Consider the following 117,643-nt stretch of genomic DNA (forward strand, 5'->3'; position numbering starts at 1 on the left):
CCCAGGGGTTATCTAGGTAGCAGCAGGTATTAATAATAATCCAAACCCCCAAAGCAGAGACAGGTCTGATCCCGTGTGCCTGTTGGCTAGGCGGCAGGCCTCTTTCTAGCTTTGGGTCTTTTTCGTTTCTTATCAAAGCCACTTTAGCAAGAAGCAGGTACCAGGCCTCAGGGTGAAGAGGGGTCCCTGAGGGAGAGGGGAGCCATGAGGCCTGGGCCAGGGCTGATGGGGAGGAGCCGGCCCAAGTGAAGGAGGCGGGCGGAGCGGAAGCGGCGAGTGTCCACCAGCAGCCCGGCTCCTGAGGTTCATCTCAGTCCCCTCCCGAGCCTCTCCCTGAGGCTCCCTGCCAGTAGCTGGAGCAGCCCCTGCCCCTCTCCTCATGCCCCTCTGCCCTCTGGGTTCTTTCTGTGTAATCTATTTTTTAAGAAGAGTTTGTATTATTTTTTCATACGGCTGCACCAGCAGCTGCCGGGGGCTTGGGGTTTTACTTTTTTGGCGGGCGGGGGTGGGAGGGCCATTTTGTCACTTTGCCTCAGTTGAGCATCTAGGAAGTATTAAAACTGTGAAGCTTTCTCAGTGCACTTTGAACCTGGAAAACAACCGAACAGGCCCACAGGTCTGTGAAGGAGGGAGGTGGCGCACTTGCCTCCACCCAGAACCGAGATGTGTGAGGAACCAAACCAGACTCAGAACAATAAAATTCTGTGCTCCCCAGCAGGGCCTGCATCGTGACTTGTGTCTGGGTCCCCGCAGGAATAGTCAAGATGAGAAGACAAATGGAGGGGCTGGCGGGGGCAAGCGAGGGCACAGGGCAGGAATGCTGGGCCACAGCCTCAGGTGGAACAGAGGCAGCTGCCCAGCCAGGCCCAGGAGAACTTGGAAGAACCTGAGAGTGGGGGTGGAGGGTACTCAGGATATGCTGCTTTTGTATTTAATGTTTTCTTCCAAGACTAAAGACTTCTATCAAGAAAACGGAAACTGAGCCGGGTGTGGTAGTGCAGACCTGTAATTCCAGCATAAAAGGCTGAGACAAGACAGAAGTATCACAAATTTGAGTGATACTTGTGTGTTTCAAAACAAAATATTAAAATAAAATAGGGCTGGGGATGTATCTTGGAAGTAGAATGCCCCTGGGTTCAATGCCCAGTACCACCAAAAAGAAAGAAAGCAGAAACCACACTAGGTATTTCAAATACAGGGCTTTAATACCTGGGAAATTGTTTCCCTGGGTGTTGAAAGGGCAAGCTGGGTGTGTACACCTATAACCCCAACAGCTGAGAAGCTGAGACCAGAGGTTTGCAGCCAGCCTCAGCTGCAAACTTAGTGAGACCCTTGTTTCAAAATAAAATAGGGCCGAGGGAAGCCAGGCATGGTGGCACATGCTTGTAATTCCACTGCTTGGAAGGCTGAGACAGGAGGATCGCAGGTTCAAAGTTAGCCTCGGCAACTAAGCACGGCCGTACAAAAAAAAAAAAAAAGCAAAGGCAAAAGTGAATTCTGGGGCTGGGGGTGTAGCTCCGTGGTAGAGCACTTGCCTAACACATGGGTTCCAGCCCCAGCAGTTAAAGAAAAAGTGGATACTAAGGTAGCCCAGAGATGGTACCTTGTTGGAAGAACTGCCGCCCATGAATCGGGGTGTTCACCTGAGTTACCTGATGTTGCATAACAAATCACTCCTAGACTTCAGTGGGTTTTTGTTTTGTTGCTGGTACTGGGGGTTGAGCCCAGGCCCATTCTAGCTCTGAGCTACACCCCCAGCCCTTTTTATTTTGAAATGGTCTCCCTAAGTTACCATGGACTGGCCTTAAACCAGAATCTGGATGCTCCTGTCTCAGCATCCAAATACTAGGATTATCGGCATGCACCACCATGCCGCGTTCTCGTCACTCTTTTGTGTAGAGGGGTTACTGGGATTGAACCCAGGGGCCTTATACCTCCTGGCTGCACCTCCAGACCTATTTTATTTATTTGGAAACAAGATTTCAATAAATTGCTGATAGCCTCACTAAGTTGCTAAGGCTGGCTTTGAACATGCAGTCTTCCTTTCTTAGCCTCCCAAGTACTGGGAGTACAAGTGTGTGCCACCACGCCCTGCTGAGGCTGGTTTTGAACCTTTAATCCTCCTATCTCAGCCCCTCATCTAAAAAGGTTTCTTGGCCTGATCCAAAGTCACAGAGATTTGCTCCTGTTTTAAGAGTTGTTGTTGTTGTTGTTGTTGTTGTTGTTGTTGTTTTAAGTCAGGCATGGTGGTGCACACTTATAATCCCAGTACTTGGGAGGGCTCTCACTAAATTGTGGAGGGCATGGCTTAATTGCTCTGGCTGGCTTTGGACTTGTGATCCTCCTGTCAAGTGCTGGAATTGGAGGCATGCGCCACACAATCAGCTTGTTCTCAATTCTGTTACATTAATTTATGTGTGTCCTGTGCCAGTACCACACTGTATTGATTACTGTAACCTTGGAAATTAGAAAATGTGAGTTCTCCAACTTTTTTGTGTGTGGTACTGAAGATTGAACTCAGAGCATTCTACCTCCAAGTTACACTCCTACCCCTATTTTATTCTGAAACAGGGTCTCAAGCCAGGTGTGGTGGCGCACACTTGTAATTCCAGTGCTTGGGAGGCGGAGACAGGAGGATCGCACAGGCTCAAAGCCAGCCTCAATTTCTGAGTGAGGCTCTCAGCAATCAGTGAGACCCTATTTCCAAATAAAATAGAAAATAGGTCTAGGAGTATAGCCCAGAGGTAGAAAGCCCTGGGTTCCATTCCTGGTACCAAAAATAAATAAGTAAATAAATAAGAAAGAAAAAAAGAAAGAAAGAAAGAAAGAAAGAAAGAAAGAAAGAAAGAAAGAAAGAAAGAGAAAGAAAGAAAGAGAGAGAAAGAAAGAGGGTCTCACTAGGTTGATGAGTTTCACTACTTGCTGAGGCTGTCCTCATGGAAACTGCCATGTCTCCTATCTCAGCCTCCCAAGTACTGGGATTACAAGCATAAGTTACCACACCTTTTTTTTTTTTTTAAGTGTTTTGGCTAATTTTTTCTTTTTTCTTTTTTTTTCAGTAATGGTGATGGAACCCAGGGGCAGTCTACCTCCGAGCTACACCCCCAGCCCTACTTTTTATTCTTTATTATTTATTTATTCATTTCATTCTTTATTTTTTATTCTTTATTTTGAAACAGGGTCTCACTGAGTTGCAGAGGGCCTCACTAAGTAGTAGTTGAGGCTATCTTCAAACTGTGATCCTTCTATCTCAGCCTCCCAAATGCTGGGATTACAAGCACGTGACCATGCCCAGCTTGTTTTGGCCTTTTTTTTTTTTTTTTTTTTTGCAGGTCTGGGGGTTGGAACCCAGGGGCATTTGACCTCCAAGCTACATCCCCTGCCTTATTTTTTTATTCTTTATTTTGAAACAGGGTCTCACTAAGTTGCAGAGGGCCTCACTAAGTAGCTGAGGCTGTCCGCGAACCGCGATCCTTCGGTCTCAGTGCTGGGATTACAAGCGTGCGCCACCACGCCCGGCTTGTTTGGGCCATTTTAGATCCCTTGAGTTTTCCTTTGAATTTAAAGATCGACATACCATTGATTTCCTAACTCTCTTCTGCTACCAATCCCATGTTCACACTGCCTCCAGCTCACACCTCAGCTGGTTAGGATTCTTTTTTCTGGTTTAGTCACCCAAAACTTTATTCCAGAATGGTCTTGTGCCCTCAATGATCCTGCCATTGATAGACTGCTATAATTTTTCAATAATTCTAATCAGGGGCACAGAAATATTAAGAAATACTCCATCGAGTCCCCTTCATTCCAGTTTTTTCCTTGAAAATCAGGACTAATTTCACCAACTAGTACTGTACTTTCTAATTATTTATTAAATGGAATGAAGACCCCCCAAATGGCAAGGTGCAGTCCTGTACCTAGAAAAATGGCTGCCATTGAGGTCACTAGCTTATCTGACTAAGATGACCCTCATTCTCTAAGATGTGTCAGCCTTGCCAGACATAGCAGTTAAATGTAGATAGGACAGGAATTGCCACTCTTGCATACTTCAGATCTGTGTTGGCCCTTCTCTCTATTTCTTCCAGGAACGTGGGATGGCTTTTTACAGTCCTGAAAAGGAGAAACTTAAGGCCTTCTACTTGGCTCTTTCTACCATGATGGTCCTTACCCCAGGGGTCAGACACACCTGACTGCACCAGCTGCTGCAGATGTTGGCTCCACCTTTACATTAAGACCTGGGAGCCAGGCGTGCAGGTCTTACACTGCATACCTGTAATCGCAGTAGTTGGGAAGCTGAGACAGAAGGAGCGCAGGTTCAGCTGGGCATGTGGCGGCACATGCTTTTAATCCCAGGATTTAGGAGACTGAGACAGGAGGATCACCAGTTTGAGGACAGCCTCAGCAAGTAGTGAGACTCATCAACCTAGTGAGACCCTGTTTCCAAATAAGAAATAAAAAATCGAGCTGGAGGTGTAGCTCGGAGGCAGAATGCCTCTGAGTTCAATCCCCAGTACCACAAAAAGGGGGCGGGGGTATTGCATGTTCAAGGTTAAATTAGAGAGACCTGCTTCAAAATAAAAAATCAAACAAGGCTGGGGGCTTAACCCAGAGGTTGAATGTCACTGGCTCCAATCCTGAATTTAAAAAATAAAATAAAATAATGGGAAATTAGCTGGGCACAGTGGTACATACCTATAATCTCAGCGATTCAGGAGACTAGGGCAAGAGGCTCCCAAGTTCAAGGTCAACCTGAGCATCTTAAGGGTTTAGGGTGTAGCTCAGAGGCAGAACTGGGTTCAATCTTGAATACCACATGCATACACAAATATGAAAAGCAAAAAAAAAAGAAAAAGAAAAACCAAAAGTTAAGAAAAAATTCAGAGCCAGGTGTGGTGGTGCACACTTGTAATCCCCGCGCTTGGAAGACTGAGACACGAGGATCACAGTGAGGCTCTTAGCAACTTAGTGAGACCCTGCTTCCAAATAAAATATAAAACAGGTCTGGGAGTATAGCCCAGAGGTAGAAGGCCTCTGGGTTCCACCCCCAGTACCACCAAAAACTAAATTCAGCAAAGTTAAAAGCCAGGCATGGTGGCACGTACCTGTAATCCCAGTATTTGGGAGGGATTGCAGGTTCAAGGCCAGCCTCAGCAACTTAGGCCCTTCACAAAGTAGTGAGACCCTATTTCAGAATTAAAAAATAACCCAGGAATAGTGGCGTACACTTATCATTGCTGTACTTGGGACACTGAGAGAAGAGGATCACAAGTTCAAAGACAGCCTCAGCAGGTTACCCTGTTTCAAAATTAAAATAAGGCTGGGGTATAGCTCAGAGGTAAAATGCCCCAGGTTCAAGCCCCAGCACCACAAAAAATTAAAAAGCTGGGAGTGAAGCCAGGCATGGTGGCACATGATTATAATCCCAGTATTCAAGAGGCTGAGTCAGTATTCAAGTGGTTCACAGCTGGCCTCAGCTACATAGTGAGGTCCTGTTTCAAAATAAAGAATAAAAAATAGGTACTTGGGAGGCTGAGACAGGAGGATCTCGCAGGTTCAAAGCCAGTCTCAGCAGCTTAGTGAGACCCTGTTTCCAAATAAAATATAAAATACAGCTGGGCATGGTGGCACATGCTTGTAATCCCGGCACTTGGGAGGCTGAGACAGGAGGATCACACAGGTTCAAAGCCAGCCTCAGCTACTTACTGAGGCTCTCAGCAACTTAGACCCTGTTTCCAAATAAAATATTAAAAAAAGGTCTGGGAGTATAGCCCGGAGGTAGAAAGCCCCTGGGTTCCACCCCCCAGTACCCCCACACACACACACACAAAACAAACAAATAAAATATAAAATAGGTCTGGGGGTGTAGCCCAGAGGTAGAAAGCCCCTGGGTTCCATCCCCAATACAAAGAAAAGAAAGAATAGGGCTGGAGATGTAGCTCAAAGGTAGAAAGAATGCCCCTGGATTCCATCCCCAGTACTATTAAAAAAAAAAAAAAAGCTGGGAGTGGTGGTGCACAGCTATCTATAATCTCAGTATTTGGGAGGCTGAAACAGAAGGATCACAAGTTTGAGGACAGCCTCTGCAATTTATCAAAACCCTAAGCAATTTAGCAAGACCCTGTTTCAAACTAAAAAATTAAAAGGGTTGTGGGAGCTGGGCGTGTTGGCGCATGCTTGTAATCCCCGCACTTGGGAGGTGGAGACAGGAGAATCACACAGGTTCGGAGCCAGCCTTGCTGGCTTGAGACCCTGTTTCCAAATAAAAATATAAAGAACAGGGGTCTGGGATTGTAGCCTGGAGGTTTCCAGGAACCCCAGTACCACCAAAAAGGGGGGGGGGGTTGGGGGTCTATAGCTCTGAGGCAAAATCCAGTACCAGAAAATAAATAATAAAATAGGGCTGGAGGTATAGCTCAGAGGTAGAATGTCCCTGGGTTCAATCCCCCATACAAAAATAAATATGAGCTGAGCGTGGTGGCCCACACTTGTAATCCCAGTACTTGGGGGGCTGAGACAGGAGAATCGTAGGTTCGAAGCCAGCCTCAGCAGCTTAGTGAGACCCCGTTTCCAAATAAAAATATAAAATAGGTCTGGGAGTGTAGCTCGGAGGTAGAAGGCCCCTGGGTTCCATCCCCAGTACCATAAAAAATAAAAAAATCTGCAGTTCCAATACTTGGAAGACTAAAACTGGATTGTATATTCAAGGACAGCCTCGACTACTCAGTGAGGCTGGCATCAACTTAGTAAGAACCTGTTTCAATAAAAATTTTTTATTTTTTTTTTCGGGTCTGGGGATGGAATCCAGGGGCATTTGACCTCTGAGCTACAGCCCCTGCCCTATTTTTTATTTATTTTGAAACCGGGTCTCACTGAGTTGCAGAGGGCCTCACTAAGTAGCTGAGGCTGTCCGCGAACCACGATCCTCCAGTCTCACCTCCTGAATGCTGGGATTACAAGCATGTGCCACCAGGCCTGGCTAAAAATTTTTTTTAAATAGGGCTGTGAGTGTAGCTCAGAGGTGGAAGGCCCCTGGGTTTAATCCCAAGAACCACACATAAAAAATTCAGCAAAGTTGAGAGATACAAATTCAACACAAAAATATATTTATTTTTGTTTTAAACAAAAATTAATGAATTGTTTTATTGTTTTCACCAGTCTTCAGTAATCAGAAATAAGAATTTCCTGCTGGCTCTGGGGATGCACACCTGTAATCCCAGTACTGGGGAGGCTGAGACAGGAGGATTGCAGTTTTGAGGCCAGCCACAGCAACTTAGTGATCCCTTCAGCAACTTAGTGAGACCCTGTTTCAAAATAAAAATAAAATAGGGCTGGGGTATGACTCAGAGGTAAAATATCCCTGGGCTCAACTCTGTCAAAAAAGGATTTCCCAAACCGGGCATGGTGGCACACACTTGTAATCTCAGCATTTGAGAGGCTGAGACCAGAGGGTCATGGTTTGCAAACAGCCTCAGCTACTTAGTGAGGCCCTCCATAACTTAGTGAGACCCTGTTTCAAAATAAGAGAAAAAAATAGGACTGGGGGTGTAGCTTAGAGGTAGAAGGCCCCTGGGCTCCATCCTCAGTACTGCCAAAAAAACCAAAATACTAATGAATATTACTCAGCAGTTAGTGAAAGGCATTTGTGCCCTAGCAGTGGTGCCCTATTACCCAAAATAGTGAATACCTGAGATTTATGCTGGGTCTAATTTATAAATCAAATAATATATATAAGCTGGGTGCATATGCATAACCCCAGTACATGGGAGGCAGATAAAGAACTGCAGGTTTGAGACCAGAGAATTGGTAACTTAGTGAGACCCATTTCAAAATAAAAAATTTAAAGCACTGGGGGTATAGCTTGGTCGTAGAGTGCCTCTGCATTCAATCCTAGTACCATAAGAACAAATAAATAAGGCCGGGCGAAGCCGGGCGTGGTGGCGCACGCTTGTAATCCCAGCACCTGGGAGGCTGAGACAGGAGGATCGCATGGGTTCGAAGCCAGCCTCAGCTACTTAGGGAGGCTCTCAGCACTTAGTGAGACCCTGTTTCCAAATAAAATGTAAAATAGGTCTGGGAGTATAGCCTGGAGGTAGAGAGCCTCTGGGTTCCACCCCCAGTACCACCAAAGAAAATAAGGAAAGAAAAAGAAAGAAAAGAAAGAAAGAAAGAAAGAGTGATTTACAACACTTTCTTTTTTTCTTCAGTGCTAGGGACCAAACCTAGTGCCTTGTACATGCTAGCCACATGTACCCGAGCCGCATCCCCAGCCCACAAGCCTTTGAAACCCATGTTCTGTGGTCCTAAGTACCTTGAGATGTAATTACATCCAAATAGCCTAACATCTCATGCTTTAGCAACTACAGACGTGAGATGTTGACACATGGCAATCTTTTGTTAGGCAGATATAAAACACTAAAAGATGTGACAGCTGATCCTTTGAGTGTAGAGTGCCACAGACTGTAGGTGAGAGTTTCCAGTTAACAGAATGAGCCTACAGCACAGCATTCTTTAGAAGTCATGGAGACTTTGGGAAATGCATATTATAAAAGGGTAATACCTTTGGCAAATCAATACAGGACTTTGTAATACATGAAAACTGGTTTGGCTGGAGTCGTATTACTTCAGTGATCATTTCCACAGCAAGAATTCCATGTAAGGACTAAATCAATTACTAAGGCTTCATGACAGTTTATAGCAGAGCCAGTTGTTTTATCCAAGTTTATATACCTTTTTAAATTATATAATTTCCTTCTTTTAGAGTGTATGTCTTCTTACAAGCTGTAAGTGAACACAGCAGAGCAATCACTGCATATAAAATGTGTCGTTTCCTTCTGGATTGGTCCACAAATGCTCATGAAAATCCTTGGAACTCTCCCTTAGGGCTGGGGGGCGTGGCTCAGTGGCAAAGCACAGGCTTAGCTTGTGGGAGACCCAAACCCAAAAAGAAAAAAAAAATTAAAACCCTACTTTAAAGCCGGGCGTGGTGGCACATGCTTGCAATCCAAGTACCTGGGAGGCAGAGACAGGAAAGTGGCAGTTCATGGTCAGCCTCAGCAACTTAGTGAGACCGTGTTTCAAAATCAAAGAATAAAGCCGGGCATGGTGGCGCACGCTTGCAATCCCAGCATTTGGGAGGCTGAGACCAGAGGATCGTGGTTTGCGGACAGCCTCAGCTACTTAGTGAGGCCTTTGCAACTCAGTGAGGATCGTTCTTTACGGACAGCCTCAGCTACTTAGGCCCTCTACAACTTAGTGAGACTCCCCTCGCCCCCCCGTGGGTCTGGGGATGGAACCCAGAGGCATTTGACCTCCAAGTTACACCCCCTGCCCCAATTTTTTATTCTTTATTTTGAAACAGGTATCACTGAGTGTAGCCGGGAGGTAGAAGGGTTCCATCCCCCAAAATAAATAAATAAATAAATAAATAAATAAATAAGGCAGGGGTGTAGCTCAGAGGTCAAATGCCCCTGGGTTCCATCCCCAGACCAGCAAAAACAAACAAACAAATAAACAAACCTGAGATCCTGTTTCAAAACAAAAGAATAAAACAGAGCTGGAGGTATAGCTTGGAGGGAGAATGCCCCTGGATTCCATACACTGTAACACACACACACACACCACAGACTGAGGACTGAATGGGAATAAGACAGGTAAAAAGCGAAAAAAGGCTGTCTGGAATGCTGTCGCTGGAATGCTCCAGGTCCATCTCAAAGGATTCTGCCCCTAACTGATAAATGAAGGGGATGACTGGAGAGCTCTGGGTCCTCACTGGGGCGAGTGCCCCAGGTTGGCTGACCCACTCAGCAAGCACTCAGCCTCCAAAGGAATCTAGGACAACTCACACCCTCCTGCCCTGACCTCCACCCCACCTCTGAGGGTGGACAAGGGCAGGGCTGGAATGGAGGTCGTCCACGCCCTGGGATTAAATCTGCAGCCACCATCTGGCGAGCCTGGGGGGACAGCAGTGAGCTCCTTCTTCCAGTCTAAGGCAACATGGAAGCCACTAGCCACACGAGGCTACCAAAATATAAGTGAAAATTAATTCAAACTAAGCCGGGCGTGGTGGTGCATGCTTGTAATCCCCGTGCTTAGGAGGCTGAGACAGGGATCGCACAGGTTCAAAGCCAGCCTCAGCTACTTAGTGAGGCTCTCAGCAACTTAGTGAGACCCTGTTTCAAAAAAAAAAAAAAAAAAGGTCTGGGAGTATAGCCCAGAGGCAGAAAGCCTCTGGGTTCCACCCCCAGTACCACCAAAAAAAAAAAAAAGAAAAAAAAATTAATTCAAACTAAATAAACTGGGAGTGGTGGTATACACCTGTAATCCCAGTACTTGAGAGGCTGAGACAGAGGATTGCAGGTTCAAGGACAGCCTCAGCAATTTAGAAACATGCTGTTTTTGTTTGTTTTTGTTTTGGTACTAGGGATTGAACCCAGAGTCATTGTAGCTCCAAGTTACACCCTGAGCCCAATTTTTTTTTAATTTCTTATTTGAAAACAGGTTCTCACTAAGTTGCAGAGGGTCTCACTAGCTTGCTGAGCCTGATTTTGAACCTGTGATCCTCCTGTCTCAGCCTCCCAAGGACTGGGATTATAAGCATGTGTCAACACGCCTGGCTGGGACATCATGTATTGAAGCAAAAAAATATAAAATGCCAGGTATTGTGGCACATGCCTATAAGCATAGTACTTGGGAGGCTAAGACAATAGGGCCACAAGTTTGAGACCTGCCACAGCTACTTAGTGAGATTCTCAGCAACCTAGTAAGATTCTGTTTCCAAACAAAAAGTAAAAAATAGGCTAGGGGTATAGTTTGGAGGCAAAATGCCCTGGGTTCAATCCCCAATACCAATAAATAAATATAATATTTATTATAATATAATACAAAGAGCCAGGCGTGGTGGCGCACGCTTGTAATCCCTGCGCTTGGGAGGCTGAGACAGGAGGATCGCACGGGTTCGAAGCCAGCCTCAGCTACTTAGTGAGGCTCTCAGCAACTTAGTGAGACCCTGTTTCCAAATAAAATATAAAAAAGAGGTCTGGGAGTATAGCCCGGAGGTAGAAAGCCTCTGGGTTCCACCCCCAGTACCACACACAAAAAAAATTTTTATATATATATATATATATATATATATATATATATATATATATATATAAAATACAAAGTCCTGGGGATATAGCTTAGATATAGCTTAGTCCTGGGGGTATAGCATGTTGGCGCACGCTTGTAATCCCAACATTTGGGGGACTGAGATCAGAGGATCACACTTTGTGGACAGCTTCAGCTACTTAGTGAGGCCCTCCACAACTTAGTGAGACCCTGCTTCAAAATAAAGAATACAAAATAGGGCAGGGGATGTGGCTCAGAGGTCAAATGCCCCTGGGTTCCATCCCTAGACTCACACCAAAAAAAAAAAAAAAGAAAGAAAGAAAATAGTATTTTACTGACAAAGAACCAATATTTTAGAACCTTATTATTAATTTATTTTGGAACTGGGGATTGAACCATGAGCATTCTACCTGTGAGCTCCACCCCAGCCCTATTTTTTTATTTTTCGGTCCTGGAGTTTGAACTCAGGGGCACTCTACCTCTGAGCTACAGCCCCAGCCCTATTTGAAACAGGGCCTCACTAAGTAGCTGAGGCTGGCTACGAACCTGCGATCCTTCTGTCCCAGCCTCCCAAGTACTGGGAATACAAGAGGGTACCACCACACCCGGCTTATTTTATTTTGAAACCGGGTCTCACTAAAGTTGCAGAGGGCCTCCCTAAATTGCTGAGGCTGGCTGCAAACCAGCAATCCTCCTGTCTCAACCTCTCAAGTACTGGGATTACAGCATGCACCACCATGCCCAGCTATAAAACCACCATGAGCCAGGTGTGATGGCACATGCCTGTAATCTCAGTACTTGACAGGCTGAGACAGAAGGATGACAAGTTCGAAGACGGCCTCAGTAATGTAGTGAGAGTCTCAGCAACCAAGCAGCAAGATCCTACTTCAAAACAAAAAATAAAATAGCGATGGGGGTGTAGTTCGGAGGTAGAGTGCTCCTGGGTTCACTCCTCAGTATCACAGGAGGGAGGGGGAGCAGCATGAATACTAATAACTAATGTAATTACTATTCATTCCCATCCCATAGACAAAGAACCAGGAGATTGAGCAACTTGCCAGGGGTCACCCAAGGAGTACAACCATGTGTCACCTAATGATTAGGACACATTCTGAGGGATGCCTTGTTAATTTCCTCACTGTGCAAACAGCAAAAGATGTGTTATTACAGACGTAGAAGTGTGGGTCATTTACTCCACACTGCATCAACAGACTTGGTCTACAGGAGAGGCAGGGGACTGCTGCACACAGAACACTACACTGTGTCCCGGTAAACTTTCTTTTCTTTTTCTTTTTCTTTTTTTTTTTTCTTTTTTTTTTTTTTTTTGTACTGGGAATTGAACCCAGGGGCATTCTACTCCTGAGCTACACCCTCGGCCTATTTTGTATTTCTGTCTTAAAAGAGGGTCTTGCTAAATTGCTGAGGCTGTCCTCGAACCTCTGATCTGTTACGTGGAGGATGCTGTAAAGAGACTAGAAGTGCCTCACATCCATAACTCAGAGTCAAAAATAATTTTTCAAGATACAGGGCAGCTGGGGAGAAGAGCAAGGAGCTTCTGTTCTCCTTCAACCAGTCTTTTTTGAGGGTTAAACAAAAACTGATTAAGCGGCAGCCAGGTGTGGTGGTGCATGCTTGTAATCCAGCATTTAGGAGACTGAGGCAGGAGGATTGCAGTTCTTGGCCAGCCCCAGCTACTTAGTGAGGCCCTTTGAAACTCAGTGAGAGCCGGGCGTGGTGGCGCACGCTTATAATCCCCGCGCTTGGGAGGCTGAGACAGGAGGATCGCACAGGTTCGAAGCCAGCCTCAGCTACTTAGTGAGGCTCTCAGCAACTTAGTGAGACCCTGTTTCCAAATAAAATATAAAATGGGTCTGGGAGTATAGCCCGGAGGTAGAAAGCCTCTGGGTTCCACCCCCAGTAACACCAAAAAAAACCCAAAAAACCAAACAAAAAACCTCAGTGAGACCCTGTTTCAAAATTAAGAAGAAAAAATAGGGCTGGGGGTGTAGCTTGGAGTAGAATGTGCCTGGGTTCCATCTCCAGGACTAGACACACACACACACACACACACAAATGATTAAATGGCAAGGCAGTCACAAGCTAAGCTTTAGAGAGAGGCAGCCATGGCTTAACCGTAGTGAAGGAAAAGGTAAACGTTTCTGGGAAACGAGGAGCTCCTCAAAGTCCACCCTGCTAGCCACGCTGGCGGTGTGGCACCCTTGTAATCTCAGCATTGGGAGACCCCGACGGGAGGACCCGGTTCACGTGATAAGGCCCTTTGTAACTCAGTGAGACCCTGTTTCAAAATAGGGCTGGGCACATGGCTTACTGAGATTGGCAGTAATATTGCCAGATTATGACTTGAATTATTGTTTCCATCTTCAGTCTTCCTTTACCCTAACTCTCTTCCCATCCCCTTCAACTACTCTACAGGTTTCTCTCTTTGCCTTACTATATGTGTGTGTGTGTGTGTATGTATGTATGTATGTGTATATGTATATATATATATATATATATATATATATTTTTTTTTTTTTTTGGTGTTACTGGGGGTGGAACCCAGAGGCTTTCTACCTCCAGGCTATACTCCCACACCTTTTATATATTTTATTTGGAAACAGGGTCTCACTAAGTTGCAGAGAGCCTCACTAAGTAGCTGAGGCTGGCTTTGAACCCGTGCGATCCTCCTGTCTCAGCCTCCCAAGCGCGGGGATTACAGGCATATACTACCAAGCCTAGATTTTTTTTTTTTTTTTTTTTTGGTGGTACTGGGGTTCGTGGAAACCCTTCTACCTCTGGGTTACACTCCCAGACCTATTTTTATATTTTTTTATTTGGAAACAAAGTCTCATAAGCCAGAGAGGCTGGCTTTGAATCTGTGGGATCCTCCTGTCTCCACCTCCCAAGCGTGCGCCACCACACTGGCAAGCCTAGATTTTTTTTTTTTTTTTTTTCAGTACTAGGGATGGAAACTAGGGGCATTCTATCTCCGAGCTACACCCCCAGCTTTATTTTTTATTTTTATTTATTTTTTTTGCGGGTCTGGGGATGGAACCCAGGGGCATCCACCCTCTGAGCTACAGCCCCTGTCCTATTTTTTATTCTTATTTTGAAACAGGGTCTCACTAAGTTGCGGAGTGCCTCCCTTAGTAGTGAGGCTGTCCACGAACCATGATCTGGTCTCAGCCTCCCAAATGCTGGGATTACAAGCATGCACCACCGTGCCCGGCTCCAATTTTTTTTTTTTTCAGGTCTGGGGATGGAACGTAGGGGCATTTGACCTTTGAGCTACACTCCCTCCCTATTTTTTATTCTTTATTTTGAAACCAGGTCCCACTGAGTTGCAAAGGGCCTCACTATGTAGCTGAGGCTGTCCGCAAACCGGGATCCTTTATTCTCAGCCTCCTGAATACTGGGATTAAAAGTGTGCGCCACCACGCCCGACTTTCTATTTTTTATTCTTTATTTTGAAACAGAGTCTGAGTTGCAGAGGGCCTCTCTGAGTAGTTGAGGCGGGACAGGAACTGTGATCCTCCTGTCTCAGCTTCCCAAATGCTGGGATTACAAGTGTGTGTCACCATGCCTGGCCTTTTTGATTTTTTGTTTTGTTTTGATTTTACAGTGTCAGTAATGGAATGTATTTCCTAAATCCAGAGATGGCCACTGCCACAGGAAGGACTGCACTGAAGGACTAAAAGGATATAAGGACATTATGATTATATGTTTGAGAGCTAGGTGAAAGCAGAATGAAAATCCCAGATTTTTCATTGGAAAGTTTAAACTTACTCTATTCATTTTAGTGACCCCAGTGGAGAGTGACTTCCTCTTTCTTTCTTTATTTCTTTCTTTCTTTTTTTTTTTTTTTTAACTGAGGATGTAACCCAGGGGCATTTCTACCTCTGAGTTACCCCCCCCACACACACATACCCTATTTTACTTTTTTATCTGGAAACAGGCTCTCATTTAGTTGCAGAGGGCCTAAGTAGCTGAGGCTGACCCGAACCTGTGATCTTCCTGTCTCAGCCTCCCAAGTACTGGGATCACAGGCGTGGGCCACCACACCCAGAAAGGAGTATCTTTTAAAGGATTAAAAAGTTTATCAAGCCGGGAGCACGCAGGTGGTGGCGCACGCTGCTTGTAATCCCCGCGCTCTGGAGGCTGAGACAGGAAGATCGCATGGGTTTGAAGCCAGCCTCAGCTACTTAGTGAGACTTTCAGCAACTTAGTGAGACCCTCTTTCCAAAAAATATATATAAAAAGTCTGGGAGTATAGCCCAGAGGTAGAAAGCCTCTGGGTTCCACCCCCAGTACCACCCAAAAAAAAAGTTTATCAAGTGCATAATCAGTATGTGGCTGCTTATTACCACTTGCCAGTTATCATTACTGTGCTAGTTTAGAACTCAGGTGGCCCAGTGGGTCTGCTCACACCAGCATCTCCACAGACATGTGAATAATGAGTTTCCCTGCAATGTTACCACAGCTCCATCAGGTGACAGGAATTTTTCAGTACCATCACGCACTTACAGTCCCATTGCAGTCTACACTTGTGGTCTGACAGAAATGCTGTTATGCGGCATGAGGCCAGGATTCCAAGACGGCACTTGAAATGCAAACCCCAGATGTCACCACTGCAAGAAAGGCTGCTCAGAGAGTGATATCTGAGTTGGGCCTTCCAGAGCCACCCTCAGGGCTCGAGGGAACAGGCCAGGGTTGGGGTGTCCACTCTCGAGACAATTAGGGGACAATTAGGACCAAAGCTCCTAAGGAACTATGTTGGGAGGGGTTGGATTTCCAGCTCGGCCATGGAGCAGGTGTGATGTTTATGGAGCTTGCTGGAGGATCCCGGGTGGGAGACAGGCTGTGTGCCTGAGAGCTACAGAGGAGAAAGGGCCTAGAGACAGGAAGGGCTAGGAGTGTGGCCTCTGATTGGCCTCCAGTGCCGGCTCCGTTGTAAACACTAACAAGTAGGGAGGGAATGATCATGGATCCCAGCCCTCATAGAAGCACTCCTCCTTTTACTTCTTGTTATTAATTTTTTGAGGTACTGGGGATGGAACCCAGGGACATTCTACCTCCAAGCTACACCCCCAGCCCTATTTTCTATTCTTTATTTTGAAAGAGTCTCACTGAGTTACAAAGGGCCTCACTAAGTAGTAGCTGCGCTGTCAGTGAACCACGATCCTCCTGTCTCAGCCTCCCAAATGCTGGGATTACAAGCGTGCACCACCACGCCCGGATCTCAGCTATGTGTGTGTGTATATATATATATATATATATATATATATATATATTTTTTTTTTTTTTTTTTGGTGGTGGTACTGGGGTTCCTGGAAGCCCTTCTACCTCCAGGCTACACTCCCAGACCTATTTTATATTTTTGAAACGGGGTCTCTTAAGCCAGCGCAGCTGGCTTCGAACCAGCGCGATCCTCCTGTCTCCGCCTCCCAAGCACGGGGATTACAAGTGTGCGCCACCACCACACCCAGCGTCAGCCTTATATATTTTATTATTTATTTTGAAACAGGGTCTTGCCAAGTTGTTAAGAGCCTCACAAAGTAGCTTAGGCTGGCTGTGAACCTGTGATCCTCCTGTCTCAGCCTCCCAAGTACTAGGATTACAAGTGTGTGCCACCACACCTACCTATTATTTATTTATTCATCTGTTTGCACATGCGCATGCATGCTGAGGATTGAACTCATGGGCATTCTACCTCTGAGCTACACCCAAGCCCTATTTTAGTTTTTATTTAGAAACAGGGTCTGGCTAGGTTGCTGAGAACCTTGCTAAATTGCTAAAGCTGGCTTCAAACCTGAGATCCTCCTGTCTCAGCCTCCAAGTAGTGAGATGAGAGGTATGAGCTACCATACCCAGTTCCTTTGACCTCCTTAAAAGACAAACTAAGCCGGACGTGGTGGCGCACACTTGTAGTCACAGCATTCGGGAGGCTGAGACTGGAGGATCGTGGTTTGCAGATAGCCTGAGCTATTTAGTGAGGCCCTCCGCAACTTAGTGAGATCCTGTTTCAAAGTAAAGAATAAAAAAATAGGGCAGGGGGTATAGCTCGGAGGTCGAATGCCCCTGGGTTCCATCCCCATACCTGTTTAAAAAAAAACAAAAAACAAAAACAACTCCTTTCTCCCTCCTGAAAGAGCTAGCGGGTATAATCCCATCAATATTGTCCCATCCTTCAGGAAGTCATCCCACAACTGTAATACCCGTACTTAGGAGGCTGAGACAGAAAGATCACGGTTTGTAGCTAGCCTCAGCAACTTAGTGAGGCCCTCTCCAACTTAGTGAGACCGTTACAAAATAAAATAGAACTAGGGTGTAGCCCAGAGGCAGACTGGCCCTGGGTTCACTACCCAGTGATCCCTCACCAAAAAAAAAAAAAAAAAAAAGGGTTAAACATAAAAGACTGGGGATGTGGCTCAGTGTTAGAGCATTTGCCCAGCACGTGAGGCCCTGGGTTTGATTCCCAGCACAGCAAAACAACAACAAAATTATAAGGAGAGTAAACTATTGGCTCTTCCCTAAGCCGTGTGTTAAAGGGTCTAAACTGCATGACCTTGGGCAAGTCGAGTCCTCTATTTGGCTGGTTCCACAGCTATAAAGTGGATTTCAAGCTGGGCATGGCACATGCCTGTAATCCTAGAATTTGGGAGGCTGAGACAGGAGGATTGCAGTTCTCAGACAGCCTCAGCACTACTTGGTGAGGCCATTTGCAACTCCATGAGACTCTATTTCAAAAAATAAAAAAGAATAAAATAGGGTTGGGAGTATACCTGTATACCTTGGAGGTAGAATGCCCCTAGGTTCCATCCTCATTGCTGAAAAAAAAAAAAAAAGACATACATAAAACACCCATAATGGTGCCAGGCACATATTCAAAATATAGTATTATGTGCTGATAATTTTATATTTATAGTTAATTTTGTGTGTGTGTGTGTGTGTGACTGAGGACTGAACACTGAACACAGAGGCATTCCACCTCCAAGCTATACCTCCAGCTAGATTTTATTTCTTATTTGGAAACAATGTCTCCCTCGTTTGTTGGGAGTCTCACTACTTGCTGAGGCTGTCCTGGAACCTGTGATCCTCCTGTCTCAGCCTCCCAAGTACTGGGATTACTTTTTGTTTGTTTGTTTGTTTGTTGCTAAGGATTAAACTCAGAGACATTCTATCTCCAAACTGCACCCCCAGCCCTGTTTTATCTGAAAATGGTCTAAGTTGATGCAAGCCTTACCAAATTGCTCAGGCTGGCTTCAAACTTGTGATACTCTTATATCAGCCTCCCAAGTACTGGGATTACAGGTGTGCATCACCAGCCCAGCTGTATCCACTTAATCTTTATAACACTGACTAGGAAGGAGATGTTGTCCCTACAATTAAATGAAAAAATTGAGATGTGAAAGGGGTAAATCAACTTGTTTGAGGCTACCCAGGTTATAAAAGTTGGAGCTCAGGTTAAAAGAGACCAGGTTTAATCTGGATATCTCTGACAGCAAAGTGTTTTATTGTTTGGGAAAAAGAAAAAACAAATGAAAAAAATAAGTTAATAGCTATGCTGTCATACCAATACTGGTATAAAGAAGTAAAAAAAATATAAAAACTAAGCCCAGAGTGGTAGTTCACACTTGTAATCCCAGTACTTGGGAGGCTGAGGGAGAAGGATCCAGGGTTTGAGGCCAGCCTCAGCAACTTACTGAGACCTTGTTTCAAAAAATATGAAAAGGGCTGGGTGTGTATCTTGGAGGTAGAATGCCCCTGAGTTCAATCCCAAATTCCCTGAGCTCAAAGGGAAGGAAAAAAAAAAAAAAAACTGCCTAGGACATTAGGGTTTGTTAACATTGGTACACCCAATGGTAGGAGTATCCCGTATTACCGTCTAAATTACGACCGTGAGCAATTAACCAGTATCATTAATTTGTAGTGCACTCCCCTTCTTTGCTATTGCTAGAGGGTGGAATGCAGATCGGGATTTAATTCTTTTCCAGCGCAGTGACTTCTGCAAAATAACAGACGCAAGGACCCTCTTGCTAGCTCAGTGACAACCTATCCTCTCTGATGTCAACCATTCCCCCTCCCCAGTAGGGACAGCGAGTAGGGCCTTGAGGGCAGGATTAGTGTCTTGCATCCCACCCACTTCCAAGCCCTTGGCCCCTGGGTGTCCATGTGTGCCCAGTTCCGCAGAGTGTCCACCTGGAGGAAGTGGCCTTTACTTGGGTGCTTGCTACCCGGTGACCTTTTGGGCCCGAAGTGCCGTGCCCGAGTTAGGGCCTGGCGGAGCGGGGCTCCGGGTCCCCGGGTCTGGAGTGCCGGAGCCAAGCAGCAGCAGGAGCACGCGGGCGGGGAGCGGGAAGACGGCGGCAGGGCGTGGCAGGCTCCGCCGGCTGCGGCGTGTGCGGCCGCCCGGCCAGCACACAATGGGCGGCGGCTGCGGGGCGGGCGCGCGGCCCGGCGCAGGCGCACCACGTGGGCCGCAGAGCGCGCCCAGCCAGCAGCGGCCCGTCGGCCCAGGCCGGGCGCGGCGCGGCGTACGTGCGCGCGCGCGCGCGTGCGTGCGTGCGATTTGCGATCAGGCGGCGCGGCGGACAGCCCCGGCGGCGGGGCGGGGGGAGTTATATTGCGGGGTCCTTCCTCACTCACCCTAGTTCCTCTCGGAGCGGAGACGGCAAATGGCGGACTTCGATACCTACGACGATCGGGCCTACAGCAGCTTCGGCGGCGGCAGAGGGTGAGACCGGCGTGCGCGGCCCCGGCCGGGCGCGGGGGCTGGGCCGAGGCGGGGCGGCGGGCTGGCTGCACTCGGTCGGGCGGCGGGAGGCCGGCCCCGGCGGGGCCCACGGAGGCCTGGGCGAGGCGCCTGGAGGGCCGGGGCCTGGAAATGGCGCGCTCGGGGAGGGGGCGCGGCGGTTGGCTCCGGGCTTGCACGCGGGCAGCTCCCCCCGCCGACGCCGACGCCGACGCGTCGCTTTTGCCTGGCCTTGGCTGCAAGGCCAGGTCGCGGGAGTGCCCGGGGCCGAGGCCGCTCCCTTCCCCGCGGGCGGCCGCGGGGCTCAGCTGCGGCGCGGGGTCGGGGCGGCGGCCCGCCGGGCTCCCGCTGCCTGCCCGTGCGGGGTCCCTGCCCCTTCGCGGCGAGGCCAGCAGGCAGGGTAAGGTCGGAGGCCGAGAGGGGCGATCCCTGTGCCCTGGGCGGGTGGAGTCCCGTGATGCCGGATTCGCAGCCGGCTGCGAGAGGCCTGGGAGGGAGGGAGAGCGGCAGAAACAAATACATGGCGTGTTTTTAAATTTTTTAATGTGTCTTCATCTTTCTTGGTTCAGACTGCCCTATTGATGGGTACTACGTGCTTGTTAGCAGAAAAATGTTATTTCTCTGTAGTTAATCCTGACTTGGAGAAGGAGTCGAATACTGGCCTCGTTTTCATTCTGGTCGAATGCAGAAGGATGTATAGTTGAAGTACCCCCCTTGAAAGGACAGTATTTAGTGAATCGAAAGCCCACGATATTTTTAGTTGTAGGAACCCTCACAGGATTTTTTTTTTTTAATCCAAATTACCGCATACATTATAGAAGGTAAGCTGTAAACATCTTGCTGTTTGTCAAGGACACATTTGCCCTTTGTGTCCCTTCGCAGCAAGGATTAGTTTCCCAGGATAATACAATAGTACTTACTGAGGTGTCCAGTCTCCCAAGTTGCAGTCCAAAAAGTATCTTTGTTTGTGGAAAAATGGTCACTTTTAATACCTTAGTTTGGGGATGGCTCAAAGGCGTGCTTTGGCTCCGAAGTGTGTCCAGTAGCCATACAAGACACAGTACAAGGAAGTGGAGGTAGGTGGAGCCACCTGTATTTTAAAGAATATTTTATTTGCTAATAAAAAGTAGGTGTTAGGTGACGTGTAAAATTAGCGCCTTTGGGGTAGGTTTCTGGACATCAAATTTGTACTTAAGTCTTCTTGACATTTTAAACTAGAGGTTTTTTCCTAGTTTCAGAACACATCCAGAAGTATCCAGGAAAACTTAGTAGTTCCATTTAAGGCAGACAAACCCAAGAAGTTTTCGTTACATTGGGACTATCATCTAATATCTAGCCTAGGGATTTGTTTTGAAAGTTTGCCTTTATTAGGTATATTTACGAGTTCTGGTGAGGGTGAGTTGTGCGTGTTCAAAGTTTGACAGTGGGAGAGCTGTAAACAATAAAAAAACATTAAAAAGTGATCAAAAGTAAGTTCTCAAGCCAAGAATTCTGGAATATGCTTGTAATTCCATTATTTGGAAGCTGAGACAAGATTGCAGGTTCAAAGCCAGCCGCAGCAAAATAAAATAAGTCAGAGAGGGTACCCCAGAAACAGAAAGCACCTGGATTTCAGCCCTAGTAAAACACACACACACACACACACACACACACACACACACACACACACACACATATTCTCTTAAGATGTATTTAATTTCAAAAAGTAACACACCGGGTGTGGTGTTCCATGCTTGTAATCCCAGCATTTGTGAGTCTAAGACAGGAAGATTGCTGACAGCCTCAGCTACTTAGGCCCTTTGCGACTCAGTGAGACCCTGTTTCAAAATAAAGAATAAAAAGTAGGGCTGGGGATGTAGCTCGGAGGTAGAATGCCTCTGGGTTTCATCCCCAGTACCTTAAAAAAAAAAAATCAACACACAAATGCAGATGTTAGCCCTCTGCCCAGATGTGCCGTGACTTAGATAGTGCTTTGCATCTCTAAGCTTCCTAGAAAGCCCCTTTAGTGTTCTGCACCTCCTGTGACCTTGGGAATTTTCCACTTGGCTTCCTACTGTATATTGTAAAAGCAAGTAGCAAGCACTGGTCAGTTTCCTAAAAGTAGTATTGTTTTGTTTGCTTATTTTTGATCCTGGGGATTATACCCAGGGGCATTCTACCTCTGAGCTGTTATTCACCTGTTTTCTTATTTTTTATTTTGAAATTGGGTCCGAATAAATTGTAGAGGCTTAAGTTGTTGAAACTGGCCTCAAACCTGCACTATTCCAGTTTTCAGCCTCCCAATACTGGGATTACAGGCATGTGCCACCATGCCTGCTACCAACAGTTTTTTGTGTGTTTTGTTTTGTTTTTTCTTTTTTTGTATTGGGGATTGAACCCAAGGGCATTCTACCTCCGAGCTACATCTCCAGGCCTATTTTTTATTCTTTATTTTGAAACAGGGTCTCACCAAGTTGCTGAGACTGGCGGTGAACCTGAGATCTTTCTCCCAAGTACTGGGATTAAAATTGTGCACCACCATGCCTTGCTTGCTTTATTTATTTATTTATTTATTCATTCTACAGTACTGGGAATGGAACCCAGGGGCATTCGACCTCCAAGCTACACCCTCTGCCCTCTTTTTTATTCTTTATTTTGAAACAGGATCTCACTAAGTTGTGAAGGATCTCACTAAAAAGCTGCAAAACTGCGATCCTCCAGTCTCAGCCTCCCAAGCACTGATTAGAAGGGTGTGCCACTGTGCCCAGCTTAATTCTTTATTTTGAAACAGGGTCTAAGTTGTAGAGGGCCCATGCCTAGGTCCTACAGGTTTTAAAAGCTGCTTTTAGGCTGGTTGTGATGACACACATATGTAATCCCAGTACTTAGGAAGCTGAGACAGGAGGAGCACCGATTGGAGGCCAGCCTCCACAACTCAGTGAGAACTTGTTTCAAAATAAAAAGGACTAGGGGTATAGCTTGGAAATAGAATGCCTCCTGGCTCAATCTCCAGTACCAAAAAGAAAAAGAAAAAAAAAAACCTGTTGGTGAGGTCGTTTATATACGTGAAGGGACTTTTAACAGACCACAAGTTCTTAGTTACTGGAGTTTCTGGAATTTATCTGTGTTGGGAGAGTTGATCAGATACTCTTCCACCATTGTTTCCATTGTTACTTGACTTACCTTCGCATCAGCAAGTGTCTTAGTGCTGTAAATGCTTAAGCAGAAGAGACTGCTGCCTATTAGAAAGTCAGCCTTGCCGGGCGTCCACACACTGTAATCCCCGCGCTTGGGAGGCTGAGCCAGGAGGATCACAGGTTCAAAGCCAGCCTCGGCTACTTAGTGAGGCTCTCAGCAACATAAACCCTATTTCCAAACAAAATATAAAATAGATCTGGGAGTGTAGCCTGGAGGTAGAAGGCCTCTGGGTTCCATCCCCAGTACCAACAAAAAAAGAAAGCCCTTTTTTTTTTTTTTTTTTTTTTTTTTTTTTCTTGTGGTACTGGGGATGGAAACTAAGGGCCTTCTACCTCCGGACTATGGACTACACTCCCAGACTGCTTTATATACATATACATATACATACGTGTGTGTGTGTGTGTTTTGTTTTTTTTTTTTTTTTTGAAGCAGGCTCTCTTTAAGCCAGCTAAGGCTGGCTTCGAACCTGCGTGGTCCTCCTTTCTCAGCCTCCCAAGCGTGGAGATTACAAGTGTGCACCACCATGCCCAGCTTTTTTTTTTTTTTTTTTTTTTTTTTTTTTTTTTTTTGGTGGTACTGGGGTTCCTGGAAGCCCTCCTTCCGGGCTACACTCCCAGACCTATTTTATATTTTTGAAACAGGGTCTCTTACGCCAGCGCGGCTGGCTTCGAACCTGCGCGATCCTCCTGTCTCCGCCTCCCAAGCGCGGGGATTACAAGCGTGCGCCACCACGCCCGGCCCATGCCCAGCTTTTTTACATTATTATTTGGAAACGGTCTCATTGAGTTGTGGAGGGTCTCACAAGTACTGGAATTAGAAGTGTGCCCACCATGCCCTGCTCAACACCCTTTTGTGTGTGTGTGTGTGTGTGTATTGTTTTTGTTTTGCTTTTGGCAATATTGGGGATTTAAGCCAGGGATAGTCTACCTCTGAGCTATGCCCCCAGCCCTATTTTTGTTCTTTATTTTGAAACGGGGTCTCACTAAGTTGCTGGAGCTGGCCTCGAACCTGAAATCCTCCTGTGTCAGCCTCCTAAGTACTGGGATTACAAGCATGTACCATCAGGCCCTATTGAAACTCTGGTTTGTTTGTTTGTTTGTTTGTTTGTTTGTTTGTTTGTTTGTTTTGCAGTACTGGTGATAGAACCCAGGGACATTTTGCTTCCAACCTATACCTCCAGCCCTATTTTTTATTCTTTATTTTGAAACAAGGTCTCACTGAGTTGCAAAGGGCCTAAGTAGCTGAGGCTGTCTGTGAACCATGATCCTCCTGTCTCAGCCTCCCAAATGCTGGGGTTACAAGCGTGCGCCACCACGCCCAGCAAGACTCCCTTCTTAAATAAAAAGGGATAGGGGAGTAGCTCCAAGGTAGAATACCTTGAGTTCAATACCCAGTAACCTCGCCAATAACTCACCCTTAACTGAATGAATAGCTCAAATCTAAATCATTTGGATCACAGGCAAAAATAAGTGCAGATTGGAAATGCATGGTTATAATCTGAAAGCCTAGTTTTAAGAGATACTTTCCCCATAAATTGTTGTATTTGATAGCAAGTGCAATTATCAGGAATACTGAAGTGTCTGCAGGCGTGTCCCCAAGAAGCCAAAGGGAGCCAGGGAGTGCATTGTTCAACAAAGCAAATCAAAACAGAATTCCAAGTTATCAAGAATTGATGGAGCCGGGCGTTGTGGCGCACGCTTGTAATCCCAGCATTCAGGAGGCTGAGACCTGAGGATCGCGGTTGCGGACAGCCTCAGCTACTTAGTGAGGCCCTCTGCAACTCAATGAGACCCGTCAAAAAGAATAAAAAATAGGGCAGGGGGTGTAGCTCGAAGGTCGAATACCCCAGGGTTCTATCCCCACACCCGAGAAAAAAAAAAAATTGATGGTACCAGATCTTGACTAGACTTGGTTTTGAAGTTTGCTGGGTTTTTCGTTTGTTGTTGGTAATAAAGTACAGAGAAATGCTGTTATTTGTTTATTATTTATTTATTTGCGGGTCTGGGGATGGAACTCAGGGGCATTCAACCTTGGAGCTACACGCCCTATTTTTTTCCTTCTTTATTTTGAAACAGAGTCTCACTAAGTAGCTGAGGCTGTCCCAAACCATGATCCTCCAGCCTCAGCCTCCTGAATGCTGGGATTACAAGCATGCGCCACCACACCACCATGCCCGGCTGGTTTTATATTTCTAATGGCAGCAAAGTCTTGTGAGTGCATGTCTAAATGGAAGTCATCAATCCTGAGAATTGGGTAGCAAGAACTGAGATTGTTGATTGCTGAAATGTGCCTACTAAGAAGTGGTAAAGCTACTTTGTTGGGGGTGGTACTGGGGATTGAACCCAGGGACATTCGGCCTCTGAGCTACACCCCCTAGCTCGATTTTATTTTTTATTTTGGAATGGTCTCACTAAGTTGTTGAGAGTGTCATGCTTTCTGAGGCTGTCTTTGAACCTGCAATCCTCTTGTCTCAGCCTCCCAAGTCCTGGAATATAGGCATATGCCATTGCACCCAGCTGTTTTTTTGTTTCTTTGTTTTATTTTTTTGGTACTGGGGATGAACCCAGTGGCATTCCATCTTTGAGCTATACCCCCAGCCCTAGTTTAATTTTTTCTTTGTCTTTTTAGGAAGGGTGGCTTAGAGATCCAGGACTCAGTGCTAAAGTCATTGTGAAATATATGAACTTGTTTCAGCAAGTACTAGAATTCAGAGAGGCCAGTTTGGGGCAGGAAAGTAGGCATGTAAACAGATGGCAGTGGAGAGCCAACAGAAAAAGGAGTCTATTTTTATGTTCGTTCATATCAAAGGCAGAGGACAGACAGGGTATGACTAGGGTAGAGGAAAGGGGGCTTGTAGATGCAAGATGGATGTGTGATCTTCAGCTGAGGAGATGGCTTAAGCAAGGGTTGGATATTTATTTATTTTGAAACATAAGTTGTGGAAGGCCTTGCTAAGTTGCTGAAACTGGCAGTGAACCTGACATCTTCCTGTCTCGGCCTCCCAAGTACTGGGATTAAAACTGTACCACCATGCCCAACTTGCTTGCTTTTTTTATTTTGTAGTATTGGGAATGGAACCCAGGGCATTCTACCCTTGATCTACACCCCCAGCCCTAATTTTTATTCTGAAACAGGGTCTCACTGAGTTGTAAAGGGCATCACTTAAGTCGCAGCTGAGGCTGTCCGTGAACAGCCACCCTCCTGTCTCAGCCTCCCAAATGCTTGGATTACAAGCATGCCCCACCACACCTGGCTTTGGTTTTTTTGTTGTTGTTGTTTTGTTTGGTTTTTTTTTTGTTGTTGTTGTTGTTTTGTGGGGGGGGGGTCTCTGGGGATGGAACCCAGGGGCATTCAACCTTGGAGCTACACCCCCTGCTCTATTTTTTATTCTTTATTTTGAAATCAGGTCTCGCTGAGTTGAGGGCATTACCAAGTAGCTGAGGCTGTCTGTGAACTGTGATCCTCTGGTCTCAGCCTCCCGAATGCTGGGATTACAAGCATGCGCCACCACACCACCATGCCCAGCTATGCTTTATTCGTTGTTAACAACTTTATTTGAATAGTTTATCCATAGGGGCCTTATAACCTATAAAATGCTTCTGAGCTGTGCTTGGAGATGCATGCTTGTAATCTCAGCATTTGGGAGGCTGAGATGGAAGATCGAGGTTTGTGGACAGCCTCAGCTACTTAGGCTCTTTGCTACTCCTTGAGACCCTGTTTCAAAATAAAGAATAAAAAATAGGGCTTGGGGTGTAGCTCAAAGGTAGAATGTCCCTGGGTTCCATCCCCAGTACTGCCCCCCCCCCAAAAAAAAAACTTCTGGAGTTTTTAGAAACTCGTTCAGTTTCCACTTTTTTTTTTAACTTACAATATTAACAGTGCTATTCTAGAAGAGACCTCACCGTTTCAAGGAGTCTCCCTGAATGCTTGGAATGTACAAACCGGAGCATTTGAGTGGATATTATTTCAAGACCAGACTCAGTTGTCCAGTTTCCCCAAGACACCAAGAGAGCATTCCCTGCCTCTGCATCATTCATATGGCTGAGAAGACACTTAACCTCCAAACTAGCGTTTGCTTGATTGTGATAGGGTCCAGTGACAGCTGTGTCTGAGACTTCTATTAGTTCGAACGTCCTTGGTTCCTTGAAATTTTCCCCATGTCAGATTTCTAACAATTTCCATTTTGATTGGGCCCTCTGATAGAGGGTGGTTGTAGTGATACTTTGTTGAAAACATGATACCTCTGGGGTGTGGTGATGGGGCTTTGGAGGCTGAGATGGCTGATGGCACAGGTTGGAACCCAGCCTCAGCTACTGAGTGAGGCTCTCAGCAACTTAGACCCTGTTTCCAAATAAAGTATAAAAAATAGGACTGGGAGGATAGCCCATGGGTTCCACCCCCAGTACCCCACACACACACACACACCTCTGGCTGACATTGTACTCAGGTACAGGGTGGATAGAGACTGTCATCCTTCCTGTTGTGAACACTTCTGTAATATGGGCAATTACATTTTATGGTTGATGGAAGACAGCTGGTTTCTTTTGTGGGGGGAGGTAATGGGGATGGAACCCAAGGGCATTCTTCCTATATTCCCGGTTCTTTTTTGTGGTACTGGGGGTGGAACCCAGGGTTTTTCCACATTTTTATTTGGAAACAGGGTCTCTTAAGCCAGCTAGGCTGGCTTTGAACCTGGGGATCCTCCTGTCAAGTGCAGGGATTACAAGCCTTGGCCACCACTCCTGGCCCAGACCTATTTTATATACTTTATTTGGAAACAAGGTCTCACTAAGTAACTGAGGCTAGCTCCTAACCTGTGCTATCCTCCTGTCTCAGCCTCCCAAGCATGCTCAGTCCTATTTTTTATTCTTTATTTTGAAACTAAGTAGCTGAGGTCCCGATCCTCCCATCTCAGCTCCCAGCCTCCCTAATGCTGAGATTACAAGCCTGCGCATCCACACCACACCCAGCGACAGTTGATTTCTCATAACCTGCTTCTGTGTTCACTTTGGAATGTGTTATTTTGGTTGACATAGGAAGACTACCCAATCTTACACAGATAAATCATGGAAAAAAGACTTTGAAACAGGGTCTCACTAAGTTGCTGAGAGCCTCACTAAGTAGCAGAGGCTGGCTTCAAACCTGTGCTATTCTCCTGTCTCAGCCTCCCAAGCATGGGGATTACAAGCCTGCACCACCACGCCCGGCTAATAGTATTATCTTTTGAGATCATTGTGGATATTTTTATTCGGATATTATACTAAGCCAGTGCTGCTTTCTATAAAGGTTAATTGCAGTATGGAATCTAAAACCTAAATTTTTTATACTTTTTTTGGTGTGTATGGGTGGTATTGGGGATTGAATCCAGGGACATTCTAGTTCCAAACTATATCCCCAGCCCTTTTTTTTTTTATTTTGAAACAAGGTCTCACTAAATTGCTTGAGGCTGGCCTGAGACCTGCTATCCCTCTCAAGTACTGGGATTACAGGAGTGGACTTTTCATACTTTGGTTGTATTAAACTCTGGTTATATTAAACTCTATCCTCTGTCTTGTACTTTGAATGGGTTCACTACCAGTGTGTGATTTCTGTATAACATGCAATTGTGATTTGAAAGCTATCAGTTGAGTTCTGTCAATCTTCCAAATGTTGACGCATTTCTCTATACAGTATAAAGAATCTTGTTCAAAAGTCTGAATAGTTGAAGGCTGTCAGACTTTGGATACAAGGTTTCTAAAATTATATTTTTGCTTGAAAGCTTGAATTTTATCTTTGTCAATAAATACTGTTATTTTCCTTGAAGTGACAGGCTTACTTCATTTTCAAGAATTTCTACCTAATTTTTGAACCAGGTGAGGTACAGTCAGTCTGTAACCCCTGTACCTGGGAGACAGAAACAAGAAGTTCCCAGGTTTGAAGCCAGCCTCAGCAATTTAGTGAGACCTTACTCAATAAAAAGGGCTGGGAGTATAGCTCAGGGACAGAAAGCCCCTGGGTTCAATCTCCTTTACAAAAAAAAAAATGCCTAGCCCTGAAGTTGGTAACCCTGGTTTTATCTTCTGTTTTCTGGTAAATGGTGGTGCTTGCTGGAAAGAACAGTTGTCCAGCTTTTAGCTAGTTGCACACTTGCTTTTCCTGGAGATCCCATCACAGCTTATTTCTGCAACAGGGACCACTAACTTCCTAACCTCAACAAGCACCATTTGGTGGTGCACGTCTATAATCCCAGTACTTGGAAGGCTGAATGAAACAGGACGATTGCAAGTAGGAGGCCAGACCCCGGTTCAAAATAAAATGGCTGGGGGGGGTGTATTCAAATTAAGAACAATCCTGAGTTCAATCACCAGTACAAAAAAAGGACAAGAATTAGTAAAAATCCATTTTTATTGTTTTACCAAGGTTTCTTTAGATCTGCTGGGTATGGACCCCGGGGCCTTATATGCTAGGTGAGCATTGTACCCTTGAGGTATACCTCAGCCCACTAGGGGTTATTTTTAAGAACCTTTCTGGCCGGGCGTGGTGACACATGCTTGTGATCCCAGCATTCGCTTGTGATCCCAGCATTCAGGAGGCTGAGACCGGAAGATCGCAGCTTGCTGACAGCCTCAGCTACTTAGTGAGCCCTCCCTTAGTGAGACCCTGTTTCAAAATAAAGAGAAAAAATAGGGCAGGGGGTGTGGCTCGGAGAATGCCCCTGGATTCCATCCCCAGACCCACAGGGAAAAAAGGGGGGGGGACCTTTCTGTTTTGTTTTTGGTACTTTGGTACTGGGGATTGAACCTTAAGGGTGTTCTACCTTCAAGCTATGTCCCCAGACTTTTGTGAAACAAGAATCTCTCAAATTTGCTGAGACTTTTTGCCAACCTACAGTCCTCCTGTCTCAGCCTCTGAGGTACTGAGATTATAAGCATGTACCGCTGTGCTTGGCTTTTTTTTTTTAATTAATTTTTTGCGGGTCTAGGGATGGAACCCAAGGGCATTCAACCTCTGAGCTACACCCCTTGCCCTACTTTTTATTCTTTATTTTGAAACCAGGTCTCACTGAGTTGCGGAGGGCCTCACTAAGTAATGGAGGCTGTCCACAAACCGCGATCCTCCGGTCTCAGCCTCCTGAATGCTGGGATTACAAGCATGCGCCACCACGCCCCGCTGGCTTTTTTTTTTTTTTTTTAATACCACAATATATGGCATTGAGCATGAATGATTTAGTATGGTGCCATTGTCTGCCTTAGTAAAGGATAATTGCAAGGTCATGGTTAAGCCTCTGTTGGTAAATTGAGAATATTGTGATTACTTCTAGGAAGTGAATCTTACGACATCAACAAACCAGAGCCCATATGATAGCAAGGTTCTGGAAGCCGCATCTCATGAGGCAAGGCTGAGGGAGGGGAGAATGCCTTAGAATGGATGGTACTGTTAGGTTTTTGCTCAGTGTGGTGGTGTATGCCTGTAATCTCAGTAATTGGGAAGCGAAAACAGGAGGATTGCAGGTTTGAGGCCAGCCCTTCAATTTAGCAAGACTTTGTTTCAAAAAATAAAATAGTATAACTTGAAGGTACAATACTCCTGGGTTCAGTTCCCAGTATTTGAGAGGCTGAGACAGGAAGGTCACAGGCTCAAGGTTAGCCTCAGCAACTTGTGAGACCCTCTTAACTCAGTGAGACTCTGTTTCCAAATAAAATAGGGCTGGGGGTATAGTTTGGAGGTAGAATGACTCTGGGTTCCATCCCCACTACCACAAAACAAAAAACAATAAGCAGTACCATCAAAAGACAGAAGGAAAGAAAGGATGACTGACTGGCTTTATTCTAGCCCCTCACAAAGATTGAGGAATTAACATGATTGGCCAAAATGTTTATGGCGTTTAAACTGAGATGAATGGACAGGATTTTTGTTGTGGGTGGGGGTGGTGTGTGTGTGTGTGTGTGCGTGCGCGCGCGCGCGCGTGTGTGTGTGTGTGTGTGTGTGTGTGTGTTACTAGGGCTGGAACCCAGGGACTTTTCTACCTCCGGGCTATACTCCCAGACCTGCCATGTACTTTATTGGAAACTGTCTCACTAAGTTGCTGAGAGCCTCACTCAGTAGCTGAGGCTGGCTTTGAACCTGTGTGATCCTCCTGTCTCAGCCTCCTAAGTGCTGGGATTACAGAATGGACAATTATTTAACAGGTAGTTTCTATCTGGGACAGTGAAAAAACTATAGAACTTTTAGTGATGCACTCAGCATCACTAAACTGTATACCTAAAAATGGCTGAAATGGTAAATTTCTTGTTTTTATATTTATATATATTTCATCGTAATAAATGAAACTGCGCTGGGTATAGTGACAAAAGCTTGTAATCCCTGCATTTGGGAGGCAGAGACAGGAGACTAACCATTCCCCATCTTTCTTGGCTTTTGAGATTTGAGATTAGAAGCATTTAGGGTAGAATGGCAAGATTTATCTTTTTATTCTCTGTGTTATTTATTCATTTATTTTTGTGGTACTTGGGGGTGGAACCCAGGGGCATTTTATCTCTGAGCTACACCCCCAGTCCTATTTCTTATTTTATTTTATTTAGTGTGTGTGTGTTACTGGGGATGGAAACCAGGGCCTTCTACCTCGGCCTAAACTCCCAGACCTATTTTATATTTTATTTGGAAACAGGGTCTCTTAAGCCAGTTGAGGCTGGCTTCAAACCTGCACAATCCTCTTTTCTCAGATTCCCAAGTGCGGGGATTGCAAGCATGCACCACCATGCCCAGCCTATTCTCTTATTTTTGAAATAGGGTCTCACTGAGTTGCAAAAGGCCTCACTAAGTAGCTGAGGCTGTCCCACAAACCATGATCCTCCTGTCTCAGCCTCCAGAGGAATGCCGGGGTTACAAGCATGCACCACCACACCCAGCCCTTTTTTATTTTATTTCATTTCATTTTATTTATTTATGTATAACTTTTGTGGTACTAGGGGTGGGACCCAGGGGCTTTCTACCTCCAGGCTATACTCCCAGACCTATTTTATCTATTTCATATTTTATTTGGAAACAGGGTCTCACTAAGTTGTTGAGAGCCTCACTAATTAGCTAAGGTTGGCCTCGAACCTGTGCGATCCTCCTGTCTCAGCCTCCCAGGTGCTGGGATTACAAGCGTGCGCCACCACGCCTGGCTTCAATAATGAATTTTAAAGACAAAAGACTCAGCCAGGCAAGCATGGTGGTGCATACTTGTAGTCCCAGTACTTGGGAGGCTGAGACAGGAGGATCACAGATTCACGAGTAGCCTCAGCAACCTAGCAAGATGCTGTTTCAAAGCAATAAGAAAGGTCTAGGCATGTGGCTCGGATAGGGTACCCCTGGGTGCAATCCCTAGTACTACAAAGGGCTGAAAGATGTAGCTCAGAGTTAGAGTATCCCTAATTTCAATCCCAAATCCCATGTACTACAAATGAATCATGAATGGAAGGATGGATGAAATGTGCTGAATTCTAGGGCTCAGGAATAAAATACCTCTGGGTTTAACCTCTAATACAAAAGTTTAAAAAATTAATAAGTAAATTCCACATTACGAAACATGAATACTAAATAATTCTGTATACTTCTTTGTTCCTTTTTTGAAAGTCTCCCTGGGTTCCTGAGAGTAATTGATTTTCTCAATATCAAGGTTGTGTTTGCTATTCTGAAACTTTCCCATTGTTTCAAAGATCAGTAGGCCAGCACAGGGACAGTAAGAAACAAAAGCAGAGAGGGTCATGGCACAGTGGTGATAGGTGATAGAACATGGCTTTTGCAGCACAAAGCTTGACTTAGGTGTTGGTTTTGATTGACAGTGTGGGGTTTTACCAGGACCTGTGTTTCCCTTGCCTGCTTGGGTTTTTACTTTCACCCTGATAGCCAGTGTGCCTCGGTTCAGACAGGCCTCAAGCGTTTTCGGTGTAACGGAGCACATGAGAATAACATCAAACTTTTTATAGCACTCAATATTTATGATGTGTTTTTATGGTCAGTTAAACTTTTTGTGTGTGTGTGTACGGTACTGGGGTTCCTGAAAGCCCTTCTACCTCCGGGCTACACTCCCAGACCTATTTTTACATTTTTTTAATTTGGAAACGGTCTCCTAAGCCAGCGTGCACAGCTGGCTTTAAACCTGCGAGATCCTCCTGTCTCTGCCTGCCAAGCGTGCGCCACCGCGCCCGGCTTTTTTTTTTTTTTTTTTTTTTTTAACAGGGTCTCAAGCCAGTAGAGGCTGGTTTCGAACCACCACCACTCCCGCCTTTTTTTGGTACTGGGGGTGGAACTCAGGGGCTTTTCTACCTCCAGGCTATAGTCCCAGACCTGTTTTATATTTTATTTGGAAACAGGGTCTCACTAAGTTGCTGGAAGCCTCACTCAGTAGCTGAGGCTGGCTCGGACCTGTGCAATCTCCTTTCTCAGCCTCCCAAGCGGTGGGATTCAAGCGTGCACCACCAGGCCCTGCTATAAGTAAGCTCCTTTTACTTAGGCAGAGGTCAGGTCTGACCTTACTGTCTCCTCAGTCCTGGATCCACCCTCCCTAAGTTGCAGGCAGACATTAAAGGTACTTCTTCAGCAAGCCTCTCCACCCCGGTTTCCTGATTCATCAGCATCTGCGAACTCATGAGCTCTTCATCCCCACATTGCTTTTTTTTTTTTTTTTTTTTTTTGGCTGTTCTGGGTGTGGTGGCACATACTTCTAATCCCAATACTTGGGAGCCTGAGACAGGAGGATCACAGGTTCAAGACTGGCCTCAGTAATTTAGTGAGACTTGGCAACCTAGGAGACCCTGTTTCAAAAAAATAAAGAGCTGTGGATATAGCTCAGAGCTAGAATGCCACTGGGCTCAATCTCCATTACAATACACAAAATTCATTGTAACTTTGTGATTTGCATATATTTGTACATATATATAGTAGTCCTGCCTCATCCTCAATTGTGCTTGTCCCCAGTTGAGTTTCCCAGTTTCAGTTACCTGGGGTCAGCTGTGTCCTGAAATGTTAGGTAGGGAATTAGAGAAATAAACAGTGCTTAGCCAGGCATGATGGCGCACACTTGTAATCCCAGCAGTTGGGAGGCTGAGACTGGAGGATCGCGGTTCGTGGACAGCCTCAGCTACTTAGTGAGACCCCCCCTGTAACTTGGTGAGACCCTGTTTCAAAATAAAGAATAAAAAATAGGGCTCAGAGGTCGAGGGCCCCTGGATTCCATCCTCAGACCCACAAATAAATAAATAGTGCTTTACATTGCATGCCATTCTAAGTAGCGTGATGAAACCTTGCACTGTCCTCTGGATGTGAGTCATTTCTTTTTTTCTACCCACCCAATAACATCATGGTCATGTGATCCTGCTTCTGGTGTATCATCACAAGGTCAGCTGAAGGCTGTGTCTTGGCGCCTACATCGCCTACATCGTGTCACATAGGTATTGTATCATCTGAAAACTGAAAGGTGAATGCAGATACAGTAAGATAGTGAGGGAGGTGCTGGGGATTGAACTCAGGCATTTCATCTCTGAGCTATACTCCCCAGCACTTTTTATTTTGAAATAGTGTCTGACTAGATTGCTGAGAGCCTCCCTAAGTTGCTGAGGCTGGCTTCAAACTAGGGATCCTCCTGTCTCAAACTCCCAAGTGTTGGAATTACAGGCATGTGCTACCATGCCCAGCTCAATAATTTTTATTTATTTATTTTTGTGGTACTGGGATGGAGCCCAGGAGCATTCCAACTCTGAGCTACACCCCCAACCCTATTTTTTATTCTTTATTTTGAAGCAAGGTCTCAGCGAGTTGCAAAGGGCCTCACTAAGTAGGTGAACTGCAATCCCCCAGCCCTAATTTTTATTCTTTATATTGAAACAGCGTCTCACTGAGTTGCAAAGGACTTCACTATGTAGCTGAGGCTGTCTGCAAACTGTGGTCCTCCTGTCTCAGCCTCCAAATGCTGGGGTTAGAAGTGTGTGCCACCATGCCCGGCTTATATTTTATTTTGAAACAGGATCTCACTAAGTTTGTTTGTTTATTTATTTATTTATTTATTTATTTATTTATTTATTTATTTATTTATTTATTTGGTGGTACTGGGGTTCCTGGAAACCCTTCTACCTCCGGGCTACACTCCCAGACCCATTTTTTATATGTTTTTAATTTGGAAACGGGGTCTCTTAAGCCAGCACGGCTTAAGAGATGTTGCTCACGGCTCCAAACCTGTGCAATCCTCCTGTCTCTGCCTCCCACCTGTGGGGATTACAAGCGTGTGCCACCACGCCTGGCCTCACTAAGTTTTTGAAGGCCTCACTAAATTGCAACCCTGCAAATCTTTATCATAGGTGTGTACAGGAAAAAACAAAACACACACATAATAGTGTTTCAGACATCCACTGGGAGTCTTAGAACAAGTACTCTAAAGTGAGGGGTGACTACTGTATATATACAAACATGTCAGCATGCATATATCCTGCATCACTCAAGTTTTGAGCTGCTTGAGTCCAAGGGAATATTTCTTATCAGATGTTGAATAAATTAATATAAGGTTTTTTTTTTTGCAGTATTGGGGAACCCAGGAGCATTCTACCTTTGAGCTATACCCTCATCCCTATGTTTATTCTTATATTGAAACAGGTTCTTACTAATTTGTGGTGACCTCACTAAGTAGCAGAGGCTGGTCTTGAACCTGTGATTACAAGCTTGCACCACCATGCCTGGCTAAAGTATTTTTCATTATTCATCTTTCATGGCAGATTTTTAGCTGTTTCTGCTCTTAATATATTCATTACCCAGTCCTAAAGAGTATTATACTGAAAATATTTGAGGATTTATAGTGTGGAGTTAAGAATGTGAGGGTAGTGTTGACAAAGGATATTGAAATGCAAAGTAAGCCACATTTACTAAGCTAAACTTGGAAATGAGTGGGCTGCAATTCACTTTTAAATCTGTCTGGTGTTCTTAGAACAGAATGCAAGACTTCCTGTTAGGAAATGGCAGAATTCTGAATTGTTAAAATTTCCAAATTGCATGGTTTAGCTGGATGTAGTGACACTTGCCTGTAATCCCAGTTCTTGGGAGGCTGGGGCAGGATCATCACAGGTTGGAGGGCAGCCTCAACAGCAATAGGACTGCGATGTTGCTCAGAGGTGGACCATCCCTGGGTTCAGTCCTTATCACCAGAAAAAAAGGCCAGGCATGGTGACACGCCTGTAATCCCAGTTCTTGGGAGGCTAAAACAGGAAGATATGCAGATTCCAACCAGTTTCTGCAGTTTACAGAGACTCAGAGACCTAATAAGACCCTGTTGTAGAACAAAAAATTTAAAAGACTGGGAGGTATAGATCAGAGGTAGAATCAAGGGAGATGTCAAATTTCCTTTACAGCATTTCTAGTAGGTTAGGGATTAGATAGTTGTTTTCTGAGATTGGTGATTGGTGTTTTGGTGTGTGTGTGTGTGTGTGTGTGTGTGTGTGTGTGTGTGTGTGTGTGTGTTTGCAGTGCGGGGGATGGAACCCAGGAGCATTCTACCTCTGAGCTATACTCCTAGCCCTCCCTCCTTTTAATCTTTATTTTGAAACAGGGTCTCACTGAGTTGTAGAGGGCCTCACTAAGTAGCTGATGCTGGGCGCGAACTGCCGTTCCTCCTGTCTCAGCCTCCCAAATGCTGGGATTTCAAGCCTGCATCATGCCTGGCCAAGGCTGGTTGCATTATGCCTGGCCAAGGCTGGTATTAATATTTCTCCTGCAAAGGAATAGGATAATTTTGAGCAAATCTTTTATTGATGTGAAGGAGCACCCTTGTTGTTGTTGTTTTTTTATTTTGTTTTGTTTTATTATTTGAGGTACTGGGGATTAAACCCAGAGGCATTCTACCTCTGAGCTACCATACCTGGCTGCAAACAACGTTTTACTCTGTTTTGGCATCCACTGATGAAACTTAACTGAATTGGTTGCTATAGTGTGTGTGTGTGTGTGTGTGTGTGTGTGTGTGTGTGTGTGTGTGTGTGTGCGCGCGCGCGCTCAGTACTGGGGGCTGAACCAGGGGCATTCCGCCTTTGAGCTATACCCCCAGCCCTGTTTTAGTTTTTTAATTTGAAAAAGTATCCCACTGCCGGATGTGATGGCACACACTTATAATCCCAGCATTTGGGAGGCTGAGACCAGAGGATCAGGGTTCATGGACAGCCTCGGCTACTTAGTGAGGTCCTCTGCTACTTAGTGAATCCTTGTTTCAAAATAAAAAATAGGGCTGGGGATGTAGCTTGGAGGTCAAATGCCCCTGGGTTCCGTTCCCAGACCCACAAAAAAAAAAAAAGAAAGAAAGAAAAAGGGTCCCACTAAGTTTTGGAGAGCCTAAGTTGCTAAGGCTGGCCTCTAGCCTGCAGTCCTCCTGCCTCCGCCTCCAAAGTATTGAGATGGCACAAATGCACCACCAATGCCCACATCAAAGGTTTACTTTTAGTTTTAAGTCCTCTGTAGGTTTGGACAATTGAATAATGACCTCATTTATTTTTTAACTTAATAATTCTAACAAGCCAATTACAGATGAGAGGATGGTGGTGATTGCTACTACGTTATGCATATGCAGACAGTGATAAAGCACCTTTTGTAACTCCGAGTCAATGCTAGTGTTAACAAATTTTACAAATAAAGCTGAAAAATAACTCCTCAGGACTGTCTGCCTAGTGAATATGTGAGTTGGAATTTGAACTGATGCTTTTGCAAAGTAAAGGATTCTTGGGACACCTGGAGAAAAGGTGTGGCTGGTTAGGTGGATTGCTAATGCCCACCATGTATTTGAGGGCTTGGGAAGTCGCACGGGGAGAATGGAGAGCGGCTTGTGCACGGCACTTGCTCAGCGCCTAAGGCTCTTACTAGAGTGCTCTTGTTGCCCATAGTCAGGCACAGAGGAATAGTGTGGTATGAATGTGCGAAATTTGGTTCAGCAGCTTTAGTGATCCCTTCTCAGAATACAGTCTTTCTTCTTCTGTCAAGTCCATTTCTGTATTTCTTGGTATTTTGTGTGAAGGAGGGTAATGACGTAGGTCATAGGATATATACATTTTTCAGGTGTCAATTCCAGGTGCCTAGGGGAGAACCAGCTGCTTTAGGAGGATATGTTATGTTTGGATCTGCTTTTGCAGAAATGTATGTTTAACCTGCATCTTGTTTCTGTCACCAGAAACAGACACCTTTGTGATAAATGATATTTTACAATGTTCTTTACAGTGCAAAGCTGCGGTTGTACCTTAGAGCAGAAAGTTCCAGCTGGAGTGCTGGCGCACAGCGTGACTGGGCCTGTCCTCTGGAGTGAGCATGCACAGTGGTAACTTAGGCTGTCTGTTTCTCCTCCTAGGTCCCGCGGCAGTTCTGGTGGCCATGGTTCCCGTAGCCAGAAGGAGCTGCCCACAGAGCCCCCCTACACAGCGTATGTAGGAAATCTCCCTTTCAATACAGTTCAGGGCGACATAGACGCTATCTTTAAGGATCTCAGCATACGGAGTGTACGGCTAGTCAGAGACAAAGACACAGACAAATTTAAAGGTGAGTGGACAATTATTGTATGTTACTATGAAGGATGGGGTTGAAATTTAAATGGAAGTGTCAGTGAGCCACAGTACTTGTAATCATCAAAGCATGCCATATATTCCCTTATCCACCTGAGGAAAAATACGTAATCTAGTTTGCCTGGCTTTGATAGTAATGCTGTCTCATCTAGTAAAGTAGTTACCCAGGGTGGGGCATAGAAGTGCATGCCTGCAATCCCAGTCTTTGGGAGGCTGAGACAAGAGAATCTCAGGTTCAAGGACAACCTCAGCAACCTAGGGAGACCCTGTTTCCAAACAAAAAATAGAACGGGGCTGAGGGTGTCGCTCAGGTAGAATGCCCCTGGGTTCAGCCATCAGTACCACATACACAACAAAATAGGTACCCAGGAGAGAAGCAAGATAGAACTGAGGACTTCTGAGGCATATAGTTTGTATTTTGTTTGTAGTTTGTTTTTTGTTTATTTGTAGTACTGGGGATTAAACACAGGAGCATACTACCTTCAAGCTACACCCCAGTCCTATTTTTTATTCTTTATTTTGAAATGGTCTCACTAAGTTGTGGAGGGCCTTACTAAGTAGGTGAGGCTGGCCTCGAACCTGTGATCCTCCTGTCTTAGCTTCCCAAGTACTGGGATTACAAGCATGTGCCACCGAGCCGGGCTTGTTGGTAGTTTTCCCATAATCTAGTTAAGGAAATCCAAGATAGCCTAGTAAGTGTTGCTAATAAATATTGATAAATTCAGAGCATGTGTGGGGGAGGACCGGCGCATTTAGATAGAATTGATATCTGCAAAGCAGTCTCTAGGGTGTTTCAGCAGAGAGGAGTAGGAATGGCCGGAGGAGCAGTGGCCTGGCCTCCAGGTTTCCTGGGGGGAAATGTACCCAGCCTAATTAATGTGACGCCCAGTCACAGGGACATGGAGCTTACATGTGCATTGTGAAAAGTACGGTGTAGTGGGGAGACAAGTACTAAGTAGAGAATGTGTTGGGTTTTTGTTTGTTTGTTTGTTTCATTTCGTTTTGTGGTACTGGGGGTGGAACCCAGGGGCATTCTACCTCTGAGCTACACCCCCAGCCCTATTTTTTATTTTTTATTTTGAAACAGGGTCTCACTGAGTTGCAGAGGGTCTGAGTAGCTGCGGCTGTCCACGAGCCGGTCCTCCTGTCTCAGCCTCCCAAATGCTGGGATTATAAGTGTGTGCCACTAGAGAATGTGTTGTTGACCTCTGAGCAGTTTTGTACTTAGTTATCTTTCTGATTTTTAGAACATGAAACTACACATAGCTTGGATCATAAGTAAGTCTCACCCAGTTTACAAACTTAACAAGCATTAGAAATTCAACTGTAAAAACTTGTGGATGAACTCAGCCTTTGGCTGCACGGGTATTGGGGTCATTTCCATATCACATCCACTTAAGAAAGAAAGAAAGCTGATGGCGGTGGGCGTCCAGCTCCGACTGCACACATGGTAAGCAGGGAAATCTCTAGGGCTCGTGCCTTCAAAATGTCTGCCATCTAGTGGCCTTCAAAGGGGAAGTATATTTAACATAGGAATACAGGGCTTGACAGGAGCTCATGGGGCCCAGGGGATACTTAACCCAGGTTGGACTCCAGGCAGCAAGGAAGGACAATGTCGGAGCCATGGAGTGTCTGTTACACCTGCTTGGATCTAGGCCCTTAACACCCAGAAGAGTGTGCTCTAGGTGCAGAGGATATGTACTTTAGCTCTATAAAACAAATTTTATATCATCTACCCAAGTAAAAAGTTAACGTCACCTTGAGTCTCTTCCTTTAAAGCATTTTAGACATGAATTTGGATCTATGAAATCTAACCCAATTAGACTATATTGAGTAAAGTCAGCCAGAAATTGGACAACTCTGCAAAGACCCTAGAAAGGTTTTGCTATTGCGGTTAAGACATCCAAGAAGGGAGCTTTGCAAAAGCATACTTGCTACTTCAGTGCCTGTTAGCATTTTCTGACTGACAAATTAGAGTTGAGGGGAAGGAATAGCAGTCAAGTTCTGTTTCTGAGAGTGAAGTAGTCTCTCAAGCTCTGCTGGCCTATTCTCAGAGGCCATGGAAGGTGGCGGTTCTGACGTAGAGACAAAGTACAGGCAAAATCCCAGCAAGTCTCAAGTCCAAAACTGCTTGAGGAAGCTGGCTTCTTTTCTCTTGCAGGGTTCTGCTATGTAGAATTCGAAGAGGTGGACTCTCTGAAGGAAGCCTTGACCTACGACGGTGCAGTAAGTGCCCTGAGGTTTGCCTTGTTACCTTAGCAGTGGGGATTTATTTGCTTGCCAATACTTAACGCTACTTTCCCCTTACCATTAGCTGTTGGGTGATCGGTCACTTCGTGTGGACATTGCAGAAGGCAGAAAACAAGACAAAGGTGGCTTTGGATTCAGGAAAGGTGGACCAGATGACAGAGGTGATTGTTCTTCCAAGACTAAACATAAGACTTGCCAAGTGCCCACCTGTTACAGCTCCTGAACGTCATTCGCAGAACATTGTCTCAGGCCTGATAGGTCCTTGTGAGCTTTAAAACTGTAAAATCTTAGAAGGAATAGTGAAGCTTCTGCAAGCCTGGGAGTTTTTTCTATTGACAGTAGAAATACTTAGAAAAGTTTCATTGAACCTCCCATCTCGTGAGTTGTGTGTTCTCCAAATACAGTTTTCCATGTTTGTGCAGCAAGGTAATGATACAACCTGAACTTTTATCTTTTTTGTGTATCCTCAGGAATGGGTGGCTCTCGAGAATCTCGAGGTGGCTGGGATTCCCGGGATGACTTCAATTCCGGTATCAGTATTTAAAGTATCACACTTCCCTTTCCCAGTAACCTTGCTGCAGTTGTACTTCTTACGAGTAGCCAGTCTGGCCTGACTGCTACTTTAACTCCTTTCAAAAATAGAACTTTCCTGAAAGGCACCCAGACATGCGCTAAGCCTCTCAGCCTGCGTGGGTGGGCCGAAGGTGCCATGCGCAGGGGAGCAGGTCGGAGCTGTGCCGTGGCCTGGCCTCACCTGAGCCAGCCAGCCCCTCCGCAGTGCAGGGCCTTCGTCTCACTGTAGTCTAACTGCTGCTGAGGCCCTGTCCAGGAAATAGCTTGGTGGGGTTGTATATGGGACAAGAAAGACTGTTAATTCTAGAAACTATATACAGAGGTCTAAAAGCCTACAGAAAGCTTCAGGCTGTGTTTCTTGGTGGCTTTTTCTTAGATGGTAAAGCCAGTCCTGGTGGCCTGTTTTTCTTGAAGGGCGTGGAACTCCAACCCTTCAAGGCGGATCTGATCTACTTTAGCATTCCCATTTCCAGCCAGCCCAGGGGGACCAGTGGGTGTCAGCTCAGGAGGTCAGTTTGCATGCCAGACCTCTATTCCAAAGGCAGATTTCCCGAGTCCTTCATGTCCACCTTTTGTCCTTTTAATTATGAAAGGAATTCATATACATGGTACAAATGTCACTCATAACAGATTTAGGAGAATAGCAGATCTCTTCTTTCTCATAAACTTGATGCTCACGTGCTCTACTCTGTAATATAGGGCCGTCAGCCCCCACCAGCCTCCCTTCACTTAAATAAAGCTCACATAATCCATTAGTATAGGAGGGACTGGTACCAGCTGTCTTGTATGAAAATTTTAAAAACTCATTTCCATTGCTAATTGAGCTAAAGTGATGACTAGTTATCTATTGAGTAACTCTTAAAAGTTCCATAGCCATTCAGAAATGAGCTTATTCATAAAAGTGTAGTATCATCCAGCAAGTCTGTCGTTTTATGTATAAGCTAGTCTGATTGAAATCTGCAACAGGTATCTTCCCAAAGCCAACTCAAATGTAGTTAGTGGCTCCGTGAGTGGCTTTTGACCTGTGAGTTACTGGAGCCTCTGCCTTGCCACCCTCCGGCTCCAGTGTGGGCTGTAGGATGCAGTGGTGTCAAATCGGACATGCTGTACTCACTTGATGATGCTTTCCTTTTTAAATGATAGTGCTCTAGGCAAGTGCTCTAGGAGAGTTTAGCTGGGTATGATGGCGCATGCCTGTAATCCCAGTACTTGAGGACAGCCCCAGCAGTGTAGCAAGATTCAACAACCAGTGAAACACTGCTTCCAAACAAAGTAAAAGGACCCAAGGTATAGCTCAGAGGTAAAATGCTCTTAGGGTAGCTAGGTAGGGGGGGGGGTGCATGTGCACAATCGCGTGGGCAGTTTGCTGGGTTTTGGCCCCAGGGCATAGCTTATGCTAATAAGCACACTTTACCACTAAGCTACATTCCCGGCCCTGGTAGGGCATTTTTGGTATTTTTTCATATTGGTCAAATTTTGGGGTTTTGTTTTTGTTTTGTAGTACTGGGGATTGAATCCAGGGGCATTCTAGCTCTGACCTAACCCCCCAGCCCCTTTTATTTATTGATTTATTTTTATTTTGAAACAAGGTCTCACTAAGTTGCTTAAGTTGGCCTTGAATCTTCTCTTGTCTCAGCCTCCCAAGCACTAGGATTACTGGCATGAGCCACCACACTCAGCTGAGTTTGGGTGGGTGTGGGGGTGTTTTACTCAGCTGAGGGTGGGTGTGTGTTTTACTGGGGATTGAACCCAGGGGTGTTATACTTCCAAACTATACCTCTAGCCCTACTTTTTATTTTTTATTTTTGAAACAGTTGCCGAAGACCTCACTAAAGTAGCTGAGGCTGTCCTCAAACCTGCGATCCTCCTGTCCTGTCTTAGCATCCCAAGTACTGGGATTATAGTTGTGTGCCACCACACCTGGTTTGTGACACTCTGTTTCAAAATCAAAAATAGAACTAAGGAGGTACCTCAGGTGTATATTCCTAGGTTCAATCCCCAGTACTAAAAAAAAGTGGGGCTGGCCATATAGCTCAGTGATAGAGCCTCTCACTCCCCCCATCTGAGCTTTAATCCCAGTACCACACACATCAAAAAAAAACCTGGAGTTCCAGCCTGGCCTTGTGGAGCATACTTGTAATCCCAATACAGAGGCCGAGGCAGGAGGATCACAGGTTTGAGACCAGCCTTGGCAATATTAAGTCCACGGAGAAAACCTCTGTCTGCACATGGCTGAGAAGTGAGCTGCTTGGAGGGAGGTGGACACAGAGGGAGCTTGGAGGATGAGGTGCCCCAGCGCCCTCTGAGGAAGTACATCTCCTGCATAGCCATAGCTGCTGTTCTTAAAGCACCACCTCTGCTTCTAGGAGCTCCACACCCAAATTAGCAGAGAGGGAAAGGGAGCATATCACCCAGAGATGACTTGGTGTATTTGTTTTTATATAGTATCCTAAAGTATAAATACTTCTAAATTTCAGTTTTGTTTTTATAGCTTCATGTTAGAAACCAGACTACATCCTGCTGTGAAGATTTTTGTTCTAAGCTCTATTATACTTTATGCTGTTTTTCTATAAGCTAAAATTTAAACAGTCCATTTTCTTCTCATGTAATTCTCTGTCTTGCTTGATTTAAGAAGTTTTTTATTTATTTTACAGTACTGGGAATGGAACCCAGTGGCATTCTATCTTCGAGCTACGCATCAAGCCCTATTTTTTTTATTTTTAATTTTAAAACGGGATCTCACTGAGTTGCAAAGGGCCTCACTAAGTAGTTGAGGCTGTCAGCAAACTACAATCCTATCTCGGCCTCCCAAATGCTGGGATTTTAAGTGTGCACCACCCACCCAGCTAAGAAGTTTTTTCAAATTATAATTACACAGTAGGTTCACAGTTGGGTTTGTTTTCTGTAATACATTTTATTTGGGGGGGGGCTTAATTACTGGACAAAGTAAAGAATTAAAATTAAACTCTGAATCAGTTCATGGAAAACTGTATAACTAGCTTTGAGACAATAGTCTAAGAAGTAATTCAGTGTCCTGTCTCTTCTTAAGGCTTCAGGGATGACTTTTTAGGTGGCAGGGGAGGCAGTCGCCCTGGTGACCGGCGAGCAGGCCCTCCAATGGGGAGTCGCTTCAGGGATGGCCCTCCCCTTCGCGGATCCAATATGGATTTCAGAGAACCAACAGAAGGTATGGGGACCTCCCTCATGACACACAGCCCCACCGCCGCCCCCTGCATAAACTTTACTTCCTGCTCCAGCACAGTTGTAACATTGTCTTAAATAGCAAGTTCACCTGATAAGTTTATGGAGTCAGTGTTCTCTGAAGCTTTTAATTATGGAAAATGGGCTGGGTTGTTGAGGTCACCATCAGTTTGGCCATATCTTCTGGACATGGAATGAACCCGTTCTGTATAAACCACTCTTTCTCTCTCTTTCCCAGAGGAAAGAGCTCAGAGACCACGACTTCAGCTGAAACCTCGAACAGTGGCAACGCCCCTCAATCAAGTCGCCAACCCCAACTCCGCCATCTTCGGGGGAGCCAGACCCAGAGAGGAAGTGGTCCACAAGGAACAAGAATGAGCTGCGGCAGGAGGGCGGGGGTGGGGAGTTGGGGCGAGCCAGCCCGGTGGCCTGGACGGCTGCCCTGGAATCCCCATCCTGCGCCTGGCAGTGTCCTCTTACAGTGGAGACAGCTTGTGGGTGCATGTCAGCGTTAACAAGTGGTTTTAGTACATTCTCGGCTTTGCTGTATCTATCTAGTGCCTGTTCTGTGCTCCCCCACTCTGCTCTTTGCCCATTTTCCTTCTGTCCGGTTCCTCCTCACTTCGTGTTTTCCTTCCAGCACGCGGTCTGTGGAGGCCGGAGCGGTCTCCCTCGGAGCGCCTGGGCTGCGGTGCTGCCTCATTGTTCCTTTGCTTCCTCTTTACTTTGGACACACTGGCCAGGCTCCGCGCGCCCTTTGGTTTCTCAGTGCTGCTCTTCCCGCCTGCATGCTGAGTTCTGTGTTGCTGTGGCTGGAGTCAGGGTGGGGGAAGGGACAGGAGATGCTGGCAGATTGACCGACATCTTGTATGTATTCAGCTGTGATCATACAGAAATGGAGGTACCTTGTTTTAAAAACAAGGAAAAATACGTGTTGATCCTTGCCGATTGTTTCCTGCTCCTGTTGATACAGGGTCCTGTCTCCATCACCCTGCCCCTAAGTGTGTTCAGGCAGAATAGACTCATCTCAGTGAAACCCCACACAGGAGTGACAGGGCATGTTGGGCAGTCTGCATACATGACAAGCTCCTTTTGCTACCACTCTTGAGACCAAGTCCAGACCCGCTCCCTCCTCTCCCTGAGATTGGGGCTCCCCTGTGTGGGGTGTGGCCGGCTGCGGGCTCTCTTTCCTTTCCTCCAGACTGAGGTGCTGAGGATGGAGGGGGTGGTGCTGGAGCTGCGCGGGTGACTTGGAAGTGCTGACAGGCTTTCCCTGCCTCCCTGTTGTCTGTCTTGCATCTCCCTTGTGTTATCTGTTCCCTATTATATGTAATGCAATGAGGGACAGGGCTTCCCACCGCCCCTTAAATTCACAGTGAAAATAAGCCTAGAATCTGGCACTTTACTCTGTTTCACTTGATGAATTGAAATTTTTTACTATGCAGAGCTGTCGAGACTCAACTATAGATGACAATAAATGTCTAGGTTCACTGCCTCATCTCTGGGACAAAGTCTGTTGCTCCCCTGAACAGTGTAAGGTGCGTCAGGCAGTAACGTTTGAGCTTGAATGCCTGTGTGAACATGTGGAAAATTTTTTAGCTTCTGAATCTTAGCCTGTCCCACTGGGAGCAGTTGGGGGTCGGGCAGCCCCGGAGCCCTGGGGAAGAGACCCGGCAGGACGGGCAGCCGCGGGTGGCTTGGCCCATCCTGGCTCCTCTGGTCTTTGTTACTGGGTCTCAGCAACTCACAGAATTCTCCCTCCTTCCTTCACTGTCATCTTCTCTGCCTCTGAGATAAGAACCATTTGTGTAACACCAACACTTAACTTAAGAAAGACATGCATTATGTGGTTGTAATCAAACCTGATGCTTTCAGATGACCTACTTACATCTTCAATGTGGAAAAGATAAAGAAAAAACAAATTCATCTAAACTTCTGGGCAATCCAGTTGACTTTTAATGTAAGAAAAGAATGGAATTCCAAACACTTAACACATTCAGCTATATGACAGAAAGTAAATCTATGGATATGGTATTTTGTGAATGATCTTTTAAAATAAAAGAAAACCTTACATAATATTTAGTGCTTATGAGTTTTTTAGCTGCTCGTGAAATTAATGCTTTTAATTCTTTTTTTTCCCCTAAAGCCAAGCATGGTGCTGCATGCCCGAAATCCCAGACCTTGGGAGGCTGAGACAGGATCACAAGTTGGAAGTCCACTTCAGCTTAGGCTCTCAGCAACTTAGTGAGACCCTGCTTCCAAAATAAAAAAAAATAGGGCTGGGAGTGTAGCCCAGAGGTAGAAGGACTTGGGTTGCACTCCCAGTGCCCCCCCCCCATTTTTTTTTCTCACTTTTCCTAAGATTGTCATTTTCTCAACCAGACAAATCTTTGAAGCCTGGCAATAGTGTTTTTTGTTTTTGTGGTACTGGGGATGGAACCCAAGAGCATTCTACCTCCAAGCTATACTCCCAACCCTATTTTTTTTTCTTTTTTTTTTTCTTTTTTTTTCTTTTTCCTTAAACAGGGTCTCACTGAGTTGCAAAGGATCTCACTAAGTAGCTGAGGCTGTCCTCCTGTCTCAGCTCCTGAATGCTGGGATTACAGCGTGCACCACCACACTACTGCCTGGCAGTAGTTTTGGATGACTACCTTTCCCCTGAGTTGGAAGAAAGCATTTAGGGTGTGGGTTTATTTTAACGACTGCTGGCTTGAAAAAGAAATTCTGAGTTCTCAAAACTGCTGTGGGTGCTACAACGTGGCAAACAGTGGTGCTATGTGGATGGCTGTTTGGTAGCTGCTCCAGTCTAGTCTTCTGCAGGAAGAGATGGGCAGATGGGCAAGGTGCACGCTTTGGGCAGGTGGCGGGATGGCGGCCTGACCTGGAACAGGACTGTTGTCAGGTGATAAGGTGAGATCCCAGTGCAGCTGAGTGTGCAGGTGAAGGCAGGGCTGCGGCTCTGTGGTGAAGGAGAGCCCTTTCCCAGCACACACATTACGGCCAGGTGGGGTGGCATGCACCCTGCAACCCAGCAACGCGGGAGGGCGCCGGCCTGAGCCTCAAAGGGCTGGGGCTGAGGCAGTGGTAGAGCGCCCCTGAGGTCACGCTCCAGTACTGAAGGGCAACAATACAGCAAGCCTATTGCTTTAGAGTTTGATGTCCTTCATGAGTACAAACCGGTACCACTATTCTAGGAATTCATTTGAAACCAGCATCTAACTTGAAAATGGAATTGTCCTATTCGTGACCCAGGGCTGCCCGCCCAGGTATATGCCCACAGCAGCAAACACGTTGAGGCTGCTCATTTGGTCCAGGGACCAGAACTGTACAGGAGCTGAAACCAGGGACGTTCTACCTTCCGAGCTGCGTCCCCAGCTGGGTTGTTTTTGGTTTTATTTTTTTAAAGTACTGGGGATGGAACCCAGAGGCATTCTATCCCCCAAAATACACCCCACTTTGAAACTCAGTGAATTGCAAAGGGCTTCACTAAGTAGCTGAAGCTGAGAACTGTGATCCTCCTGTCTCAGCCTCCCAACTACTAGGATTACAGGTGTGTTCCACTACACCTGAGGCGAATGTGTCTACATGCACGCGACTGGGGAATAAACTCCCCAGAATTCTACCTCCAAGCTACTACTTCCCCATCCTTTACTATTTGCAAACAAGGCCTCACTAAAGTTAGTCTCATTAAACTGAGTCTGGCTTTGAACCTGAAATCCTCCTGGCTCAGCCTCCCAAGTAATGGGACGATAGTGTCTGCCACTATGCCCGACTTGAGTTTTGGTTTTTGGTGGTGCTGGGGATGGAACCCAGAGGCTTTCTACCTCCAGGCTACACTCCAAGACCTGTTTTATATTGTATTTGGAAACAGGGTCTCACTAAGTTACTGAGAGCCTCACTAAGTAGCTGAGGCTGGCTTCGAACCTGTGTTATCTTCCTGTCTCAGCCTCCCAAGTACTGGGATTACAAGCATATGCCACCACACCTGGCTTTTGAGTTATTTTTAAAAACTATGTATACTAGTTATACAACTAAACATGAATTGGCTGGGGTTTTTGTTTGTTGAGGGGGTACTGGAGACTGAACCCAGGGTTTTTTGTTTTGTTTTCTGGTGGTACTGGGGTTCCTGGAAACCCTTCTACCTCCAAGCTACACTCCCAGACATATATATATAATAATTTTTATTCTCTTAAACCAGAGAGGCTGGCTTCGAACCAGCGCGATCATCCTGTCTCCACCTCCCAAGTGCGGGTATTACAAGTGTGCGCCACCACACCCAGCTGAGCCCAGGTGTTTCTACCTCTGAGCTACATCCCCAGCCCTATTTTATTTTTATTTTGAAACAAGGTCTAACAAGTTGATAAGAGTCTCACTACTAGCTGAGGCTGTCCTTGAATCTGCAATCCTCCTGTCTCAGCCTCCCATGTACTAGGATGACAAGTGTGCACCACCTTGCCCAACTTCTTTTTCCAGTATTTATTTAATTTTCAATATTCACACCCAGAGGCAGATAAGGTGTAACTCAGTGGTAGTGGTAGAGTGCTTGCCTAGCATGTGCAAGGTCCTGGGTTCCATTCCAGCACTGCAAAAAACAACAAAAAAAAAAACCCTTCTCTTCAGGCCCAGCTGAGAATGGTCTTTGGGCAGACAGCCACTTTACTTGCAGTGGGAAAATGGGACCAGGGAGGATCCAAGGCCGTCCCCAGGCCCCACCATGGTGGACTGGTGGTCTCCTCTCCAGCTCCAGCCAGGGCGCCGTCCAGGGACAGGGGAGCCATTAGGAACTTGGTCCCAGGTGTGTGAGGCGGAACGTGACATGATCTCAACAGGGAGCTCTGGCTGGAGCCTGGGTTCAAGGCCAGCTTTGTTTCTATGGGCCTCTGCCCTCGTCTGTTACCGTGAACCTAGTGCATAGATGGGGCGTCAGTTGCTACGGGCTTCAGGCTCCCACTGTGAATGGGGAGGAGCAAGCTGACGCCACACCCACAGTTCCTGTAACCTGCTCCAGGAGCTGCGCTGCCCTCCTCCCCCACAGGGTGGCAGCAGCGGGCAGCCCGGCCTCACATCTGCATTGCCTCCGGGCTGGCCCTGATTGGCCATCCTGGACTAGGGCAGAAGAGAAACCCCGGCCAAGAGTGGGAGCCTGGTCTCTGCAATCAAACTTCATGGGTCAGGGACCCCGTGCCTTGTGCCCTGGTGTCCCAGCACGTGAGATGCCACTCCTGGTTCAGTGGTTTTGAGCGGGCTGTTTAATGACCAGCAGCCATGGAGCCTCTGGCCTCTCCAGCCAGGGCCTGCTAGGTCGCAAGACATTGTCTCCTTCAGGACTGCTGTGGGCCCTTGTCAGCCCCTGGAAGCAGGTGTCCCCACCCCTAAGCCCTGTGGGCAGGGGCTCTGGGCCTGGGGGGCAGGTGTGTCCTTCCTCTAGCCATCTGCTCCAGCCGCTGTGCCCTGTGCGCATCTGACACATCTCCACCCCGTCCCCTATGTCCATGTCCTTTTGTCTGTCTTTCTTGTCATCTAGGGTCTTACTCTCTTGAGTCTCTGTCTCCGTCTCTCTTTGCAGTACTAGGGATGGAAGCCAGGAGCATTCTACCTCTGAGCTATATCCCAGTCCTTTTTTATTTTGAAACAAGGTCTCTAAATTGCCGAGGGTGTTGCTAAGTTGCTGAGGCTGGCCAGAATCCTCCCATCTTACTTAGCCTCTCCAGTGCTGGGATTACAGGCATGTGCCACGCTCGGCTTCTCTCTGGCTCTCTGACCCTTGCCCTCTCCCTGTGTGCTCCGGCCAACTGTGAGTCGTGTCTTCACTGTGTCTCCCTGTTGCTGTCTGCCTGCCTGTGCCTGTGTATGTCAGCATCTCTGACTTTCTCTTTTTCTCCTGGCCTATGTATTTTTGTGTGTGTTTTGCGGGAGAATACTGGGACTTGAACTCAGGAGCATTCTTCCTCTGAGATACACTCTCAGCCCTATATTATCTATTTATTTTATGTGTGGATGGGGAGGTGGTACTGGGGAATGAACCTAGGAACATTCTACCTCTGAGCTTTTTTTTTTTTTTTTTGCGGTACTGGGGATGGGGATAGAACCCAGGGGCATTCTACCTCTAAGTGACACCCTCAGCCTACTTTTTATTCTTTATTTTTGAAACAGGGTCTCACTGAGTTGCAAAGGCCTCACTAAGTAGCTGAGGTTGGCTTTGAACCTGCACAATCCTCCTGTCTCAGCCTCCCAAATGCTGGGATTACAAGCTTGTGCCACCACACCAGGCTAAAGAAATACGGTCTTTTTTAAAATTTTTTGTGGTACTGGGGGTGGAACCCAGGGGCTTTTCTGCCTCTAGGCTATACTTCCAGACCTATTTTATATTTTATTTGGAAACAGGGTCTGAGTTGCTGAAAGCTGAGGCTGGCTTCAAACCTGTGTGATCCTCCTGTCTCAGCCTCTGAAGTGCTGGGATTACGAGCATGCGCCACCATGCCCAGCACTTTGTTTATGGTATTGTGGATAAGGGCATTCTACCTCCAAGCTACATCCCTACCCCCATTTTTATCCTTTATTCTGAAACAGGGTCTCACTATGCCGAGTCTCACTAAGTAGCTAAGACTGGCTGCGAACCTGTGATCTTCCTGTCTTGGCCTCTCAAGTACTGGGATTACAAGCATGTGCCACTACTCCCGGCTGGCTTGTTTTTTTTGTTTTGTTCTTATTTTGTTTTGTTGCACTACTGGGGATGGAAACAAAGGGCATTCTCTCTCCGAGCTACACCCCCAGCCCTATTTTTTATCTTTATTTCGTAACAGGGTCTCACTGAGTTGCAGAGGCTGTCTGCAAACCGTGATCCTCCTGTCTTGGCCTCCCGAATGCTGGGATTACAAGAGTGAGCCACCACGCCCGGCTGCCTGGCTTGTTTGGAAACAGGGTCTCTCTAGGTTGCTGAGTCTCTCTTACTTGGTGAAGCTGTCCTCGAACCTACGATCCTCCTGTCTCAGCTTCCCAAGTACTGAGATTACAGGTGTGCGCCACCAGGCCCAGTGTGGCCTGTGAACCTCTGTGTGCCTCTCTTTTCTCCTGCGTGTTTCTGCCTGCATATCCCTGTCTTTGCACGCTCTGCCTCTGTGTCCACAGGAACACTTCAGTTTCACTCTCTGTCCCTGCCTCAGAGTATTTCTCTTCCTTCTCTTCCTGTGTGTGACTGCCCCTGTGTGTTCAGCCTTTCTGTCCCCTGCCCTCCCCCTTGGCTGAGCCAGTCCGGCGAGCAGCGGATGTGAGGCTGATTCAGTGGCTGGCAGGAAGCCGTCCGCCTCGCCTGCTGCCCGCCAGAGGCTGTGGCGTTGGTGTCAGTTTGGGGCAGGTGTGCAGGCACAGGATGGGGTGGCCACAGTGAGGAGCCCCCAACCCTCAGGTAAGCCTTTCCCAGGGATGCCTAGAGCCTACAGCGGACAGCGGCAGGGGTCCCCAGGCTGCCCGCCGTGCCCCACAGGAGCACTCGGTGCCCCCTGGTTGGGTGGGAGGAAGCCAGGACGACCAGCGCCCCCTGCCCTGGCACCCCTGGCCTGGGACGCTCATGGAGGCAGCCAGGTGCTGAGGGTCTGGCCGCTTTCCTGCCCTCGCCGTCTCCAGCCCAGCCCTGGAAAGCCCCCAGGCTGGCCTTATCACTGCCCATTGTGGCGAGGGGGCAGCTAGAAGCCCGGGACAGTCAGAAATCTGTCTGCAAAGCGCGATTGTATCTGCCTGCCATGGACCTATGTGGAAATGGATGAGACTGTGCAAGTGTGCCCAGGTCCTGTCCCAGGCTGGAGGGAAGCCACTGTTCCTGCATCCCACCTTGCCCAGCCTACCACTCTCTGCCAGGGGCCCGGGGACAACTGTGCAGGTTTAGGGGGCTCCTTGTGCCCAACTCAGTTGACAGGTGGCCCTGGCTGGCCAAGCTCCAAGCCACCGCCTTCCTCCATTTCTCTGGCAACAGCCTCCCTTGCAGAAGCCTCCCATCAGCCTCATTTGAAGCCCAAAGATATTTGGATAAAACAGGCCTAGAGCAGAGCCTTGTGAGGAAAAAAAATCCCTGTGCCTCAAGCCTGGGACACTTCTTGCTCCCTAGCCCCTTGGGCCTGCATCCCCATGAACAGCTCAAGGATGGCTGGTGATCGGATAGGAGGGTCTCCAGGCCCTTCCAGGCAGGAGGCTCCACCGCCGCCTGCACCCAGGCCGGCCCCACACTTTCCCACAGCCCGCTCTGCAAAGACCTGTCAGATGAAAACTGCCCACTTCCCTTTGAGTTATTTTGGCCTGCGGGGCCACCGAGCTGTTAGGGCCGCCCACCTGGCCCCTGGGGCCTTCAAAGGCCTGTCTCTCCTGGGGCCCGGCCTCCCCTCCACACTCAACCACCTGCTCTCAGGAGCTGGACCGGAGAGAGAGAACAAGAGCACAGAATTCACGCACTCTAGGGGCAGGCACGCAAATGTTCATTAAACGAATCTCTTTCTAAAAATATTCTTTTTTTTCAAATTTAATTTTAAGAAGGGGTGACGAAGCGTGGCATTTGGAGTCAGCCTGCTCTGAGTTTGAATGCTGGCACTTGTGCCTGCCTTGCTCTGTAAGCTGAGGACATGGTACACACCTCTCTGGGCCTTCCCTCACTCCCTTGGAAGAAGAGCTGAGCTCAGAGGTGTCTCCCACGAGACGCTGCGTCCCTGGAGAATGGGCCGCAGGATCAGTCTGAGGAGGTGTTCCATGCATTTGTACCAGCTCTTCTTTAGGGCCCAGATCCTGCAGAGTTCCCACCCCTCGGTCCCCATGGGGGCCAGTGAAGGGAACCTCAGGCCTTGTGGGCTTTAGCTGAGCTGCCTGGCAGTGTTTTCTGCAGGTCGCCTAGCTGCCACCAGCAATCCATTTCCATGTCACAGAACCTTAGGAACCATGAAATGATGAGTCATGGTAGCCAGGCGTGGTGGCGCACACACTTGAAAGCAAGCCCAGCATTTGGGAGGCTGAGACAAGGATCGCGATGAGCGGACAGCCTCAGCTACTTAGGCCCTTTGCAACTCAGTGAGACCCTGTTTCAAAATAAAGAATAAGCTGGGTGTGGTGGCGCATGCTTGTAATCGCAGCATTTGAGAGGCTGATGCAAGAGGATCACAGTTCACGCACAGCCTCAGCTACTTAGTGAGTTCCTCTGCAACTCAGAAGACTCTGTTTCAAAATAAAAAGTAAAAAATAGGGCTGGAGGTATAGCTCGGAGGTAGAATGCCTCTGGCTTCCATCCCTCATCCCCAGTACCACACACACACACACACACACACACACACACACACACACACACACAAAGTCATGGTGGTCACAGCCGACCAGGGCCTGGTCCTACACTGCATGCACCATCTTCATGTCGGGCATCATGACAAACCCAAGGAATGAATGTTATTTCCCCTAAAAGATGGGAGGACACGGACCCAGCCTGACCCACTTCCTGCCTGAGGAGTCCCAGGGGTACCCAGGGCTTTGCCCACCCCAGGACAGCCAGGTCTGAAAGGCTGAGGGCTCTCAGTGGCCAAAGCCCGGGGTCATGGAGCGTTGTGGTCCTGGGAAGGCTCGAGGCGCCCTGGTGGGACAGCCAGTCAGCGGGCCGGCTCTGGGGCCTCAGATGCCACCCTAAGGGCATGGACTTGCTCCTAGAGTCTTAAGAGACTGCGAGGTTGGCCAGTCCCAGGAAAATGTCCGGCTCTTGTGTGTGTACACATGGAGTTTCTGCCTGAGTCTCTTTGCGGGACCTGAAAGAATCACTGTACTAACTAAAAAATATAACTGTCTGGAGTCAGGAGAAGGGAGGGTGTTGTCCAAACCAGGTGACCAGAAACCAGACCTTAGCCAGTGTCTCCTGAGGAAGGCCTGGGACCGCAAGCCACACTTCCCCAGCAACAATGTGGGTAGATCCTGGTTTTTGTCGTGTGTGTGTGTGTGTGTGTGTGTCACTGGGCATTCTACCTCTGATATACACTGTCCCAGCCTCCCAAATGCTGGGATTACAAGCGTGTGCCACCATGCCCGGCTTTTTTTTTTTTTTTTTTTTTTTTTTTTTTTTGCGGGTCTGGGGATGGAACCCAGGAGCATTTGACCTCCGAGCTACACCCCCTGCCCTATTTTTTATTCTTTATTTTGAAACCGGGTCTCACTGAGTTGCAGAGGGCCTCCCTAAGTAGCTGAGGCTGTCTGCGAACCGCAATTCTCTGGTCTCAGCCTCCCCAATGCTGGGATTACAAGCGTGCGCCACCACGCCCGGCTTTTATTTTTATTTTTGAAACAGGGTCTTGCTAGTTTGAGGAGAGTCTCAGTACTTTCTGAGGTTGTGATCCTGCTGTCTCTTCCTCTCAGAAGTACAGAGCTACACACATAGCTATTTTTAACTTTATTTTATTTATTTATTCACTTATTTATTTCAGTACTGGAGATTGAACCCAGGGGCATTCTATCTCCCAGCTACACTCCCAGCCCTATTTTTTATTTTTATTTTGAAACAGGTTCTTACTAAGTTGTAAAGAGTCTAAGTAGCTGAGGTTGGTGAAGAACCTGCGGTTTCCTGTCTCAGCCTCCCGAGTACTGGAATTACAAGTGTGCACCACCATGACCAGCTTTATTTTTTATTTATTTTTCTTTTAGTGGCACTGGGGTTCCTGGAAGCCCTTCTACCTCCGGGCTACACTCCCAGACCTATTTTTATATTTTTATTTGGAAACAGGGTCTCTTAACCAGCGCGCGCGGCTGGCTTCGAACCTGCGCGATCCTCCTGTCTCCGCCTCCCAAGCGCGGGGATTACAAGCGTGCGCCACCAACCCCGGCTTATTTTTTATTTTTGAAACAGGGTCTCGCTAAGTTGCAGAGGGCCTCACTAAGTAGCTGAGGCTGGCTGTGAGCCTGCGATCTTTCTGACTCAGCCTCCCTAGGTACTGAGTTTATAAACGTGCACCACCATGCCTGGCTCCATTTTTTTTTTTTTTTTTTGAAACAGGGTCTCATTCTGTTGTAGAGGTTTGCACTCAACTGCTGAGACTGGCCTTGAACCTGCATTCCTCCTGTCTCAGCCTCCCAAGTACTGGGATTTCAGGCATGGGCCGCCGTGTCTGGCTGATCCCATTTTATGGAGGAAGAGGAGCAAGAGCTAGATTAGGTCCTGGAGCCTTCCTTCCTGGACAGGTGGTCCCAGCCTCACCCAGCTGGAGACAGACTGGCCCCTGGTGGTGGTGGAGGGGCTGGGGACAGAGCCTGCCCTGGCAGGGCCCTGAGGCACCACAAGGTCTGGGAGGAGGAGGTAGGTCCTGGTGGAGGGAAGGGGAGGGAAGGGCTGAGCTCCCGCGGGCATCATTCTGGGAGGTGGGTCATGCTGGTCGCACTCCTGGGAATTCATTTGTTCCAATGTCTCAGTGGACCCTGGGAGGCGGCAACGGGGCTCCTCTGAGATCCTTCCCCCATTGTGGCTCCATCCTGCACAGGATTTCTTCGTCACCTTTGCCACAAATTTGGGGAAGCTAGGAGAGCCAGTGAGGGGTTCCCCAGGCCAGTGCAGGCCTCCAGGAGCCCCGAGCAGCAGGGGTCCCTGGCACTTTCCACAGCCGTGAAGTGGGAGGCGCCTCCACGGGAGGCGGGGTCAGGGGGACAGGCGTGCACAGTGGACACTCGTTAGCCCCATGGGTGCCAGTCACAAGGCGTAGGCCCCTCCTCTGCGCCCCCTGCCCAGGTGGGGTGGGGGACGAGTCTCTATGGTTGTGACAATTCTTGGAAGCCCGTTAGAGAGGGTAATATGTTTCTGTTCACTCCCCCGCTGTGTGACTTGGCCGTCACTGGGAACAGTCACTGGCCAGGAAGCCGTGTCAGCTGCCACCATGGGCAGCCCCCTCAGGCCCACCTCCTGGGAGAAGCTGTCCCTGACTTCCTTCCTCCTGCCTCCCAGGTGTTTAAGGAAGGGAAACTCCCTCGGCAGGTTTCCTGGGAGTCAGAGAAGAGTCCCCAGGTGCTCGGGTTTGGGCAGGGTCCAGGACAGGCAAGGGCCATGGACTCTGACCCGCGAGCGGAGTCGGGTTGACAGGCTGCAGGATAAGGCAGGTGGAGCCAGAGCTGGGGTGTGGGGTGGGCCTTGAATCCTGGCTCCCCACCCAGCAGCTGTATTTGGGTGGGCACTGCAGCCTCGGTTTCACAATTTGTAGGTCAGGGTGAACCTGTCACTCAGAGGACTGGCTGGATTGAGTTTAGGGCTTAGGACTGTACACCAGCACATGGCGCCGTTTAGTGGGCTCAGAACCATCCCGCACACACCAAGCATGACGATGGTTGTGGTTTAGGGGTGTAGTTTGGGGCTCACAAGGGGAACAGGGCTGGTTCCATTCTGGCTCTGTTCCAGGAGCAGAGCGAGATGGACACATTGCTGTGGCCTGGGTTCAGCGGTGGGGCTGTTTGGAAGTCAGCCGGGGTCAGAAGCCTGAGCTGTGGGATGGGGCTGAGGCTGGAGGGTCCGGCTCAAGGGCCTTTTGCGGTATTGCAGGCGAGGACACCAGGAGCGGAGGACATGGGCACAGAGACTGAGCTGCTATGGCCGGGGGCGGTGCTGCTGCTGCTGCTGCTGGGAGCCGTGGCAGGGCTGTGTGTGCGCTGCTCCCGCCCAGGTAAGGGGGACACGGAGTGACAAAGGGTCATCGTGAGAAGGTGTGCCCCAGAGACTTCTCAGGCCAAGACCCAGCTATGCTGGGGACGCGCAAGCTGCCCCCTGAGGACTGGCTCACTGGTGGCTTTGGTTTGCTGAGCCAGGGAATTGTTCCAGGCAAAAGAGGGGAAGCTGGGCTGTCTGCGGCTTCCCACTCTGCACCCTAATCTCCACGCTTTATTCCATCTCCTGGAATAAGGGAGTGAATAACCTTTTGATGACTTGGCGGCTCAGACCCCCACCACCACCCAGTTTAAAGACCTGCAGGGCTCACAGGGTGCACAAGAGGAGGGGCCTCAGACCCACCCACTTGCTAATCCCAGCCTATTCTTGCAGGGGCGAAGAGGTCGGAGAAAATCTATGAACAGAGAAATCTGTGAGTCACCTCAGTGTCCCCCAGCTGGCATATTCGGGTGCCCTGAATATTCTGGCATCCCTGAAGACACCCCGCCCCTCACCCCTCCTCTCATGCCTGCTCCACAGCAGACTCTAGTGGGTCCCCAGCCATCAGGAGAGGGAGAGAAAGAGCCCAGCGGCATCAGCGGGCTTGGGAGGCAGGAGCAGCAACTCTCCAGCCCTCCAGCGGTCCAGGCACACAGTTCTCTGCCTCACTCTGACCCCAGCCCGGGAACTCCTGCTGTCCTGGGCAGAAGGTGGCATCATTCTCACAGGGCAGTGGTGGGGGCACAGAGACCTGGGCCCAAGGCAGAATGTGAGTCCAGTCAGCAAGGTTCAGTAAGATACATCTGTAATAACAGTACTTGGGAGGCTGCGACATGATATTCACAGGTTTGAGGCCAGCCCAGCGATTTAGCAAGACCCCTAGTGAGACCCTGTTTGTGTGTGTTTGGGGGGGGGTACTGGGAATGGAACCCTGGGGTGTTCTGCCTCCCAGCGACAACCCCAGCCTTGTTTGTTTGTTTGTTTTTGTGGTCCTGAGGATGAAACCCAGAGCATTTGATCTTCGAGCTACACCCCCAACCCTATTTTTCTTTTTTATTCTTTATTTTGAAACAGGGTCTCACTGAGTTGCAAAGGACCTCACTAAGTAGCTGAGGCTGTCCATGAACTGCGATCCTCCTGTCTCAGCCTCCCGAATGCACCACCACGCCTGGCTTGAGACCCTGTTTTAAAATTAAAATAATGCCAGGTATGGTGGCACGTGCCTGTAATCCCAGTATTTGGGAGGCTGAGGAAGGTGGATTATAGGTTTGAGGACAGCCTCAGTAACATAACAAGACTCTCAGCAACCTAGCAAGACCCTATTTCAAAACAAAAGAGCCGGGTGTGGTGGCGCACACTTGTAATCCCAGCCTTTGGGAGGCTGAGACAGGAGGATCGTGTTTCGTGGACAGCCTCAGCTACTTAGTGAGGCCCTCCGCAACTTAGTGAGACCCTGTTTAAAAATAAAGAATAAAAAACAGGGCAGGAGGTGTAGCTCGGAGGTCAAATGCCCCTGGGTTCCATCCCCAAACCCGCAAAAAAAAAAAGAAAAAGAAAAGAAAAGAAAAGAAAAGAAAGAGCTGAGCATGGTGGTGCATGCTTGTAATCCCAGCATTCAGGAGGCTGAGATTAGAAGATCACGGTTTGTGGACAGCCTCAGCTACTAGGGAGGCCCTTCACAACTCAGTGAAACCCTCTTTCAAAAATAAAAAGTCTAGTGGTGGCACACACTTGTAATTCCAGCATTTGGGAGGCTGAGACAGGAGGATTGCAGGTTGGAGGACAGCCTCAGCAAGTAGTGAGACTCTCATCAACCTAGTGAGACTTTTTTTCAAATAAAAATAAAATAGGGCTGAGAGTATAGGTTGGAGGTAGAATGCTCCTGGGTTCCATCCCCAGTATCAAAGAAGCTGGGTGTGATGGCTCACGCCTGTAATCCCAGTATTTGTGAGGCTGAGACAGGAAGACTACAGATTCAAATGCCAGCCTCAGCAACTTAGCAAAACTCTTTTAAAATAAAAAATAACTCACCGGGCGTGGTGGCGCACGCTTGTAATCCCAGCATTCGGGAGGCTGAGACTGGAGGATCGCGGTTCGCGGACAGCCTCAGCTACTTAGTGAGGCCCTCAGCAAGTCAGTGAGGCTCTGTTTAAAAAAAAAAAAAAGAATTAAAAAATTGGGCAGGGGGTGTACCTCAGAGGTAAAATGCCTCTGGGTTCCATCCCCAGACCCACAATAAATAAATAAATAATAAATAAATAAAAAAAAAATAAAAAATAACTCAGCTAGTTAGTGAAGCCCTTTGCAACTCAGTGAGACCCTGTTTCAAAATAAAGAATAAAATATAGGGCTGGGGCTGTAGCTTGGAGGTAGAATGCCCCTGGGTGTTCCATAAATAAATAATTAAATAATTTTTTAAAGGCTGGGGGTGTAATTCAGAGGGAGGTAGAATACCTCTGGGTTCAATCCCCAGTACAAAAAAGAAAAAAAAAAAGAATATGAGAATAAGGGCAGGAAATGCTAAAGGGGTTGAGGAAGGGGTGCAGGCACATCCCTTAGGGGGTCAGGGAAGGCCGGGGGTGGGGATGGAGAGGGCTGGGAGAGACGCCCCACCAGGAGCCTGTGCTCCATGGGGCCAAAGCCCCAGAGCAGCCCCGGCCACAAGGACAGTGGCCAATAGTGTCCTGACTGGGTGAGCCACTGGCCACAGCCCTGTGTGCAGGTGTATACTCCCACATACTTGTCTGCGTACACATTTGCCACACACAGCACAGTTCTCCTGTGCGTGTACTCACACACACACACACACACACACACACACACACACACACACACACTTCCTCATTTCCTTTTGCAACTGAAAAACCACAGTGAGATTTGAAAATAGAATCTCCCCATTCCTGCCCATCCTGCCTGTGGCTGGACCTTTCTGGCCTATTTTGGCTACTTGACCTTCTGGCCTGCCCACCTGCAAAGTGCCCCACCGGCCCCCACGCCCTGGCCTCTTGGGCACCTCCCTTCCTTCTCCCACCTCAGTCCCTACCTGTCTCCAGCCCTGGTGAATCCTACGGCTGGCCAGAGCCAGAAGCTAAACATCCTCCCGTGTGGGGGCAGCGACACTTGGGCTGTCCCCTTCCTTGCCCCTCCTCTCTTGGCTCAATTGAGATAAGTCCTGCCAGCTTTCATGAAGCACCTGCTGCATACATTAGCCCTGGCTCCGAAATCACTCCCTCCAAGAAGCCACGTCTGACTCTCCTGTGGATTTAAGGCATCCTAAGAAAATCGATCACCTGCCCCCCGCCCCCAGTCCCCCAGGAGTTCCTGGTAGGCTGAGCCAAGTACTTATTCTGTTCCAGGGGAGGAGCCCCCAAACTTGCTTTAATAAAGAGCTAAGCCGAGTGCAGTAGTACATGCTCGTAATACCAGTTCTTGGGAGGCTGAGACAGGAGGATCGCAGGTTCGCTGCCAGCCTCAGCAATTGAGTGAGGACCTCTGCAACTTAGTGAGACCCTGTTTCAAAATAACAGAGCTTGGGGTGTAGCTCAGAGGGAGAATGCCCTGGGTTCCATCTCCAGTACCACCAAAACCCAAAAGTAAAATAAATAAATAAAGCTAATTGGCTCCTTCCTCTGTAAAGGTGGCTTCCGTTTTTTAAAGCACTTCACTGTCCAGCCAAGATGGCAGCTAGCGCTCCGTCCTTCCCTTCTGCATTTCAAATAGTGGAAAGAATTATGCGTGCCCCATGTAAAGAGATTTCTTTAGAAATATTAACAAACTTGGCTTGCATCTCACTAACCAGAACGTAATCGCATGGCTATACTTTGGTGAGAGGAAGGCTGGAAAAGATAGTATTTTAGAAGAGCACGTAGCTGCCTAAATAAAAAGCATCGTTCTGTAAAGACTGAAGGAGCGTCTGAGCAATGGCCAGGTACCGGGCCGTCTGCTAAGCCTTGAGGTGGCTCACCAGTTTCTTTGTTTGTTGATGTGTACTGGGGATTGAATCCAAGAGTGTTCTACTTCAGAGCTCTACCCTCAGCCCTTTTTATTTTTTAATTTTGAAACAGAATCTAGCTAAGTTGCTAAGACTGAACTCAAATTTGCAATCCTCCTGTCTAAGCCTCCCAAGTACTGAGATTTCAGGTGTGCACCACCATGCCCGCTCTCACCCGTTACCGCTCTTGGGGAGTAAATGGCGGCTTTGAATATGCCCAGACGGGTTGCCATCTTAGGAATGACAAATGCTTCTGGGGTAGGTGGGCAGAGGGTAGCCTCTTGGTCCATCCTGGCTAAACTCATTCCCCCCACCCCTGAGCAGCCACCCCTCCTCAGGCCCCAGAATCTCAGGGCTGCCTCCCCAGTCCTGCCCACATACCCCCTTGCCCATCTTTGGGGACCTGAGACCCCCCCCAGCAGGACGGGCCACATGGAGGCCCTGATGGGGGACAGGTCTGCAGGCCTCAGGGGAGGGCAAATGCCCAGCGCCGAGGGGAGCCACTGAGACCCTGGCCTGGAGCCTGGAGGGGCAGCAGCTCCTCCATCCCTTCTTGCCCCATCCCTCTCTCTCCTGTCCCTGTGTCCCTGGGACTATGTGAGGCCATGCCCTGGCTCAGCACAGAAACGTGTTTCCAGGCCAGAGCGTCGGCAGAGCTTCGCAGTGGCCCGGACCTATTCCAGTGAGTCTTCTGAGAGTCCAGAGGCTGGGCTCGGGCTGGGGGTATCCTCATTCTCCAGGCCTGATCAGGTGGGCCTGGGGGCTGAGCCCACACCTCTTTGCCCTTCACAGTGGTCAGACAGGCATGTCCAGGGCCCCTGATGGACGCTACCCCTGACATGGCACCCACAAGGTAGGAAAGAACTCCCTGTCACGGACCCCGCAAGGGCCATGCCCTGGAGGCTCCCGCCTGGTTGAGCCTAGACCCAGGCCTCACTTCCTCTTAGGGGCTGGGCTCGGGGTCTCATGGGGGGCTGCGGGTTTGGCCTTCGGAACCCCGAAGCCCACCCCCAACCTGTGCCATCCCTGCAGGATGGACAAGCTGCTGCAGTTCTCCCCCTGCCTGGAGGGTGAGTGACGGGATAGGCCAGGTGAGCCCCTGGGGGCAGCACTGCAGGGGAGGGCTGCGGGCCAGGTGGCCTCGGGCATAGGCGCCCAGCACACGCCTCGCACACGCATACTCTGGACAGAACTCCAGCACAGGTGTGAGCACGGCTGCGGAGCGCCAGCTGGGCGGGGCAGAGCCTGTGGGGAGGACAAGCCTGGCCTTTCTTCCAGATCCCGCATCCCCCAGGTACCAGAACTTCAGCAAAGGTAGGTGGGCTGGGGGTGGCTGTGGTGGGGGCCATGGGCCCCCGAGCTCAGCCTAATTCTCACCGCCTCCTCCAGGGAGCAGCCATGACCCAGATGCAGCCTACATGTGAGTGGCCTCCTCCCTGCCCTACTGGCCCTTTCCCTCCCCCCTCCTTATCTGTGAACTAGGGGGAGGCTGGGGAGCACTGTTCTCTTAGGGGATTGAAGCTTGGCTCTGTGTTGGGGTGGGGGCCTCTGCTCTAGGGGAGACTCATTCTGTCACCCAATCAGTGGGTCATAGGAGTCGGGATATGGTGACACGTGCCTGTGATCCCAGCAACTCGGGAGGCTGAGACAGGAGGATCACATGTTGAAGGCCAGCATGGGCAACTTAATGAGATCCTGTCTTAACATAAAAAAAAGAAATAAAAGCCGGGCATGGTGGTTCACGCTTGTAATCCCCGCGCTTGGGAGGCGGAGACAGGAGGATCGCGCAGGTTCAAAGCCAGCCTCAGCTACTTAGTGAGGCTCTTAGCAACCTAGTGAGACCCTGTTTCCAAATAAAATACAAAAAAGGTCTGGGAGTATAGCTCGGAGTATAGCTCGGAGGTAGAAAGCCTCTGGATTCCACCCTCAGTACCACCAAAAAAAAAAAAAAAAATAAATAAATAAATAAAAATGGCTGGGGGTAAACCCTAGAGGTAGAATACCCCTGGGTTCAATCCTTAGCACCTCAAGGGAGAAAAACAATAACAACAGAGTTGCAGGGATGTCCAGTGCCCCAGAGAGAAAGGACCCTCAGGGCTGGCTCTCTCTCTCTCTCTCTCTCTCTCTCTCTCTCTCAAGTTACACTCCCAGCCCTATGTTTTTTTAAACGAGGTCTCACAAGGTTGATGAGAGTCTTACCACTTGCTAAGCTGTCCTCAAACCTGCGATCCTCCTGTCTCAGCCTCCCAAATACTGAGATTACAAGTGTGCGCCACCATGCCTGGCTTCTCTTCGGCTCTCTGTCATGGGCAAACCATAGGCAGGTGGGGACTTGTCAAAGGCCCTTGAGCTGTGCAGGGCAGGCTGCCCCTCCTCCAGCTATGGGCTGCCCCAGGGCCTCAGGGAAGTGTGGAGGGAAGGGTGGGGGAGACCTGGCAGAGGCCTCCGCAGCCTCACTGTCCCCACCCTGACATGCACCTGTCCAACAACCCAGGCTCTGTCTGTTTGTTTGTTTTGTTTTTGGCCAGAGACCCCATTGCCACGGACTATTACAATTGGGGGCACTTCCAGAAGCCTCCGGAAGGTGAGGCGGAGGCGGGGTAGGTGGAGTGGGAGGAAGTCAGAGGCCATGCTTGCAAGGTGGCTGGGAAGGGCCTGGGGAGGAGGCTGGGCCTGAGGGGTCCACAGAGGCGGCTGGGGAGGGGAAGGGAGGCTGTTGTGGGCAGGGGCAGAACGGAGACAGAGGGAAGGCAGTCAGAGAGGAGGGGTGAGGGGGGCTGGGCATGGAGGCAGGGCCTGAGGAGCAGGAGGGAGGCCCAGGCCGGTGTCTCCTGATAAGCACGGGCCCAGGGAAGGCCCTGGTTGGGGGCACCCTTGAGTGTGTACTCTGAGCTCTGTGGGCTCTGAGGACACAGGAATCTTTGGCTCTTAATACCTTTGCTTTACAGAAAGAGAAACTGAGGGACGAAGGTGGGCAATGCCCGTGGAGAGGGGCCTGGGCCTGGGCTTGAATCTGGGCTCTCCACCTGGCTCTGCCTGGGCCATGCCGGTGCGGTGGCCCTCGTCCTCCCCCTGCCGCTTCTGAAGTTAGAGGCCACATTTCTTAGAATCTCTTCATCACAGGTGGCTGCCGAGCAGGGCAGTGGTCAGAGCTCAGCTTCCCCAGGGCAGGGCCATGTGGGTGCGTGCCAGGCCCTGAGGTGCCACCCAGCCTGATTCCATAGCAAAATGCCCCTCAGCTTGCCCTATACTCTCCAGTAGAGTCTCAACCCCAACCCTAAACCTAACCCAGCAGCGGAGGCTCCCTGCCCCCAGCATCCAGCGAGGACTTGAGCTATAGCTCCTCCCAGCACTCCTTCCTCAGAGCGTTTGGATGTGACCTCAGGAGTCAGGGGAGAAGCCTGGGGTGGCACTCCAGGGCAGCCAGACCCACTAAGAAGCTCTTCCAGCTGGGCATGGTGGCACACCTGTAACCCCAGTACATGGGAGGCTGGGACAGGAAGATCCCAGGATTGGAGGCCAGCCATGCCTACTTAGTGAGGCTTTCGCAATTTAGTGAGACCCTGTTTCAAAAGAATAAAAAAATTGGGCTGGGGTTGTAGTTAGAGGTAGAATGCTCCTGGGTTCCAACCCCAGCAAAAAAGAAAGAAAAAGAAAGAAAGAAAGAGAAAGAAAGAAAGAAAGAAAGAAAGAAAGAAGGAAGGAAGGAAGGAAGGAAGGAAGGAAGGAAGGAAAGAAAGAAAGAAAGAAAGAAAGAAAGAAAAGCTTGTCCAGCTGGTGTGGTGGTACACCTGTAATTCCAGTACTTGGAGGCTGAGATAGGAAGATGGCAGGTTCAGGCTAACCTCAGCAACTTAGCAAGACCCTCAACAACTTAGCAGAACCCTGTTTCAAAATAAAAAATAAAAAGGACTGGGGGTATAGCTCAGAGGTAGAATGTCTCTAGCTTCAACCCCCACCCAGTAGAAGACAAACAAGAGCCAGGCATGATGGCCTACACCTGTAATCTCAGTACTTGGGAGGCTGAGACTGGAGGATCACAGGTTTGAACCTAGTGAGACCCTGTTTTAAAACAAAAAATAAAGCCGGGCATGGTGGCGCATGCTTGTAATCCCAGCATTTGGGAGGCTGAGACCTGGAGGATCGCGGTTCGCAGACAGCCTCAGCTACGCAGTGAGGCCCTCTGCAACTCAGTGAGACCCAGTTTCAAAATAAAGAATAAAAAATAGGGCAGGGGTACAGTAGCTCGGGTTAAATGCCCCTGGGTTCCATCCCCAGACCCACACACAAAAAAATAAATAAATAAAATAAAATAAAAAGGACTGGGGGTATGTCTTGGAGATAGAATGTCCTGTGGCGTTCAAGCTCCCCCAAAAAAAGGGAGAGAAGAAAAGCTTGTCCAAAAACCCAGTACCTTGGGGCCCAGCACAAGGGTTTGGGGACAGGTCACCCACAAAGGGAGGGCAGGTCAGAGGGAGGTGCCTGCCTGTAGGCCATGCCCACCAGCAGGTCCTGAGCCGGTTCCTGCTCTCTGGCAGATGACGACGACACCAACTCCTATGAGAATGTTCTCATCTGTAAGCCGAGGACCACTGAGTCAGGTCAGGCTGCCCAGCCCGGGAAAGTTGGGCCAGGGGAGGGCAAATGTCCTGGCCAGGCCCACCTGCTAAAGCCCCATGGCTCAGAAGCTTCTCCTGATTCAGAGCTCAATGCCTCAGGGGAAGGGGCCAGGGATGACATCCTCCCCCTACAGGGCTGCCCAGCACAAGGCATAGGAGGCCTCTAGGGAAGGGAGGTCAGGCCCTTTGCTGGCAGCTGTCTCTCCTCCAGCCTGTCCCTGTGCCCCCACAGGTGACGAGGAGTCTGAGGATTACCAGAACTCAGCATCCATCCATCAGTGGCGAGAGTCCAGGAGGGCTGTGGGTATGTGGCTGCCGGGGGTCAACTTACACAGGTGGGGGCACTGGCCTGGGAGGGTGAGAGGGGGCACTCCCTCCTGCCAGTCCAGCCGATCCCAAGTGGAGCCCGAGCACACCCACAGGTGCAGAGGCCTTGAATTCCACCAGGACTCCCCTGCTATACTGGGTCCCACCACAGTATGGCTGTCCCGGCCAGTACTGTGGGGTGAGGTGCTCTCAAGAACAGGGGATCTCTGGTGAACCCCAGACTCACCTCTGAGTCCCATCCAGTGTGCCGTCCTCTGTGGGCTGCCTTGTGGAGTCTGGGGCCCGAGAGCTGCTTGGGCCCCAGGGGAATGGCGAGGTTGTGGGTAAACTACCCCACCATCCACCTACCCCCCTAATCCCCACTCTGTCCACAGAGCAAGTCCAGAGAGCAGCACATTTCTCCCCGGCAGGAAGCCCAGAAGAGGACAGCGGGGAGCCTGATTATGTGAACGGAGATGTGGCTGCAGCTGGGGAAGCCTAGGGGAGACCCGGAAGGAAGGTACAGCACCCCTCCAGCTGCCGTGGGCCGAGGCTGGGGGCTCAGAAACCTCCAGGGGCCCCAGTCCAATGGAGGAACTTCAGTGGGGCCTGTGGGGAGCACCTGTGGGTGCTCGGCAGGGTGTTGGGGACTCTGCTCCTTAGGAGGAGGAAGACTCCAGCAGCTCCTGTGGGCTTCAGCCCTGCCCTGCTTCCCACGGGACCAGGGCACCCGCAGCAGCAGGTTGGTGAGGCAACAGGGTGGCGTGTGCAGAGTCTCGTGAGCCCCGGGTGGGTCTCCCCACTTTACTACCTGCTCCTCCCATGTGACCTCGGACAAGTGACTTAACCCCCACAACCCACTTCCTCACTCGCAAATCGGAGCTGGTGGTACCTGTCTCAGACAGGACACTGCGTGGACAGCATCCGCCCGCGGGGGCCAGGGCTGTATTGGAAACAGACGCGAGGGAGGGGTTGGGAGTTAACAGTGGTGATGACGGCGGTGGTTGACACACACAGAGGAAACCCCCAGGACAGCGTGGTGCTAAGCGCCCACACAAACCATCTCTTACACCCCAGAGGTACAGAGAGGCTAAGCCACCTAGCTGCCCAAGGCCACATTCGGAGTACACAGAAGGGAGGACAGGAACACCAGAGCCAGACACGGCGGCCCGGGCTCTGTCCACTGCTTGGGAAGCAGGATGGCCGCCAAGGGGCCTTGGGAGGCTGCCCATGTCCCGATGTGGAGGGCGAGCAGAAGGTCACGCGTTGGTCGTTTTGGCTGGCAGGCAGGGGCGTTACTATGCAGGGGCCCCAGGGTGCTTGAGAGCCAGCCCCAGTGTCCCTAGGAGTTTGGGTGACGTGTGTGTGTGGGGGGGGCTGTTTGTGAAGATGGCAAAAGGAGCTTGTTGAAGTTCTGCTGAAGGAAGCAGAGAAAGGGAGCAGCAGCTGGGGGTGGAGATGACAGACACGGCATCTGTAGGTGGGGATGCCATCTCTAGAAGTGTGGGCTTGGGGCCGGGCTGTGGCTGGTGGAATCCCTGCATCTTGATCCCAGCTGGCACGGACCATGGCGTAGACCGTGGCTGAGCATCCATGGTGTGGAGTGGCCTGGTCTGGGGTTCCCTGCAGCCCAGGCAGGGGGCAGAGTTGAGTCGGGGCCTCATACAGCTGGGTAAGTCCTGTGTGTCCAAGGGGAAGCCCGACCAAGCCGAGGCCACCAGCCACTGTATGGCGGGGTTCCCTGGGGCCAGCAGTGGGGTAAGACAAACTGTGGCCATGATGGGCTCTGGCGGGATTGCAAGCTTGAAGCGGAGGGGCCTGGACTAGGACACAGCGGAGGCTGCTGGACGGTGGCGTCTGTCCTTGCTCTGTGTTGACCCCCAGCCCTCAGGCTCCAAGGGAAACCATGCCCTTGTAACAAACACTACCTCTTCAATTTCAGGAGCCAAGGTGACCATGAGCTCATGGATATGCTCGCTGCCTCCCAAGGATTATTTTCCAGCGTTGTTCAACTCTTAGGATGCTGAGGTGGCTACTCCGTAGGCGGGGGCATGATGGACACCTCCTGAGGGCCGCCTGGCTATGGAAACAGCCTGGGGGAGACAGCTACACGGGAGTCACCAGAGCTGCAGCTCCTTCCGCCACACCCCTGTACGTCCTTGAGGCAGGGCAAGAGCCCTGTGCCACCTGCTCCCGCTGGACCAGATGCCCAGGATGTGGGGCCAGCGGCACACCCATAAGACATTGTGCCACACTGGTACTCATGCCGATTGCTCTAGACTTAGATCCCAAATTGCTCACCCATGTTGTCTGAAATTTTGTGTCCAAACATAGTTAATTTATGTGGGTGGGACCATATTTAATGTTCTGAACTTCAGGCAGAGAATTCTTGTTTCTTGGGAAGCATTACATGCACCTAACTTTAATGGAATTATGAAGGAAACCTGTTTTTTTTTTTGCCTTTGGGGGGGGGGGGTTTACAGACCAGCCTTGGCAATTTAGTGAAATTCTGTTTGAAAATAAAACCAAGTGGGGTATAGCTTAGGGTTAAAATGCCCTTGGGTTCAATTCCCAGAACCACCAAAAAAAAAAAAAAAAAAAAAAAAAAAAAAGGAAAGAAACGTTTTTTTGCTGTGGACAAGTGTACAACTTGGAATTAGGGTGGTCAGGGCAGTGTCCCAAAGCCCCCTGTGTGGCCCTGAGTTCTGGCCTCGGTTGAGCTGATGGGCTGAGAGACAGGACCACTGCATGGGAATGGGCTGCGGGATCTTGTGGTCAGGAGTGCCAGTCAGGAAACAAAATGTCTCCTCTCACCAAAACATCTCAATAAACCACTGTAGTTTCAGAGCAGTCCGTCTCCCATGTCTGCTTCCCTCATTCAGGAAAAGCCTTTTAAGGAAACCAACCTTTTAAACCCAACCTCTTGGTTAACAGAAAGGACCCCGAGGCCCAGAGAGAGAGGATCTCGGCGATTCCCAGAAGAAATTAATGACACGAGTTAGGAAGTTAGAAGAAACATCCGGAACCCACTGCTGGCCACTTGTCACTAGATGCCCTTGGGTTCAATCCTAAGTACAAGGGAGGGAGGGAGAAAAGGAAGAAAAGGAGAAAGACTACAAGACAAACAGCATGGGGCTTTATCCACTAAAATACCAAAGTTGCAAAGATCAGGGCTTCCCACCGCGTCGCCCTGTCTGAGTCTGAGCACATTCGTGGGGCAGAGGTGCTGGAAGCAACATGGAAGCCGTGAGGGTTGAGAGCCAGGCGCCTCCAGCACCAGTCTAAGGGCCGTCCTTCCCCATCGGAGGCCGAGTCCAGTGCTTCAGGGGCGAGGCCTCTTCTCACTGCGCTGATGATGTCTCCGCTCTAGCTGGCCGCTGGGGCCATGGTCTTCTGACACAGCCTGGCCAGAAGCCCCGCCATCTGCAGAAGGGAGTTCACACCTTCTGCTACTTTCATATGAGTATATCCAATTTCCTGGAGAAAAAAAATTTCAATCCGGTTAATAACTGAGAGAGATTTTTCTGTTAATCCGGACTAGTGGTTTGCTCAAAACTGATTAACGAAGCTGGGCACAATGGTGTATAGCCAATCCCAGTAGTTGAGACAGAAGGATCGCAGGTAAGAGGCCAGCCTCGGCAACTTAGTGAAACCCTCAAAACCTCAACCAGACCGTTTCAAAATAAAAAATAAGCCAGCTGTGGGCAGATGTGGTGGTGTACACCTGTAATCCCAGTACTTGGGAGCCCGAGACAGGAGGATTGCAGGTTCAAGGACAGCCTCAGCAACATAGCAAGACTAAGACTTTCAGTAACCTAGCAAGACTGTTTCAAAACAAAAAACTATAAAAAGGGCAGAGGGTATAGCTCAGAGGTAGAGGTGTGCTCAGTGGTAGAGTGCCGGCCCAGCACAGCATGTGCAGGGCCCAGCAGCACAACCAGACGCCCGCTCATGACGAGGGCCACCGTGGGACACCCAAGGCACAGAGGCAGAACCAGGCGAAACAAACTCTCAGCCCTTGTCCATCTGGACAGGAGGGACACGATGAGCACCGCAAGGAAGAGAAGTGCCATGGCGTGCGGAGACAGGCATCCCGTCCTCTGACCCACCTTAATGAACTCCAGTTTCAGGTACTCGGCCATTTGGAAAGTTTTGCACACTCGAAAAATGTTTCCGATGACGTCTTCTGGTGAGTAGCCCAGATACCACAGGTGAGCAAGAATCTGGAGAGAAAACACGGGAGGCTGCTGGACGCCATACCTCACAGGACCGGGGGTGGGGGGACCACACACACGAGGCCCCGCCCCGCAGGCTCGGTGCCACACACCGGCGATGGACAGGTCACCCCAGACAGTCCAACCCCACGGCCGCTGGCCACCACTAGGACGCCTTCTGACCCACCCTTCTGATCGTGTAGAGGTAGCAGGCGCTTCTATATGGCCACAGGGCACCCTGCCGTGCCCGTGTGACGCCTCTACCCACAGCCCGCGAGGCGACCCAGCTACCCGCAGCTCTCTGCAGGGCCCCGCGAAGATGCAGCTCTGCGGGGCAGGCTGACCACGCCTGCCTGGGGCAGCGATCCCAGCCACCTCGGCCTCCTGCCCCGCCTCCATCCGGGCCAGAGGCTCATCTGTTTCCCTTTGGTGTCTGGAGGCGAATTCTGGGGCAGGAGGGCCGTGTCCATAATCTGAAGGCCTTCCTCAGACCTGGGCCTCAGTCTCCCAGCCTGGTACTCATTTCACACTGGGTCAAAGCCTGCCTTAAACTCCAGCGTGTCTGTTGGGGGCAGGGCAGGGCAACCTGTGATCAGACCAAGGGCCTGAGTCACGCCAGGGCCGTGCATGACTCAAGGTCACCCGCACCTGATCATGCCCACTGGAAACTGACCACAGGACCGGGCCCAGACTAGAGTCCATCCTGGCCCCCTCCTCTCCTGCCTGCCTGGCGCCGGCAGGGTCCTAGAACGCCCACTCCCAAGTTCCTCAGGAGGACAAAGGGGCTGCAGCACTGGAGGAGCTGGGCCCGTGCTTCCTTGTGTCTCAAGGTGAAAAACGTCCCTTGCGAAGGATAGAACCATAGTAGAAAGACATGCTTGTTCAATCCCAGCCTATCACTTTCAGTGCAGCGAAGGGCAAGGAGGTCAGCCTGTCTGAGCCCTAGTGCCCGTGCCTCTAAAGTGCACCCCAGCAGGGCTTCAGGGGTCGGGTGGAGAGATGCGCAGAGTCCCCGCCCGCTGCGGAGCCAGGGAGGAGGGGAGCCCACCTTGTAGGCCTCGTCGATGTTGCCGTTCACACAGTGCTGGATCATCTCCTTCACCAGCAGCGGGTGGGGCTCGTCGCAGACCTGACCAAACCCAAGAAGAGGCATCAGGACGGTCCAACTTCTGGCCAATCTACATGACCAACATCTCAACTCACGGTTTGTGTTGTTTCGTTTTTTGTTTTTTCGTGTGTGTAATACCAGGGATGGAACCCAGGGGCATTTTTACCTCCAAGCTACACCCCTAGCCCTGTTTTTTAGTTTTTTATTTGGAAACAGGGTTTCGCTAAGTTGATGAGAGCCTCATGAAACTTCTGAGGCTGTCCTCGAACCTGCGATCCTCCTGTCTCAGCCTCACAAGTGCTAGGATTCCAGGCATGCGCCGCCACGCCCGGCTGACCCGTCCCAGCAATGCTGGCCTGGCCAGGTTGGTGAACACAGCGGGTGTAGACTGGGCCGCGTGTAGCCTGTACCTTGAACACATTCTCACTGTTGATGAAGCCAAATCCCGAGAAGGTGGACTGCAGGTTGTTCAGGGCCTGGGAAGGGACAAGAAGGCACAGGTGACTCCACAGCTCTGCCCGCCCTGCAAGGCGCACACTCTCAGCCCACGGCGCAGGCAGGGTGCTGGCTCACGGGCTCCACTCGGCCGGACTCCGCACAGCACTCGCTTCCCTTTCCTCCCAGCAAGGCCACGTACCTGCCGCATGTCTCCCTGGGCAGTGAAGATAATGGCCTCCAGGCCATCGTCCGTGTACGGCACTTCCTCCTTCTCGATGACATTCAGGAGGCGTGCGAGGATCTGGGCGTCCGTGAGCTTGGTGTAGCGGAGCACCGCACACCGGGACTGGATGGGCTCTGGCGGAGACAGCAAGAGGGTGAGCTGCGCCCGCGGCGGGCCAGCACGGGCCACTGAGCCAGGCCCCGGTGCGCACCTCTCTCAACTGGTAGGGCTCTAAGAAGTGAAATATCAACTCTGCAGTGGAGTATGAACCGTTTCCTCTAAAAAAAGAAATTGATTGACTTTTTTTGGCACTAAGGATTAAAATCTCTGAGTTATACCTCTAACCCTTCCTTTCTTCTTTCCTTCCTTCCCTTCTTTCTTTTTTGTGGTACTGGGGATTGAATCCAAAGGTACTCTACCTCTGAGCTACGCCCTATTTCACTTTTTATTTTATTTTATTTTTTGCGGTACTGAGGATGAAACCCAGAGGCATTCTACCTCCAGGCTATACTCCCAGCCCTAGTTTATAATTTATTTGGAAACAGGGTCTCACTAAGTTGCTGAGAGCCTCTCTAAGTAGCTGAGGCTGGCTTTGAACCTGCATGATCCTCCTGTCTCAGCCTCCAAAGTACGTGGATTACAAGTGTGCGCCACCACGCCCGGCTCTACTTTTTACTTTAAAACAAGGTCTCACTAAGTTGTTGAGGCTGGCTAGGAATCTGTGATCCTCTCACCTCAGCCTCCCAAGTACTGAGGTTGCAAGCATGCACCAACATGCCTGGCTACTCCCAGCCCTTTTTATTTTTTGTTTTGTTTTTGAAACAGGGTCTCGGTAGATTGCTGAAAGTCTCACTAAGTTTTCAAGGCTGGTCTTAAACCTGCTATCCTCCTGTCTCACTCCCAAAGTACTGGGGTGACAGGTATACACCACCACACCAGGTTCTAAGAAACACATTCCTGGAACTATTTCACTCACACGTTTGCTATGTCCCTTTAAAACATAATCAAAGGGGCCGGGCCGTACTCCAGTGGTGGAGCACTTGCCTAGCAGGTACAGGCCCTGGGTTCCATCCCAGCACCACAGAAAATAACAACAACACCAGGGCCCAGCACAGTGGCACATGCCTGTAACCCCAGTGCTTAGGAGGCTGACATAGGAGGACTGCAGGTTGGAAGCCAGCCTCAACAACTTAGTGATACTGTTAGTAATTCAGTGAGACCCTGTTTCAAAATAAAAATGAAAAGGGCTGCCAGGCATGGTGGTGCACACCTGTATCTGGCAGGTTCAAGATCAGCCTCAGCAACTTAGTGTGATCCTGTTTCAAAATAAAGAATGTCCCTGGGCCCTGCAGACAGAGAAACCTTCTCCTCAAACTCCACCTGCTCGGCTCAAGCTTGGTGCCGACACTTCCCAGGAACCCAGTAAATGTGCGGCGAAGGGCAAATAAATGCATGAGACCCACGGCGCCATGGGCGCAGCAAACGGAATCAGGATTCCTAGAGACGCCGAGCGCCAGCTGAGGCTGGCTGCTGTGACTCAGGAGGGCATGGTGTTCGCTAACGTGCTAACGTGTCTGCCATAGCGCACACGGCCTGGGACAGGAGAGGTGGAGGGAGGCAGGGACGTGGGGAAGAGAGCTGTGAGCACATGGGGCTACGCGTGCAGCCTGCGGCAGGAAGGGAAGGACTAGAAACCTGGAAGCTGGGCGTGGCGGCACACACTTGTCATCCCAGTACTTGGGAGGCTGAGACAGGAGGATCGTAGGTTCATGGCCAACCTCAGCAACTTAGCAAGGCTCCCAGCAACTTGGTGAGACCTTGTTTCAAAATAAAAAAATAAAATAAAATAGGGCTAGAGGTGTAACTCAGAGGTAGAATGGCCCTGGGTTCAATCTCCAGTACTGGAAAATGCTAGTAATCCCAGTATTTGGGAGGCTGAAACCCAGAGGATCACGGTTCATGGACAGCCTCAGCTACTTAGTAAGGCCCTCTGCAACTCAGTGAGACCTGGTTTCAAAATAAAGAATAAAAAAAAAAAAAATAGGGCAGAGGGTGTAGCTCGGAGGTTGAATGCCCCTGGGTTCCATCCCCAGACCCGCCCAAAAAAAAAAAAAAAAAAAAGGAAAAGAAAAAAGAAAAAAGAAGCTGGGCGCCCAGGCCACGCTCACCTATGATTTTGTCCGAGGCATTACAGGCAAGGGCAAAGCGGGTAGTTTTGGAGTAGATCTCCATGGTTCTCCTCAAAGCCTGCTGGGCTCCATCAGTCATGCTAAGAAGAAAAACACAGGGAGGCAGTTTGCAACTGGGCCCAAGACCCCGGGGAAAAAACCCTGTCTGTACAACAACCCAGGACACGGTGTATCCAGTGCCCTGGGAAGGTCTAAGAAGTAAGCAGGCCAACCCCATCTTCTCAAAGGCTGCTCAGTCAACCTGGCACTACAGTATCCAGGAATCACTCTCAGGTGACAGTCACAGAAATTGCTATTTATAATGGCTGCAGCCGCATCGGCCAGGCAGGACTTGGTCCTCCCTTCAGTTCTTTCATGACATAAAAAAAAAAAAGCCTCAAGAGACAAGTCATAACACGCGCTGCCACCTCCTCTAATAGGACCCTGAGAGCCGGGCATGGTGGCACACGTCTGTGATCCCGTAGTGAGGAGGCTGAGAAAGGAAGGTTGCAGGTTCCAATAGAGCCTCAGCAACTAAGTGAGACCCTGTTTCAAAAGAAAAAGTAAAAAGGAGCCAGGCGTGGTGGCGCACGCTTGTAATCCCAGCATTTGGGAGGTTGAGACAGGAGGATCGCGGTTTGAGGACAGCCTCAGCTACTTAGTGAGGCCTTTGCATCTCAGTGAGACCCTGTTTCCAAATAAAAAATAAAAGAGTAGGGCTGGGGGTGTAGCTTGAGGTAGAATGCCCCTGGGTTCCATCCCCAGTACCACAAAAAAAGAAAGAAAGAAAGGAAGGAAGGGAGGGAGGGAGGAAGGAAGGGAGGGAGAAAAAGGGCTGGAGGATCAGCTTGGCAGTAGAAGAAAAAAACAAAACAAAAAAACAACAAAACAAAACCCTGGGAACCTTGTGCTCCTGCCTCCCCTTGAGCTACTGCGCCTGGCAGGACCGAGTCTCGGCCTCACAGTCTTTAGAGTGGAGGCCCTGCAGCCCAACACCTGCTAGTGTGGGATCTTAGGCAATTATCTGAGTCTCTGTGTTGTCACTTGTCAGATGGCTTGTTATGACAACTAAGTGTTCCAGTGAAATGGTTAAGGCACAGTCATACTATGGAATACAACATAAATATTAAAAACTATGGCTGGGCACAACGGCACACACCTATATTCCCAGTTGCAGAGGTAGGAGGATTGCAAGCTGTGGGCCATAATCCCAGTATGTAGGAGGCTGGGACAGGAGGATCTCAGATTTGAGGATAGCCTCAGCTACTTAGCAAGACTCTGTTTAAAATTAAAAAAATAAAAAGGGCTGGGAGTGTAGCTCAGAGGACGAATCTCCTGGGCTCAATCCTCAATGTCAAAAATAAATAAACAAATAAATAGGAATGTAGTTCAGTGGTAGAGCACCCCTGAGTTCAACCCCCAGAGTAGGGGAAAAAAATTACACTTTCTGTGTGAGTGGCACTGGGAGTAGTCCCAGGGGAGCTCTGCAGCTGGGTGGCACCCCTGCCCTTTTGTTTTCTATTTTAGGAAGAGAGAGTTTTGTCAAGTTTTCCAGGCCTTTGATCTCCCACCTCAACCTCCCCAGTCACTGGGATTATGGTATACACTGCCATACCAGGCATGGCATATGTATTTAACCACCACAACAAAAAAATTCTGGCCAGGCATGGTGGTGCACATTTGTAATCCCAGGACTTGGGGGGCTGAGACCGGAAGATTGTGAGTTCCTGGCCAGCCTTAGTTACTTAGTGAGACCTTGTTATAAAATAAAAAATAAAAAAGCGTGGTGGTACACGCTTGTAATCACAGCATTCTGGAGGCTGAGACAGGAGGATCGTGGTTCGTGGGCAGCCTCAGCTACTTAGTGAGGCCTTTACAACTCAGTGAGACCCTGTTTCAAAAATAAAGAATAGCCAGGCGCGGTGGCGCACGCTTGTAATCCCCGCGCTTGGGAGGCAGAGACAGGAGGATCACGCAGGTTTGAAGCCAGTCTCACTGGCTTAGGAGACCCTGTTTTCAAATAAATATATAAAAAAATTGGTCTGGGAGTGGGAGTATAGCCCAGAGAACCCCAGTACCACAAAAAAAAAAAAAAAAGAAAGAAAGAAAGAATAAAAAAATAGGGCTGGGGGTGGAGCTTGGAGGTAGAATGCCCCTGCCCCTGGGTTAAATCCCCAGTACTGCAAAAGAATTAAAAAATATATAAAAAATAAAAAAATAGGGCTAGGGGTGTAGCTCAGAGGTAGAATGCCCCTGGGTTCTACCCCCAGTACTGCAAATAAAATAAAATATAAAATAAAATTCTATGTAAATTATTTATAAATGATGCTTAAACATACATTTTTCTTTTTTGCGGGTCTGGGGAGGGAACCCAGGGGCATTCGACCTCTGAGCTATACCCCCTGCCCTATTTTTCTTTATTTTGAAACCAGGTCTCACTGAGTTGCAGAGGGCCTCACTAAGTAGCTGAGGCTGTCTGCGAATCGCGATCCTCTGGTCTCAGCCTCCCAAATGTTGGGATTACAAGCATGTGCCACCATGCCCGGTTTAAACATACATGTTAAGAGACTGTCTTAGACAAAATGTTTCTCTTCTTTTTTGTGTGTGTGGGTCTGGGGAGGGAACCCAGGGGCATTCGACCTCCGAGCTACACCCTTTGCCCTATTTTTTATTCTTTATTTGAAACAGGGTCTCACTGAGTCGCAGAGGGCCTCACTGAGTAGCTGAGGCTGTCCGCGAACCGCGATCCTCCGGTCTCAGCCTCCTGAATGCTGGGATTACAAGCATGCGCCACCACGCCCGGCTGACAGAATGTTTCTAAGTGAGCCGAGGAGGCAAAGGTCTGAGGCACAGGCCCTCCTTCCATTGCTTTCTGAAGACGCACTGCGCAAACCCACCACACAGGAGCCTTGCTCCTGACTGAGCAGAGCGACCACGGCCAGGACACAGCTGGCGAAGCACGCACCTGTCTGCCTCGTCCAGGATGATGATCTTGTGTCGGCCTTTGGGAAGGGTGACTTTCTGTTGGGCAAACATCTTGATTTTATTCCTCACAACATCAATGCCCCTGAAACAATAAACCAGAATTTCTGTTACCTTCTGAGGACAGTTCAGTTACACACACCAAAAGTTTTTCTTTCTTTTTTTCTTTTTTTACTGGTGGTGGTGGTAGGGGGTGTTCTACCTTCAAGCTACACCTCCAGTCCTATTTTTTATTTTTTTATTTTGCAACAGGCCTCACTATGTTGATGAGTCTCACTACTTGCTGAGGCTCGTCCTTGAACCTGTGATCTTCCTGTCTCAGCCTCCCAAACACTGGGATTGCAGGCCTGCGTTGCCATGCCTAGAGCTTTTCTTTTCCATTTTCTATCCACAATGACAAAAAGAAATATTGACAAAGTATTCATAATTATTAGAGGAATCAGAAAAAAAAAATGCACAGAAACCAACCAGTAGCATTTAGACTCCACGGATGCAAAACTGATCATATAAACAGAACCCCAGGTATCAATATCTTAGATGAATTTTCTCAGTCAAGGTGTGGACAAGAAGCCTGGCGTGGTGGCGCACGCTTGTAATTCCAGTACTTGGGAGGCTGAGACAAGAGGATCTGGGTTCACGACCAGCCTCAGCTGCTTAGTGAGGCCCTCCACATCTTAGTGAGACCCTGTTTCAAAATAAAGAATTAAAAAAATAGGGCAGGGTGTGTAGCCCAGAGGTAGAAGGCCCCTGGATTCCACTCCCAGTACCGCAATCAATCAATCAACATTAAAAAAGAGAGAGAGAGAGAGAGCGCGCCAGGCGTGGTGGCGCACACTTGTAATCCCAGCATTTGGGAGGATGAGACGGGAGGATCTCAGCTCATGGACAGCCTCCTTTACTTAGTGAGGCCCTCTGCAACTCAGTGAGACCCTGTTTCAAAATAAAGAATAAAAAATAGAGCTGGGGGTGACGCTCGGAGGTAGAATGCCCCTGGGTTCCGTCCCCAGTACCGCAAAACACAGACACACACAGTAAACACAGAATTATCATAATTCAGGGATCCGTTAAAGGGTACCCATCCAAAAGAACCAACCAGGCACAGGACAGTGTTCGCGCACCAGCGCTCATGGCCTCATTCTTCACCAGAGCGGCAGGATAGAAGCAACTTGTGTCCATCAACAGAGGAGTAAACATAATGTGGTATGTACATACAAAGGAATGTTATTCGGCCATAAAATAGCAAATCTTTTTTTTTTTTTGCAGTACCAGGGATGGAACCCAGGGATATTCTATCTCTGAGCTGCACCCCCAGCCCTATTTTTTTATTCTTTATTTTGAAACAGGGTCTCACTGAGTTGCAGAGGGCCTCACTAAGTAGCTGAGGCTGGCCATGAACTGCAATCCTCCTGTCTCAGCCTCCCGAATGCTGGGATCACAAGTGTGCGCAACCACGCCCGGCTATAAAGTGGATGAAATCTTGAGAACTTTAAGTGAAACGAATCACTCATGGAGAGACAAACTGTACAGGATTCCACTTGTATCAGCTAACTAGAGACTGAAATCATAGAAACAGAAAGCAGAAAGGCGGCTGCCAGGGGCTGGAGAGAAGGGGAAATAGTTGTTTAATGGCTTCAAGGTTTCGGTTTTGCAACATGAAAAATGTGTGGCAGTCGTTGTACAATCATGTGAGTATACTTAACACTACTGCAGTGTACACTTTTTTTTTTTTCCCAATACTGGGATTGAACCCAGGGGCCTTCTATCTATGAGCTACACCCCCATTCTATTTTGTATTTTTTTTTTTTTTTTTTTTTTTTTGGTGGTACCGGGGATGAAACCTAGGGGCTTTCTACCTCTGGGCTACACTCCCAGACCTATTTTATATTTTATTTGGAAACAGGGTCTCACTCACTTGCTGAGAGCCTCACTAAGTAGCTGAGGCTGGCTTCGAACCTGTGTGATCCTCCTGTCTCAGCCTCCCAAGTCCTGGTATTACAAGCATGCGCCACCACGCCCGGCTTATTCTATTTTTTGAAACAGGGTCTCACTAAATTGTAGAAGGTCTCACTAATTAGCTGAGGCTTTCCACAAATCTGTGATTCTCATGTCTCAGCCTCCAAAGGACTGGGATTACAGTGTGTGCCACAATGCCCAGCCTAAGGGTACACTTTAAAATAGTTAAGAAGAAGCTAGGTATGGTGGTGCACACCTGTAATCCCAGTCCTTGGGAGGCTGAGACAGGAAGGAGGACCAGGGGTTCACAGCCAGGCTCAACAAGTCAGTGAGATCCTGTTTCAAAAATAAAGGGTTGGAAGCCGGGCGTGGTGGCGCATACTTGTAATCCCTGCGCTTGGGAAGCTGAGACAGGAGGATTGTGCAGGTTCAAAGCCAGCCTCAACTACTCAGTGAGGCTCTCAGCAACTTAGTGAGACCCTGTTTCAAAAAATAAAGAATAAAAAAATAGGTCTGAGGATGTCTCTCGGAGGTAGAATGCCCCTGGGTTACATCCCCAGTACAAATAAATAAATAAATAAATAAATAAATAAATAAATAAATAAAATTAAATAAAAAATAAAGGGTTGGGGCTATAGTCAGAGGTAGAATGTCCCTGGATTCAAACCCCAGTACCACAAACACAAGGGAATTTTTAAGTTGTGCATTTTACCACAATTTAAAACAATTTAGATGGGTATGGTGGTGCACACTTATAATCTCAGTATTTGGGAAGCTGAGACAGAAGGATCACAGGTTTGAGGACAGCCTCAGGAAGCAGTGAGACAGCCTCATCATCCTAGTGAGATACTGTTCAAAATAAAAAAAAAAATAGAGCTGAGTGTGGTAGCATTCACTTGTAATCCCAGTACTTAGGAGGCTGAGACAGGAGGATCACAGGTTTAAGGACAGCCTCCGCTACTTAGTGAGTGAGGCCTTCCACAACTTAGTGAGACCCTGGTTTTTTTCTTTTTTTTTGCGGGTCTAGGGATGGAACCCAGAGGCATTTGACCTCTAAGCTACACCCCCTGCCCAATTTTTTATTCTTCATTTTTTTTCTTTTGGTGGTACTAGGGTTTCTGGAAGCCCTTCTACCTCCAGGCTACACTCCCAGACCTATTTTATATTATTTTTATTTGGAAACAGGGTCTCTTAAGCCAGCATGGCTGGCTTCAAACCTGCGCGATCCTCCTGTCTCCGCCTCCCAATGGTGGGGATTACAAGAGTGCACCACCACACCCGGCTACTCTTAATTTTGAAACAGGGCAGAATGCCCCTAAGTTCAATCCCCAGTACTGAAAAAAAAAAAAAAAATACAGCTAAGGGTGCAGCTTGGAGGTGGAATGCCCCTGGGTTCAATCCCCAATACTGCAACAAACAAACAAAACAAGAAAAAGGAAGCTGGGTTTGGTAACATATGCTTGTCTCAGTATTGGGAGGCTGAGACAGAAGGATAGCTGGTTTAAGGCCAGTCTTAGTAATTTAGTGAGACTTTTTTCAAAATTAAAAAAAAAAAAAAATTAAGACCTGTGGATGTAGCTTGTAGGTAGAATGTCCCTGGGTTCAATCTTCAGTATCAAAAATAAATAAATACATACATATTTTAAAAGGTAATCAACAAGTGCTTTTGTTGGCACATGGACAAGTTAGCAATGGTCATGATGTCTTACCAGGAAGGATCAGAGGAAAAGAGTTTGTAGGGCAGGTGCTGGGTGCAGTGGCACGTGCCTGTAATCCCAACACTTGGGAGGCTGAGGCAGGAGGACTGCAAGTTTCATCCAGCCCCGGCAACTTAGCAAGTCCCTGTCTCAATATTTAAAAAAAAAATTTAAAAAGGTCAGTCACGGCCGGGCGTGGTGGCGCACGCTTGTAATCCCAGCTCTTGGGAGGCGGAGACAGGAGGATCGCGCAGGTTCGAAGCCAGCCGCGCTGGTTTAAGAGACCCTGTTTCCAAATAAAAAAGTATAAAAATAGGTGTGGGAGTGTAGCCCGGATGTAGAAGGGTTTCCAGGAACCCCAGTACCACCAAAAATAATAATAATAATAATAATAATAATAATAATAACAATAACAATAAAATAAAAAGGTCAATCACAGCTGGGCATGGTGGCACATGCCTATAATCCCAATACTTGGGAGGCTGAGACAGGAGGATCACAGGTTTGTGGTCAGCAACTTAGAGAGGCCCTCCACAACTTAGTGAGATTCTGCTTCAAGGTAAAAAGTAAAATTGAGCTGGGGGTATAGCTCAGAAGTAGGATGTCCCTGGGTTCAATTCTACACACACAGAAAAAAAGTCAAGTGCACCACCCTCTGCCCCGCTCCTGGACGCACCTGTCGTTGGAAGCGTTGAGTTCCAGGACAGCATCCTTCAGCGCAGGGCCCAGCAGCGCTCGTGCCAAACACAGGATGCTGGTAGTTTTACCAGTTCCCGGGGGGCCCTGGGGACGAGGCCTCCAGTAAGTGCTTCACACCACCAGGATGCGCGTGGCTCCGGCTTTACTGCCCCACCACCGACACCCTCCCATGTCCCACTGGGCCCCCTCAGGGCACGCGCGGTCCAGCCAGCGAGCCACAGGCCTCCGCTAACGTGAGGGAAGTGGCGCAGGGCCTGACCACGAGAGGTCCAGGAAGACTCCGGCAGGCAGTGAAATGAGACGCCATGATGGCCACCGCACCAGGGCCACGTACTCACAGCGATGATGATATTGGGCACGTTCCCTTCTTTGGCAAAGACCTGAGGGAAGGATGTTCATTGGAACAGGTTAGTCTGCCAGCCTAAGGAGCTCAGTGCCCCCAGCCATAGGCCCAGTACGTAAACACACAGGACCACATGTTTCCATGTGGACGCCCCTGGCAGCCGCACCTCAGCCCGGGTGCAACTGAACTCACCGCTCTCCCCTACGCCTGAAGCCCAACCCGTGTCGGACTGTCCACCTCTATGACCCGACTGTCTATGCCAGGAACCTGGAGGCCCCTGTCCTCCTTGGCCGGGCCTCTTCTCTCAGCCCGCAGGACCTCGACTACCAAGGCTTTGCCATTCTCCTTCATCTCTGGAGTCCTGCTTCTCTCCAGCCTCACTCCCACTTTCCCGCCTGGATGGCAGTCAACAGGGCACTAACTGGTCTCCGTGCCTCTACTTCTGCCCTACTCCAATCCCCTAGGCTGACTCTTGCCCTCAGTGTGAAGCCCCAACTTTATTTTGGCAGTGCTGGGGATGGAATCCAGGGCCTCTTATATGCTAAGCAGGTCCTCTACCACTGAGCTACACCTGCATCCCAAAGCCCAAACGGGATAGAACCCAGGGCCTTGCATATGCCATGCAAGCACTCTGCCACTCAGCTGTACCCCAGTTCTTTTTATTTTATTTAGAGACAGGGTCTCACTAAATTGCCCAGGCTGGCCTTGAACTTGTGATCTTCCTGCCTCAGGCTTCTGAGTAGCTAGGATTCCACGCACCACCATATCCAGCTCTGAAGCCCAGTCCCTTAAGGGAGGCTCACAAGGCCCTGCATATCTGAGTCCCGTTCATTTCTCATAAACCCCAATACAAGACTCCATAGTCTTGTTACTCAGAAGTACGGGCCCCTGAGCCAGCAGCACTGGCAGCAGCACTGGCAGCAGCACTGGCAATGCTGATTCTCTGGCCTCCTGCAGAACTACTTGGTTAGAATGTGCATGTCAGAGGGCGGGGGTACTGAGAATTGAACCCAGGAGCACTCTACCTCTGAGCTACATTCCCATTCCTTTTTTTTTTTTTTTTTTTTTTTTTGGTGGTACTGGGGTTCCTGGAAACCCTTCTACCTCTGGGTTACACTCCCAGCCCTATTTTTATATTTTTATTTGGAAACAAGGTCTCTTAAGCCAATGAGGCTGGCTTCGAACCTGTATGATTCTCCTGTCCCCGCCTCCCAAGTGTGGGGATTACAAGCATGTACCACCACGCCCGGCTCATTCCCAGTCCTATTTATTTATTTATTTATTTATTTATTGGCGGGTCCCCTTTGTCCACACCCCAGCCCTATTTTTTATTGTTTATTTTGAAACAAGGTCTCACTGAGTTGCATATGGCCTCACTAAGTAGCTAAAGGGCCTCACTAAGCAACTGAGGCTTGTCTCAGCCTCCCAAATGCTGGAGTATGGCACCATTATTCTTTATTTTGAAACAAAGTCTCACTGAGTTGCAAAGGGCCTTGCTAAGTAGCTGAGGCTGGCTGAGAACCAGGATCCTCCTGCTCAGCTTCCCAAATGCTGTGATTACAAGTGTGCACCACCACGCCCGGCTCAGATTTTTAATTTTTTTTTTTTTTTTTTTTTTTTTTGTGGTACTGGGGATGGAACCCAGGGGCCTTCTACTTCCAGGCTACACTCCCAGACCTATTTTATATTTTATTTGGAAACAGGGTCTCTTAAACCAGCTGAAGCTGGCTTCAAACCTGAGCAATCCTCCTGTCTCAGCCTCCCAGGCACAGGGATTACAAGCGTGCGCCACCATGCCTGGCTTAATTTTTTGTTTTGAAACAGGGTCTTGCTACGTTGCCAAAAACCTTGCTAAGCCAGGCATGATGGTGCAAGCTTGTAATCCCAATACTTGGGAGGCTGAGACAGGAGGATCACAGGTTTGTGACCAGCCTCAGCTACTTAGAGAGGCCTTCTACAACTTAGTGAGACCCTGTTTCAAAATAAAGAATAAAAAATAAAGCCAGGCATGGTGGTGCACACTTGTAATCCCAGTACTTGGGAGGTTGAGACAGGAGGATCACAGGTTCGTGGCCAGCCTCAGCTACTTAGTGAGGCCCTCTGCAACTCAGTGAGAGCCTATTTCAAAATAAAGAATAAAAAGTAGAGTTGGGGGGTGTGTGTGGCTTGGAGGTAGAATGCCCCTAGGTTCCATGCCCAGTACTGCAAAAACAAAAACAACCTGAAACTCCCCTCTAATAAGCCAGCACAAATGACTGGCATTATCCATCACAGGTTCTAATCTCCCCAAATCCAAAGTGTCCCACGCAGACTCCTGGCTTGCGTCTCCCTCACTGGCTCGGCTTAGCTGTCTCAACTGCCTCAAGCTTGTAAAGCCACAATACAGACATCAGATCTTCATCTTATGGCACTCACCTCCAGCCTGCTCACAGTGTCTTCATTCCCAACGATTTCATTCAGCTTTACTGGCCTGTATTTTTCAACCCTGTTTTTAAGAAAATGCATAAAAATGTTTACATGGCTATCTTGGCACTACCCCAAACCAAGCACCAAAGGGCAATCCTAAGAGCTTTACCAGATGATATATATTCAATAAAAACAGGCCAAATGGATGGGAGTCCTTCACGTAAGGAGGTATTCAAGTGCCGTCTGGAAAGTGCGCGAGAAGTGTCCACCACAGGCTTCACACCCACCCCAGCAGAAACACCTGTTGCTGCTGGAAAGGGGCCAGAGCAGGCCATCTGGAGCAATGTGACCCCGCGTTGCAACACGGCCTGCCTGTCACAACAGAGGCCTGCACTTGTGGCACTGACAGACATGGGTGCACCTGGGCCCCTTCTCATCCTTTACCTGCTGGTTTCTGTACACGTGTGCCAAGCACACAGCGGGGCTGGCTAGACGGAAACCACAGGCCCAAACTGTGATCCCATTATGCTGTGTGGAGTAGACAGGCCAGTGGCCTATTCATACCAACAGTTCTCCCTTTCGTTATTTTATTTATTTATTTAAAAAAAATTTTTTTTTCGCAGTACTGAGGATGGAATCCAGGGGCATTCTACCTCCGAGGTATACCCCCAGCCCTATTTTTATTCTTAATTTTGAAACTGGGTCTCACTGGTTTACAAAGGGCCTAAGTAGTAGCTTGAGGCTGTCCTTGAACCACAATCCTCCTGTATCAGCCTCCCAATGCCAAGATTATGAGCATGCGTAACCATGCCCGGCTCAGTTCTCCCTTTTAAATAAACAAGCTGGCCAGGTGTGGTGGCACACACTTGTAATCCCAGCTGTGTGCTTGGGAGGCTGAGACAGGAGGATCGCAGTTTGAGGACAGCCTCAGCTACTTAATGAGGTCCTTTGCAACTCGGTGAGACCCTGTTTCAAAGTAAAGAATAAAAAATAGAGGTGGGGGTGTACCTCAGAGTTAGAATGCCCCGGGTTCCATCCCCAGTACCGCAAAAATAAATAAATAAATAAATAATATATATATATATATACATATATATGTATATATATATATACACACACACACACACACACATACACAAGCAAGCAAGCTGTGTTAAAAGACAAAATGACTTTCTCCAGCTCTGGTAGGAATGAGAGTGTCAGTAGATTTCCAACGATTTGATCATCAGGACTTTCTTTGCCCATATATATAATATATGTTTACATGGGTATCTTGGCACTAACCCAGACCAAGCACCCTTTGTGCCAAGATACCCATGTAATTAATATATATAATTTTTGTGTGTATGTGGTACTGGGAATTGAACCCAGGGACATTCTACCTCTGAGCTACACACCCAGCCCTATTTTATCTTTTTTTTTTTTGGTACTGGGGTTCCTGGAAACCCTTCTACCTCCGGGCTACAGTCCCAGACCTATTTTATATTTTTATTTGGAAACAGGGTCTCTTAAGCCAGCGCAGCTGGCTTCAAACCTGTCTCCGCCTCCCAAGCGCGGGGATTACAAGTGTGCGCCACCATACCCAGCCTTTTATTTTCAAACAGAGATATGCTAAGTTGTGGAATGGTCTCTCTAAATTGCTAAGCCTGGCCCAAAACCTCCAATCCTCCTGTCTCAACCTCCCAAGTCCTAGGATTATAAGTGTGTGCCGCCATGCCTGGCTCATGTTTCTCTTTCTTTCCTCCTCCTCCTCCTCCTCCTCCTCCTCCTCCTCCTCCTCCTTCTTTTTGTAGTACTAGGGATAAAACCCAGGAGCCTTCTACCTCCAGGCTACACCCCCAGACCCATCTTATATTTTATTTGGAAACAGGGTCTCACTAAGTTGCTGAAAGCCTCACTAAGTAGCTGAGGCTGGCTTTGAACCCGTTTTAGCCTCCCAAGTACTGGGATTACAAGTGTGCACCACCACACCTGGCTTATGTTGAGATACCGATAAAAGATACTGGCGATCAAACCCCAGGGCTTGAGCGTGCTAGGCAAGAACTCTACTACTGAGCTATACCCCCTAGCCTGCCTATATATTCTTGCCTTGTGCCCTGTACAGATAAGTATTTGTCCTGCTTCAAAAAGAGCTGCATGCAAAGAAGCTGTTTTCCACAAACTATAGGGAAGAGAGATATGTCCTCTAAGATCAACAGATGAGGCATAGTTGTTCCTATTTAATCCTCATATTTGGTCCCTTCCAGTTGCCAAGCACTACGTAAAGAGTTAGCTCAAGGAGAGAAAAGTCGTAAGTAAAGAAATGAATGAAACATGATTCATGCCCTAAAGGGCTTTCCCACTAGCAGGGAGCTAGCATTTAGCAAATCCTACTACAGTGCCAGGCTGGTAACATTAACCAAGGGCTGGGAAAGCCCAGAGAAGGTAGAGAATTAGTAGCTGGGAAGGTCAGGAGCAGACACAAGGAAAGTTCACTCCAAAAGGCCGTGTGTGGTGAACACGCTTGTAATCCCAGCATTCAGGAGGCTGAGACTGGCGGATCACAGTTCGCAGACAGCCTCAGCTACTAAGTGAGGCCCTCTGCAACTTAGTGAGACCCTGTTTCAAAATAAAGAATAAAAAATAGGGCAGGGGGGTGTGGCTCGGAGGCAAAATGCTCATGGGTTCCATCCCCAGACCCACCAAATTAAAAAAAAAAAAAAAAAAGCCCTTTCTCCACACAGCTGTAAGCCTTGCTCCCTGATCTGAGGTCTTTGTTTAGCTAGCAAAGCCTCATCAGAGGTGGGTGTCCAGCACTTATTTATAATCCCAGTACTTGGGAGGCTGAGATGGGAGGACTGCAGGTTCACGTTCAGCCTCAACAACTTAGCAAGGCCCTCCACAATTTAGTGAGACCCTGTGTAGCTCAGAGGTAGAATGCCCCTGAGTATAAACCCCAGTACCAGAAGAAAAAATAAAAAATCTGGTAGCCTCACTAAAAGGTAAAAAGGAAATTGGTTAATTTTATTAACTTATTGACCTTTATAGTCAAAATAACATCATCTGCAACATGTAATCCATGTAAGAAATGACTTAGACTTTTAAAAGACACTGAGTGGTGGGCCTAGTGGCACACAGTTGTAATCCCAGTAGCTGGGAGGCTGAGATAGAAGGATCGCAGGTTTGTTGCCAGCCTTAGCAATTTAGTGAGGCTGTCAGCAACTTAGTAAGACCTCTTTCCAAATTTAAAAAAAAAAAAAAATAGGGCTGGTATAGCTCTAAGGTTGAATGTCCCTGGGTTCCATCCTCAGTACCCTCCCAAAAATAAACCCTGAGAAAGCTAGGCATGATGGTAAACACATAATCCTGGTACTCAGGAGGCTGAAACAGAAGGATAGCAACAGGTTCAAGGCCAGCTTCAGCAACTTAGCAAGGTCCTCCACAACTTGATGAGACTCTGTTTTAAAATTAAAAAAAATTGCCGGGTGTGTTGGTGCACACTTGTAATCCCAGTACTTGGGAGACTGAAACAGGAGGATTGCCTTTTCAGTGGTGTAGCTTGGAGGTAAGAATGCCCCTGGGTTCCATCCTTAGTACCACAAAAAATAAAATGAATTAAAAAAAATAGGGCTGGAGACATAGATCAGAGGTAGAATGCCCCTGGGTACAAATCCTACTACCACAACACACACACACACAGAGAGTAGCCTCACTGTCATTAGTATTTTTTTCCAGGAGACCTCGCCGGCAGAGCTCAAACCCACCCCTCCAGGCCCCCGGGGCCGCCAGCTCTCCGCAGGATCCACCAGAAAGGAGCCCGAGCCCCATCCGGCCCTCTCCCATCCTATGTCCAGACGCGCCCCTTATTTATGGCTTGGGCCCTCACCACGGTAGCTCGTAGTGGCCGGAGCTGCCTGAGGCCTTGCTGGTGGTAGGGGCAGGGTCTTCAGCCCCTGGCTCCCCTACGATGCCATCACTGGCCTGGACCTCCATTCTCGCGCCAGCTCTTCCCGCCGCCTGGGACCCCGCCCCTCGACGTCATCACGCAAGGCACGCCCCATTTCCCGAGGAGCGCCGGGCGTGAGCGGAAGCGCGTGCCTGGCTCTCTGTGCGCCTGCGCAGGGAGCTGCGGCTTGACGGGGCGCCGGACGCTAGGTGCCGTCGTTGCTACGGGCGACCTGGCATCTGGTTTGCCAGCTAAAGGATAGCGAGACTGGACCACGTCGCCTTCCAGGAAGGCGGGTCGCTCTAGAAACAGACCTGTGCGCTGCGGCGCGTCCGAGGCTGCGCCCTGGCGGGTGGGAGCATCCTGCCCGGAGCGTGCGGGGACCAGCGGGGCGCTGGGGGCTTTGCGGCCAAATAGGGGCCTCGGCGACCCGACTCAAAAGGCGCTGAAGTCCAGGCTTTGGGGCCTGCGGGTGCCCAGTTTTGTGATTGCTACGATTGTCCAAATGAACAGATCCCTTCGGGTGGGCGTCTGCACCCTGAACAGTGTTTGATACTTGACATTTATTGTCAGGGAATTCCCACCCCAGTGCAAGATGGGCGTGCCACCCAATTTTTTAAAATTTTATGTGTGTGTGTGTGTGTGTGTGTGTGTGTGTGTGTGTGTGTGAGAGAGAGAGAGACTGGAAATTGAACCCAAGGGGATTCTGCCTCTTATCTGCACCCCCAGCCCTATTTTATTTATTTATTTCTTATATATTCATTTATTTTTGCGGGTCTGAGGATGGAACCCAGGGGCGTTTGACCTCCAAGCTACACCCCCTGCCCTATTTTTTATTGTTTATTTTGAAACAGGGTCTTACTGAGTTGCAGAGGGCCTCACTTAACTAGCTGAGGCTGTCTGTGAACCTCGATCCTCCAGTCTCAGCCTCCCGAATACTGGGATTACAAGCCTGCACCACCACGCCCGGCTTTTATGCTTTATTTTGAAACAGAGTCTCACTAATTTGCCGAAGGACTCGCTAAGTTGCTGAGGCTGGCCTTGAACCTGCTATCCTCCTGTCTCAGCCACTCAAGTACTAGGATTGCAGGTGTGCGCCACCACACCCAGATCAGCCACCCAATTTTGCAAAGAAAGAAACTGCCTGTTAGATATGATTCAGTTTTCATTCCAGAAAAATAAGAACTTCATATTCACAAGCGCTTTTAAACATTCTTTGGGGATGTTCAACCTGTCGAACTAATCTTTCTTTCTGTAGTCCAAATGTCATAATAATAAGAAATAATGACTATCATTGACTATACCCTTTCTATATAGTCGATCTGGGGGTGGGTACTCCCATCATTTTAGGTTGGCAGACAAAAGAAGCAGGCTTGGGAATAATTAATTACTCCATTGTTTAAGTTATAAGCGATGGAGTCAAGATTCATTCCCTAATGTCAAAGTTATTCATATAAAATTCCTTTTTTAGCCGGGCGTGGTGGGGCACTCTTATAATCCCAGCACTTGGGAGGCTGAGACAGGAGGATTGCACAGGTTTGAAGCCAGCCTCAGCTGCATAGTGAGGCTCTCAGCAACTCAGTGAGACCCTGTTTCCCAATAAAGTATAAAATAGGTCTGGGAGTAGAGTCTGGAGGTAGAAAAGCCCCTGGTTTCACCCTAGTACCACCAAGAAAAATAAAGACTAAATGTAAAAATAAAATTCCTTTTTTGTGTGTATGGTACTGGGAATTGAAACTAGGGGGATCCTACCTCCAGCTACACTCCTAGCCCTATTTATTTTTTGTTTGGAAACAAAGAGGGTCTCAGTTGCTGAGGCATACCTTGAACTTGTGATCCTCCTGTCTCAGCCTCCCAAGTACTGGATATACAAACAAGCCCTTACCATTTTTTTATGTATGTATGTATGTGTGTATATGTATGTATGTATGTATGTATGCATTTACTTGTGGTACTGGGGATGGAACCCAGGGTCTTTCTACCTCCGGGCAACACCCCCAGGCCTATTTTATGTTTTTTTTGTTTGGAAACAGGGTCTCACTAAGTTACTGAGAGCCTACTAAGTAGCTCCCATCTTAACTTTTTTTTTTTTTTTTTTTGGTCTGGGGATGAAACCCAGAGGCATTTGACCTCTAAGCTATACCCCCTGCCCAATTTTTTTTATTCTTTTTTTTTGGGGGGTGGTACAGGGGTTCCTGGAAACCCTTCTACTTCCAGGCTACACACCCAGACCTATTTTTTATACTATTTTGATTTGGAAACAGGGTCTCTTAAGCCGGCATGGCTGGTTTCGAACCTGCATGGTCCTCCTGTCTCCGCCTCCCAAGCTTGGGGATTATAACCTTGCACCACCAGGCACGGCTATTCTTTATTTTGAAACAGGGTCTCACTGAGTAGCTGAGGCTGTCCGTGAACCGCAATCCTCTAGTCTCAGCCTCCCAAATGCTGGGATTACAAGCATGCACCACCACGCCCAGCTTATTTTAATAATAATTATTATTAAGGTCTGCAGATTCAAGACTTTCTGTTTCTTTTCTTTTTTTTTTTTTTTGTGTGTGTGTGATACTGGGGGTAGACTGGTTTTTTTTATTTGGAAACAGGGTATCACTAGGTTTCTGAGAGCCTTACTAAATTGCTGGGGCTGGCTTCAAACCTGTGATCCTCTTGTCCTCAGTCTCCCGACAACTAGGATTACAGGTGTGTGCCACCACACCTGGCCTCTTTTTTCTTTTTTATATGATTTGGAAAAAGTATAATTGACAATGGCTGTCTCTCTTCCATTACCCTGAAACTGATGGTGCTATCTTGGATACACACACACACACACACACACACACACACACACACATAATTTTTGTGTGTGTGTGGTAAAGGGGATGGAACCCAGGGGTATTCTACCTCCAGCTACACCCCAGCCCTGATTTTTATTCTTTATTTTGAAACTGAGTTGCAAAGAGCCTCACTAAGTATCTGAGGCTGGCTGTGAACGATGATCCTCCTGTCTCAGTCTCCCAAATGCTAGGATTACAAGCGTGCACCCAGCTTTAATTTTTCATTTTGAAACAGGGTCTTGCTAGGTTGCTGAGTCTCACCTCTTGCTGAGACTGTCCTTGAACCTGTAACCCTCCAGTCTCAGTCTCCCAAGTACTGGGATTACAGATGTGTGCCACAGTGTCTAGCTAGCAAGACTATTAAAAAACAAAAATAAAAATAAAAACAAGCCAGGCATGGTGGTACACACCTGTAATCCCAGTACTTAAAAGGCTGAGAATCACAGGTCCGAGACCAACCTCAGCAATGTAGCAAGACTCTCAGCAACCTTCTAATACCCTGTTTCAAAACATAAAAAGGGCTGAGGCCAGGCGTGGTGGCGCAGGCTTGTAATCCCAGCATCCAGGAGGTTGAGACCTGAGGATCGCGGTTCGCGTACAGCCTCAGCTACTTAGTGAGGCTCTCTGCAACCCAGCGAGACCCGGTTTCAAAATAAAGAAGAATCCGGGCATGGTGGCGCACACTTGTAATCCCCGCGCTTGGGAGGCGGAGACAGGAGGATCGCGCAGGTTCAAAGCCAGCTGTGCTGGCTTAGACCCTGTTTCCAAATAAAAATATAAAAAAAAATAGGTCTGGGAGTGTAGCCCTAAGGTAGAAGGGCTTCCAGGTAGAAGGGCTTCCAAGAAAGAAAGAAAGAAAGAAAGAAAGAAAGAAAGAAAGAAAGAAAGAAAGAAATATAAGGTTTGCGAGTTCCACCGACACGCGAGATCATCCATGCAGGTGCCATAAGTCTTTATTAGATCAGCCCATTTGTCCCGGGCAGCTCCCTCCCCCACCCCCGTGTCAGGGGTGCGGGGTGGGGGTGGGGGAGATGTGTGGAAGAGAGCCTTCCACGAGTCTCTGGCTCGCAAGCTTCTTCTGGATTGCTCGTCCCCCTTTTTATCAAAGGGGAGTGGCTTTCCGTGGGGAAATCCTGGACCTTGCAGGGTAAGGATGCGGGTCAGCCCCGCCCCTGCCCCGTATTGGGGGTGGGGGGTCCAGAACCTAACAAGAAAGAAAGAGAGAGAGAGAAAGAGCAGGGGGGTGTAGCTCGGAGGTAGGAGGGCTTCCAGGAACCCCAGTACCACCAAAAGAAAGAAAAGAAAAGAAAGAAAAAGAAAAGAAGGAAAAAAATAGGGCAGGGGGTTGTAGCTCGGAGGTCAAATGCCCCTGGGTTCCATCCCAAGACCCACAGGAAAAAAAAAAAAAAAAAAAAAGTAAAAAGGGCCGGGATATACCTCAGTGGTGGAATGACCCTGAGTTCAATCCCCAGTACAAAAGAAAGGAAGGTCACTATTCACAGGTCAATTATGTCTCTGAAGGAGAAAATGCAAGTTTTTCTTAAATGTAAACTTTTCTCTGTGGTTTTTCATAGTTTCCCTATCTATAGTCAACAACTCTCACATGCACACCCTTCCCACCACATAACACAGTTTAGAAACTCAATATTTTCAATCACTGCATAGAACGGTGTATGATTCCTTCTCCTACCATCGTTCTTCTCTAAAACCCTACTCTACAAGAGGCCTGTTGGTGCTGCAGAGACTGCTGTCAGTGATGTGCTTGGAATGCAGGAGAACCAGGGGGAGTTGACCTTTGGGGCAGAATTGCACTCTCAGGACATTTTTCTTTCCTCTAGACTGAGCCTTCTGTGACTTGTTGGACTTGGGCCCAGACAGAGCTCAGAGTTTAAAAACTTCAGCCATCCCCCTAGGGCCAAACAGCAGCAGCACTGGGGGACCAGGGAATATTGAGGAAACCACAGGCTCTTGGTGAAAGGACAAGGATTAGCCACAGAAAATCCCTCCTAACAGATCCCTGCAATCCCAGGAAATTGAATTCACCCTGAGGCTCAGTTCCCAGACTCCCTTATCACAAGAAGGCAAAGCAGTGAGACAACAGAGGAAGCAGGATGAGGGGAGAGAATGGCTGGTGCTGGTGCACACTTGTAATCTCAGTACTTTGGAGGCTGAGACAGGAGGATCACAGTTTTGCAACCAACCTCAGCTACATAGTGAGGCCCTCTACAATTTTGTGTTACTCTGTTTCAAAAATAAAATGAATAAAAAATAGGCCTGAGAAGGTAGCTCAGAAGTAGAATGCCCCTGGGTTCAATCCCCAATTACACACACACACACACACACACACACACACACACACACACACACACACGATAGAATAGCTGATCCCAGTACTTGGGAGGCTGAGCACAGGAGGATCACAGGTTCAAGGACAGCCTCAGCAATTTAGTAAACTCCTATTTCAAAGTAAAAAATAAGGTCTAGGGAGTATAGCTCAGAGGTAAAATATCCCTGGGTTCGATCCCCAGTAACACACACACACACACACACACACACACACACACACACACACAGAGTAACACACAAAAAGAGAGAAAGGAGATAGAATTAAAAACAATCCTTAATCTAAACCCAGAACGTTACAGTAAAATTTTCAAATAGTACAGAATTTTGGTTAAACATGACATCTTGACTTTTGCTAACACTGAATAGTCTATTTCCAGTGTGATGTTGCAGAATGCAGAGTTGAAAGTCTGGTGGGGGCCAGGCATGGTGGCGCATGCTTGTAATCCCAGCATTTGGGAGGCTGAGACCTGGAGGATCACGGTTCGCGGACAGCCTCAGCTACTTAGTGAGGCCCTCCGCAACTCAGTGAGACCCTGTTTCAAAATAAAGAATAAAAAATAGGGCAGGGGGTGTGGCTCAGAGGTCAAATGCCCCCAGGTTTCATCCCCAAAACCTGCAAAAAAAAAAAAAAAAAGGTCTGGTGGTTTCCTAAGCCCAGGACCACCTGCTTTCTGCCCACACTATCCTCCCTTAGCCCAGAGTGCCAAGCAAATATGTTGCTGTTTGCCTGGTTTATACTGAATTCTTTTAATTCATTATTTTGTTAATTCATTATTTTGTTTTCAAGTGGATTTTCAAATGAGTTTTTTGTTCACAAATGGTAACACTATGTCTGAAATAATTGTTTCCTCTTGGTACTGCAGTGTTGCATCCTGTTTATAGAGTTTTTCTGACATTCTCATTAGCATTTTCAATATTACAGGTTCATCATAAAGTGAAAAAAACATATATATATATAATTTTTTTTTTTTTTTTTTTTTTGGTGGTACTAGGGGTGGAACCCAGAGGCTTTCTACCTCCGGGCTACACTCCCAGACCTATTTTATACTTTATTTGGAAACAGGGTCACACTGAGTTGCTGAGGGTCTTTAAGTAGCTGAGGCTGGCTTCGAACCCGTGTGATCCTCCTGTCTCAGCCTCCCAAGCGCGGGGATTACAAGCGTGCACCACTGCGCCCGGCGAAAAAAAACATATTTCTTAAATAAATCTATAGCATAAGAATTTCTCATCCGGGTAAAATTTGTCCCCAGCATTATGAGTCTGATTAGAATGATGGAATTTAGAAGCTGGTTTGAAATCCCTTTACCCTGAATCTTCCTTCCTGTTTTTAACAAATACTGACTAGCTAGGCATGGTGGTACTTGTCTGTAATCCCAGTAGTTGGGAGACTGAGAAAGGAGGACCGCAGGTTGGAACTCAGCAACCTAGTGAGACCCTGTTTCAAAAGCATAAAAAAGAAAAAGGCTGGGGGTGTAGCTTGGAGGTAGAATGCTCCTCCATCCAATCCCCAGTAACACACACACACACACAAACACACACACACACTGCCTGCCTCTCTCTCTCTCTCTCTCGCTCTCTCTCTCTCTCTCTCTCTCTCTCTCATTGCTGCTTGGACTGGATGGTCCCTCGGTACACGAGCCTATCTTAATGGCTGTAGGCACTTTTTCAGTGTTTGTTTTATATGTGGTGTCCAGGGTTGAACCCAGGCATTCTACCTCTGAGTTCTACACCCAGTCTGATTTTATTTTTTTATATTGAAACAGGGTCTTGCTAAGTTGCCAAGGTTTGTTTTGAACCTGTGGTCCTCCTGTCTCCCAAGTACTGGAATTACAGGCATGCACCTTCACACCAGGCTCAAAAAAAAATTTTTTTTACCCCCTGCCCTGTTTTTTATCCTTTATTTTGAAACAAGGTCTCACTAAGTTACAGAAAGCCTCACTAAGTAGCTAAGGCTGTCCTCAAACTGCAATCCTCCTGTCTCAGCCTCCTAAGTACTGGGATTACAAGCATGAGCCACAGTACCTGGCTTGACTCAATTTTTTTTTTTTTTTTTTTTTTTTTTGGTGGTACTGGGGTTCCTGGAAGTCCTTCTACCTCCGGACTACACTCCCAGACCTATTTTATATTTTTATTTGGAAACAGGGTCTTAAGCCAGCATGGTTAGCTTCGAACCTGCACGATCCTCCTGTCTCCGCCTCCCAAGCGCGGGGATTACAAGCATGCGCCACCATGCCCGGCTTGACTCAAATTTTTATTCAATTATAATTATGGTATTAGAAAAGGGACTGGTTGATTGTTAGGATATTAGCAATAGGCTAATGTCCTGCCTGAGAGCTTGGGAAGGATTTTGGGGAGAGGACGCTCAATCTAAGATCTCAAACCTGAATCTGAGATTGGAACGCCCCCTTTGGCTCTGCGTGGAAGGACTGCTCGGCACCCTGCCATCTCTCCGTGCTCTCTACCTAGGAGCCCTGTCTGTTTCTGTATTGTACTTACCCATAATGTGCAATTATCTGGATTTAGGCTTGTTTATTGTTTCTCCCCCACCCCTGCCCCAGGAGGACAGTTCTGTGAGAATAGGAACTCTCTCTGTCCTGTTCACCATTGTATCCTGGGTCAGGGCTCTATGTTTCCTGGAGGCCTGAATAAATAAACGAATCAATCAGTCAGCTTGGAGCTCACTGTGGCTGCATCAGTTGGGAATGGGTGGGAGTGGGTGGGAGGGAGAGCGGACCCATGGGGACCGTGTCATGCAGCCATGGCGGCCTATCAGAAGCAACAGAGAGCCCCGGGAGGATAGTAAGCACAAGTGACGGGCTCAGTTTGATTTTTTTTTTTTTCCTACTAGGATTGAATCTGGCTATTCTACCTCCAAGCTACACTCCCAGATTCTCCCCCCTTTTTTTTTTTAATACAATATTGAACACTCAGAGGCATTCTGTACCTCTTAACTACACTCCCAGGGTGTAGTTCAGAGATAGAATATTCCTGGGTTCCGTCTCCAGTACCAATAAATAAATAAACTTTCCAAATAAAATTTCAGTGTACATTATCTTAGGATACACCAGAAACCCCACATTCTAGCCAGCATGGTGGTACATGCCTATAATACTTGGGAGACTGAGATAGGAGGATTATAGGTTCAAAGACAGTCTCAGCAAGTAAAGAGACTCTCAGCCACCTAATGAGACCCTGTTTCAAAACAAAAAAAAAATAAAATAAAATAGGGCTGAAAGTGTAGCACAGAGGCAGAATGCCCCTGGATTTAATCCCCAGTACACTGCGCGCGCACACACACACATACACACACACGTCGAAAGCCAGCTAGTCCAATGGGGCGCGAGTTTGCACGCGGTCGATGGTCTCAGTAAAGGTGGGGAAGGATAGAGTGATTTTCTTTTCTTTTCTTTTTTTTTTTTGGTGGTACTGGGGTTCCTGGAAGCCCTTCTACCTCCGGGCTACGCTCCCAGACCTATTTTATATTTTTGAAACGGTCTCTTACGCCGCTGTTTTCGAACCTGCACGATGATCCTCCTGTCTCCGCCTCCCAAGCGTGGGGATTACAAGCGTGCGCCACCGGCGATAGAGTGATTTTCTACAGATTCTTATCTGTAGCGGTTCTTTCCTAGGAAAATAATCCTATGATCTGCGCTTTTGAAAAAGAACCTGACATGGATCGATGCTTCTTGTGCAATCGAACACTTTATTTTGGACACAAGATTTTTTATATATTCCCCTCTCCCAGTGAGTTTCTAGTAAAAGGAAGTGCAAAACACCCAAGGTACAAAAGAGAGATACACATGCAGATTACCAACCCTGAACAAGACAAAAGTAAGGCCTGGGATATCCCAGGTCTTTGTGATTGAAATCAGTCCCATTATCTCAGGTGGGTCTTGTGCTCAGGAGCCCAGCCCCCATTGGCCTTGCAGCTACAGAGGCTTCTATTTGGCTAAAAGTTACACCCAAAATCCCTTGAAGAATTTAGTTTTTAAGATCACTCGAAGAATCCAGTTTTTAAGAGTTTTCTTTAACCCTTTCGGAGCTCTCATTCCTAGGGCTTAGTCCAATGTCCTCCTTTATATATAATGGGGGACGAAGTCCGAGATTCCAGCTTTCATATAGTTATCATAAGGAAAATCCGTGTTCCTTTATGATGATTTAAGGAACTTCGATGAATGTCTGCTGGATTTTGTCTGCAATACTATCCGCTGTCTGAAAACTTAAACAAACTCATGACACAGTTTAGCAGGTAAACACCAAGAAATAACATGAGGTCTTTAGATTTAGTTGTCAGATATATTTCTCTAGCAGCTGAGCATTTTTCCTCTTTTAATAATCCATATTCCTATCACTAACCCTTTGCAACTTTCTTTTCTGATTACCCTAATTCTCTCTTTCCCATTCGGGCCAATCTTAGGATAAGCTCTTCTTCATACAAAAATACTTTCTCATTCTCACCATATTCTCTTTCTATCACCTTTACACATCTATTTTATCTGTCCTTTGTTTTGACATAGCTATTTTTAACCAGGTGGTGTCGCTGTGTTGAAGGTCGATGGTGGACTGGAATGCTGCTTCTAATTACCATTTGAACAAGGCTCATCTAATTACCATTTGAGCAAGGCTGAAAGTTTACTGGAAGGAATATTTTACGTTGATTTAATTTCTTTCGCCATCCTAATCTTTTTTCCACCGGAGCAATTTCATGTGGAAAGTTAAAAGAATCATTACCAAAAGGACAGTAGTTATGAAAGAATATCTAAGAGTGGAGAATACTTTTTGCCAGCGACCACACCTTCTCTCGAGGCTTATTTCTCACATTGAGAATCGCCTATGAACTGCACGAATGCAGATGCCGAGAGGGCGTGGCTGCAGCTGGTATCTGCACACACACACACACACACACACACACACACACACACACACACACACGGCTTGGGTGTAGCTCAGTGGTAGAGCACCCGTGGGTTCAATTTCCAGTACTACAAAAAAACAGAAAGAAAAACCCACTTTCCCACAAAAGCTGCCATGCTGAATTTTAAAGGCTGTGTTTCCCTGCAGCCACTGCAGCTGTCCATGGGAGGTCATTTTTTTAGTGCTATTTAGATGGCGGAGCGCCATGCATACAGGTGGGAAGCTGAGGGCCACTGAGGTCCAGCGTGACTGCCGCCAGTGTGGAGTCCCAGGACCTCAGCCCCCAGCCCCAGCTCCGCGCGCTACTGCCTGACAGCCGCCTCTGCTGATGGTCCCTGCCTTCATTTGTTTGTTTGTTTATATTTTTGTGGTACTGAGGATTGAACCCAGGGCATTCTACCTCTGAGCTAGAATCCAGCTGTGTGTGTGTGTGTGTGTGTGTGTGTGTGTTACTTGGGATTGAATTTAGGGGCATTTTGCCTTTGAGCCACATCCCCAGCCCTATCTTATTCATTATTTTGAAACAGGGTCTCACCAGGTGGTGGAGGACCTCACAAATTGCTCAAGTTGGCCTCGAACCTCTGATCTTCCTGTCTCAGTCTCATGCCAGGCTATTTTGAAACAGGGTCTCGCTAAGTTGCTGAGACTGGCCTCGAACCTGTGAACCTCCTCTCTCAGCCTCCCAAGTGCGAGGCCTGCTGTCTTCAGAATCTGCTGAGGATTCATAATCACTAAAGCTTGGCCCAGGTACAAGGGTCGCCCGGGCCAAGGTTGTTGCTATTCCATTACGGCTGTGGAGACTGAGGCACCGTACCTTAGGTCTTCTGAGAGCAGGTTTGCTACCTCCTGGATGATTGACTGAGAGCTCGCACTGTGCAGCCAGCCAAGCACGGTCACCCCTGCCTCTCTGAGGTCACCTTGGCCTTCAACAGGGGCTTCCTGGGGACCCTGGTGGACTGAGGTCCCTGGAGGAGGCCACAGAAGAGGGCCACCTGCCACCCGAAAGGCTTTTCATCCACACCCGCCTCACCTGTCCCCCAGTGCCCCCTGAAACTCAGTGTGGGACTTTCTCCTGTCACTGCTATTACCTAGGTCACAGGCGGCCTTCCGGCAGCCTTCACAGACATCCAGCAGGAGGCAGCTGTCTAGGAAGACCCTGCCCTATGAGCTCCGCCCACGGTGGTAGAGGCACAAAGAGCCAGAGGTGAAGATGCTGGTCTGCATGTCTGGGAAGGTGACCAGGTGTCCACACCCGGCACTGGTGGGAGCTGAAAGGTATGGGGAGGGAGTGTCACCTGCAGCCACAGTGGCCCGGGAGCCACAGGGAGTGACCTGCGGCCTGGGCCTTGGGAGGGAGCACAGTTCAAGTTTTTTTTTTTGTTTGTTTGTTTTGTGGGTTTGGGGATGGAACCCAGGGGCCTTCTACCTCCGAGCTACAACCCCTGCCCTATTTTTTATTCTTTATTTTGAAACAGGGTCTCACTAAGTTGCAGAGGGCCTCACTAAGTAGCTGAGGCTGTCCGTGAACCGTGATCCTCTGGTCTCAGCCTCCTGAATGCTGGGATTACAAGCGTGCGCCACCACGCCCGGCTTACAGTTCACGTTTAGATCAGGTGTCCTGCGCAAATGTGTCCAAAGAGGGCTCGGGTGTTTCCTCTTTTTTTTTTTTTTTTGCTATAGAGATGGAACCCAGGGCATTCTACCTCCGAGCTACACCCCCAGCCCTATTTTTTTTATTATTATTATTCTTTATTTTGAAACGGGGTCTCACTAAGTTGCAAAGGACTTCACTAAGTAGCTGAGGTTGGCTGTGAACCTTGATCCTCTTGTCTCAGCCTCCCAAGTGCTGAGGTTACAAGGGCACACCACCACGCCAGGCTCATGTGTTCCCATTTTTGTCACCCTTAGCACCCCTTGTCCCCCAGGACATTGCTATTTGCATGGTGGGCAAAGATCTACACCCCACCCATAAGTGTGTGTGTGTGTGTGTGTGTGTGTGTGTGTGTGTGTGTGTGTGTACTTTACCAGGGATTGAACCCAGGGGCTTTCTACCTCTAAACCCATCCCCAGCCCTGTTTTACTGTTTAGTTTGAAGCAGGGTCTCACTAAGTAGCTAAGGGCCTTGGTAAGGTGCTGAGGCTGGCCACAAACCTGGGATCCTCCTGTCTCAGCCTCAAGTACTGGGGTTACAGGTGTGTGCCACCATGTCCAGCTAGGGCTAGTGATTTCAAAGGTCGCCTGCCTGAAGTCTAATACTTTAATAACCCCCCTAGAGAAGGAACCATTCTGTGTAAATGTCTATTCTAGTTAAGTGTCTCCTGCCGGCAAAGCTTTTCATTTTAACTGTTTTGTTAAACTTTAACAGCCTGGAAACTCTGAGGGCTGTTTTACTCACTTCCTGTCCTTCTTTAATAATTTTTTAAAAGACCAGATTTTTCCTGGGTGCCTTAGCACATTTTATGTCAAGGCCACATTTTCTGTGGCGTGACGCGGGGATGGACCAGGGTCTGTGGGCGTGGGGTGGGCTGCTTGCCTGCGCCGCACAGCCCAGATCACTAAGTTGTCTGGACCCTTTACTTCTATTTTTGGTCTTGTTGGTTGACTCATCCAAGCTCTCCCTACTTCCTGTCTCCAGCAAGCATTTCTGCCCCACCTTCCTGCAGCTACTTCTGCATCTACTGAGGGGGACTGGCGGACCAGGGCAGCAAGCCCAGCCTGGCCATGCCCTGTCTATTCCTCCACCAAGGGCGGGTGTGCATATGCACAGGCTGCTATGCAAACGTAATGCTGCATGGGTGGGTAGAAAAGGCAACATACACGTGACATGCAGTGTCTGTATTATATGCAATATATTACACATGTGTATATATAATTGCCCCTTTTTTGTTTGGTTTGGTTTTTTGTACTGGGAATTGAACCCAAGAGCATTCTACCTCAGAGCTACACCCACAGCCCTTATTTGTTTATTTGCTTATTCTAGTAAGTAGGGTTTGAGCCCAGGGGTGTTCTACTTCCAAGCTATATCTCAGCCCTACTTTATGTTATTTATTTATTTATGGTACTGGGGATTGAATCCAGGGGAATTCTACCTCTGAGCGATGACCCCCCCTTCCTTTCTTTTCTTTTTTTTTTTTTTTGGTGGTACTGGGGGTGGAACCCAGAGGCTTCCTACCTCCGGGCTATACTCTCAGACCTTTTTTATATTTTATTTGGAAACAGGGTCTCACTAAGTTGCTGAGAGCCTCACTAAGTAGCTGAGGCTGGCTTCGAACCTGTGTGATCCTCCTGTCTCAGCCTCCCAAGCGCAGGGATTACAAGCGTGCACCACCACACCCGGCTTCGAAATCTTTTTCTTAAAACAAGATCTCACTGTGTTGTTGAGAGCCTCACTAAATTGCTGAGGCTGTCTTCAAACCTACAACTCCTGTCTCAGTCTCCCATTATTTTTTATTTTGAAACAGGGTCTCACTAAGGTGCTAAGAGTAGCCTTGAACCTGTAATCCTCCTTGAACCTGTAATCCTCTTACACACACACACACACACACACACACACACACACACACACACAGAGAGAGATTTTTTTCTTTTCTTTTCTTTTTTGTGCTGGGGATTGAACCCGGGGGCATTCCACTATGAGCTACACCCTCAGCCCTTTTTATTTTGGAAACAGGGTCTCTCTATTTGCTAGTGTTGTCTTCAAACCAGCCACCCTCCTATCAGTCTCCACGTACTGGAATGACAGACCTGCACTACCACACCTAGAGCAAACTTTAAGTTAAGACTTTCTATACTTAAAAAATAACCCTACATGTCCACATGGGATTGTCGGGGTGCGTTCTCAGCTCAGGACCTCAGAGTCTGCAGGGTCCTTGCCTAACATGACAGGAAAGAATTTCAGCACATGCCAGTCAGAGACATGGACAGAGGTTTATTTGGGGAAAAGGGAAGAAATACACATTCAAGAGAGAATGCGGGCCAGGCGAGAAGGCGCACGCTCGTAATCCCAGCATTCGGGAGGACGAGACCAAAGGATCGCAGTTCTCAGGCAGCCTCAGCTACCGAGGCCCTCCGCAACTCAGTGAGACCCTGTTTCAAAATAAAGAATAGGCCTGGCGTGGTGGTGCACACTTGTAATCCCCGCGTTTGGGAGGTAGAGACAGGAGGATCACACAGGAGCTGGATTAAGAGACCCTGTTTCCAAATAAAAAAGTATAAAAATAGGTCTGGGAGTGTAGCCCGGAGGTAGAAGGGTTTCAGGAACTCCAGTACTACCAAAATAAATAAATAAATAAAAAATAAAAATAAAGAATAAAAATAGGGCAGGGGGTGTAGCTTAGAGGTTGAATGCCCTAGATTCCATCCTAGAACCTCCCCCCCACACACACAAAAAAAAAGAGCAAGAAAGAGAGAATGAATGTGGGCCACCTCAAGATGAGGAAGGCATTTTGGGGAGTTCAGGGCTCTATTTTTTTTAAGGTACTGGGAATGGTATTCTACCTCCAAGCTACACTGCCCAGCCCTATTTTTTATTCTTTTTTTTTTTTTTTTTTTTTTTTTGTGGTACTGGGGGTGGAATCCAGGGGCATTATACCTCTGAGCTACACCCCCAGCCCTAATTTTTAGTCTTTTTATTTTTATTTATTTTTCTTTTATTTTTAAAATAGGGTTTCACTGAGTTGCAAAGGGCTTCGCTAAATAGCAGCTGAGGCTGTCCACGAACCACAATCCTTTGGTCTCCGCCTCCCGAATGCTGGGATTAAAAACCCGCACCACCACATCCAGTTTATTCTTTATTTTGAAATAAGTCCCACTAAGTTGCAAAGGGCCTCACTACCGAGAACCTCCTGTCTCCGCCTCCCAAGTGCGGGGATTACAAGCGTGGGCCACCACGCCCGTCTCAGGGCCCTCTTCTTATAGGGGACTTTTGTGAGGGGTGGGCTGGAGAAGGTGTGTGCGGATGATTTAGTCCAGTAGTCCCCAAGGCAGTTTATGGTGGTCTGGGGATCTGGTCGGCTTCAGGGTGAATGATCTCAGCCCAGTAGTCCTGAGGTCCTTCCTGGTGGTCTGGGGTTCTGGTCAACCTTCGGGTCCTCAGGCTGATTGGGGTCCTCATTAGCTGATTGACAGATAAACTGGAGTGTCCTAAATTATAGGTTTCTCAAAATACTGTATCTGTCTTGCTATCAGTGTTTCTTCTAGTTAACTCTAGGGTTTACAGATTTCCCAGGAATTTGGGAAAGTTGGGCCTGGGAAAGAGAACTGGTTTGTGGACTAGAGGCAGAAGCACTTCAGCTCCAGGCTTTTTTTTTTTTTTTTTTGGTACTGGGGGTGGAACTCAGGGGCTTTTCTACCTCCAGGCTATACTCCCAGACCTATTTATACTTTATTTGGAAACAGGGTCTCACTAAGTCGCTGAGAGCCTCACTAAGTAGCTGAGGCTGGCTTTGAACCTGTGTGATCCTCCTGTCTCGGCCTCCCAAGCGCGGGGATTACAAGCGTGCGCCACCACGCCCGACCCAGCTCCAGATTTTTATATTAAAATTATATTTTACTTTTCCTTCCTGCCTAATTATTTCTTGTATCCTACATCAGGATCAGTTAGGGGGTGAGTGAGTACATTAAAAAGATGACACCTCTCTCAAGTCGTCTGACACCCCTTTTCAAGGGCAGCCTCATAGTTCAGTGTGAGGTCACATCACCATTTGAACACCGCCACCAATGGGGGGGTGTGCCCAGGTTGAATATGACTAGCTGATGCCCCAATTTGGGGAGTATATTTATGTTTTCTATAATCCTAGAAATCACTTAGTGTAGGCTTCATTATCCGGAAAAGGTAACATGAGCATTTTAAAAGCTTGGTCCTGACCCGGGCATGGTGGCGCACGCTTGTAATCCCCGCGCTTGGGAGGCAGAGACAGGAGGATCACGCAGGTTCGAAGCCAGCCACGTGGCTGGCTTAGGAGACCCTGTTTCCAAATAAAAATGTAAAAATAGGTCTGGGATTGTAGCCCGGAGGTAGAAGGGCTTCCAGGAACCCCAGTACCACCGAAAAAAATTTAAAAAATAAAAGCTTGGTCCTGAGCCAGGCGTGGTGGCATACGCTTGTAATCCCAGTACTTGGGAGTCTGAAACAGGAGGATCGCAGGTTTAAGGCCAGCCACAGCAACTTATGGAAGCTCTCAGCAACCTAGTGAGACCCTGTTTCCAAATAAGAAATAAAAATCTAGCTGGAGGTATAACTTGGAGGTAGAATGCCTCTGGGTTAGATCCCCAGTAACTAACACACACACACACACACACACACACACACACACACACAGCTTGGTCTTGGCATGTCCTCTCATGTGCACAAGCACATTCTTCTGTGGAAGCCCCAAGGGTGTCAATTCCAAGAAGTGTCTCTCACAGATAGGAATGCTTTCCTCATACCTGAGGCTATGGGTGCAGGGCATAATTTTGAAAATCGTAGCTACTCCCCCCCACCCCCGCCACTGCTTTGGTACCAGGGATTGAACCCAGGGGCATTTCCCTCCAAGCTACACCCCCAGCTCAGCCCCTTTTATTTTGAGATAGAGTCTTGCTAGGTTGCTGAGGGCCTCACTAAGTTGCCGAGGCTGTCCTCAAATCTGTGCTCCTCCTATCTCAGCCCCCTAAGTACTGGAATTACAGGCATCCACGACCTTGTTGGGCAAGCTACCCTACAAGATCCCAACCAGACTGCAAATAACTATGCTCTGAGAACGGTCATGGGTGGGGAACAGAGCACACAGACTGACCGCTGAGCTGGCAGGGGAAGACACAAGACACACGGGACTTGGCCAGGTGGGGGTGGTGGCAGGTCAGAGATGGCCGCAGATGCTGAGTGACAACAGGACTGAGCCTCCATCCACGTATTCATTCATTCATTCATTCATTCACTCATTCATTCATTCACTCATTCAACTTTTTGCTGTTTTGTGTTTTGTTTTGTTAACTGTGGTGCCGGGATGGAACGCAGGAGTGCTTTGCCACTGAACTACACCCTCAGGATTTTGAGATAGGATCTGGCTAAGTTTTGTCAAGGCCGGCCTAGAACTTGCACACAGCACTGCTCCCGGCTTCGACAAGTATTTACTTAGTAAACAGGATAGATATTCTAGGGGTCCAGCTCAGCATAGCAGAAGCTAAAACAGAAAGAAGTCCCAGGCCCTTGATGGGGAAAGACTCCGAGCCCAGATCTGGAGAGTACAGCTTTTGGAAGAGACGCCTAGGCCAGTCTCTAAACTGAGCAGTCCCTGGTCCAGGACGGTGAAGTCCATGTGAGGCTCTGCAGGGTCCAAGAGAACAGTTGAACCGCGCAGGAGGTCAGGACACACCGGGCCAAGCAACTGGGGGATGGCAGGGACCTTGGCAGAGCTGAAACAAAAGATGCCCAGGTGCACAAAGGCAGGTGAGAGGAGGCACATGAATAAGGGCATTTCTGCCCGCAAGCCAATCCCAGGTCCAAAGCTGGGGAAGGGGGGAAGAGACCCTGTGCATTAGGGGAATAGAGGTAACAGAAGTTTAAACAATATCTCCTGGCTCACTTCAAGGGTACTGGAGTCCCAAACCCGATCTCCAAACAGGGGCTCATCCTGCGTGAGGCCCCCACCCTCAGCCTATAGCGGAGATAGAAGTGGGCGGGTCCCCAAGTAAGCTTTGTCTGGGCTGGCCCCACTTTGGAAGGTCCCTGCTCAAGTATCACCTCTCCCCCCACCACCCGCAAATATTTACATCCTGTTTATGCCCAGGCCTCCCAGGGCCTCAATCTTCATGAATAAAATATGAGTTTCCAGGCCCAGTGGAGAAGGGAAGAAACCCCCGCCAGCTGGTAGGGACCAGAGGCGGTTTAATGTTTTGGTTGCTGTCACCTCCCGCGTGGTATTTGGAGGAAATTTTAATAGGCGGGTCAAGGTGACCAGAGATCGGAAACATTTTGCATTTTCTATACTACTGAGGTTTCCAGGAACTAAACCACCAAGCTTTACTCGTAGGTCTGTTTCCTGAGAAACACCAAGACTTTCATTTATCCTTCTGAAATGGCATAATCAAGTTGGAGCATTTCATAGCCAGAGATGCTATGTTTGAAGATAACTTGCCCAGTGCCCTCCTTAACGATTGGGAAGCCGAGGCTCTTTTGTGTTTCTTTCTTCCTCTACCTTTTTTTAAAGAAAATTTCCAGAATTGAGCATTGAACCCAGGGGTTCTATGACGGCGCTCCATGCCCTTCTAACTCCCCCGCAGCCCTCTTTCTTTCCTGTCTTCTTTCTTCCTTCCTTTTCCTCCTATTTTTTTTCTTGTTTCTTTATTTCTTTTCTTTTTGTTGTTGTTGTTGTACTGGGGATTCAATGTAGGGGTATTCTACCTCTGAGCTACATCCCCCGGCCCTAATTTTTTTTATTTTTTGTTTTTAATCGGGTTTATGCTAGGTTGCTGAGACAATCTCGCTAAGTTACTGAGATGGGTCTCGAACCTATGATCCTCTGTTTGCACTCCCAGAGCGCACGCACGTGTGTGTGTGTGTGTGTGTGTGTGTGTGTGTGTGTGTGTGTGTTACTGAAGAGTGAACCCAGGAGCATTCTACCATTCCCAGCCCAATTTTATTTTTACTTATATTTTTTGTAGGGGAGGTACTAGGGATTGAGCCTAGGGGTTCTTTCTCCAAACTATACCTCTAGCCATATATACATATATATATATATATGTATATATATATATATATATATATATGTGTGTATATATATATATGTGTGTGTGTGTGTGTATATATATATATATATATATATATATATATATATATATATATATTGCAGTACTGGGAATGGAACCCAGAGGCATTCTACCTCCGAGCTACACCCCCAGCCCTATTTATTTATTTATTCATTTATTTATTTTGCAGTGGTGGGTATGGAACCCAGGGTCTTTCTACCTCCGATCTACACCCTAGCCCTATTTTTTATTTTTTATTTTGATAGAGGTTCTCACTGAGTTGCAAAGGGCCTCAATAAGTAGCTGAGGCTGTCCATGAACCGCAGTCCTCCTGTCTCAGCCTCCCAAATGCTGGGATTACAATCCTGTGCCACCATGCCCAGTTTCTAGCCCTATTTTTTTATTCTAATTTTAGTTTTTATTTATTTATTTATTTACTTATTTATTTTTTATTGGTACTGGAAATGAAACCCAGGGGCATTCTACCTCCACGCTACACTTCCAGTCATATATATGTATGTATAATATGTATAATATGTATATATATATATATATTTGTTTTGTTGTTGTTGTTTTGTTTTTTGGTGGTACTGGGGTTCCTGGAAGCCCTTCTACCTCCGGGCTACACTCCCAGACCTATTTTTATATATTTTTTTAAATTTGGAAACAGGGTCTCTTAAGCCAGCGCGTCTGGCTTTGAACCTGCACGATCCTCCTGTCTCCGCCTCCCAAGTGCGGGGATTACAAGCGTGCGCCACCACACCCGGCTCCAGTCCTATATTTTATTCTTTATTTTGAAACAGGGTCTCACTGAATTGCAGAGGGCCTCACTAAGTAGTAGCTGAGGCTGGCTGCAAACCGCGATCCTCCTGTCTCAGCCTCCCAAATGCTGGGATTACAAGTGTGCACCACCACACCCAGCATAATTTTTATTTTGAAACAGAGTCTTGCTAAGTTGATGAAAGTCTCACTATTGTTTGAGGCTGTCCTTGAATCTGTGATCCTCTTGTCTCAGACTCCCAAGTAATAGGATTACAAGCATGTGCCACCATGTCCAGCTTAATTTTTTGTTTTGAAATAGGGTCTTACAAGACCTGGGTTCCATCCCCAGTACCACAAAAAAAAAAAAAAAAAAACAAGCTGGGCATGGTGGCACACACTTGTAATCTCAGCATTTGGGAGGCTGAGACAGGAGGATCCCAGTTCACAGACACCCTCAGCTACTTAATGACGCCCTTTACAACTCAGTGAACCCTGTTTCAAAATAAAGAATAAAAAATAGGTCTGGGGGTTTAGCTGCTCCTGGGTTCCATCCCTAGTAACACACACACACACACACATACACACACACCAAACAAACAAAACAACAACAACAACAACAAAAACAGAAACAGGGTATTGATAGGTGGCTGAGAGTCTTACTACTTGCCAAGGCTGTCCTCAAATCTGTGGTCCTCTTGTCTCAGCCTTTCAAGTCCTGGGACTACAGGCATGTACCAGCACATCTGGCCCCCCCCAAGCTTTTTATTTTTTATTTTGAAACAGGGTCTCACTAAATTACCCAGGCTATCGTCAAACTTCGGATCCTGTCTCCCTAGTCACTGAGACTGCAAGTGTGTTCTCCCGCTCCCGGCTACATTAATCTACACCCTTTCCCATGCTGGGGGTGAAACCCAGGGTCTCACAAATGCCAGACAGGCGCTATACCCCTGAGCTACATCCCCAGCCCCTTCATTCTTATTTATTTATTTATTTATTTTGTACTACAGATTGAACCCAGGGGCATTCTACTTCTAAGCTACAACCCCAGAACCATCATGCCTTAGCCCCTTATTAACTTTGAGTCAAAAAGTGTTTCAAATTTTCCCTTATTTTCAAAGTGGCATCATATAGAGTTGGAAACCTGAAGACTATTTTTTTTTTTTTTAAATGGGAAAGAAAGTTCTGCTTTAAAATACTGGCGGAAAACAAAACAGGAAGTCAAACATTCCCAGCTTAAAAGAACCATCTGGGAATGTACTAGAATCTGTCCTGCTGTGGGCCGGGCTGTGTATGTGAGTGTGTGAGTGTGTGTGTATGTGAGTGTGTGTGTGTGTGTGTGTGTGTGTGTGTGTGTGTGTGTGTCCCTTTACTTTCAGCTCTGAGGAGAGAGGACTCAAGGCTGCCAGTAGCCCCTGAGCAGGATCTGCTCTCCCTGGGGGTGGAGGGCTGTGGGCCACATCTGGGTTGAAGCTGGAGGCAGCTATTGGGGAGAGGCAAAAAGGCGGGAGATGGGGCCACCTTGCTAATGGGGCAGCAGCGCAGCTGGGTGCCAGGAGTTGCAGACAGGGTGGCCATTAGTCAAGCACGCGGTTGTCTGCAGCAAAAGGAAGGACAGAGAGCTTGCCTGGCTCTGGCTGTTGGAATGTACAAGTCATTCTCTCCCAGGGAGCGCCGGCCCTGTGGTTCCTTAGCCTCAATTCCAGTCTCTGGTACAGATACTTCCCTGGCAAGCCTCACTCTGTGACCGCAATCATTACCGCTTCCTGCCTCCTGCAGGATTTCAGTCCCCCTTCGGCCTCAAGGATACAGTCCAAGACCCCGGTGGATACCTGAGACGTGGATAGTACCGAACCCTGCATATGCTGTTTTTCCTATACAAACATACCTATGATAAGGTTTAATTTGTGAACTAGGCATAGTAAAATCAATAATCAATAATAAGTGATAATGGAATAAGTGATACCATGGCAGCGGGTCCAAAAACAGAGACAAGGCTTCGGCGGCTAAGGAGCAGGTAGCATATACAGTGTGGATACGCTGAACCCAGGGGAGATGCACTGCCCAGGCGGGATGGAGAAGGGACCTTGTGGAATTTCATCCTGCTACTTAGAGTGGCACAAGATTTAAAATGCATGAATGTGCCGGGCGTGGTGGTGCAAGCTTGTAATCCCCATGCTAGGGAGGCGGAGACAGAAGGATCGATCACGCTGGTTCAAAGCCCACTGGGCTGGTTCAAAACCCACCGCGCTGGCTTAAGAGACCCTGTTTCCAAATTTTAAAAAAAAGGATAAAAATAGGTCTGGGAGTGTATCCCAGAGGTAGAAGGGTTTCCAGGAACCCCAGTACCACAAAAATAAATAAATAAATAAATAATAAATAAATAAATAAATAAATAAATAAATAAATAAAATGTATGAATGTTTGTTGTTCTCCAATATCCCTATGAGGCATAGTCCCACTTTTTTTTTTTTTTTTCAGAACTGGGGATTGAACCTAAGGGCATTATAGGTCCAAGCCATACCTCCAGCCCTATTTTTTTATTCTTATTTATTTATTTATTTTTTGGTGGTACTGGGGGAGGAACCCAGAGGCTTTCTACCTCCGGGCTATACTCCCAGACATTTTTTTTTTTATTGGTGCACTGTATTCATACATCATAATGGCATAAAAATAATACTTTTGTGGACATACATGCACACATCGCCCAGTCAGCCCCCACCTGATCCCCACGCCATTCCCTCCCCATCCCTCCTTCCCATGCTTGGCTTAGTGGTTGACATCTAGTATTATAGCAATTTATCCAATATTAATGTTGATAATCTCACATAACAGTTTCATTTGTCTGATACCAAGCTTTTGATGACTTAAAGATAACATTTCAATATTTCTTTTTGCTTTCTTTCTTACCAGAGAATATTTCTTTCTTTTTATTTTTTAAGGTGAAACTATCATATATTTATTTATTTATTTTTCACAAAAAATTTATCCTAATATGGAATATGGACTCTAGATACCCAAAACGATTTCGAAAAAGAACAAAGCTAGAAGATGTATATTTTCTTATTTCAAACCATATAAAACTACAATAATTGAAACAGTGTAGTACTATTCTAAAGGCAGATATATAAACCATTGGAGTTAAATAAAAGCCTAGAGATAAATTCTTCCATATATTGTCAAGTTATTTTTGACAAGGTTTCCACAAACATTTGGTGGAGGAAATAATTATCTTTTAACTAAATATTGTTGAAAAATAATAATTACATGAAAAAGAATAAAATCGGACCCTTACCTAACACCATATACAAATATTAACTCAAAATATATAAAAGACCTAAATATAAATATTAAGACTATAAACTTTTAGAAGAAAATCTGGGTCATAAAACCTCAGAACATTGAAATTGGCAGTGATTTCTTGGATATTATTTCAATGGCACAGGCAACAAAAGGGTAAACAAACTCCCTAAAAAATAAAAGCATATTGTATATCCAAAGACAATGTAAACAGAGTTAAAAGTTACTGATAGAATGGGATAAAATATTTCCAAATGCTATATCTGAAGGTATATTAATAGTCCAACTAGAAATCCTAAAAATTAGCAACAATAAAAGCAAACACTACAATTTAGAGATAGGTAAAAGACTAACATAAATAACGAATCTCCACAGATAACCAATCTTAGTTGTCTGTTGGATGGAAAATCTTGTTTCTCTGGTTCTGGTGTGTGTTACCTATTTCTTCTTTGTAGTTAATCTCTTTGAGTATTTTCGCTAGTGCTGGTTTTGAAGACATAAATTCCTTCAGTTTCTGTTTGTCATGGAAGCTTCTTATTTCCCCATCTAATTTGATAGAAAGTTTTGCTGGGTAGGAAATTTTTGGCTGGAAGTTGTTTTCTTTCAGAGTTTGGAATATGTTACTCCAAGCCCTTCTGGCTCTCATGACTTGGTTTGGGAAGTCTGGAGTGATTCTAATTGGTTTGCTTCTGAATGTCACTTGGCCCTTTGTTTTTGTTGCCTTTAAGATTCTCTGCTTGGCTTCCACATTGGTCATTTTGACAATTATGTGGCGTGGGGATCCTCTTCTCTGATCCTGTCTAAAGGGAGTTCTATAAGTCTCCTGGACCTGTATATTGACCTCTTGCTCTATGTTTGGAAAATTTTCTGCTATTATTTCTTTGAAGATATTACTTATCCCTTTGGTTTCACCGTCTTTTCCCTCTTCTATTCCCATTAATCTTAGGTTAGCTCTCTTAAAATGGGCCCATATTTCTTCAATGTCAGATTCCTGCTGTTGGATTTTTTTTTCTCAATTGGAAACTATGCGTTCATTTTTTGAATGATCATCTTCTAAGAGCGAGATTCTATTCTCCATGTGGTCTGATCGGTTGTTTGTACTTTGAATTGAGGCCTTTACTTCATTAATTGCATCCTTTATCTCTTTTTGACTCTCTCTCTGAATTCTTTTCGAAACACCTCTATTATTTCTACAGTTATTTTCCTGATTTGATCTTCTAGAAATATCTGAATTTCTGTTTTACCAGGGTCTGATGTTGTGGGGTTGTGGGCATTCATTGCTCCATTGTTATTCCTCTTTCCCATGATTTAGGAAGTTTGTGCCTTCTCTGGGTTCTTCCTTTGGGTCACTATGACTTCACTTAAGGTGCTCTGGATCTCGAGTCTGTAGTATCTCAGACCCCACTACTCCTTTACTGGGTTGTATCACAGAGTCTCAGACCCTGGGAGTCAATCGAGGCTGCTTTAGACCATGGGGCATGCCAGGTTGGGTGTTCTCCTATGGTGTGATGTCTCTGCCACCGCCACTCCCCTACTGGGTCAAGTCCCTGGGAGTGCAGTACTGGGATTTCTCCTCCAGGGCCCGCAATTTGACTCACTGTTGTTGAGTGCGCAGATATAGCTGTAGTGGACTCAGTGAATTCGCTGCTGCCGCTGCTGCCGGTGGCAATATGGTGTTGCTGCCACACCCTCGGCTGTGAGGCTGGCATATTTCTTTTCTGTTTTTGAGCTCCGCTCTGAGTCCCTGCAAGGTGTGCCGAGCCCAGCCCCTGGGAGCTTTAAATGCTCCCTGCGCCAAGAAATCTGCTGAATTCCTCCCAGCTATTCGGCACCTGCTCACCTCGGCTCGCTGTCCACCCCTCCTCTCTGGAGCCTGGTGGGCTGTTGAGTGCGTTGGTCTGGTGCCGTCCGGTGAACTTGCCGCTGCCGCTAGCAGTAAGGCGCTGCTGCCGCGTCCTCGGGCGTGAGGCCGGCATATCTCCTCTGTGGCTCTGGGCTCCGTTCTGAGTCCCCTCCTCTCTGGGGCTGGTGCTGCAAGGAAAGATGGCGCCTGCCACTCTGTGCTGCGGCTCCGGCCGCAGCACTGCGATCTGTTTTCTTTCTGGTGTCTCGTTTTTCCAGCCCTCTTTTTCTCTGTCTCTTGTAATTACATTTTTTGTTTCTCTGCTGATGGTGTTTTCTGGCTATGAAATGTGCTGAAAGGCGCTGATTTTGTGGTAAATAGAGATTGGTTGTTAGCGGGGCTCGTAAGCCCTGCTTTCCTCCGTCACCATCTTCCTGGAAAGTCCCTTTTTTAATATATATTTTATTTGGAAACAGGGTCTCACTAAGTTGCTGAAAGCCTCACTAAGTAGCTGAGGCTGGCTTCGAACCTGTGCGATCCTCCTGTCTCAGCCTCCCAAGTGCGGGGATTACAAGCGTGCGCCACCACGCCCGGCCTTTATTCTTGTTTTGAAACAGTCTCATTAAGTTGCAAAGGGCCTAAGTAGATGAGGTTGGCCACAAACCTGTGATCCTCCTGTCTCAGCTTCCCAAGTACTGGAATTACATGCCCAGTTCATAATTGAAAAGGGGCATTCTCCCTCTGAGCCATACCTCTAGCCCTATTTATTTATTTATTTATTTATTTATTTATTTATTTATTTATATTGGTCTTGGAAATTTAACCCAAATGCATTCTACTTCTAAACTACAACTCCAGCCCTATTTTACTCTTTATTTTGAAACAGGGTCTCACTAATTTACTGAGGGCCTCACTAAGGCTGGCCTCAACCCTGTAATCCTCCTGTCTTAGCCTCCCAAGTACTAGGATTACAGGTATGCATCACCACACCTGAATTATTTTTATTTATTATTTTATTATTATTTTTGTGGGTCTGGGGATGGAACCCAGGGGCATTCGAGCTACACCCCCTTTCTTTCCTTCCTTCCTTCCTTCTTTCTTTCTTTCTTTCTTTCTTTCTTTCTTTCTCTCTTTCTTTCTTTCTTTCTTTCCTTCCTTCCTTCCTTCTGTGGGTCTGGGGATGGAACCCAGGGGCATTCTACCTCTGAGCTACACCCCTGTGCCCTATTTTTTATTCTTTATTTTGAAACAGTGTCTCACTAAGTTGTGGAGAGCCTCACTAAGTAGCTGAGGCTGTCCGCAAACCACTAGTCTCATCCTCCCGAATGCTGGGATTACAAGCATGCGCCACCACACCTGGCTTAGTCTTTATTTTGAAACAGGATCTCACTAAGTTCTGGAGGACCTCCCTAAATAGCTGAGGCTGTCTGCGAACCTTGATCCTCCAGTCTCAGCCTCCCCAATGCTGGGATTACAGAGTATGCCACTATGCCCGGCTCTTATTTTTATTTTATTTTATTATTATTATTTTTTTTTTGTGGTACTGGGGGTGGAACCCAGGAGCTTTTCTACCCCCAGGCTGTACACCCAGACCTATTTTATACTTTATTTGGAAACAGGGTCTCACTAAGTTGCTGAGAGCCTCACTAAGTAGCTGAGGCTGGCTTTGAACCTGTGCGATCCTCCTGTCTCAGCCTCCCAAGTGCTGGGATTACAAGGGTGTGCCACCACGCCCGGCTCTTATTTTTATTTTGAAATAAGGTCTTGCTAAGTTGTTGAGGGCCTCGCTAATTTTGTTGAGGCTGGCTTCAAACTTGTGATCCTCACGTCTCAGCTTCCCAAGTACTGAGACTTTAGGTGTGTTCCACAGTGCCAGGCTAGCATATCCCTATTTTATATAAAGGGGAACTGAAGCACAGAGTGGGGAAGATTGTTGTCCAGGGTCAGGTAGACAGTAGGTGGGACCAGGATCGCTAAATTGCCCAAGCTGGCCTCAACCTTACAATCCTCCTGTCTCAGCCTCCTTAGTAGCTAGAATTACAGGTGTATACCACCATGCCTGGCAACAAATTGATCGTTTTTTTGTGTGTGTGTGGTACTGGGAATGGAACCCGGGGGCTTTCTACCTCCGGGCTATACCCCTAGACCTATTTTACATTTTATTTTGAAACAAGGTCTCACTAAGTAGCTGAGGCTGGCTTCGAACCTGCGTAATCCTTCTGTCTTAGCTTCCCAAGTACTAGGATTGATTACAAGTGTGCGCCCACACCTGGCTTTTACAAATCGATATTTGAAATGCAATAACCGGAGCTTATTTACTACTATGATCAACTTTCAGTATCGGTAGATTCTCAACCCTTAACTTCAACCAACTGCAAATTAAAAATAATTGAATAGCCAGGCGTGGTGGCACATGCTTGTAATCCCAGCATTCGGGAGGCTGAGACAGGAGGATCGCAGTTCACGGACAGCCTCAGCTACTTAGTGAGGCCCTCTGCAACTCAGTGAGACCCTGTTTCAGAATAAAGAATAAAAAATAGGGCTGGGGGTGTAGCTCAGAGGTAGAATGCCCCTGGGTTCCATTCCCAGTACCACAAAACGAAAAGCAGTATAATGACTATTTACATAGTATTTACATTTTATTAAATATTACAAATTATTTGGAGATAATTAAAAACATCTAGGAAGATATGCATAAATTCTACACAATTACTACCCATTCTACATACAGGACTTGAGCATCCTCAGATTTTAGATCTGAAAGGGGTGTTGGAACCAATCCCTACCGAGCTGAGGGACAGCTCTCCTCCTCCTCCTCCTCCTCTTCCTCCTCCTCCTCCTCCTCCTCTTCCTCCTCCTCCTCTCCTTCTCCTCCTCCTCCTCCTCCCTCCTCCCCCTCCCCCTCCTCCTCCTCCTCCTTCTTCTTCTTCTTCTTCTTCTTCTTCTTCTTCTTCTTCTTCTTCTTCTTCTTCTTCTTCTTTCTTCTTCTTCTTCTCATTACTGGGGATTGAGCCAGGGACATTGTATTTTTGAGCTATACCCCTATCCTTATCTTATTTTTTATTTTTTTATTTTTTATTTATTTTTTTTTTGTGGTACCGGGGTTCCTGGAAGCCCTTCTTCCTCCGGGCTACACTCCCAGACCTATTTTATATTTTTGAAACAGGGTCTCTTACGCCAGCACGGCTGGCTTCGAACCTGCGCGATCATCCTGTCTCCGCCTCCCAAGCGCGGGGATTACAAGCGTGCGCCACCACGCCCGGCTTATTTTTTATTTTGAAACAGTTTCACAGAGTTGTGGAAGGCCTCACTAAGTTGCTGAGGCTGGACGTCCTCCTCTCTCAGCATCCCAAGTACAAGTATGCACCATCACGTCAGGCCGGGTCAATTCTGTTCTGAAACTATTTTGCAAAACAGTGAACCATTTTTCAAAACTAATCAATTAAATTTTACCCGACCCAAACAAAAAATGGCATCCTGGAGCCAGGCCTCCTGGGATGAAGCCAGGCAGGTTCAACAGTTTGCAGTGGGCAACTCTGCATGGCATTGGCAGGGTAGTAATTGCTTTCTTCTGTCTTTTTCCTTCTGAATTTTGTTGTTGCAATGCAGGTTTAATTACCGAAACATCGGATCTTTATAATAGTTTGCCCCAGTCTTCTTTTCTTTTTTGGCAGCGCTGGGGATTGAACCCAGGACTTCACCCATGCTAAGAAGGCGCTCTATCACTGAGCTATGTCTCCAGTCCAAGGATTTTTTGTTTGTTCTGTTTACAGTACTAAAGATGGAACCCAGGGGCATTTTACCTCTGAGCTATACCCCAGCCCTATTTTTATTCTTTATTTTGAAACAGGGTCTCACTGAGTTGCAAAGGGCCTCACTAAGTAGCTGAGGCTGATCTCAAACCAGGTCCTCCTGTCAGAGCCTCCCAAATGCTGGGATTACAAGTGTGTGCCACCATCCCTGGCTCAAGAATTTTTTTTTGGGGGGGGCAGGTCTGGGGATGGAACCCAGAGGCATTTGACCTCTAAGATACACCCCTTGCCCAATTTTTATTCTTTATTTTGAAACAGGGTCTCACTGAGTTGCAGAGGGCCTCACTAAGTAGCTGAGGCTGTCCCTGAACCGTGATCCTCTGGTCTCAGCCTCCCGAATGCTGGGATTACAAGCGTGTGCCACCACGCCCGGCTAAGATTTTTTTTTTTTTTTGGTGGTACTGGGGTTCCTGGAAACCCTTCTACCCCCGGGCTATACTCCCAGACCAATTTTATATTTTTATTTGGAAACTGGGTCTCTTAAACCAGCGCTGCTGGCTTCGAACCTGTGTGATCCTCCTGTCTCCGCCTCCCAAGCGCGGGGATTACAAGTATGCGCCACCACACCCGGCTAAAAAAAAATTTTTTTTTTTAAAGAAAGGAATTGCCCTGTAAGGAGGATACATTCTGTGTTCAGATCTATTTTCAGCTTCTTCTCCTTTTTGGTATTGAGGATTGACCCCAGGGGCAATCTACTTCTGATTTCTTTCTTTCTTTCTTTCTTTCTTTCTTTCTTTCTTTCTTTCTTTCTTTCTTTCTTTTCTTTTCTTTTCTTTTCTTTCTTTCGTGTATGGTACTGAGGATTGAACA

General features: G+C 47.8%; 3 protein-coding genes across 4 annotated transcripts; 2 read left to right on the forward strand and 1 right to left on the reverse strand.

Annotated features, from left to right (window-relative positions):
- Positions 1–19,778: 19,778 nt before the first annotated feature.
- On the forward strand, positions 19,779–44,976 carry EIF4H (eukaryotic translation initiation factor 4H; the record flags this gene model as incomplete). Of its 2 annotated transcripts, XM_080704451.1 has the most annotated exons (7): positions 19,779–19,837; positions 38,364–38,551; positions 40,736–40,800; positions 40,889–40,985; positions 41,295–41,354; positions 44,447–44,584; positions 44,837–44,976. In XM_080704451.1, 7 exons carry the CDS (start codon positions 19,779–19,781, stop codon positions 44,974–44,976), a joined length of 747 nt encoding a protein of 248 aa, XP_080560577.1. The 2 variants fall into 2 exon arrangements, with proteins under 2 accessions (XP_080560577.1, XP_080560578.1); XM_080704452.1 differs by lacking the exon at positions 41,295–41,354.
- A 12,175-nt stretch (positions 44,977–57,151) lies between these two features.
- On the forward strand, positions 57,152–66,647 carry LAT2 (linker for activation of T cells family member 2; the record flags this gene model as incomplete). Its single annotated transcript, XM_080703878.1, has 11 exons — positions 57,152–57,248; positions 57,623–57,662; positions 61,859–61,902; positions 62,013–62,073; positions 62,253–62,290; positions 62,499–62,534; positions 62,610–62,640; positions 63,749–63,804; positions 65,759–65,821; positions 66,072–66,143; positions 66,541–66,647. 11 exons carry the CDS (start codon positions 57,152–57,154, stop codon positions 66,645–66,647), a joined length of 645 nt encoding a protein of 214 aa, XP_080560004.1.
- A 2,843-nt stretch (positions 66,648–69,490) lies between these two features.
- RFC2 (replication factor C subunit 2) lies at positions 69,491–88,397 on the reverse strand (the record flags this gene model as incomplete). Its single annotated transcript, XM_080703243.1, is given in 12 exon segments — positions 69,491–69,622; positions 70,255–70,368; positions 71,408–71,488; positions 71,878–71,943; positions 72,105–72,262; positions 74,297–74,397; positions 77,262–77,363; positions 81,605–81,711; positions 81,966–82,007; positions 84,386–84,455; positions 88,242–88,360; positions 88,362–88,397. Coding segments are annotated over 12 exon segments (1,107 nt in total). The 3' UTR covers positions 69,491–69,511.
- Positions 88,398–117,643: the final 29,246 nt, after the last annotated feature.

Source organism: Muscardinus avellanarius (genome assembly GCF_963383645.1).
Source record: "Muscardinus avellanarius genome assembly, chromosome: 10".
NCBI classification, from domain to species: Eukaryota; Metazoa; Chordata; class Mammalia; order Rodentia; family Gliridae; genus Muscardinus; species Muscardinus avellanarius.